This window comes from Salvelinus namaycush, chromosome 15 (assembly GCF_016432855.1).
Source record: "Salvelinus namaycush isolate Seneca chromosome 15, SaNama_1.0, whole genome shotgun sequence".
Taxonomy (NCBI): domain Eukaryota; kingdom Metazoa; phylum Chordata; class Actinopteri; order Salmoniformes; family Salmonidae; genus Salvelinus; species Salvelinus namaycush.
In genome coordinates, this window is record NC_052321.1 from 33,591,750 (window position 1) to 33,724,249 (window position 132,500).

The 132,500-nt window shown below is 43.5% G+C and overlaps 3 protein-coding genes across 7 annotated transcripts in view; 2 read left to right on the forward strand and 1 right to left on the reverse strand.

Moving 5' to 3' along the window:
• ccdc85ca (coiled-coil domain containing 85C, a) overlaps positions 1 to 22,188 on the forward strand; it is a 49,638-nt gene extending 27,450 nt beyond the window's left edge. Inside the window, exons 2-4 of the mRNA XM_039009010.1 lie at positions 5,664 to 5,743; positions 17,454 to 17,645; positions 19,067 to 22,188. Coding sequence (XP_038864938.1) covers positions 5,664 to 5,743; positions 17,454 to 17,645; positions 19,067 to 19,156 — 362 coding nt within the window. The 3' untranslated portion in view covers positions 19,157 to 22,188. The remainder of the gene's footprint in view (positions 1 to 5,663; positions 5,744 to 17,453; positions 17,646 to 19,066) is intronic.
• Positions 22,189 to 28,948: 6,760 nt separating this feature from the next.
• On the reverse strand, positions 28,949 to 36,812 carry LOC120060470 (cyclin-K-like). Of its 2 annotated transcripts, none has more exons than XM_039009809.1 (10): positions 35,129 to 36,812; positions 34,790 to 34,871; positions 34,398 to 34,529; positions 34,037 to 34,142; positions 33,557 to 33,614; positions 33,144 to 33,313; positions 32,155 to 32,372; positions 32,000 to 32,033; positions 31,782 to 31,853; positions 28,949 to 30,762 (listed from the first exon to the last, which is right to left on the reverse strand). In XM_039009809.1, the coding sequence occupies exons 1-10, from the start codon at positions 35,323 to 35,325 to the stop codon at positions 30,161 to 30,163; spliced, it is 1,671 nt and encodes a 556-aa protein (XP_038865737.1). In that variant the 5' UTR covers positions 35,326 to 36,812; the 3' UTR covers positions 28,949 to 30,160. The 2 variants fall into 2 exon arrangements, with proteins under 2 accessions (XP_038865737.1, XP_038865736.1); XM_039009808.1 differs by having other exon boundaries at positions 33,557 to 33,641.
• Positions 35,998 to 107,297, forward strand: setd3 (SET domain containing 3, actin histidine methyltransferase). Of its 4 annotated transcripts, XM_039009805.1 has the most exons (14): positions 38,324 to 38,425; positions 38,613 to 38,686; positions 50,078 to 50,210; positions 50,419 to 50,511; positions 56,024 to 56,172; positions 58,606 to 58,678; positions 64,412 to 64,668; positions 83,726 to 83,784; positions 84,497 to 84,611; positions 86,351 to 86,425; positions 87,517 to 87,683; positions 92,009 to 92,094; positions 92,778 to 92,938; positions 93,080 to 95,252. In XM_039009805.1, exons 3-14 carry the CDS (start codon positions 50,108 to 50,110, stop codon positions 93,713 to 93,715), a joined length of 1,974 nt encoding a protein of 657 aa, XP_038865733.1. In that variant the 5' UTR covers positions 38,324 to 38,425; positions 38,613 to 38,686; positions 50,078 to 50,107; the 3' UTR covers positions 93,716 to 95,252. The 4 variants fall into 4 exon arrangements, with proteins under 4 accessions (XP_038865732.1, XP_038865734.1, XP_038865735.1 ...); XM_039009804.1 differs by lacking the exons at positions 38,324 to 38,425; positions 38,613 to 38,686 and adding an exon at positions 35,998 to 36,114; XM_039009806.1 differs by lacking the exons at positions 38,324 to 38,425; positions 38,613 to 38,686 and adding an exon at positions 35,998 to 36,114 and having other exon boundaries at positions 92,781 to 92,938.
• Positions 107,298 to 132,500: the final 25,203 nt, after the last annotated feature.

Genomic DNA, 132,500 nt, shown 5'->3' on the forward strand with positions numbered 1-132,500 from the left:
GTTGCGGAACAATACTGCACTGTTTGCCTGCCCCACTGGCCCCTGTGTGTGTCCGTGTGTCCGTGTGTATGTTTTCCCTTCTCCCACTAGCCTCTCCACTCTAACTCCACCTACAAGGTAATTGAAATCATTCCTGGGTCTGCCTCGCAGCTACCTTGCAGCTGTGTGTGTGGACATAGGGGTGTGTGTGTGTGTGTTTGTGTGTGTGTGTGTGTGTGTGTGTGTGTGTGTGTGTGTGTGTGTGTGTGTGTGTGTGTGTGTGTGTGTGTGTGTGTGTGTGTGTGTGTGTGTGTGTGAGACTGTGTGTGTGTGTGTGTGTGTGTGTGTGAGAGAGAGAGATAGAGAGTGTGTTTCCAGGGTCAGGCCCCTGTCCTCCCTCCCCCTCACTGTAATTGAAATCATTCCTTAGTGAGTCCCAATCAGGGAGCTCAAAGCCTTCTTTATTGTGCAGCTCTAAGGGGAGCACTATGAAGAGAGAGTAGGGGTGTACAGTAACCCTATGTTACAGTCTCATAAAATGTGTGTGTGTATGTGCGTATGCGTGCATGCGGCTGTGTGTGTGTCCAGAGGTAGAGTAGGACTGTGTTTTTACTAGTGTATAATGGAAGGAGTAGTGGGGGAGGCGAGGCGAGCTAATTTGATAGTAATTGATTCCATAACTGAAGGTCTGCCTGTAAGGTTTTGTCACTGGTTACCCCACCCCCCCCCCGGCCTCCTATTCATTAACTATACACTCATGAAGCATTCCTTCCGTCTCAACTAGTCTGTGGAGACTTCCCCTCACAAAGTTGACTTTCTACAGGTCATAGACGGCTGGACATTACCAGTGTGCATAGATCTGGGAACAGACAGCATTACAGGCTTGTGTGTCTGCACGTGCCATCGTGAAATCAAGAGTAGAGTAAGATCGCAGGGTTATCCCTTGTGACTGAAAACAGGGTCAGCTGGCAACGGTGGGCTTTTTCTGTCAACGTCCTCATGCTTTTTTCTGTACTGTCCATGCTCCTTCCAAACCTCTGTACGAGTGTGTGTGTGTGTGTGGTGTGTGTGGTATACTCACCGAGTAAAGATATTCCCTGGGTAATCCTCTTCATGTCCCATCTCTCCCATGAAAATGAATTCATACTATTCTCTCCTTCTCTCCTGCTGTAATCCCTAGTCTGATAATGGCTGAGGTATTTATGTGTAGCTGAGAGGATACGGCTCTGTCTCACAGGTTATACAATACAACCGTGTGGGAGAATAGGAGTAATGGGATTAAAGATGCCAGCAGGGGGAATATGACAGTCCATTGTGAGGATGCATCATGGCTACTCTGTATGAGTCTCACTGATTGTCTATGCAATACTATGACGTGCGATAGACGCCTGGCGCTTCTATCACAATAGAATCAGAATGATTGGAATGGCCGTGGTTCTAGATTGGAATGGAACTCAGGAATCTATTCTCTGGACAAAAGTAGTGCACTACGTTGGGAATAGGGTGCGGTTTGGGATGCAGATTAGTGACTACCATCTAGTCCTTAGGCCCTTTTGCCGGCCAGCCTGTCTGCCTGCCTGGTGGAGTAATCGGCTTGGGAGCCGGCTGCAGGGTACAGGACAGGACAGGTCAGCTGACCACTGTGGTTAGATTAGAGAGGTCACAAGGAAGGCAAAGAGGCTTACTGTAGCCACAGGAGCCTTGCCTGCCGCTCCCTCTCTTTCTTCTCTCTGTTTCTCGCTGTGATTCTTTCTCTCTCTCTGTTTCTCTCTCTTCCTCTGTCTCTCTCTCTCTTTGTTTCCTTCCCAGTGTTTTTCTCTCATTTTCTCACTGCCTGTGCCTGTCTCCTCAGTTTTCCCTTTCACTCTCTGTGTTTCTCCTTTCTGCCTTTTCATCTAACTGTCTGTCTCTCAGCTATTTATCTGTCTCTCTCTACCTCCCTCCCTCTCTGCCTCTCTCCCTCGCTCTTCCTCCTTCCCTGCCCCTCTCTCCCTTGCTCTCTCTCCATCCTGTGGTTTTTACTATGAAAACACCGTTACGTCATTCACTGGCGGATGAGTCAAGTTAATCACTACTGTATCTGTCTGTCTGTGCCTCTGGTCCTTACAGCTGAGACAGAGACAAACAGCCAGTCTAATGGCCAGTAATGACTGGGCTCTGTCATTGGTTTTATGTATCATATACTGACACCTGGTGGTGGAGTAGATACAAGTTGCCACAAACAGACGTTGTGTCCCAAATGACAACGCTATTCCTTTTATAGTGCACTTTTGACCGGGACCCATAGGGCTCTGGTCAAAAGTTGTGAACTCCAGTGCCTTCAGAAAGTATTCACACTCTGACTTTTTCCAAATGTTGTTGTCTTACAGCCTGAATTTAAAATGGATTTCATTTAGATTTTTTTTTCACTGCCTACACACAATACCATATAATGTCAAAGTGGAACTTCTTAGAAATTATACTGAACATAAATATAAACGCAACATGTAAAGTGCTGGTCCCATGTTTCATGAGCTGAAATAAAAGATTCCATACATTTACCAAATGCACAAAAAGCTTATTTCTCTCAAATTTTGTGCATGAATTTGTTTACATCCCTGTTAGTGAGCATTTCTCCTTTGCCAAGATAATCCATCCACCTGACAGCTGTGGCATATTAAGAAGCATGATCATTACACAGGTGCACCTTGTGCTGGGGACAAAAAATGTGCAGCATGCAAAAAAATGGCATGCTGACTGCAGGAATGTCCAGCAGAGAATGTAATGTTCATTTCTCTACCATAAGCCACCTCCAACATCGTTTTAGAGAATTTGGCAGTACGTCCAACCGTCCTCACAAACGCAGACCACGTGTAACCACACCAGCCCAGGACCTCCATATCTGGCTTCTTCACCTGCAGGATGGTCTGAGACCAGACACCCAGATAGCTGACGAAACTGAGGAGTATTTCTGTCTGTAATAAGGCCCTTTTGTGGGGAAATCCCATTCTGATTGGCTAGGTCTGGCACTCCAGTGGGTGGGCCTGGCTCCCAAGTGGGTGGGCCTGTTCCCTCCCAGGCCCACCCATGGCTGCGCCCCTGACCAGTCATGTGAGATCCATAGATTAGGGCCTAATTAATTGATTTATATTGACTGATTTTCTTATATGATCTGTAACTCAGTAAAATCATTGAAACTGTTGCATTTATATTTTTGTTCAGTATAATAAACAATTTAAGTTGAAATGTATTGAGTCAATAAGTATTCAACCCCTTTGTTATGGCAAGCCTAAGTTCAGAAGTCAAAATGTGCTTAACAAGTCACATAAGTTACATGGACTAACTCTGCGTGCAATAATAGTGTTTAACATGATTTTTGAATGACTACCTCTTCTCTGTACCCCACACATACAATTATCTGTAAGGTCCCTCAGTCGAGCAGTGCATTTTAAACACAGATTCAACCACAAAGTCCAGGGAGGTTTTCCAATGCCTCACAAAGAAGGGCACCTATTGGCAGATAGGTAAACATAGACATTAAAAATCCCTTTGAGCATGGTGAAGTTATTAATTACACTGAATGGTGTACCAATACGCTCAGTCACTACAAAGATACAGTTGTCCTTCTTAACTCAGTTGCTGGAGAGGAAAGAAACCGCTCAGGGATTTCACCATGAGATCAATGGTTTAATGGCTCTAATAGGACAAAACTGAGGATGGATCAACAACATTTTTGTTACTCCACAATACTAACCTAATTGAGTGAAAAGAAGGAAGCCTGTACAGAATAAAAAATATTCCAAAACATGCATGCTGTTTGCAACAAGGCACTAAAATAATACAGAAAAAAATGTGGCAAAGCAATTAACTTTTTGTCCTCAATACAAAGTGTTTTGGACAAATCCAATGCAACGCATTACTGGGAACCACTCATATTTTCAAGCATATTGGTGGCTGCATCATGTTGTGGGTAGGTTTGTAATCGTTAAGGACTGGAGAGTTTTTCAGGATAAAAAAGAAATGGAATGGAGCTAAGCCCAGGCAAAATCCTAGAGGAAAACCTGGTTCTGTCTGATTTCCACCAGACACTGGGAGATGAATTCACCTTTCAGCAGGACAATAACCTAAAACACAAGGCCAAATCTACACTGGAGTTGCTTACCAAGAAGACGGTTAATGTTGGCCTGGTTACAGTTTTGACTAAATCTACTTGAAAATATATGGCAAGACCTGAAAATGGTTGACTAGCAATAATCAACACCCAACTTGACAGAGCTTGAAGAATTTTGAAAATAATAATGGGCAAATGTTGCACAATCCAGGTGTGGAAAGCTTTTAGAGACTCAACAAGAAAGACTCACAGACTCAGGGGTGCGAATACTTATGTAAATGAGATATTTCGGAATATTTTCTGAAGGCACTGGGGTGCCATTTATGGACGCAAACCCTATCCAGCAAAAGCTTAAAATGGGTTGTTGCGATTTACTAGTCATAAACTCAGTGGTTAGAGGGTAGAGGAGATCAACTCTAGCTCGTGTCACAACCCTCACATCTGTACGTCTACCAGCTACACCATTAGACACCTTGGCATTGGTTCCACTGTCTAGCCCTCCATATATCTGTGTCTCTCCCTTCCCCTCTCTCTCTCTCTGTCTGTTATCCATCCTTCTTCCCCCCGCTTTCCCCCTGTCTCATTCCTTCAGAGGGAGTTATCCCTTCTCGCTAAGTTTCAGTCATCAGTCATCACTATGGTCAACACACACCCACCCACCCACCCGCACGCACGCACGCACACACACACACACACACACACACACACACACACACACACACACACACACACACACACACACACACACACACACACACACACACACACACACACACACACACACACACTTCCCCCTCTGCTGCCCCCCCCTCTTATTTGGTAACTACTGAGATGGATGACAGAGCAGTGTGTGTGTGTGTGTGTGTGTGTGTGTGTGTGTGTGTGTGTGTGTGTGTGTGTGTGTGTGTGTGTGTGTGTGTGTGTGTGTGTGTGTGTGTGTGAGCGTACATGTAGGGGGCCTAACAACTGCTGCCATTGCAGATTGTCTCCATTTAAATCATGAAAACCACGGGGGTTTTGTGCCACCAAAATAATCCTAGTGCTTTATCTGATGGATTGGATTGAAATCTCTATAAAGGAGCTGTGCAATCCAGTATTGATTGTTGGGAATCGGCGGTTTACAGGAAATGAAAGAGAGACATTTTAGGATTACTGGAGTTTTAGGCACAACATAATCCCCATGGGAGAGCGAACAATGGAGCACTGGACTAGTGGAGGGTTAAGGCTGAGAGGACTGCTGAGCATCACACAAACATGCCAATCAGAGGGACCCAGAGACCACCAGACAATACATTAAACACAGGCCAATGGATATTTACAGACACTGGAGTGAAACTGTGGGCCCGCGTGTGTTTTGGTCTAATAAACGATGTATGGGTTGGTGAGAGGAGTAGGCATGTGTCAAGGTTTCAGACATGTGGTTCAGATTTGACACTGGGCATGTGCCAAATGGCACCCTATTCCCTATATATATATATGGAGCCTGTTCAAAAGTAGTGCACTAACAGTATATCGGGAAGAGGGTGCTATTTGGGACACTGACACTGACTGACATTCTTCTACATGATGTTTTCTCTTCCTCTTTGTCTTCCAGATCCATCTTCAAACTACATGAGACAACTGGAGACCAAGGTCAGCATCCTGGAGGATGACAACAAGCAGCTGCTATCACAGGTAAAACACTGCAGCTGTTTTATCACCGCGGTGAAAACGATCAGCACTCTGTTGATACTTCTCTCTCTCTTCGCCCTGTCTCTCTCTTACTTTCTCCCCCTCTCACTTTCTCAAACCCAAGCTCCCTCGTGGGAGAGACAGAGGAAGCAGCAGAGACGAGAGTGTATTTTTCAACGTATAAATAGAGAATGTGAGAGATGAAATAGAGCGAATAGCGAAAGCTAAATATTGCAGAGTAAACGAGTACACAGGGGAGATGGGGAGGAGAGAGAGAGAGAGCTTCTACCTGCTGGGATGATAGGGTTAATTGAATAATTCAGTATCACAGGGAAAGTGGTCTTCAATAATGGATTGGGTAAAATAATGGGAGGGCAGGAGAAATCACACATGGACTGAATGTTTCATGGCTTCTCATTGTCATTCTGTCTGCCGTCTGATTTCACACGAAAGGAATCGGTGAAGAGCAACAACACACACACACACAGACAAACCGATTCTCAGTATCTCTACCCTCTACTGGGAGATCCTAGAACACACACACACACACACACACACACACACACACACACACACACACACACACACACACACACACACACACACACACACACACACACACACACACACACACACACACACACATGAATGGACACATACACACTAGAGTAGAAGGGAGTGCAGAGTTAGTGCAGAGTTTTACTAACATTGTAACAACCAGAGAGAGCATCATTATGGCATCAGCTAGAAGTGTAGGCTGTGTCCCAAATGCCACCCAATTGGCTCTGGCCAATAGTGCACATAATAGAGAATAGGGTGTCATTTGGGATTCAGTTATGAGTGTCCTGTTGATGTAGACATATCCCCATATATACAGCTCTGTGATTACAACAGGCTTCACTATGGGGGACGGTACTGTAATCCCACTGAGCCAATCCCGAATGAGCTGTAAGCACACAACACCAATCAGAACAGAGCGAGAGCAAGAGACTGAGAGAGAAGGTCCATGCAGTGACACAAACACACTCCAAAAAAAGGGATTACACAGGGCTTTTGTGCTGCTCCAACGGCCCCAACGACGACACGCCCCAAAGACGACACGCCCCAAAGACGACACGCCCCAAAGACGACACGCCCCAAAGACGACACCCTCTGTGTTGGGCTGACAACATGTTGATCCCTTATTCTGCACTCCACACAGAGAACATAGAACACTGAAAAATAACACAAAATCTATCCCTCAGGGAAGCAGGTAGCACAGACCAGTCAGGGAGTCTAACCATAAGGAGTGTGTGCATGTGTGTGTTTTTTTTCGAGCTGAACTGAAGTGTTGCTGTTATAGCGTCAGATAAATGCAAGATAACACTGAACAGATACCCATGTCTGAATCAAATGAAACATTCTATGCCTGGTTTGCTTTCCTTACGTGGCCCAGAGGGTAAAACAGACAGTGTGGAATCTAGATCAACCAAACGTTATTGTAAGTGCATTTAAAATCCCAACACATTTCAAATTAAAACAATGAAATGAAAGAAGTCAAAGCAAACCAGAAGCAATGAAAGAGATGAGTAAAAGGAAAACCGAACGCAAAGGATGTCTTCAAAGAGTAAAATCACTGGTTAAAAGACACACGGTTTAGAGTGAGCTCATCATAATGACCTCACACACGTACATAGAAAGAGGCCATACCCCTCCAAAGCCTGCTATACAGTTATTTATCTACTAAAATCTGTCTTGTCTCTGTTGTATTACCTTGTCCAATGAGACAGACACAGATATGTGACATATGTAAAGGCAGGAGGGAATGTTCATTGACTTTTTGGTCCCATCTAATGTCCCAGTGACCTAAGGCAGAGGGATGCCATTTACTGTATGCCAGATAGGAGGATTCAAAACATTGGCTGGCCATTTTCACTGATATATAGGGTATAAATGAACTGAGCTGTCTGAACTCACAACTGCTGTCTTACAAGGTGGCCTTAAATGGCCCGTTGACAATCCTGAGCATCAATCCTCTCAACTACTATGCTTGTGCTTCTATCTCTTGTCCAGAGGAGATCGGCAGCATATATTCTGTTCTTTGCCTTCTGTGTGCACTTTTCCTCTAAATGTTCTCTCTCTCTCTCGCTCTCGCTCTCGCTCTCTGTCTCTGTCTCTGTCTCTGTCTCTGTCTCTCTCTCTCTCTCGCTCTCACTCTCTCTCTCTCTGTCTCTGTCTCTCTCTCTCTCTCGCTCTGTCTGTCTCTCAGCAGGCAAACAGTGGTGATCTGAACAGTCTGAGGAAGGGTCTGTCTCTCTACCACTCTGAGTCTCAGCTCTCCTCTCTCACACAGTACCAGCAGGACGCCGTGCAGAATGTACGTATAGTGTGCTAAACCACTCCTGGTGTGTGTGTGTGTGTGTGTGTGTGTGTGTGTGTGTGTGTGTGTGTGTGTGTGTGTGTGTGTGTGTGTGTGTGTGTGTGTGTGTGTGTGTGTGTGTGTGCAGGGATCTGAAGTGTGACCAATTTGGTCGCTTATGCAACAAAATATTCTGCTGGCGACCTGCAGTTTTAATTTGGGATAACCAGTGCGGCTAGAAAAAAAAATCCCCCAGATATTTATTGTCGTAATGATTAGTCTTTGCTTTACCGCAGCCTCCCAGTGTCATGGAGTCCTCTCTCCCTCCACGACTGCTTGCTTCCAGTTCCCGGGCCACACACACCAAGCCCCGCCCGCTGTCACTCAAGCAGGCAGCACACAGTTAGGAACCACGTTGTTTATTCTCTCAGCATGCTGTCAATTCATGCAATTCAATTCGACACCGTTCTGTATACTTCTGGCCCTTCTTTGGACACTGTGTTAACTAACCTCCAGACGAGCTTCAATGCCATTCAACTCTCCTTCCGTGGCCTCCAACTGCTCTTAAATGCAAGTAAAACGAAATGCATGCTCTTCAATCGATCACTGCCCGCACCTGCCCGCCCATCCAGCATCACTACTCTGGGCGGCTCTGACTTAGAATACGTGGATAACTACAAATACCTGGGTGTCTGGTTAGACTGTAAACTCTCCTTCCAGACTCACATTAAGCATCTCCAATCCAAAATTAAATCTAGAATTGGCTTCCTATTTCGCAACAAAGCATCCTTCACTCATGCTGGCAAACATACCCTCGTAAAACTGACCATCCTACCAATCCTCGACTTCGGCGATGTCATTTATAAAATAGCCTCCAACACTCTACTCAACAAATTGGAAGCAGTCTATCACAGTGCCATCCGTTTTGTCACCAAAGCCCCATATACTACCCACCACTGCGACCTGTATGCTCTCGTTGGCTGGCCCTCGCTTCATCGTCGCCAAACCCACTGGCTCCAGGTCATCTATAAGTCTTTGCTAGGTAAAGCCCAGCCTTATCTCAGCTCACTGGTCACCATAGCAGCACCCACCCGTAGCACGCGCTCCAGCAGGTATATCTCACTGGTCATCCCCAAAGCCAATTCCTCCTTTGACCGCCTTTCCTTACAGTTCTCTGCTGCCAATGACTGGAACGAACTGCAAAAATCACTGAAAATGGAGACTCATATCTCCCTCACTAACTTTAAGCACCAGCTGTCAGAGCAGCTCACAGATCACTGCACCTGTACATAGCCTATCTGTAAACAGCCCATCCAACTACCTCATCCCCATTCTGTATTTATTTATTTATCTTGCTCCTTTGCACCCCAGTATCTCTACTTGCACATTCATCTTCTGCACATCTACCATTCCAGTGTTTAATTGCTATATTGTAATTACTACGCCACCATGGCCCATTTATTGCCTTACCTCCCGTTATCTTACCTCATTTGCACTCACTGTATATAGACTTTTTTTCTTTTTTTTCTACTGTATTATTGACTGTATGTTTTGTTTATTCCAAGTGTAACTCTGTGTTGTTGTATGTGTCGAACTGCTGTGCTTTATCTTGGCCAGGTCGCAGTTGTAAATGAGAACTTCTTCTCAACTAGCCTACCTGGTTAAATATAGGTGAAATATACTGTATATATTTTTTAAATGCACTCAACACATACACTACATGAGCAAAAGTATGTGGACACCTGCTCATTGAACATCTCATTCCAAAATCATGGGCATTAATATGGAGTTGGTCCCCCTTTGCTGCTATAACAGCCTCCACTCTTCTGGGAAGTCTTTCCACTAGATGTTGGAACTTTGCTGCGGTGACTTGCTTCCATTCAGCCACAAGAGCATTAGTGAGGTTGGGCACTGATGTTGGGCGATTAGTCCTGGTTCGCAGTCAGCAATCCAATTCATCCCAAAGGTGTTCGATGGGGTTGGTGTCAGGGCTCTGTGCAGGCCAGTCAAGTTCTTCCACACCGATCTCAACAAACCATTTCTGTATGGACCTCGCTTTGTGCATGGGGGCATTGTCATGCTGAAACAGGAAAGGCCCTTCCCCAAACTGTTGCCACAAAGTTGGAAGCACAGAATCGTCTAGAATGTCATTATATGCTGTAGCTTTAAGATTTCCCTTCACTGGAACTAAGGGGACTAGCCCAAACCATGAAAAACAGCCTCAGACCATTATTCATCCTCCACCAAACTTTACAGTTGGCACTATGCATTTGGGCAGGTAGCGTTCTCCTAGCATCCGCCAAACCCTTTCGTCCATCGAACTGTCAGATGGTGAAGCGTGATTCATCACTCCAGAGAACGCGTTTCCACTGCTCCAGAGTCCAATAATGATGAGCTTTACACCACTCCAGCCGACACTTGGCATAGCGCATGGTAATCTTAGGCTTGTGTGCGGCTGCTCCGCCATGGAAACCCATTTTATGAAGCTCCCCATGAACAGCTCTTGAGGCAGTTTAGAACTCGGTAGTGAGTGTTACACGCTACGCACTACAGCAGTCGGTGGTCCCGTTCTGTGAGCTTGTGTGGCCTACCACTCACGGCTGTGCCGTTGTTGCTCCTAGACGTTTCCACTTCACAATAACAGCACTTACAGTTGACCGGGGCAGCTCTAGCACGGAAGACATTTTACGAACTGACTTGTTGGAAAGTTGGCATCCTATGACGGTGCCATGTTGCAAGTCACTGAGCTGTGTGCTCGATTTTATTTATTTATTTTTAAATATATATATTTTTTACCCCAATTTCGTGGTATCCAATTGGTAGTTACAGTCTTGTCCCATCGCTGCAACTCCCGTATGGACTCAGGAGAGACGAAGGTCAAGGCCGTGCGTCCTCCGAAACACAACCCAGCCAAGCTGCACTGCTTCTTGACACAATGCCCGCTTAACCCGGAAGCCAGCCGCTCCAATGTGTCAGAGGAAACACGTACACCTGGTGACTGTGTCAGCGTGCATTGCGCACAGGCCCGCCACAGGAGTCGGCAGGGACAAGAACATCCCTGCCGGCCAGACCTTCCCCTAACCTGGACAACGCAGGGCCAATTGTGCGCCGCCCCATGGGTCTCCCGGTCGCGGCCGGCTGCGACAGAGCCTGGACAAGAACCAGGATCTCTAGTGGCACAGCTAGCGCCTTAGACCACTGCGCCACTCGGGAGATGTGCTCGATTTTATACACCTGTCAGCAATGGGTGTGGCTGAAATAGCCGAATCCATTAATTTCAAGGGGTGTCCACATACTTTTGTTTATATAGTGTATCTTCTTCCAAAACAAGAACGAAGCTGCTTTCCACATTGCTTCTAAATATCAATCCAGTTATTTTTCTTTATGATACTATTCGTTTGTGTATCTTGATCTCTGCAAAATGTGAGTTAGTTAGTCTAAGGAAGCTGGCATGTTTCAAACATTATGCTAATGCTATTCGCTAACTAGCTAAATGTTAGTGGTGTAGATCAGCACGTTGTTTGTGCAACTTACTACAATTTTTACCTAAATGTAACATCTGTTCAAACGTCACCACGGTCCCCTGGGAAACACTTATCAACACTTTTGTTCCTACCCTGTCATAACTCCTACCTACAAACAACACCAACCATAGAATTAGAATAATCATTCCAACAGTTCACCAACGTGTTTTTATCTATATTGTAAGTCAAATCGCAATATTTGGTTGAAAAAAGTCACAATTCAATTTTTTGCCGATACTGTGCAGCCCGACTAACTTTACCTGTATATGTCAAACACTTGCTAGCTCTCGGAGCTGTGGGGGGATCCTGGGTGGTTGAGGGGCAGCTCTCGTAGCTGTGGGGGGATCCTGGGTGGTGGGGGGCAGCTCTCGGAGCTGTGGGGGGATCCTGGGTGGTTGAGGGGCAGCTCTCGGAGCTGTGGGGGGGGATCATGGGTGGTGGGGGGCAGCTCTCGGAGCTGTGGGGGGATCCTGGGTGGTGGGGGGCAGCTCTCGGAGCTGTGGGGGGATCTTGGAGGGTTGTTGGCCTGGCGGTTGGGAGCTTGGGCCGGTGGCTGATGGGTCGCTGGTTCGGGTCCCCGTTTTGACTTGAGCGGAGTGCTTGACCCTGGTTGCTCCTGTGGGTCGCTCTGGATGGGAGTCTGTTAGATGACTGAATGTAATGTAAATGTTCAGTGGCTTCACTACAGGTAGATTGTATGTTTTAATATTCAATTTAAAAAAAATAAGAATAAAAAAAACACTTGGTGGCATGGAAAGGAAAGGAAAAGTGATATATTTTTCATGAGATGTGCTTCAAAAGTAATTAGGATTCATATAGGCCCAATGCAGACTATATCTGAATCAATGAAAAAATATTTCTGGTGCTCTTAGATTTTATGTGGTGCTCCTAACTTTTGTAAGTTTGGAGCATCAGTGCTACCAATGAGCTGGTCTGTGGCTGACCTCAGTATCACTTGACAGACCTGCTTTGAACTGGACTTTCACACACGTCAGTTTCAAACCCTCTCCAGCTCCTCCACATTTAACAGTGTTATCATCACACTTTCCAGTATTGAATGTCAGCCCCCAGTAATATGCACCTTTACTCCAGCCCTGCCTCTTCCATATTCCACCCTGAGTCTAAGAGTTAAGAGACAATAACCTCAGGTCTTTAATGTAAACAGAACTCAGACTTTACCCAATAACCCTGAGTACTAAAGTAGACCTTACAACAACAATACCTCATGTTGACCCTAACTTCCACCCCCCTCACACTGTTTATTGTCTTTGATTCTCTAACCCAGCCTTGAGCTGGAGACTGAATCTGGAGTCTTCTCTCTCTCTCTCTCTCTCTCTCTCTCTCTCTCTCTCTCTCTCTCTCTCTCTCTCTCTCTCTCTCTCTCTCTCTCACTCTCTTATATCCCCCCTAGTTTTCACCAGCCCTCTCTGTCTCAAATCCAGTCTTTCTTCCATTCCACTCAAGCTCTCTCTTGTTCCTTATTGCCACCTACCTCCCTCTTGTCTCCATCTCTCTCTCGCTCTCTCTTCTACAGCCCTGAGACTTCACCTGTCTCTCTATTGGTTCCGTGTTTAACCAGAGGACATCACCCCCCCCCCCCCTCCTCCCCCACCTGGCCCTGCTCTTGACAGTAGAGAGAAACATTTCAGGTTTAAAGCAATTTTTCTGCAGTTGTAGACATTTTGCCACAAGGCGTAGAAAAAATGTCCCAATGTTATTTAAAAAATCATGAAATTCTGCTCATTTCGCCATGGGGAAGATATATATATATATTTTTGCAGTTTTAAACCTAATTTACTGTAATTCTACCCATTTTGCCATGGGGTGAAGATAATTGCTGATGCACAACCAAATTTCAACCTTGCACCTTGTGTATTCTATTATTCTAACTCTCAACAGGAAGTTGGGACCCCACATTTTTTGTAATAAAACCTAGCAGCCTGGATATCTAAGCGACCGCTTATGTCGCTTTATGCCTGGAGCCAGCCCTGGACATCCCTTATGCCTTGAGCCAGCCATGGATATCCCTTATGCCTTGAGCCAGCCCTGGACATCCCTTATGCCTTGAGCCAGCCCTGGACATCCCTTATGCCTTGAGCCAGCCCTGGACATCCCTTATGCCTTGAGCCAGCCATGGATATCCCTTATGCCTGGAGCCAGCCCTGGACATCTCTTATGCCTTGAGCCAGCCCTGGACATCCCTTATGCCTTGAGCCAGCCCTGGACATCCCTTATGCCTTGAGCCAGCCATGGATATCCCTTATGCCTGGAGCCAGCCCTGGACATCTCTTATGCCTTGAGCCAGCCCTGGACATCCCTTATGCCTTGAGCCAGCCCTGGACATCCCTTATGCCTGGAGCCAGCCCTGGACATCTCTTATGCCTTGAGCCAGCCCTGGACATCCCTTATGCCTTGAGCCAGCCCTGGACATCCCGTATGCCTTGAGCCAGCCCTGGACATCCCTTATGCCTTGAGCCAGCCCTGGACTTCCCTTATGCCTGGAGCCAGCCCTGGACATCCCTTATGCCTTGAGCCAGCCCTGGACATCCCTTTGAGACCACTAATTAAATTAGCATCACTTCTTTCAGAAGGGCAACGACTCCCACTGTTCTTTCCCTCTCTTTTATCCTGAAATGTTCATCCCCCTTTCCAGCTCTCACCTTGGCATGGAGAGGAGAACAGGGGGAGGGAGAGGAGAAGAGGGTAGGGAGAGTGCGTATGAGATTGGGAAGGAGTAGAGAGATGTGAGGAAGGAAGGAAGGAAAATAGTCTAAAGGAGAGAGGTGGGGAGAGAGTATAGAGAGAGAAAGAGAGGAGAGAGAGAGAGAATAGAGAGAATAAGGAGAGGGAGGAGAAGAAAAAGAGGAGAGTCTTGTTTAGCTAATCAGTATTCTGATTGGTCGTGATAAAAGACATCTAGAGTCGTCATGGTAACCACTAACCACTCAGGTACTCTTCATCCACAGGAAGGAGAAAACAATTAAGAGCGTGTGGCTTGGGCTACAGCCTGTGTGTGTGTGTGTGTGTTCTGGAGTGAGAGACATACATACTCTAGACTCCTATCCTGATTAGCATGACTTTGAACTCTCACTTCAAACACACAGGAGGTGATGCCTTGAATAATGCAACATCTCTCTCTCTCTCTCTCTCTCTCTCTCTCATTTAACCAGGTAAGTTGACGGAAAACACATTTTAATTTACAGCAACAACCTGGAGAATAGTTACAGGGTGGAGGAGAGGGGATGACTGAGCCAATTGGAAGCTGGGGATGATTAGGTGGCCATGTGTCACGACTTCTGCCGAAGTCTGTTCCTCTCCTTGTTCGGGCGGCGTTCGGCGGTCGACGTCACCGGTCTTCTAGCCATCGCCGATCCACCTTTCATTTTCCATTTGTTTTGTCTTGTTTTCCCACACACCTGGTTTACATTCCCTCATTACTTGTCTGTGTGTGAAATTGTTTGCTGTAAAGTGTTTGTGCACTCTGACTGGTTCGCGACGGGTTATTTCTGTACCCATATTTTGTTGTTCTGGGTGCCGTTGGTTTTGCACATTAAACTGCTCTGGTTATTACCCAGTTCTGCTCTCCTGCGCCTGGCTTCCCTGCAGCCTGTCACGCACCTCTTACACCATGATGGAATGATGGCCTGATTGGAAATGTTGCCAGAACACTGGTGTTAACATCTCTGCAGTGTGGTATGCTGCTGTCTCTCTCTCTCTCATGTCACACACCCAATGACATGGCCTGATATACACTTTATATGGTGGGTGGATTTTTTGTTGTTGTGATCATCAGCTGCTAACAAGGCAGCAGCTACTCTTCCTGGAGTCCAAACACATTAAGGCAGTGTTAAGGCAGTACATCATATAACAGTGTTACACCAATACACATATCTACAATACAAAATGCATAATAGCATCATACGATAATATTACAATGTGCGTGTATGTAGAGTGCGTGTGCTAGCGTGTGTGTGCGTATGCGTGAGTGTGTGCCTGGGTGTGTGTGTCTCTTCACAGTCCGCGTTGTACCATAAGGTGTAGTTTTATCATTTTTTAAAATCAGATTTAACTGCTTGCATGAGATACTTGATGTGGAATAGAGTTCCATGTAGTTATGGCTCTGTGTTGTACTGTCCATTTCCCAGAGTCTGTTCTGGACATGGGGACTGTGAAGAGACCCCCGGTGGCATGTCTTGTGGGTTATGCATGTGTGTCTGAGCTGTGTGCTAGTCGTTTGAACAGACAGCTCAGTGCATTCAGCATGTCAATACCTCTCACAAAGACAAGTAGTGATGCAATCAATCTCTCCTCTACTTTGAGCCAGGAGAGGTTGACATGCATGCCATTGATGTTAGCTCTCAGAGTACATTTAAGGGCCAGTCGTGCTGCTTTATTGCCTATGTCTCTCTTTGTGGCCCTTGACCATACCATACATTCACCAAATGTAAATCAAAACTAGACGTTGAAATTGTAGAGGGGTCACCCCCACCCCCTACATCCCCATACATCCGTCACAAGAAAACATTTGCCCAGCGATCGTGATCCCACCTCTGTAGCACTGACTGAGGCAAAGTCACGACTTTCTCACATAACAAGAGAGCCATCAATCAAATGTCAAAGTCAATCAAAGTTGTTTCTGATGCAGAAGCAGTGATTCTCTATCTTGTAAAAATTGTTGGTTGAAAATGTGTGTCCTTTAGAGCCTCTCTTTATGTTTTCTTTCAGACTTTCTTATCATCTTTGCTCAGGCTACGTCCTGAATGGCACTCTATTCCCTTCATCAGTGTTTCCCAACCCTGGTGGTCCTCCATTACCCCCAACAGTAAACATTTCTATTGTAACCTTGGACAAGCACACCTGAATCAACTTGTCAACTAATCATCAAGCCCTCAATGAGCTGAATGAGGTGTGTTTGTTCAGGGCTACAACAAAAATGTGTTCTGTTGGGGTTACTGGAGGACCAGGGTTGGGAAACACTACCCTACATGGTGCACTACTTTTGACCAGAGTCATATGGGCCCTGGTCAAAGTAGTGCACTATACAGGGAATAGGGTGCCATTTGGGACGCACATAAGTATGGTGTGTCTGTGTTAGTGTTCTCTGAGTATTGATACTGGGTATTGATACCAACTCTGTAATGTTAGACTGGCAGCCCGATCAGGTTCACTTCCCTCCTCTTCCATAATGCCTCTACAGCAGGTGCCTACACCATTGACTATGGGCCTGTTGTTATTGCACTCTCAGCTTTATGTGTGTGTGTCACTCACACTCCGGTCACACTCTTCTCTCTCTCTCTCTCTCTCTCTCTCTCTCTCTCTCTCTCTCTCTCTCTCTCTCTCTCTCTCTCTCTCTCTCTCTCTATCCCTTTATCCCTCTCTCTCTCTGCTCAGGGGCACCGGTGTTGGAATGCTGGTTGGGATAGTTGAGGATTTAACGCTAGAGTGGTGCTCAAAAGGCTGTGACTGAGCAAAGCTGGGATAGAACCAGAGATAGGGATAACTAAGTGCTTGGACAGTGAGAGCTGGGAATGAATAGGATAGAGCTGGGATAGATAGGGCCCCTGCTCCTCTCTCTCAACGACCTCTTTTTGCATTAGATGTGACCCAGAGATGGAGAGACACAGGGGAGTAGAGAGTTTGACCAGGGTCAGGGAAGACCAGGGGAGATGAGAGTTGTAATGAGCTGATTAAACCAGGGATTTACCCTCCTTTAGGGGTCTGGGTCGGTGAACTATAGTACCCCAGAGAGAGAGAGAAGGGAGGTGGGGGGATTAATTTAGATTGCTCACATTTCTGAAAATAAAGTATATGTGTGTGACCACTCTGACCATCTCTCCTTTCCTCTCTCCAGGGCTCCGGTAGGACCCCTAGTGGTGAGCCATCCCCCCCAGCAGACTACCTCCCTGTGGGCCAGAAGCCCGAGGCTGTGGTCCATGCCATGAAGGTGTTCGAGGTCCATGAGAATCTAGAGAAGAAGATCCCTGAAGACTACGACAAGGACCTCAGTGAAAAGGAGAAGGCCATCGTCAGGGAGATGTGTAACGTAAGGAACTCTCTCCTCCCTCGCACACAACCTTTCTCACCCCCCCCTCTCTTTTACTCTTTCTCTCTCTCCCTCACTCGTTTCCTTTCTTCTCTCTTCCTCTCTCCCTCTCCTATCCCAACAGCTAAGTGAGAGCTAGATGAAGATACGAGGGGACTGTCGAGTTGCAGCTTTCTCTCTCTCTCGCTCTCTCTCTCTCTCTGTGTCTGTCTGTCTCTCTCTCTCTCTCTCTCTCTCTCTCTCCTCCCCATTTCTGTTTGTTTGCCTGTCAGAATCACAAACATGCCATCGCTTTGACGGAGGGCAGTGTTTCAATTATTGCACAATTGCCCTCCCTCCCTTCTTCCCTCCTCTCTCCCTCTCACCTCTCCTCCCCCTCTCACCCCCTGGCTTCCCCCTGCTTTAATTGGAGGCTCCCATAAAGGAGGCGTAGTATTAGCGACGCACTTGTCTGCACCATTAAAATAACTTCACTGGGAGAAACAATGGAAGCTCCTGTTGAGGCCTTTTAAGCATCCGAGCTCTATTCTCCGTGCTATATACACCTCCCAGGCCCAGGATAGGACAGGATAGGACAGGAAAGGGCAGGATAGGATCGGAAGGCTAGGAGGATAGGACTATGGGATAGAATCTACAGGCCCCTCCCCATTCTCTCATCTCAACATCACATCCTCCGTCCACCCCCACAGATGTTATCTCAGAATGGCATCCTATTTCCTTTATAGTGCACTAGTTTTGACTAGAGCCGATAGGGTTAGTGTAATATAAAAGGAATAGGGTATCATTTGGGCCACAACCATACAGCCTGAGACAGTGGAGTGGGTTACTCTGGGACCCGTGTGATGACACTTTTCTTACAGGGACGACCCCAGGCCCTTCTAGTCTTTCAGCACTAAGCGATGCCTGTTGGTTTTTCCAGACAGAGCTCTGTACATGGAAGAGACACAGAGAACATGGAGGCACAACGCAACCATTTACAGTCAAGTATCCCATCAACCATAAAGAGATAAATACACCAATCCTGGTGAGGTCTATGTTACATGGTCCATCTCGGTGCTGTTGTTTTGTCCCTATGGTTGCATTGTGTGCTCAGATTATGTGGAACATACATTTTTGTAGCCCATTATTGGTTGGCTGGATTGATAGATTCCAGTCTCTGTGACCTCCCTTAGTAGACCCCAACAAACCACATGTCATAATTAAATGTTCGACAATAAAAAGCTTTTGTAAGAGTGTTTGCAAACCTTATTAGTATAATTAGTACTAAATGTCCCTTCCACCTGGCATTTCTAGAGACCCCCACTCATCTTAAAGGGCTGGATATACTGTAGCTAGTATATCCATTGTATGACAGTGTTGTGTAACAGTGTTTTGTGTCCCCCCCCCCCCCCCCCCCCCCCTGTCCTGTGTTGTGTTCTCAGGTGGTGTGGCGTAAACTGGGTGACGCTGCGGGCTCCAAGCCTTCAATCCGCCAGCATCTCTCTGGGAACCAGTTCAAAGGGCCTTTGTAGTCCCTAGGACGACATTAACCAGCACTCAAACGAGACAAACGGACAGACAGATAAATAAACAACTACAACAACAATGGATCCTCAGCACTGACTGGACAAAGGGGCACATCTCAATTGACCCTCTCCTACTCTCTCAGCACTGTGACCGTGGCTAGATGATCCAGACAAACCCTAACCTAAACCCAGCCCACTGCCTCTGCATCTGTGATATCCATCTTTAGCCTCCCTTAACCTCAAGCCCTGGTGGATATTGGATTGGTGACCTGACCTGGGTAGTGGCTACAGACAATTTCAGATTAGGGCAAAACAGATCGTGGCGACGAACGGTTCGAAACAGCGGGTGGCCGTCCTATCGCCTCCACAGCAAACAGAACATCTGCCTTCATTTTCTGTTCAATGCCTGACTATTCGTCATGTTGAATCGCCACCGTCAGTTGACAGTTATGGTGTGTTTTTAAAGAAGAGGAAGATGAGTGGAGGATAGGGGCATGAGGCATGCATTACCAACTAAACTGCCCCTTACAACCTCACAACCAGTCACTACAGTACTGAGCTACTATACCTGTGACCTGTTCTACAGTACTACACCTGACAGTACCAACCAGTCACTACAGTACTGAGTTACTATACCTGTGACCTGTTCTACAGTACTACACCTGACAGTCCCAACCAGTCACTACAGTACTGAGCTACTATACCTGTGACCTGTTCTACAGTACTACACCTGACAGTCCCAACCAGTCACTACAGTACTGAGTTACTATACCTGTGACCTGTTCTACAGTACTACACCTGACAGTCCCAACCAGTCACTACAGTACTGAGCTACTATACCTGTGACCTGTTCTACAGTACTACACCTGACAGTCCCAACCAGTCACTACAGTACTGAGTTACTATACCTGTGACCTGTTCTACAGTACTACACCTGACAGTCCCAACCAGTCACTACAGTACTGAGTTACTATACCTGTGACCTGTTCTACAGTACTACACCTGACAGTCCCAACCAGTCACTACAGTACTGAGTTACTATACCTGTGACCTGTTCTACAGTACTACACCTGACAGTACCAACCAGTCACTACAGTACTGAGTTACTATACCTGTGACCTGTTCTACAGTACTACACCTGACAGTCCGAAACCAGTCACTACAGTACTGAGCTACTATACCTGTGACCTGTTCTACAGTACTACACCTGAAAGTCCCAACCAGTCACTACAGTACTGAGCTAGAGTACTACACCATCTCCACCCAACGTCTCTTTTTGTGTTTGTAAATGTTCACCTACCAAGTGTTCAAGACGGACAACCACTCTAGGACGGACTATTCTACTACAGGCCCTGTTCTGTTCTTGACTTTGCTTCCATGACATCTCCACAGGCAACTGACTGACAACTGCTGACAACCTACTTTTAATATGAGGAGAAATCCTGGAAATGTTCTGATGTAATATCCTTCGGTGTATAGTCACGAGCCATAGGTTTATATGACTTGAAACCTAGCTGCTTTAGCCTACTGTTTAATAGTGTAGTCCCCTTTTGCCTGAGCAAGAAGTACGTGTTCAAGTGTAGACAGAATTTATTTCAAAGTGTTCAAATAAATTCTAGCACCAAGTAAGTTATGTGTAACAAAACCTAGCCCTGTTTAAAAAAAGTTATAATTTAAGACTGTGTTAGTTTGCGCCTCAAATGGCACTCTATTCCCTATACCAACACTATATAGGCATTAGGGTGCCATTTCAGATGCACACATTGTAACTGAGTACAGAAAGTGGAACACTGAGTTCAGTTTCATACCCTGTGTTTCAAAAGTTTCCTCCCAGGCAGAAAGCTTATAACCTGGGTGGGTCTGTTTATGCTCTCCTGCCAACTCCTTCTAGAATTGTCATGCCAAAAATGTTCCATTTTAGTCATGCAGCAGACACTCTTATCCAGAGCAACTTACATTAGTGAGTTCATACATTTTCTCATACCGGTCCCCTGTGGGAATCAAACTCACAACCCTGTTGTTGCAAGCGCCCTGCTCTACCAACTGAGCCATACAGGACTTGACAATGGCTGCAATGGAGTTGGCAAAAGGACAAACAGTTCTCGGACCAGGCTTGAAAGCTTAGCCTGTCAGACTGAAACCTTAAGTCCAGGAAGAGTTTTGGTTCACGCATAATATAGTGTCGCTTCTGATGATTGATCGTGGATTAGAAAGTCAGGATCTTGTTAGACGGAGGTGGACTTTGAATTCACAGTCTGAATTACTAATGTATGACAATCGTTGAAACGGGTGGAAAACAACCGTTATTTTGATCAGTCCTAAGTATTCCTCTATGAGCTCTTATAGGAAGCATACCTTATGAAGTCTCATTGGAGACTATGTATACTATACGAGGTCTCTTAGCTGGGTCCGATGTATACTGTATAAGGTGTCTTAGCTGGCTCCTGTACATTATGATGTGTTAGGCCCGATGTGTGCTCTATGAAGTCTCAGAGATGATCACTGTGCACAATGAAGTCTCCTAGAGTCCCTTTGTCTGCTCTATAAAGTCTCATAGCTGTCATGTCTATAGTAGGACTTCAGTGTACAATCCACTGATACGCGCCGATTATGTTGACATCAATTAAGGCAGCCCCCCGCACCTCTCTGATTCAGTGGGGTTGGGTTAAACGTGGAAGACACATTTCAGTCAAATGCATTCAGTTGTACAACTGACAAGGTACCCCCTTTCCCTTTCCCCTTCCCCTTTCCCCCACTGCGTAGCTAAATTAAGCTTCATAGCTGTGTTCTGTACTCTGTGGCACCTCCTAGCTGATTGCTGTGTATTTGAGTTATCTCAGTATTGTATGGTGAGGGCTAATAGATAAGCTACATAACATTGCCATGAGGCTGACATAACAGATGACATAACAGATGTCATTAAGGGTTATAGCAACATCACAGACAGATGTCATTAGGAGTAATAACATACACTACATGAGCTCGTCGAACATCTCATTCCACAATCATGGTCTTTAATATGGAGTTGGTCCCCCCTTTGCTTCTATAACAGCCTCCACTCTTCTGGGAAGGCTTTCCTCTAGATATTGGAACATTGCTGCAGGGACTTGCTTCCATTCAGCCACAAGAGCATTAGTGAGGTTGGCTACTGATGTTGGGCGATTGGGCCTGGCTCGTAGTCGGCGTTCCAATTCATCCCAAAGATGTTCGATGGGGTTGATGGCAGGGCTCTGTGCAGGCCAGTCAAGTTCTTCCACACCGATCTCGACAAACCATTTCTGTATGGACTTTTCTTTGTGCACGGGGGCAGTGTCATTGCTGTAACAGGAAAGGGCCTTCCCCAAACTATTGCCACAAAGTTGCAAGCACATATTCAGATTCGTCTGTCGGACTGCCATATGGTGAAGCATGATTTATCACTCCAGAGAACGCGCTTCCACTGCTCCAGAGTCCAATGGTGGCGAGCTTTAAACCACTCCAGCTGATGCTTGGCATTGCACATGCTGATCTTAGGCTTGTGTGCGGCTGCTCGGCCATGGAAACCTATTTCATGAAGGTCCCGACGAACAGTTCTTGTGCTGAAGTTGCTTCCAGAGGGAGTTTGGAGTGTTGCAACCGAGGACAGACAATTGTTTCGCGCTACGCGCTTCAGCACTCGGCGGTCCCGTTCTGTGAGCTTGTGTGGCCTACCACTTCGCGACTGAGCCGTTGTTGCTTCTAGACATTTCCACTTCACAATAACAGCACTTACAGTTGACCGGGGCAGCTCTAGCAGCTCTAGCAATTTGATGAACTGACTTGTTGGAAAGTTGGCATCCTATGATGGTGCCATGTTGCAAGTCACTGAGCTCTTCAGTGAGGCCATTCTACTGCTAATGTTTGTCTATGGAGATCACATGGCTGTGTGCGCAGTTGTATACACCTGTCATCAACCGGTGTGGCTGAAATAGACGAATCCACTAATTTGAAGGGGTGTCCACATACATTTGTATATATAGTGTATGACTATGTATATGATATCTTACCTATAGGGGTTCAGGAGTTGTATGTAAAACGAATGAAGTCTGATAGCTGTGCTGAGTTGTATGCATATGTAAGACCAGTGAATACTGTATATGAGTACTCATAAGAGTCTTATATACTGTATGAGTTCTGTTGGCTAGTCTGAGGTCTGAATAGGCAGTTATAAGCTGTTAAAAGACAGTTGATGCATTCTCTCGGATATGTGTTCTAAAATCCGAACTAAAGGTTTGCTGTCAGATTGGTAAAGTAATCTGAATTGAGTTTGACACATTGTCAATCTATATAGGGGCATAATAAATGTATACCCTTTTTTGGGTTATACAGAAGGGTGTGTAGAAATGTACGTTTACACATCCCCATGAATTCTGGGTAAAAAACATTCTAATTGGAGAGAATATACTGTATTGAAAGCAGAAGATAGGCTGGCTTTGCCCAAAATGTCACCGTATTCCCTATTTAGTGCTCTACATTTGACCAGAGCCCTATTTACCTTGGTCAAAAGTAGTGCACTTAATAGGGAATAGGTTACCATTTGGGATGTATCCGCTGTGTTTCAGTGTTGTTGAGGAGTCTGGATGCAGCAGGTGACTTTGAACAGTGACGTACTGACTGTGTGTTTGACCGGACTCGTAACGTACAGTATAAGTGCTGTGTGAACAAAATGAGCAGGAATCAACAAGGAAAAGCTTCATATATAATATATGAGGTATATTCCTGATATATGAAGATAATTCTGTTTGAATCGAGGACCGCGACAAAAGCATATACTGTTCTGTACAGTGTTGTCTTTAATAGTCAGGCATTGATGACTAAGGAGTTTCCTAACGGAAAACTGTATGAATAAGTGTCCATACACACTCAAAGTCTTCACAAATTCAACTTTTGCAAAAGTGACCTTGTTCTTAAACAGATAAGTCTACACGCAACGGACTGACTTTTATATTTGTTCATTTGAAAGCACAAAGTTCTGATTAGAAGTTTGACTATTTTCCTATTGTTACATTCAGACACACCGCTTCTTTATCTCTCTATGCTGAACCGGTGATAATTCTATGTTCTTTTTTCAGACTCTTTTCCTGTGCTACATAGTTTAAGGTATCCTAGGATATACAGTGTTATGTACATACATACGTACTCCTGTAGCATACAATGAACTAGCATGCCTTTTTATTTTTTCCCACAAGCTGTATGTAGCTGAAATTGGACTGTTATTTTAGCAAATTTAAAACGTGAGAACTGAAGTAAGCCTCTTTTTAATTTTTAAATAAAATTGAAGTATACTTTCTTTTTAACCCCTGCTGTGTTTGTCAGTTGTGAATGTTGATGGAAGTGTAACTTAGTGATACCTGTATATACAGTCCCAGTCAAAAGTTTGGACACCTATTCATTCAAGGGTTTTTCTTTCTTTTTTTACTATTTTCTACATTGTAGAATAATAGTGAAGAAATAAAACTATGAAATAACACATATGGAATCGTGTAGTAACCAAACAAGTGTTAAACAAATCAAAATACATTTTATATTTGAGATTCTTCAAAGTAGCCACACTTTGCCTTGATGAAAGCCTTGCACACTCTTGGCATTCTCTCAACCAGCTTCATGAATGGAATGCATTTCAATTAACAGGTGTGCTTTGTTAAAAGTTAATTTGTGGAATTTCTTTCCTTCTTAATGCGTTTGAGCCAATCAGTTGTGTTGTGACAAGGTAGGGGTGGTATACAGAAGATAGCCCTATTTGGTAAAAGACCATGTCCATATTATGGCAAGAACAGCTCAAATAAGCAAAGAGAAACGACAGTCTATCATTACTTTAAGACATGAAGGTCAGTCAATCTGGAAACTGTAAAGAACTTTGAAAGTTTCTTCAAGTGCAGTCGCAAAAACCATCAAGCACTACGATGAAACTGGCTCTCATGAGGACCGTCACAGGAATGGAAGACCCAGAGTTACCTCTGCTGCAGAGGATAAGTTCATTAGAGTTACCAGCCTCAGAAATTACAGCCCAAATAAATGTTTCAAAGTTCAAGTAACAGACACATCTCAACATCAACTGTTCAGAGGAGACTGTGTGAATCAGGCCTTCATGGTCGAATTGCTGTAAAGAAACCACTACTAAAGGACACCAATAATAAGAAGAGACTTGCTTGGGCCAAGAAACACGAGCAATGGACATTAGACCGGTGGAAATCTGTCATGTGGTCTGATGAAATGTAAGATTTCTGGTTCCAACCGCTGTGTCTTTGTGAGACGGATGATCTCCGCATGATGGTTCCCACCGTGAAGCATGGAGGAAGAGGTGTGATGGTGTGGGGGTACTTTGCTGGTGACACTGTTGGTGATTTAATTAGAATTCAAGGCACACTTAACCAGCATGGCTACTACAGCATTCTGCAGCGATATGCCATCCCATCTGGTTTGCGCTTAGTGGGACTATCATTTGCAATCCTCCCCCTTTTTCCTCCAAACATAATGGTCATTATGGCCAAACAGTTATATTTTTATTTCATCAGACCAGAGGACATTTCTCCAAAAAGTACGATCTTTGTCCCCATGTGCAGTTGCAAACCGTAGTCTGGCTTTTTTATGGCGGTTTTGGAGCAGTGGCTTCTTCCTTGCTGAGCATCCTTTCAGGTTATGTTGATACAGGATTCGTTTTACTGTGGATATAGATACTTTTGTACCTGTTTCCTCCAGCATCTTCACAAGGTCCTTTGCTGTTGTTCTGGGATTGATTTGCACTTTTCGCACCAAAGTACGCTCATCTCTAGGAGACAGAACGGGTCTCCTTCCTGAACGGTATGATGGCTGCGTTGTCCCATGATGTTTATACTTGGGTACTATTTTTTATACAGATGAACGTGTTACCTTCAGGCGTTTGGAAATTGCCTCCCAAGGATGAACCAGACTTGTAGAGGTCAACAATTTTTTTTTTTTTTCGACTTCAACTGTATACACATACACGCATAAAAAGGAAAGATGGCTAACAAGCAACCTTCAAATTTAAGGAAGAGAGGAAGGATGCCTTTACTAAAGTGTTCATTCAGTACTGGTACTGTATGTATATATATACACATATATACACAAAACAGAGGCTGGGCGATTATTTTGTTATTGTTTCATCTGTGGATTTGCCCTTTAAACAGCTGCATATTATCAAGGTATCAAAGTGGCACCAACAATAAGGTAAACAATAGGCCTATAGCAAATGCAGCATATGGCATTAATTGCTGTGAGATGTTACCCCACTCTTCCACCATGGAACCTGCAAGTTCCCTGACATTTCTGGGGAGAATGGCCCTAGCTGTAACGGCTTTCTTCCTGGGATGAAGGAGAGGACCAAAACGCAGCGCGGCTAGTGTTCAACATGTTTAATAAAGAATAATAACGTGAACACTACAAGCTACAAAACAATAAATGTGAAAACCGAAAACAGTACTATCTGGTGCAGAACACAAAGAAAGAAACAATCACCCACAAACCAACAGTGCAAACAGGCTACCTTAATATGGTTCCCAATCAGAGACAACGTAAAACACCTGCCTCTGATTGAGAACCATATCAGGCCAATTAGACAAACCTAAACAAGGAAACACATAACATAGACTACACCCACCCAGCTCACGTCCTGACCAACTAAACAAAGACTAAACAAAGGAAATAAGGTCAGGAACGTGACACTAGCCCTCACCCTCCGATCCAACATGTCCCAGATGTGCTCAATGGTATTGAGATCCGGGCTCTTCAATGGCCATGGCAGAACACTGACATTCCTGTCTTGCAGGAAATCACACACAGAACGATCAGTATGGCTGGTGGCATTGTCATGCTGGAGGGTCATGTCAGGATGAGCCTGCAGGAAGGGTATCACATGAGCGAGGAGGATGTCTTCCCTGTAACGCACAGCGTTAAGATTGCCTGCAATGACAACAAGCTCAGTCCGATGATGGTGTGACACACCGCCCCAGACCATGATGGACCCTCCACCTCCAAATCGATCCCCTCCAGAGTACAGGCCTCGGTGCAACGCTCATTCCTTCGACGATAAACGTGAATCTGACCATCACCCCATGTGAGACAAAAACGCGACTCGTCAGTGAAGAGCACTTTTGCCAGTCCTGTCTGGTCCAGCGACGGTGGGTTTCTGCCCATAGGTGACGTTGTTGCCGATGATGTCTGGTGAGGACCTGCCTTACAACAGGCCTACAAGCCCTCAGTCCAGCCTCTCTCAGCCTATTGCGGACAGTCTGAGCACTGATGGAGGGATTGTGCGTTCCTGGTGTAACTCGGGCAGTTGTTGTTGCCATCCTGTACCTGTCCCGCAGGTGTGATGTTCGGATATACCGATCCTGTGCAGGTGTTGTTACACGTGGTCTGCCACTGTGAGGACGATCAGCTGTCCGTCCTGTCTCCCTGTAGCGCTGTCCTAGGCATCTCACAGTGCGGACATTGCAATTTACTGCCCTGGCCACATCTGCAGTCCTCATGCCTCCTTGCAGCATGCCTAAGGCACATTCACACAGATGAGCAGGGACCCTGGGCATCTTTCTTTTGGTGTTTTTCAGAGTCAGTAGAAAGGTCTCTTTAGTGTCCTAAGTTTTCATAACTGTGACCTTAATTGCCTACCGTCTGTAAGCTGTTAGTGTCTTAACGACCGTTCCACAGGTGCATGTTCATTAATTGTTTATGGTTTATTGAACAAGCATGGGAAACAGTGTTTAAACCCTTTATAATGAAGATCTGTGAAGTTATTTGGATTTTTACGAATTATCTTTGAAAGACAGGGTCCTGAAAAAGGGACATTTCTGTTTTTGCTGAGTTTATTTTGATTTGTTTAACACTTTTTTGGTTACTACGCGATCCCATATGTGTTATTTCATAGAGTTGATGTCTTAACTATTATTCTACAATGTATAAAATAGTATAAATAAATAAAAGTAGGAGTAGGTGTGTCCAACCTTTTGATTGGTACTGTATATATACACATACTTACACATAAATAGCAGTGAGTACCCAATTGTCATGCTTGAGTAAAAGTAAAGATACCCTAACAGAAAATGACTCAAGTAAACGTGAAAGTCACCCAGTAAAGTACAACTTGAGTAAAAGTCTAAAAGTATTTGGTATTAAATATTCTTAAGTACCAAAAGTAAATGTAATTGCTAAAATATACTTAAGTATCAAAAGTAAAAGTATGAATAATTTCAAATTCCTTATATTAAGCAAACCAGACAGCAGTTAGTTTTACGTTTTTTTTTTTTTTTACAGATAGCCAGGGGCACTCTCCAACACTCAGACATAATTTACAAACAAAGCACGTGTTTAGTGAGTCCGCCAGATCAGAGGCAGTAGGGATGACCAGGGATGTTGATAAGTGTGCGAATTGGACCATTTTTTGTTTGCTAAGCATTCAAAATGTAATGAGTACTTTTGGGTGTCAGAGAAAATGTATGGAGTAAAAAGTACATTATTTTCTTTAGTAATGTAGTTTAGTAAAAATAGTAAAGTACAGATACCCCCCAAAACAACTTAAGTAGTACTTTCAAGTATTTTTACATCAGTACTTTACACCACTGATAAATAGAAGAGATGGCTAACAACCAACCTTGATCAAATGTAAGGAAGAGGAAGGATGCCTTTACTAAAGTGTTCATTCTGGGCCTCAATTTAAATGGCTTGACAAGGCTGCCTCCTACTGGCTAATCCATCTAACGACAAGAAGCATGGGTGAAAGACTATAGGAATCATGTACACAACAGGGTACAAATAGGATTATTTTTGTATATTTTTATTGTCACATACATTGAAAAAATAAATGAACAACTTTAGAAAAAAACAAATGTTTAATGCCAAGTAACTTTGCTTAGAGTAACGTTTCACATATTACAAACAAACTAAGTAACAATGGAAGTACACAAGGTATAATGAAAAGACAACTTCAACATTTAAAAAAAGTTTTTTTAAACCATTAATTCATGGCAGTGCTGCACTCTTAGAAAAAAGGTTCCCAAAAGGATTCCTTGGCTGTCCCCATTGCAGAACCCTTTTGGTTCCAGGTAGAACTCTCTGTGAAAAGGGTTCTACCTGGAGCCAAAAATGGTTCTTCAATGGGGACAGCCAAATAATCCTTTTAGGTTTTAGATCGCACCTTTTTTTCCTAAGAGTGTGCAAGCATTAAACATACTTTTTTCAACAACAAAACGCAAAACGTCCAAACACCCATAAAAAGGTGTGTTTATTTAAAGTGTGTGAGTGTGTTTGTCCTGTGTGTGCATCATGCAAGTGTGTCTTTATGTTCCAGTCCATGCACAATGCTACAATGGTAGACTATTCATTGACATTAGAATATAATACTGGTTTAGTAGTGTGTTTCAAACAGAAAGGAATGCATGTGGAAGATACTGTACATCCAAGCCATGGAATGGTTCGAGTGGAGCTGCCATTTTCCTTTTTGGTCCCACCATTCTTTCCTACATTTGTACAGCAAGCTAACCTAAAAGTTTTCATATAAAAAAACGACAAACATGTTACTAAAAGGCTAATATAAAAACAGCCATAGTACAACAAACACACCACATTATGTATTTCACACTAACTAACTTGTGCAATGGAAGTTAATGGTTGGTTCTTGATGAGGTGTGGCTGTGCTGTTTGGCTTGTTGGAGATGTAGGGTTGCAAAATTCTGGTAACGTTCCCCAAATTCCTAAGTTTTTCCAGAAATCCAGGTTGGAGGAGTCCAGATTTCCTGGTTATTCCTTACGATTCCGGGAATGTTCCAACCAGGATTTCTGGAAAACCTGAGAACAGTATTTAATTTTGCAACCGTAAGATGACAGCTTCAGAAAACTACAGGGAGTACATGAGGCCGGTCTCCTCAACTGGCCTTGCTTTAACTTCTCCATCACTAAAGCTGCCTGTCAGTAACACTGGAGACTCCTGTCTGCTGTAATAGGACTAGTGTTGGTTTGGCACATCCAGTCTCACCCCCATCACCTCATCCACGCCCCCTGACTCATGCCACCGATGGGGGGCATGCCAGGGGGCAGCGGAGGGGGTACCTGGCTCTGTCCTCCAGGGGGTGGGGGATAGTTGCTTGGAGGGATGCCCATCACAGGCGGGTATTCCCCGTGTCCGGGGGGCATGCAATGAGGGGGCGGGGGAGGGTAGCTGTGGTTGTACCCCGGCGGGGGGTAGGCGGGTGAGGGTGGAGGGAGGTTGGGTGGAGGGTAGGAGGCGGAAAGTGGAGGACCAGGCGGTGGGGCGTTAGGGGGGTAGACGTGGCTGTGGTAGGCCAGTGGAGGGCCATAGGATGGGGGGATGGTGCTGTAGGACGGCCCCTCTGTCTTCATCATAGACTGGAGGCTCTGGAAACCCTCTCCTGACATGTAGGAGCTGGAGGTGGGGATGCCCATGATGTAGCTGGATGGGGGTGGTGGAGGGGGGCGATGGGGAAGCGGGGGAGGCTGGTGGAGGGAGGCTGAGTGGGGGGGAGGTGGAGGTCCTTTAGGGGGCTCCGCTGGGCCTCCTGCCCCAGTTGGGTCTGTCTCTCCTGGGAGAGGGGCGGCGGGGAGGGAGGCTGGAGGCTTGCGGTCTACAGGGAGAAGAGAATTAGAGAACCCTTAGAGAAACAACTGAATCAAACCACTTAACCGCTAACAAACACACCCCCCTTCCTAGACGGGTCACGTAAACAAAGCTGTCTAGTGAACGGTGCTGTTTCGAAAGCAGAGTGGTTTAACAGCTGATAAGGTCATTATCAGATTAGGTAGAGAGGTCAGACAAGGCATACAGTAGAGTAGCAGAAGGATGGGGTTATATCCTGTCCACCATGGCCATATACCACACCCCCTAGAGCCTTATTGCTTAAGTATCCCCTAACTATCTAAACGCTTGTGATTTTAACCTGCAGGCTTACAGGGAATCTCCTACACTAAGTCTGATATCGAATCTAATAAGTGCTCATCATACAGTACTTCTGCATCATCTAACCTGTCACTGAGGGTCTAAGCCTGGCCTAGACGCCTCTCTTCTCTCAGCCAATCAGAGGAGAAGTCAGAGCAGACCAGTTAATACCAGCAGCTAACCACTTCTTCCTCCCTAGCTCAGTTAGCTCTTTCGGGGGCTAAGGGGACAGACTGGAGGGGACCAGGGGCTTCTCAGAGGTTGTGTCCCAATTGGCCCTATTCCCTATCTACTGTAGTGCACTATGTAGGAAATGGGGTGCCATTTGGGACACATCCGAAGGGCTTTCGCAGGGGCTTCTCAACCACTTAGCAAGAATGCCATGTGTCAATAATATATTCAGCAACATGAGACGTTACAGTACGGAGTGGAGTGGACAGATCTGTGGAGCATTTACACCAAATCAATTATTACACTGTGCAATAAGTATTTCCCATACGAGAATAGCAGAAGGAAAAACAATAAGGCTAATGGACATGGGACTGTCTTCATAAAACTTCAGGATAGGATTTATTTCCTTACATTTCGATCTATGGATATTCCCTCTGGAAACCAACAGGTGCGGAAGTTGTTGCACTGGTGTAGAGGCTTAGTGAATCTGGGTATTAGCGTGGTGGTCTTTTGAGTGGACCAGGGTAGGGGACTCACCTGAGGGGGGTTGTGATGTGGGTAGAGGGGGCATGGGAGGCTCCAGCCTGGGGATCTTAGAGCCCACTGGCTCTGGAGAAGAGAGAGATGGAGAGAGACCGCAATAAGTCATACTCTAACATACCTACTGTTATGAATCCTTTTAAAATGAATATTGGCAGCCATACGCTTCCAATAGATTCATCTACTGTCTCAGCCAGAGAAAAGGTTGTGCTCACCAGGTGCCTGGCTTTCTTCTTTAGGAGACGATACCTAAACAACGACATCAACAAGGGAAATGGGTGTCAAAAACAGCTCAATTTAGTGCCTGCGGTAATGAAAATAACATGGTGCCTGCCCTCACAAGAACCTTTAAACTGGGTGTCAGACTCACGTGGGCTCGTTTGAGCTGGCGAGGAGGGCTGGTCTGGGGCGAGACCTTCTTGCTGAGTGGTGGCGGGACGGGGGGACTGGGGAGCGGGGGCTGGGAGAGGGCCTGCAGCTGCTGAGGCGTAGGGGTGGGGACGGGGGTAGGCGGGGTCTTATCGCTGGGGGTCTGGGGCATTTGCTGCTTGCCCTGGGAGTACAGGTCTAGGATCTGGTGGCAGATGTCTATGGAGCAGAGGAGGAAGTCATTAATGAGAAGAGCATTTCATAAGTATGGGTCTAAATGATAGAGTACCACAGTATGGTTATCAAAACATCACGCCAGCCAACACAAAACACAGCCCTTATTTGAAGTATTCATCGGCTACGAAAAGCCAACTGACATTTACTCCTGAGGTGCTGACCTGTTGCACCCTCGACAACCACTGTGATTATTATTATTTGACCCTGCTGGTCATCTATGAACATTTGAACATCTTGGCCATGTTCTGTTATAATCTCCACTCGGCACAGCCAGAAGAGGACTGGCCACCCCTCATAGCCTGGTTCCTCTCTAGGTTTCTTCCTAGGTTCTGGCAATTTCTAAGGAGTTTTTCCGAGCCCACATGCTTCTACACCTGCATTGCTTGCTGTTTGGGGTTTTAGACTGGGTTTCTGTACAGCACTTTGAGATATCAGCTGATGTAAGGGCTTTATAAATAAATTTGATTTGGAAAAATGATTGGAACCATTTCCCTGTTTGACCGCCAAGTTATGGGTATTATAACTCCTCCACTGTGGGGCTCTATAACACGGCAATAAGCAAACAGTCTACAAAATTAAGTGTTAATCAAAAATGGTGTGAAAGAGAACCTTGAAAGAGGCATACTTTTGTCTTTAAAGTCTAAAAATAGCCTAACACAAATGACATACGAAACCAGAAAAGTGCTCGGGAGAGAGAGAGAGAGAGAGAGAGAGAGAGAGAGAAATAGAGAAGGAGAGAACAGCCAGTACCACCTTCCAGCAGCTCCACTGGGACATCCTGGACAAACTGTTCCCACCATCGCCGTGAAGACTGCTTGGACGTCCACTCCTGGATGTCAAACTTACACAGCCGTCCAGCCAGGTACATGACTGCTACAGCTATGATCTCTGGTTCCCACTGTAGGGACAGCATGGTGCACAAGCTGGGGGGAGGAGAGGAGAGAGAGACGCATGTGTGCATCAATTACAGGGCACATATTAATAAAGCCTCTCAGAGTAGGAGTTCTGATTAAGGATCAGTTTAGCCTTTTAAATCATAATCAATAAGAAGGGGGACCTGATCCTTGATCAGCACTGATTACATTATAATACACACATGGATATCGCTGTTCTTCCATGGTTCTGCCAATTTAAGCATTCCATGTTCGGGTTGTTTAACTGCTCACCTGTCATTCACAAAGGTCCAGGCCATCTGAACTAGCTTCTGGACTTTGTTCTTATCACCTGAAACAGATCGGAAATACTTCAGATCTGTGAACAGAAAGAGGTGGATGAGTTTAGGGGTCGTTTTCATTCAGACAGGGTAATAATAGACTAGATCAGATTAGGATTATATCATTGTGATGAACTGTAGTGGCTGATTCACATCATCGGGCCGACCCCCTTCACATTGTCTTTTGCAGCACACTTCCAGCTACTATAGGGAACAGGTAACCAGGCCAGCCCATCATAGATCATAGCATAAATCAGGGTTGCCAAATGTTGGAAACTTTCCAAAAACTCCCAGAATTCCAGGTTGGAGGATTCCCGGATTTCCTCCTTATTCCCATCTTGGAATATTCCAACCAGGATTTCTTGAAAAGATGAGAATCTTAGGAAAGCTAGTGGAATTTTGCAACGCTAATCAAGCATATGTATCCGTGTACCTTTGAGCTGCTTGGCATAGCGGAGCAGGAACTGGTATGGGTGCTCCACCTGCAGGTCGAATTTAATGGTCTGCAGCAGGATCCTCTCCAGCACCATCACCTCCTCCTGTACAGGAACAGAGTCATGGAAAATATTGTGACCATGAAGTGTTTTGGATACAGACCCTGTCCTTCCCAGGGAGGGAAATATAATTTACTACCTGGTCAGGGGTCACAGAACTTTACACTAGCAACTTAAAATGAATAGATTTAATGCAATGTACGGGGTTCCCTCAATATTATAGTACCAACATAGATGCATGTATTACCGTCTTGTAATCCAGACAATTGTCAACGTTTACACACTTAGTGAGGCGCTCACCTTTGGGTCGTCTCCAAACTGGGCGAACTGTATGTCATTCAGCAGGCTGCGAGCCGTCTTGATGATGTCTTTACATTTCTTTGGGGTCTCTTCCACTTTACCGGCCAGGAATAGACAGCAACCCCCAGTCACCTGTAGAGACATAGCATTCGTTAGCCCGGGTATATACAGCCGAAGCATGGACATATAACACAGCCACAGATGAATAGGGGAAGCCCTTTTCAACCTGTGACAACGACTTCCATTGTAAAAGGCTCATCTAAACCATCTTTAACATAGCTAAGTCTGGTCAAAAGCTAAATCAGTAAAATCAACTCGACTTATGCATATTACAGGGATCTAAACTTGAGTTAGTCAAAAGCAAGAGTTGTAGATACAGTGTGAACACTTACATATCTGGGGAACTGCTTGAAGGAATGAAACATGTAGAAGCGATGAAAGTATATGATCCCTGTAGCCAACGTGTCATAGTGTCTGATCACAGGGTTAAGGAACTGAAGAGTTACTGTAACAGTGACGTGGATAATAAAATGCTGCATTGATCAGTCTGACTATAATCTGGCACATGTGAAATAACAAACAAACAATGCATTATTCTAACAGAACCATGACGCTGCACCAGTTTACTTTCCTGGCTGCCAACACAACCAAACCATCAAAAGAGACACCAGATCATGGATATTTGCACACAGTCAGTGTGTGTTTGTTGCTAATCAATGAAGGAAGGATACAGTCCCAGGCGCGTGCCCACGTCGAAGATGAATCGAGCCCCCTCTCTTCGGTACCGGGCCTCGGTGGCCGGGTCCAGGCCCTCGGACTGGGAGGGTGTGTGAGCCAGGTCCTTCTTGTCCCAGTACCAACATGGCTTGATGTGATCCAGACTTGCAGCTGGATTTCCAGGGATCGAATTCTCCCTGTATTCTTTCATTAACTATACTAGCTAAATTGTAGAAGCCTCGCTAGCTAACTAGCCCCTGCACACTGTACCGTTGTCAGCTTCCTAAGACAATAATTAGCGATGGAAGGGATGTAGCACAGCGATGCTATCTCTTTTTCACTTGAATAACCTCGCTAGTTACAGCTAGCTGCAGAAATCGTACAATTATTTAATCCATTCAATTAAAATAGCTACACTCGTATTGACGTGTACCGCGCCATATCTAATTCATCAAAATATGAAACAATCAAGTTGGGCGGACACGTTGTTCGCTTTAAGATCGTCGATTGCCATCTTTGTCAACAAATCATGTCGCCTGAATCGTAACCATTTATGGTAATTTTAAGTCCCTAAAGTAAACTTCCAATCACAAACCACGAAGGGGTGTGTTTTGTGTTTATTATGTTGCGAAGCCAAACGTTCCATTCGCGAGTGGCCAACTGACTGTTCGTATGACCAATGGAATTGCGGTAAATCTGATAACTTTAACCAATCCGTATAAAGAACCCGTTAAAAACGTTGCATTTTCGAAGCCAGTTGGATTTTTAACCAATAGGCAGACAAATCAAGCAGCGCACACCTATCAACAGCCAATACAAATCAAGAAATATAACATTGTTTACGTTGGTATAGAACGTTTTCGCTCCAATCAAATAGTTAGAAAACGGTGTTCCAGGCATAGCTCGCCCAAATCAACATCAGGTTTGGTTTCGCTCCCTTTACCGTGTGGAAGAGGATTGTGCAGTTTGACAGGAGAGGAACTACTGCACTCAATTTACGGTAACTTAGTTTCGCAAAACATATTATTAGCAATTATTTGCATGCAATTAACTGCTTGATATTACTAGTCATTCTGCTTTCCATTTACATTTTTACCTTACATTATTGCATTGCGGTGCGAACGTCGCTTGCGAATTTACGAGCCAAGCTAGCTAGCGTGTTTCAAATGTGTGTTATAATTTACCATTTCAACCAGATTACATTTTACTGTTTGCTTCCCTTTTCAAAGTTCACAGTATAACGAGCGTGGGAGCCTGCTTGTTTGCTAATCACATTCCACGATGTGTTTATTGGACGAGGCAAATGAATGGACTCGTCCGCTACACTGCAACCACGACTGTGAGCTAACCTAGCCAGATAGCTAGTCCAATTAGATTGCTTGTTGGATGGGCGTGATTCAGCTGGACAAACCTAGTAGGGAAGCTAACGTCAGTTAGCTAGCTCAGTGGGACTGTGATAATCTATTTCACTGTCAGCTGCTGCCTGTCATCCACTTTAGAGCTAACGTTATCGCAACAAGCTTCCTTGGGAGCATTAAGAAACCAAGCCCATTTTATATTCTCCGCAATCTTTCTAACAAGATGAAACATCTAACCAGTTGACTTGGTGGACAGTTAACGTTAGTAATGCATCGTATTTTTTAATTTATTTAAGTTAAAACATGTAGGTAACTAGCTGTCTTCAAGAATGCCTGCATGTGTGTGTCTCCTATGCATTTTAAATTGAGGCGTGCAGCTGGATCTACGAAACCAATTGTGGGACCTGGACTGGCCTTCGCAATAGACCACTTTCGAGGTCTGATAGATTTTGAAGTGAACTGTAACTAACCCATCTAGAGTAGTCAGAGAAAAAGTATTCAGAATAGTACAACTCCCATTTAGCTAGCTACATCTCCAATAATTTGTTTGACTACTCTAGATGGGTTAGATTTTTAAGTTAACTGTAACTATCAGACCTCAAAAGTGGTCTGTTGTGAAGGCCAGTCCGGGTCCCACAATTGGTTTTGTAGATCCAGCTACACGCCTCAATTTAAAATGAGTAGGAGACTCGCTGTCTAAATTCTTGTTTTTATTTGGTGGCCGTGCCTATCTTTTGCATTCATCTCGTAGGGGAGGGTCTGAAAACATTCAATAAACATTGATTTTGGAGTGAACTGTCACTTTAAGACTCCTCCATTTCTGTGGTAGGGTAAGGGTTTGAAACTTTGGCTCATTGATGCTTCATTTGGTCTGGGGAGTAATCAGTTGTCCAAACAGATGCAAAACGGAATGTTTTGCAACTAAACGAGAGTTTCGATTGGACAAGTCAGGTATGTTCTGTTTGCTTCCGTTTTAAGAAACGTTTTGCAACTGAATCTGCGTAATGAATATGTCTCTGGTTTGTCTATGGGTGCATACTCGATTGTGTTGGTGGAGGATTCTTGGCAGCCTTTCAAACAGTGTCAGGGGCCAGGGCAGGTGAACTATGCCAATGGCATGCTAGTGGCCAAAACCACTGAAAGGGGGTCAATTTGTCCATCGGAGTGGAAGAAGAGGGTTGGTGTTTAGCCTAATACTGTTTGACTGTGATCTGAGCTGTCTGAATTCCAAAACAGTAACAGTCATGTTTTAGCTGTATCACAGAAGTGATTCCTTCAGACATTTTCATATTTTTCACTTTTTTTATTTCTAATCCTAGTTTCTCAGTTCGTCACCCCCTGAATGCTTTTGGAAGGATTCTCTGTTTTTACTCTTCCAACCACTGTTGTCACTTTGACTTAAACTCAGATTTGAAAGATTCAACGTGTTAAATCTAGGTCAAGGTCTCAGATTCTGTCAAATTATGTGTGTGAACATGTTTCGGTGTTCTAAAATCTAACCACAATCAGAACCAGTCTAGTAGAGATGAGTCTGCACTAGAATCTGGGTTTACAGGAGAATTTAATATGGTGACTCCTTTCAGCCCAGGAAGCAGCTATTCAACTTGCCATTGACCAGCTTTTCAAGCTTAATGTCAAAATACGTTCGTTACATACCAAAGAATGGAGTTTTGCTGAGCAACTATCGTCATTAGTGCTGTTATAGCCTGTATGTACTTCCAAAAAAGTTACATGCAACTGAAAAAAGGCCTTGTCTGGAATGAATCTAAGTATTGTTTTTGACCAAGTACGCATGTGTCAAATACAACTCTCCTGCACCTCCAATAAATCACCCATTTACAGGTTGGCTGATCCAGCAGCAGGAAAGGTCATTGATTTTACAACCTACAACAGTGTATGGATGTCATATCAATCTGTTTCACCGGCGCTACACTGAATGCAGTAATATTTAATGTAAGTAGACAATGTAGGGTACGTTTTTAGTGACTGTATTTCTGTATTTACTGTATTTTAATTCCATTACTAGTACTACAGGAGGTGCAGAATCGGTGGATTTGACACATGCGCACTTGGTCAAAAACAATACTTAGATTCATTCCAGACAAGGCCTTTTTTCAGTTGCATGTAACTTTCTATTTAGACCTTTCTTGGAAGTACACATCCGGCCATAACAGCACTAATGGCGATGGTTGCTCAGCGAAACGCCTTTCTTTGGTAAGTACCTAACGTATTTTGACATTATTAAGCTGGGAAATGGCATGTTGAGTGGCTGCTTCCTGTGCTTTAAAGGAGAATGTTCATATTCAACATCTCCTTTTAAGCACAGATTCTGGTTCAGGATGAGTATGTTTTCTCACCTGGTGTGTGTGTGTGTGTGAACTCAGCTTTAGGAACAGGAAGATGGCAGGTCCGCTCGATGTCTCACACACCTTGTGAGAAGTTGTCCTCCCTGTCCGGCTGGCCCTGCACCCTGCTGCTTGGCTAGGCCATAGTGTCTGTCTCAAATGGCACCCTGCCCACTATAGGGTGCCAGAAGGGACGCAGCCATAAAGTGACAGTCAGCACTGCTCTCTTCCTGTAGCTGAAAGCCTCAACAAGTAGCCTTCCCACAGTCTCGCTCTTATTTTTCCTCCCTCCCCAATATTAGCTGGAATTAGCCTAAAGGGTGTGGCAGCATCAACCATACTTCAACTGGCACATGTAGGCTATACAGTGGTGCTGCTGCCTGTGAAAGGCAGGCACACTCAGTGCCCACTTATTTCCCTTCAGAGGGGATGTGTTGTTGGAAAATGGTCAGAGTTTCGACTTGACTGCCAAACATGGCTTTGGACTCATGAACTGCTGGTTGAGTCACTGATTTCTTTGGCTTTTACCAGTAGCTGCAAGAATAGCAGGTGACAAAGAAAGAGTGAGGGGGAGAGAGTGAGGGGAAGAGAGAGAAGAAAAAAAAGAAAAGCTGGACATGAGGGAGCGAGGCAGCTGCAGTGGATAAACAGGGACTCCTAAAATGGCTGGTGCAAATAGTCTAAGGTCCAGATATATAATACTAACTGCATGTTGACACTACACCGCCCTGGCGAGCTGTTTAAAGACATCATTATGCCGGTGTGAAACACATAGCAGCCTAACACTGTATTGTTACAGACAAAACCTACCTTGGTGATGTTTAATTTGACAGCAGATTAAGTTTCATTCTCCTGGTTGTTTCTTGCTGGAGAGGTAATATCTGCATCCCAAATGCCACCCTTTGTCCTTTACAGTGCACTACCAGAACCCAGGCGTTGTACTGTAGTTCCTCTCCCTGTATGACGCCATGTTTGTTTCTGCCGACTGCTTGAGGTTGTTGTGTTCATCTGGCAGAGCCACAGGTTACCATGGCAATGCCTCTGCCTGTATTCTTTTACATAAGATACTGTACCAGTCTCTCTCACTACTAGACTGAACAGTGAGTAGAGCATTCTGGGATGCTCCCACTCAGATATTGGTTAGGCCTATAGAATCTAGATTATTCTTATAACAGGCAGGTGGAAGTATTGCATAGGCTAGTCCACACTTCCATGAGGACAAGGTTATCAGCCAAGAACTACCGGTACCCAATTTTTAGCACAATGACCTCATCAGTGTATGACAATTCTTACTCAGAATGACATAACAGACTAGTGTGATTATTCATCGTTTTCTCAGGAAAGGCTTGTGTTGACCTGCAGAAAGACAACCAGTAGGCCTATAGGATATTAGGCTAATATTGTAATAGTCTGTTGTGGTGAAACACTGTCCTCTCAGTTGGTGTTAAAGCACAGTTGAAAAAACATTGGTTTGTAGTGTAATTAGGCTTAAGCTAACTTTGTATAAATTTGAGCTTTTTCACTTGGAGAAAGCTACTGTATATGATATGCCTACCTGTTGCACCCCCGAACTGCCAAGAGTAGAGGGAGGAAATGTGGGATTGATATTGAGGAAATATTAACACAAATATCCTGTCGCTTTTACACACATTTGATTTCCATGTGAAATGTGCCCACTATGCCTTGGAGCTGAAACATCAACTCCCTCTGTTAAAGGCATTGATTGGCCCAGTTTAGATTCTGCAGTTTCTCACGGCCTTCAGTGGCCACTACATGTAAACTTAACTTTTGTTTGTGCTCATCAAGGCTCGGATGTTTGCTGTTGCCTGAGTTTTATTCACAAGTGTACACTGTAGCAAAACGTTTTGCAATGGGGAAAGTAGGGCTGTGACGGTCTTGGAATTTGAGGTTACGGCAATTGGCCAGGCCAATGTACACGGTCAACCACATAACCGTTGGGTTGGGGGACTGGCACATATCAGACTCCAAAGAAACACGTGGCTTTTCTCTGCAACTTCACTACCAATACACTTCGTTATTATAGTAGCATTTTATTATTATCTCAAATGTTAGTGTAGTATACAAGTTAAGTAATGTCAGATTGGAGAGGAATTCTGGGAAAAAGTACAGATTCAGATTTTGACGCACTAAACCATTCACACCAAGTACGATGCCTTTTTTCCTCCACTTTCCGAACAGTTCGCATAACGTCACCAACACTGCTGCGGTCATTCTCTGTGGCAATATGTTGTTCAAAGTGGCTAGAGAGGACGCAGTAATGAGAGAAATCCTATACTACTGCGAAAATATAATGCTACTGAAAATATTAGGATATAGGCTATGCATCTTATAGGTGGAATCATGAAAGGAACTTGGCTACGTTTCATTCAGTTGTGCCCCATTTTAATAAGAGAGGAAACGCGAAACTGGCACCTGTCGTCATTCCTCGCACATATGCTGACTCTGCTAGTTTTATTTCTATCTGACTAAAGAGATGCAGTCCAGACAGGCTTATTTTAGGAAACTTTCTGAATGGACATAGAGAATTAGTGAACTCATTCACACACACACCCACCCACCTAAAAGGACCCATCGATCAAAGCCGCCTGCAGCACATCTCACTCAGACAGATAAGCAAATCACATTTGTCTTTCCCCCAAAACATATGAAAAACCTTGCCTTAGCCTTACCTTAAGTCCCTTCTGTAGGATATCAACAAGTCTACATTATAGGATAATGCTAAATCAATGTAGCCTGTCCTAAAGATTGATAAGGAACGTTTTAAGGGGATGTATAGAGACAGCTGTGATGGGCAGGAAGATGAAATTGACAACCATTAGAAAATAGTGAGTGAGCAGTCTTAGTCCATGGCCTAGTGAGCAGTCTTAGTCCATGGCCTAGTGAGCAGTCTTAGTCCATGGCCTAGTGAGCAGCCTTAGTCCATGGCCTAGTGAGCAGCCTTAGTCCATGGCCTAGTGAGCAGCCTTAGTCCATGGCCTAGTGAGCAGCCTTAGTCCATGGCCTAGTGAGCAGCCTTAGTCCATGGCCTAGTGAGCAGCCTTAGGCCATGGCCTAGTGAGCAGCCATCGATCAATTTTAGTGAAGCAATGGGTGAGTATTTTGACACCATTTATTTGAGTTAGTGCTTGATCTAAATATGTGCGACCACTCACTTATTGATAAGGGTAAACTCTGGCGGATCATTTTTGTCTTTTAGGGTTTCCTATAGCACATGTGGTCACCTAGATTCACATTAGCAGGCCTATAATATATAAGTTATATTAATGAATATATTAATTTCTAACTTACACATCTCTCTGTCTTCACTGTTCCCTCGCAAATCACGCATCTCCACCAACTTGTCTCTTCCCCTTCTTTCTAGCTCTTGAACGAGTCCCCCCCCATGTTGATGTTGACTGGTCCATGTTGACTCCAATGCTTCATACAGTTGTGTCAAGTTTGCTGGATATCCTTTGGGTGATGGAACATTCTTGATACGCACAGAAAAATGTTGAGCGTGACAAAACCAGCAGCTTTGCAGTTCTTCAGACACTCAAACCTGGCACCTATTACCATACCCTGTTCAAAGGCACTTAAATATTTTGTCTTGCCCATTCACCGTCTGAATGGCACACACACAATACATGCCTCAATTGTCTCAAGGCTTAGAAATCCTTCTTTAACTGTCTCCTTCCCTTCATCTACACTGATTTTAAAGTGGATTTAGCAGGTGACATCATTAAGGGATCATAGCTTTCCCCTGGTCAGTCTCAGTGTATAGACAATGAACAGCAATATAGTTTGAAACTTATTTCGGGCAATTATTTAAAACTATTAGACCTCGGCCTATTCAAGGAGAGAATAATTGAACCATCGTCTGGCTTGCTGAATGGCTATAAAATAACTACATTGGCGAGAGCAATGTGTAGCCTAGCTCTGGTGTGATCACTTTGGCTAAATTGATACCTTGCTGCACTGATTCATTGCAAACGCAAAGAACAGGCAGAGCGAGATGTGTTCATTAATTCACACAACGAACCCACAGTCCTGTCAGTGGCAGTGTGCCAGATAACAATTTCTATTGGTCAACAGCTTATTTTCGCATGCGAAAATATGCTAAAATCGAACCTGTTCTGAATAAATAATTGACGGATATTTCGCAATTGGTGTGAACTGCGTCATAAACGAGACACACTTGTATAAAATGTGTTTTCTTAATTATTCGGACTAAAATAACGGACTTGGGAGAACAAGGCACTCACAGCCACGATTAAAATCCATGATTCCAACATGGATTGTCTACTCAGGGAAACCAGGATGATTGAGTCGCTACTAGACATACAAAGTTGTAGCATGTGTGAAAATCAATTTTTTCTGGGTTTTCTGAGGACACATTCAATAATCCAGAGGGCGCGATCAGAGAATTCATGCAATCCGCCTTGAAACTTCCTATAGAGACTGTAAACAAGGTGGCTTTCCAACGAGTACACAGACTTGGAGCTCGGAGCGACAAGACCAAGGGTCCCCAATCGATCATCGCAAAATTTGAACACTACCAACAAAAGAAGCTGATCAAAAGCAGGGGAAGGGAGCATAAAGGGACCAAATTCGGTCTCAATGACCAATTTCCAAGATAGATAAGCGAACGTCGTAAGAGACTGTATCCGGTACAGAGGCAACAGCGGGAGAAGGGTAAGCGTGCCTTTCTCATTGTGGACAAACTCTTTATAGATGGACAGCTATTCCGAGACAGTTCCATAACACCATGGCTGTACTAAATTCTACCGGGACTTCAGGTTACGAAAAAAATCAGCTATGGGAACTGTAAAAATATCTGAACACTATGAAGTTGATATGAACACACACGTACTCAATTACATGCTCGTTTACACATACATACACACACACACACCTGATCTCGCTCTCTTCTCTCACCCTTTCTCTTTTCCTCTCTCACCTCTCTCTGTCGAACTGTTTTATAATTTCTTGATAATGTTTCTTGTTTGTCTATCTTTATGTCTACAAGTTTGTTTACAACAAGCATTGTACCGAATACATTTGTACTGTAGTGAAGCCGTCTCTAATGCAAGGTCTCTTTCATGATCATGTGAAACGTCCATTGCTATGGAAATTCTGGGATGTGTTTGTCAATTATGTTAAAGGTAATTATGATGCAACTATGACTGACACGATATGGATTACAATTATCATCATGAATATCAAGGCTATACGCACTACATGTTACACACAGACACTCAACCATGTAAATTGAGTTATTATTTATTTGGACAGCACATCTTATAGTCTTACTCTTATACAGACATCGTACATACTTACTAAATCACATCCAATATCATACATATCAACCTACTCAGATTTACTACACACATATCTTGCCTCAATTTTCTAACATCTGTGGCATTGGCTCACAGGAAAACAGGCAAGGGAATAAAACAAATATTTAGAATTCAAGAAATAGGTTCTAGCAATATCAGACATTTGAAAGCTCTAATTTTGACCGTCATAATACGTCTGATGGCAGTAACTTTACAAGCAATAATTATGGTCAATTTAGACTGAGAATAGTATCTAGTTATGGTAAGGGGTGAAATAAGTATAGCCAGTTATAATTGTAATGGTTTAGCAGATTATTAAAAAAAAGATCAGTCTTTACGTGGTTAAAAGGAAGGAATATAACATATACTGTTTACAGGAAACTCACTCTACACCCTTAGATGAAGTTACATGGAAAAAGGAATGGGGTGGTGAAGTAATTTTCTGTCATGGACAAAGGAACTCAAAAAGTGTGACATTAATTAACAAAAATGTCGATCTGAACGTGCAAATAAGGAGGAATGATTCGCAAGGAAGGTGGAACTTTTTGAATATGAAAGTGGATGAAAAAGAGATTTGGCTCAATCTGTATGGTCCAAATCGGGGTGATCCGTACTTCGAAAATATTTATACCAATTTATTGAACTTACAGGCAAAAAATGATAAATTCATTATGGTAGGAGACTATAACACAGTGTTAAGTACCTCAATGGACTGTAAAGGTAATCCCTCTACAAACTATAATCACCGTGACCTTAAGGAAATCACAAATATTATGGACACATTAGAAATAGTGCATTTTTGGAGACTTAAAAACCCAGACCTAGTGAGATGTACATGGAGGAGACTTAATCAAGCTAGTTGACTACTTTTTTGTCTCTTTCTCTCTTGCATCAGGTTTAAAAAGTTTTAATAGGGGACATAATGCGATCGGATCATCATCAAATTGCCCTTCACATTAGTCTTATAGAATTTCCACGTGGCCGGGGATATTGGAAATTGAATCCAAGTTTACTGGAGGACAACTTATTTTTAAATAAGAAAAAATCATTTATAACTGAATATTTCCAGTATAATATAGGTTCAGCAAATCCCCTTATTGTTTGGGATACCTTTAAATGTACCTTCATAGGTCATTCAATATTCATCAATAATAAAAAGCAGTTTCTGGCTAGAGACAAGACTAATAAGGGAAATACATGAACTAATAGTACAGGTAGATGGCAATAAAAACGATACTACAGAGATAAATAAGTTAGAGGAAAAACAAAAATAACTTGAACTTATTCAAGAATGATCTAATGTAATCTATTACAAAAATAAAGCAAAATGGATAGAATATGGAGAAAAATTCACAAATTCTTAATCTCCAATACAGGAACGCTAACAAAAAGATTTTGTAGAAACTCGTTACTGAAGAGTCATCTATGATTCTCTGAATGATATTTTAAAAGAGGAAGCTAAATGTTTTAGGCAGATGTTCTCTTTTCCGTCTCATCCTCTCCCACTGAATGACGATTACGTTAAGGAATGTTTTCCAAGTAATATATAAAATGGAAAATTAACAAATGTACAGAGATCAGTGCGAAGGCAAAATTACAGAGAAAGTACTTTTTGAGGCTATTAAATCCTTTCAGTCTGGAAAAACCCCAGGGCTTGATGGCATACCGGTAGAGGTATATCAAGCCTTTTTTGAAATACTAAAAGCTCAATTTTTAGATTGTTTTAACTACTATAGAAATAGTAGTCTGTCAGGTACTCGGCAGGAACGTCTGATTTCTCCATTATTAAAACAAGACCCAGATGGCAAATATAAAGATCCAGTCTATCTAAAAAACTGGAGGCCCCTTACACTTCAATGTTGTGATGCAAAAATACTAGCGAAATGCATAGCACTCGGAATTAAAAGGGTTTTTACCAGGTATCGTTCATCCTGATCAGACATTTTTTTTTTTACATGGACGATACATTGGAGATAATATACGACAACTACTAGAAATAATAGAACATCATGAAACATCTAAGAAGCTAGGCCTGGTATTTCTAGCGGATTTTATAAAGTAAGACAGGATTTTATTTAGAAATGCCTGGATTGTTTTTCAATTTTGGTGTTTTTCTTATAAAATGGGTAAAAATAATGTATAGCAACCCCAGGTGTAAAATAGTAAATAACGGCTACTTCTCAGAGTTTTGAATTGTCAAGAGGAGTTAAACAAGGGTGTCCGTTGTCACCATATCTATTCGTTATGGTCATCGAAATGCTACCTATTAAAATCAGATCCAATAACAACATTAGAGGATTAGAAATCCAAGGCTTAAAAACGAAGGTGTCCATGTATGCCGATGACTCAAGTTTTATATTAAGTCCGCAAGCTAGATCCCTGCAATGTCTCATTGAAGATCTAGATAGGTTTTAGTCCAGAGAGTACAGAAAAGTTAATTATGATAAGTGTACAATATTACGTATTGGATGTTTAAAAAATACAACTTTTACATTACCCTGCAGTTTACCTATAAAATGGGCTGCTTGTGAAGTAGACATACTTGGTATTCATGTCACAAAATAAATAAATATGCTCTCCACAATGAATTTCAGAAGAGAACTTGTAAAAATAGAAAAGATCCTGCAACCACGGAGAGGTAAATACCTGTATTTATGGAAAAATTGCCCTGATTAACTCCTTAGTCATATCTCAGTTTACTCACTTATGGCGCTGCCTACTCCTGATGATTCGTTTTTCAAATCATATGAGCAATTTTTTTTTTGCTTTATCTGGGACACTAAACCAGACAAAATAAATCGTGCCTATCTATATAATGAAGATGAATTGGGTGGGTTGAGATGATTAAATATAAAATCACTAAACCTCTAAAAGCTTCACTTATTCAAAAGTGTTATTTTAACCCTAAATGGTTCTCAAGTAGACTACTAAGAAAAGCTCATCCATTGTTTAAAAATGGCCTTTTTGCCTTTGTGCAGATTGCCATGTCTCAATTTTGATTAATTGAAAATTAAACAAGCAATGCGGTGCTGGCTACAATTTTTAAATTTCATCCCCCTGATAAGATAGAACAAATATTATGGCTGAACTCAAATGTGCTCGTTGATATAATACCTGTATTTATGGGAAAGATGTTTGAAAAGGGTATTGTAAATTGGAATGGTGTAGTTATGTCCTTCACGGAGTTATCAGAAATGTACGGGAAGATCTGCTCAATCCTTGAGTACAACCAATTGATTACAGCGTTACCCCAAAAATGGATGAGGCAGGTGGCAGCGGGAGGAGGTAGGGAACTGGTTTGTCTGCCCAATATAAAGGATCAAAAATTGCATAAATAGGAAAGTATACCAGTTTCATTTAAGGACCAGGATGTTGACAACTGTGCCATACAGATTGCAAAATAGTTGAGATTTTTGATGTACCGATTCCATTGTACAGGGTGTATGAGTTGATTATATAAAACAACGCAAGATTCAAGACTTTCAAGACGTGCTTTTCAGTTAAAATTATTATATCGAATTCTTGCCACCAACAAAATGTTGATTATTTGGTTCATAAAATCATCGAAGCTCTGCAGATTTTGTTGTGAGGATACAGAATCAATAGACTATTTATTTTGGTATTGCTCTCAGGTAGCCTGTTTCGGTTCTCAGGTTCAGGAATGGCTGAAAATGCATAGCATTGATCTAAAATTGACCCTAGAAATAGTACTGTTAGGAGATCTGGAGAGACTGGGGTGGCAGGTAGAGTAGTGGTTAGAGCATTGGACTAGTAACTGGAAGGTTGCTAGATCGAATCCCAGAGCAGACAAGGTAATAATCTGTCGTTCTGCCCTTGTTCAAGGCAGTTAACCCACTGTTCCCCGGTAGGCCGTCATTGTAAATAATAATTTGTTGTTAACTGAATTGCCTAGTTAAATATTATTATTATATATTTTTTTAAAGACTGGGTCAGTCAATTACTAATATACTAATACTCTTTGTAAAATTATTCATCTTCAACTTGCAATCTGTGGATTCTATTCGATTAGGTAGATTGAAATTGTACGTTACACATCACAGCATAGTTGAAAGATATATATGTTACGTAGAAATCCGAAGAGGGTGGCCAGCAGAGATAGGTGGGATGAGCTGAGGGAAGCTGAGGGTTGGGATGTGGAATTGTAGTGGAGTTGCTGTGTGAGAGAAAGAATGATGGTCAAAGATAAAAGTAAAAAATAAAACATAATTAAAAGTACGTTTGAATGACACGAAGGGGCAGTATTTTTACAGCTAATTCCGGTTTGCCTGAGGCTGAATAAACGCATACAAGAACACACACATACATGTAATAGTGCCAGACATGCACACAAACATATACAGTTGGTATTGCTGTTATGATTTTAGTTGTCCTTGATGATGTTTTTTGTTGTTTTTTTGCATTGTTGTTTTCTTTTTTCTCTTCTCTTTAGTTCATTTTGTTGGTGCATTGGTGGGTTCTTGGGGGTGGGGATTGGAACTAATTGTATTTTTTGTTCTTGGGGGAGACTTTGGGAGGGGTCTCGAATGGTTGAGGGACAGCTAATGGGGAACTGTGGGGGGGGATCTTGGGAGGGTTCGGGTTCATGTGTTTTGGCCAGGTGGGAGATCTGTCAACGTGCCATTGAGCAGGGCATTGACCCTGGATGCTTCTGTGTGTCGCTCTGAATGGGAGTCTGTTGGATGACTGGTGTGATGTAGTTGTTGAGCGGCTTCACTGCAAGTATATTGTATGTTTCGGATATTCAATTAAACTTTTTTTTTTAAAGATTAGGAGATGTAGACCGTTTAATAGACAAACCAAGTTAGTGGAACAATTGCTTATAATTAAGCAATAAGGCACGAGGGGGTGTGGTATGTGGCCAATATACCACGGCTAAGGGCTGTTCTTAGGCATGACGTATCGCGGATTGCCTGGACACAGCCCTTAGCAGTGGTATATTGGCCATATACCACAAACCCCCCGAGGTGCCTTATTGCTATTATAAACTGGTTACCAACATAATTAGAGCAGTAAAAATACATGTTTTGTCATATCCGTTACCACGGCTGTCAGCATTCAGGGCAGGAACCACACAGTTTATAATCATTAGGAAACACTCCTGCTATTAGGTGAAGCTTATCGACATGAAAATGAAGTTCATAAAAATGAATGTAGGTCTATTTAAACACCATTAAAATCACTTCAACCATATCAGCCCTATGGGAAAGCACATTTCTTATTGGACATGTTTAGGTAGTCTTTCCCTCCTGGTTTCAATTATTTTTTTCTTCTGTTTAGTGGCGACTAGTGAATACGACCATGGACTAAAAAATGTATTTGATTAAGCAATGTGATTTTGTAATCTCCCGTGGGCAGACACTGCTTGTAGACCGAGAGATAAATGGGATTTTGTAATCTCCCGTGGGCAGACACTGCTTGTAGACCGAGAGATAAATGGGATTTTGTAATCTCCCGTGGGCAGACACTGCTTGTAGACCGAGAGATAAATGGGATTTTGTAATCTCCCATGGGCAGACACTGCTTGTAGACCGAGAGATAAATGGGATTTGCGAGATCCGAAAATCCAGTTTATTTTTTGCATACATTTTTGTCACTGGTTATCTGGACGTGTCAGGATTGGGTGAAGGCGGTGCCTAAACTTTGCCTATAATGCGCCCACACGGTCCGGAAGGGGTGGCAGGTGGGGAAGGGTGGGCTTTGGCTAAGCGTTTCCTTTTGTGAGGGTGACGACTTTCAGTTTCTAACATGTATGAACACCGAAGTGAATCGCGCAGCTGACCAAATTACACAAGATTTTACTTCAGGGTTAACAGAGATGAGTGATTTTTGTAATGTTTCTTCTCTCCCAAGATTATGCTTTAGTTGAGTGAATGACTTTGTGCTGTCTGTCTCTCTCAACCCAGTCCCTATCCTGCTCTCTGTCCAGCTGCATCATGGGAAAGAAGAGTCGAGTGAAGACTCAGAAGTCGGGGACAGGCGCCATGGCTGTGGTCTCCCCCAGAGAGATGATAAACCTCATATCGGAGCTCCTACAGAGTACGTAGCCGGGCTGGCACCCTGCAACCTATACCCTATATAGTGTACTACTTTTGACAAGGGGCCCATAAGACTAAGAAGCATTTTCAATTGAGATTCTGTGTCCATGGAATGTTCTTAGGCTTGATCAGTGTCAGGGCCTGTTTCCCCAATGTGATTGCCTTATGTTACTTATGATGTGATGTTTCCCCCATGTATGTCCCGTTAGAATGCAGCAGTGCTGCACCTTCTCCAGGGAAAGAGTGGGAGGAGTACGTCCAGATACGAGGCTTGGTAGAGAAGATCAGGAAGAAACAGAAAGGTATGCTTGAACACACACGGGTTTCCTTTAGCCGGCAATCACCGGCTTTTGGCCCCAAAAAAATGAAAAGCGTGATTTCCCCTGAAGCTCCTCAGCTGCTGCTGGAGGTAAACATGGGCTTTTAGAAGCCCAATCCTTTGCACAACAATTCCAAACACAATCGAGTGTTAAAAACAGTTTTGGTGTATGATTTTAAAAATATATTTTTTTTTTCTTAACTAGTAATTGAAGCGCACCTCCCATTCATGTGTAGGCAACAGGCTGTCAGCGCTTCATTGTTTCAAACTTGATTTTTATTTAAATTTCATATTATGAGGCAAGTATTTTAAGACTTCATAGGCGGCGTGTGAGTTTAAAGTTTGGGGAGCCTACAATTTATCTTACCATTTCTACCGTTCTGCGGGCAAGTTATGATTTTCATATGTGCATTTTAGTTGAATAGTTTCAATTCAATAACATTTTTGTTTATCAAAATCATTGTCATGTGGTTAACCTGTCTAGCCCAGGCGTTCCGCTAGCGGAACTCCTCCCACATTCCACTGAAAAGGCAGAGAGCGAAATTCAAAAAATATTTTTTAGAAATATTTAACTTTCACACATTAACAAGTCCAATACAGCAAATGAAAGATACACATCTTGTGAATCCAGTCAACATGTCTGATTTTTAAAATGTTTTACAGCGAAAACAGCACGTATATTTATGTTAGCTCACCACCAAATACAAAGAAGGACAGACATTTTTCACAGCACAGGTAGCATGCACAAAGCCAACCTAACTAACCAAGAACCAACCAAACTAACCAAGAAACAACTTCATCAGATGACAGTCTTATAACATGTTACACAATAAATCTATGTTTTGTTCGAAAAATGTGCATATTTGAGGTATAAATCAGTTTTACATTGCAGCTACCATCACAGCTACCGTCAAAAATAGCACCGAAGCAGCCAGAGCAATTATAGAGACCAACGTGTATTACCTAATTACTCATCATAAAACATTTCTTAAAAATACACAGCGTACAGCAATTGAAAGACACAGATCTTGTGAATCCAGACAATATTTCAGATGTTCTAAGTGTTTTACAGCGAAAACACAATATAGCGTTATATTAGCTTAGCACAATAGCAAACATCACAATAGCTCACAATAGCTCACAATAGCATTGATTCAAGCCAAACTTATAAACCACCAAAAGATATAAATTTTTTCACTAACCTTCTCAGAATTCTTCAGATGACAGTCCTATAACATCATATTACACAATGAATATAGAGTTTGTTCGAAAATGTGCATATTTAGCGGCACAAATCGTGGTTATACAATGAGAAAAGTAGCAAAGCTGCCCAGAAAATGGCAGGAGAAATCTTTGAAGAGGCACCTAATCTAATCAGTAACTATTCCAAAACTTGACTAAAAAATACAGGTTGGACAGCAATTGAAAGACAAATTAGTTCTTAATGCAATCGCTGAATTACATTTTTAAAGTTAACGTTACTTCAAGCATACAGCGTGCGCTAAAGCGAGACCGCACCATAATTCATGGCGGAATTATTATCTGACATTTGTCAACATAAATACGAATTAACAGCATAAAGACTGCTTACTATTAGCTGAGCTTCCATCAGAATCTTGGGCAAGGTGTCCTTTCTCCAGAACAATCGTCTTTGGGTTGAAAGATGTCCTCTTGTCCGGTCGAAATAGCCGCTAATGTTAGCCGCCAACTGGAGTGGTGTCCAACTCGTGAAAGCGCATGGCAAAGAAATCCCAGAAAATCGCAATACACTGCTATAAACTGCTATAAGTCGGTTTAAATTAACTACCTTATGATTTCTTTAACACCTATAACGAATAAAAACATGACCGGAGATATAGAACTACTAAAACGAAAGCTTTTGCAGGACGCCATTGTGATGTCTTCATGCGTCGAGCGCACTGTTGAAAAGGAAGGTCCTTTCGTTCCACGGTCCTATATAAGGTCCCAGATTGCGCAATCGACTCCATTCAAATTATCACCGCTTACTGACATCTAGAGGAAGGCGTATGCAGTGCATGTAGCCCCACAGCGTACATAGGGACTTCGATTTCAGAAATCTCACTCCCTCACAGGAAATGTGCTGCAGAATGAGTTCTGTTTCACTCAGAGACATAATTCAAACGGTTTTAGAAACTAGAGAGTGTTTTCTATCCAATAGTAATAATAATATGCATATTGTACGAGCAAGAATTGAGTATGAGGCCGTTTAAATTGTGAACGATTTTCCCCCAAAGTGTAAATAGCGCCCCCTGTCCTCATCAGGTTTTAAGCATAAAAATCGAAATAAAAATTATACATCTAAAAGGTAAAAGTCAACTAATGCGAGATCACCAGCCTCTGCCATATTGATACATCGTGATCCATTGGCGGCTAAAGAAATGAGCGCATGGAACTTATAGGCTAATGCAGCAGTAGGCCTATAACTTCCATTGCCCTTTCACGCTGGGTGAAGGATGGGTGATTATCTTATCGAAATTGTTGGAAAGATTTTTAAAATAGCTTGCTGGGAGGAACTGCAGTTTTAATATATTATTATTCTCAATGGATAACAAAGGCTATCCTAGATTTCCGCACAGCAGACCAGGTACCTCTATGCATCCTGAGGCGCGCGCTCCCTCAACGTTATCAGGACAGAGAAACAAGATACTTGCTCATTGCTCACATGGAGCACTCCAAACAAAAGACAATGGAAAAAATTGACAAATATCGTAAATGATGGTTATGAAATAAACCAAAGCTTGTTTCTTACAAGTGTAGCAGGCTGTGAACTCTGCAAACGTTTCCACTCCGAGAATGAGAACGGTAAATGACTGTAATGCATGATTTAACAGATATTAAAATAACCAAAGGACGGGGATTAATGGTACATTTACTACTGGTGACACGTGATGGAGAGTTGATGATAAAGAAATAATAATGGGCAAACAATTCACATGAAACAATGGATGCGCAAGAATTTGTGGGAGACAGCTGAGCCGTTCTAGACTCCCCTATATCTTCGCCACACCCCTCCCCTTCTTCTTGTCTCAACATTTTAAATTATACTCAAACATTATCTTCACACATGTTAAATGCTTTTCACTGACATCCGTAACACAATAGTCAGCTAGGCCTATTGCCACACGCGCTGCCCAAATTGCGGGCTTCCCAAATAGGCATGGGCCTACGAGCTTGTGATTTGAAACAATCCGCAGCAACTTTTTTTAAAGACTAATGATCCTCGATTTCTCTTTGGCTAAGTCATGCTTTCTGGTGAAGTATTTTGAAGTGTATTTCTTTATAGACAGGAGTGATTATTCCATTTTTACATTTCTTTCCATTTACTTCCCTATTGGACCCACCGCTATGCCATTTCTCTCCTGTTCTATTGGTTTTCATATCAACTTTTATTGAATTGTCCAAAAGCCAAAGGCAGAATCCTAGTCATAGCAACCCATCCTAGTTTTTGCCTCTTTAGATTCCCCCTCTTTCTAAGATTTTCATCACTTTCACATATGGAACCGCTATCAGGTGCGCTGTTTAGAATGGCGCGTTTTCCCAGGTGCGCTGTTTAGAATGGCGCGTTTTCCCAGGTGCGCTGTTTAGAATGGCGCGTTTTTCCAGGTGCGCTGTTTAGAATGGCGCGTTTTCCCAGGTGCGCTGTTTAGAATGGCGTGTTTTCCCAGGTGCGCTGTTTAGAATGGCGCGTTTTCCCAGGTGCGCTGTTTAGAATGGCGCGTTTTCCCAGGTGCGCTGTTTAGAATGGCGCGTTTTCCCAGGTGCGCTGTTTAGAATGGCGCGTTTTCCCAGGTGCGCTGTTTAGAATGGCGCGTTTTCCCAGGTGCGCTGTTTAGAATGGCGCGTTTTCCCAGGTGCGCTGTTTAGAATGGCGCGTTTTCCCAGGTGCGCTGTTTAGAATGGCGCGTTTTCCCAGGTGCGCTGTTTAGAATGGCGCGTTTTCCCAGGTGCGCTGTTTAGAATGGCGCGTTTTCCCAGGTGCGCTGTTTAGAATGGCGCGTTTTCCCAGGTGCGCTGTTTAGAATGGCGCGTTTTCCCAGGTGCGCTGTTTAGAATGGCGCGTTTTCCTGCGAATTGCATTTTAACAAATGTTAGAAAATGACGTTTCATTGGCTGCTTTCATTAGATGAGTTGCATGTCCTGTTAACTTCTTGCGGATCAGTGGGACGCTAGCGTCCCATTTCGACAACATCCGGTGAAATTGCAGAGCGCCAAATTTAAATTAAATTACTATAAATATTAAACTTTCATGAAATCACAAGTGCAATACATCAAAATAAAGCTTAACTTGTTGTTAATCCAGCCGCCGTGTCAGATTTCAAAAAGACTTTACGGCGAAAGCAAACCATGCGATTATCTGAGGACAGCGCCCAGCACACAAATGCATAACAACTCATTTTCGACCAGGGAGTTAAACGAATAGCGATATAGTATATACCTTACCTTTGAAGATATTCTTCTGTTGGCACTCCAAAAGGTCCAAGTTACATTACAAATGGTCCTTTTGTTCGATAAAGTCCTTCTTTATATCCATAAAAACTCAGTTTAGCTGGCGTGCTTCAGTCATAATCCACTCGGTTTCCCTCCTTCAAAATGCATACAAAATGAATCCCAAACGTTACCAATAAACTTATCCAAACAAGTCAATCAACGTTTATAATCAAACCGTAGGTACCCTAATACGCAAATAAACGCAAAAATTTAAGACGGAGAATCGTTATTGTCTTTACCGGAGAAAAATACCAAAGAACGCGCTCTCATTCACGCGCTTGGAAACACTACAGCCAAAATGGGAGCCACCTAGAAAAACTACAATTTCTGGCAAATTTTTCCAAAAACCAGCCTGAAACTCTTTCTAAAGACTGTTGACATCTAGTGGAAGCCCTAGGAACTGCAATCGGGCACGATTTCGCCCTATTATAAAAGTGCCAGCCATTGAAATCAGTGGTAGGATGACATTTTTGGGTGGTGGTTTGTCCCTGACATTTCAGTTCTGTTATACTCACAGACATTATTTAAACAGTTTTAGAAACGTAAGAGTTTTCTATTCAAATCTACCAATTATATGCATATCCTAGCTTCTGGGCCTGAGTAGCGGGCAGTTTACTTTGGGCGCACTTTTCATCCGGACGTCAAAATACCGCCCCCTTTCCCAAAGAAGTTAAGGTGCATTACCATAATGTAAATTGGATTTCTGTCATTCTAAGCTCTGTGGATGGATGCCGTAATGTGTTATGCACCCAATGTATATGAGTCTGGTAAATTTCTCAAATGACCGGTAAATTAAAATCTTCCCTGTCACGTTGTCCGGCGCCACATTTTCCTAATGGAAACCCTGACGCACACACAATGTAATAAATCTACGATTACTACACACACACACACAGCTGGATTTGAGCCATGGCCTATATAGATTAAATAGGAAGAACTCTGAGTTTGATCATAACTGTGTGTGTGTTTCTCCGTCTCTTTCCCAGGTATCTCAGTGATATTCGAGGGCAGCAGAGAGGAGTTCTTCCCGAAGCTGATGGCGTGGGCTCAGGAGAGTGGAGCGTCCTGCGAGGGTTTTGAGATCGCCAACTTTGCTGGCGAGGGCTTCGGCCTCAGGGCAACCAAGGACATCAAGGTGGGTCGCTACAACCGGACCGGCCGGTGTCCATGGCAACAGTTGTCAGGGTGACATCACTTGAGTCGTATTCAGTAGTGCACATCGTAGCAAAACGTTTTGCAATGGAAACAAGAGTTTCTTATTGTACAAGTTCAACTGATTGCTCCAAGGTATTTTTAAGGACGAGAAAGGCCTTAGTCTATGGAGGAAGCCTCAGGTCATCTAGATTGATCAGCTCCTTGATTATATTTCAACAGAGGAAACAAGGCTTAACTCTCTCTTATTGGTGTTCTTCTCATAATGACCCACCAATCAGCCCTCATTATTGATGTTCTAAAATGGCTGCCGTTTAGGTCTGATCGATCGAACAGGCCGAGCTGTTTGTATGAAGCCCAGGGCTCTGTTGCTGTCACGATAACGGAATTATGACTTTGATACCGATACCATGTTTAGTATCAAGATACTCCATACCAAAATGATACCATAACAACAAAGAAAGACTTATTAGCCAAAGTCACAGAAAGGCTCTTGATCCAGACAGATAAACTCAACTACTGCTCTGTTAAATCTTTGAGCATCCTTTGAGTTCAATATCATTACATTTGAACATTTTGATGTAAAAAATTTGAGACAGCCATCTATGCATTAAATAATCAGTTATGCAATCACTTTGACTTTATTTTAACCGGTAGCCTAGTGGTTAGAGCATTGGTCCAGTAACCGAAAGGTTGCTGGATCTAATCCCAGAGCTGACAAGGTAAAAATCTGTCGTTCTGCCCCTGAGCAAGGCAGTTAACCCACTGTTCGCCGAAGACGTAGATTAAGGCAGCTCCCCGCACCTCTCGGATTCAGAGGGGTTGGGTTAAATGCGGAAGACACATTTCAGTTGAATCCATTCAGTTGTACAATTGACTAGGTATCCCCCTTTCCCTTAACCAACCTAGCTACAAAACAACAAAGGTTTATCATTTATTTTAAAGGTATATCTCTATTGATAAACTGCGTAAATCACAGTACAGGCGAATGCATATTATTCAATAGGAGTGTGTGCAATGCATGCATTTGAGTTATTGGCCATCAGCATACAACTACTGTCTTTCCTCTGAAGCTAAGCAGGGTTGGTCCTGTTCGGTCCCTGGATGGGAGAACAGATGCTGCTGGAAGTGGTGTTATAGCGCCAGTAGGAGGCACTATTTCCTCTGGTCCCCCAAAAATGATATCCCAATGCCTCAGGGTAGTGATTGGGGACACTGCCCTGTGTAAGGTGCTGTCTTTCGGATGGGACGTTAAACGCCTGGCTCTCAGTGCTAAAGATCCCATGGCACTTATTGTAAGAGTAGGGATGTTAACCCCGGTGTCCTGGCTAAATTCCTAATTTGGCCCTCATACCGTCGTGGCCACCTAATCATCCCCAGCTTCCAATTGGCTCATTCATTTCCCCCATCCTCTCCCCTGTAACTATTCCCCGGGTCGTTGCTGTAAATGAGAATGTGTTCTCAGTCAACGTACCTGGTAAAATAAGGGTTAAAACAAAATATAATATGCTAATTTCACGGGGCTACAGATGACAATCCTTTCCATTTAGGACTTTTATTATTTTATTAGCAACTGCTAAGAGAACATTATTTTATTGTACTCATCCACAACATTTGCATAGAAGAAGTATTGACTTCATGAGGCAGAATGTGGGAACCAGACAGGAGGCGAGGGAGATGAAGTTAATGAGTTTTTTTGTGGCGAGGGTGACGAAGTGAATTTATAACGTTTTTGGTGACAATCAGCTTTTGAAATCCACATATTTTGCCTTATGGTACTAGGATAGTGAATTGACCTTGCTTCAGCTGTAAGGGAGTTAGCCTACAATTAAAGCTGGAAGATACCAGTATCATCTTGCATTGTAAAAGTGTTCTAGCTTGTATCGACATTGTTTTGCGAACAGTAATGAACATTTTCAACATTCTATATGCCGTGTTGCATTATTTAAGTGTGTTAATTTCTGTGCAGCATGAGTGGGGAGGTTACGGCCCAGACGACTTTAGCAAGGAATGAGTGGAGCAGGCACTTTGCTCTTCGTGCTATAAAACAGCTGCGCTGATAGACAGACTTGGTCCTCTCAATCAAGTGAGATACATTTGAAAGAAGTACTGAACGTAGCAAAAATTCTAGCACCTAACTTTCTTTTGGGGGTATCGAAAAAGTACTGAAGTTTCAGTATGCCGTGCAACACTACAGGGCTCTGCCCTTTCTCTTCCCTTTTCTCTCTGTGAGTTGGTGGGAGTTTACTCAATGACGTAGCTAACACTCTTGAATGATTTTTTACTAAGTGTACAATGAATAATATTATTCAAATAAGCCTGGGGTGGACTAAAATCACGGGCCAAACTTTAGATTCATCCATGTAATTCAAGCATGGAAATCCACTGTCCATTCTGATAACATTTGTTTCCTCAGGCAGAGGAGCTGTTTCTGTGGATCCCCAGGAAGATGCTGATGACTGTGGAATCGGCCAAGAACTCTGTCCTGGGTGAGTGACAACGTAAGCCCCGTAGAGGGCTGAGTGGTATACCGGATTTTATTATATAGCGGTATTGATACACAGACCGGTATTGGGGTTTTACTTTCACTTCTATAACAGTATTTCAATGTTTGGTATGTTTAAAGTGATACGTGTGTGTTATATACATTTTCTAGTTTACTCAGTTTGCTACTTGAGTCGTCTTTCTCCCTCCTCCTGCTACATGCTGTTTCCCACACCAAGCCATGCCCCCTGTCACTCAAGGAGAGCGCAGTTGCTCGACCACAGAGTCACAAGCAATGTTCCCTCTAAGCTGAGCGCGGGCATGCAGTAGCCTTGAGACTGCAGTGCAGCTCCCCCAGGACTGCACAGTATAAATATCAGCTGACAGAGAGAAGCACGAGATTGAACTTCAGTCAACTTTCTAGAGCAGTGGAAGATCTCCAAGGCATTCCTAGTCGATCGCCAAACATTTCTGAAAAATCCCAACGATAAAGCCTATTTTTTTTTTATTAATCTCGGGCTGTTGGCGGTAGGTGCACCCGATTTCAGCGGCGCTGGGTAGGCGGACTGTTGCCATTTTGAACCATTTCACGTGTCTGAAGGTACAAACTATGCCTTCCCGGCAGGCCCGGAGAGCAAATCCAGTGCACTATAGGCCTACCGCTGGCCAATCGGATGGCTCAGATGACAGTAACGTAGCAGCCATTAAAAAAAAAAAGCTACAGCCAAGTTGATACTGTGAGGTTTCAAAACATTTAAAACCCCGACTAGAGAGAGACTGTCAATGAATACAGCAAAGAGCTGCTGTTTTTATGAGTGAGTTCATGTTTAAGTTCTTACTCATCACTGTCAACACTTCGTATTCAACACTTTTATAAACCATAAAATGTGCGTTCTTCCTAGTTCCACTCAGTGCTACTACAAGCAGTGCAGCAGTAATGAATGAGTAGGACAGTCTATCTATAGACTTGCGTTGTTATTATTAGGCTTGACTTTTATTAAAATCAAGGAATATTTCACTTTCTCTGTTCATAGGAGTAACAACATTCATTTGTGCATGAAGCAGAAATAATGCAGTGCGACTTGAGTTTTGCAATCAGCTGGAAGACTGTGTCCCTATTTGGTGAGTGTCAGTGGAGGAAAGGGAGAGTGGAGGGAATTTGAGAGGCTCAGTCTGCTGCTCTCTCCGCTGTCTCACTTTGTCTCAAAGTGATCTTGAATCAGAAAAGGTTGGTGACCAATGTTCTAGAGTTTTCCCTGTTAACACTATCAACGTTTCCCTTTACTGTGGCAATTGTGATAAAATCAACACAATATTAGCCACTTTCAATGCAACATACCAAAACAAAACAAACTATGCAAGAGATTTTGTTGTAGGCAGAACGGATCGGAGTAGGATTCTATTGCATTGACATGTACGACTCAGCCCGTACTCTACACAGACCAGTGTGTAACCAATCAGAGCTGCAGTTGGCCAATATGCAAATGGCCTATTGCCATATATGGACCTGTGCCATTTACTTTGAACTGGACTGTGTTTACAGCATGAACGGTCGTGAGTAGATACGCTTGTTTTGAGATCTATGCGAGAGCTGCATGTAGCCACGTGTACATTTTGTTCATATCCTTTGCTAGTTAGTGAGTTGTTAGCCCAGTTATAGATGATTTGTAGTCAGCAATAGGGGAGAGATTGCTTCTTACAAGAGCGCAAAGCTTGTACATTTCCAGACATCTTTGAAAAGCGAGTCAGAAAAATAGCTTTTTTTGTCTTAAATGGGCAGTGTTGTGTTTTGAGACAGCCTTGTAGCCAATATGCAGATGGTAACATCATTTGTCTGATTCTCTGTAGTAATGTAATGGTATTGGAATAATAATGAATTTTTATTTTATGAAGTGGTTTCTTGCATCAAACACAACATTTTCAGTCACCTCCTTGTCTGAATGACAAGTGGATAAACAGGTTAATGTCAAGCCCTACATGTTTTTCCCCCCAAAGGTTTTATGGAATGTAGGCCTAGATTGAACACCACACAATGGCTGTTACAGTAGGCTGAAAGATAGAACAACTATTTCCATGTTAATATTTGATGGGATGCGTTTAATTTAAATTTTATTTTTAAATGGTAGGCCTACATTATGATCAAATAGCCACAGTATCCTACTTGGCCACTGTTAAAACTAACTTTTAAAACGGGTACAGCCTTAGTGTTCACAGTAAAATGAGTGCTGGAAGTTGCGCAGATTTTTCACAAAGTTAAAGTTTGTGCAGACCTGAAATTGCTCAATGCTGGAAAACGTTACATGGAACGTTGGTCACAAGCACTTTCTTGCCATTCACTCTGCAGTCTGCATGGTCCGATGGATGCAACAAGATGTTGTAGAGATGCTGCTTTCCACAAGCATTCTAGAATTAAACTATTCGTTTGTGTATCTTACTTACTGTCTGCGGCTAAAATAAATCTCGTTAGCTGCTAATCACTGGTTAGCTGGCTAGCTAGCTTGCTAGTAGCTTGCTAAATGTACTAAGTCAGAGCAAACGTTTGCCTGAGGACTCAAACTGAATTATTCCGCTGCTCTATCGTTCACCACATACCTCAGTCAGACTGCCACCATTGAAGTTGTTTGTGGTGACATTAAAATGAGGGGTGTTGTACAGAACAGTCTTCAGTGATTGGCTCATCTCTGTTTCTGCAACGGTATCTTCTAAATCAGAGAGGAATAGACGAAGCATCAATATGTTAGCTAGCTACATTAGGTAAGAAAACGTGGAATGTAAAATCGAATTAGGGTCACCTGGAAACACTGACACTTGGTTCCTACCCTGTCAAAAGTTCCTCCCTGACTTACTAATTCACTGTCATGTTAAACAATATTCCAACTATAGAATTAGAATAATAATTTTATTTCCATGATTCCAATAGTTCACCAATTAATTAGGCCTAGTTATTTGGCCCATATCATGCAGCCCTGCATGGCACAGTGTGGACATAACACAAGTGCAGGAAATGCAGAGAATTATTTTTGGATCCACCCTAAGGTCATGAACTGCTCATAAAGCGTATTTAGAAAAAATAAATAAAAATAAATATATATATAAAAATATTGAGATATTATAATTTGACCATATCACCCAGCCCTAGGCCCATATACTGTGTTATTGCCCATAATCTGTAAATTCAGTTAAATACAGACAAGCTGGACATCTGTCTATTTGTTGGTGGAAGAACTATTGCACGTGGAGAAAATAAAGATCCTACCTTTAAAAAAACATGATGATGGCGCCGGAGAAGATGGCTGCCGTTTTAGTCTCCTAACCAATTGTGTGTTTTTTTCCCCCCCGCGTTATTTGAAACTTATTTTGTACATAATGTTTCTGCCGCTGTCTCTTATGACCGAAATGAGCTTCTAGATATCAGGACAGCGATTACTCACTTCGTACTGGACAAAATATTTTTTCTTTAATCGAGTCGGACGTGAAGGATTTACTTCAGACACCCGACATGGCCCACATCCCCATCATTGGCAGGAGACAGATATATCGGGGACGTAGGTCTGGGTGCCTTGTAAGGATCCGGCGGCGAGTGGGTTATCTGCCTCTACCATCAGTCCTATTAGCCAATGCACAATCATTGGAAAACAAAATACACGAGCTACGATCACGAATATCCTATTAACGGGACATTAACTGTAATACCTTATGTTTCACCGAGTCGTGGCTGAACGACGACATGATTAGCATACAGCTGGCGGGGTTTACGCCCACAAGCCTTCCATGTGAGCTAAATTACTTCTATGCTCGCTTCGAGGCAAGCAACACTGAAACATGCATGAGAGCATCAGCTGTTCCGGATGACTGTGTGATCACGCTCTCCGTAGCCGATGTGAGTAAGACCTTTTAAACAGGTCAACATTCACAAGGCTGCAGGGCCAGACGGATTACCAGGACGTGTATTCCGAGCTTGCGCTGACCAACTGGCAAGTGTCTTCACTGACATTTTCAACCTGTCCCTGACCGAGTCTGTAATACCAATGTTTCAAGCAGACCACCATAGTCCCTGTGCCCAAGAACTGACTACCGACCCGTAGTACACACGTCTGTAGCCATGAAGTGCTTTGAAAGGCTGGTCATGGCGCACATCAACACCATTATCCCAGAAGCCCTAGACCCACTCCAATTTGCATACCGCCCCAACAGATCCACAGATGATGCAATCTCTATTGCACTCCATACTGCCCTTTCCCTCCTGGACAAAAGGAACACCTACGTGAGAATACTATTCATTGACTACAGCTCAGTGTTCAAATCCATAGGGCCCTCAAAGCTCATCACTAAGCTAAGGACCCTGGGACTAAACGCCTCCCTCTGCAACAAGATCCTGGACTTCCTGACAGGCCGCCCCCAGGTGGTAAGGGTAGGTAACAACACATCTGCCACGCTGATCCTCAACACGGGAGCTCCTCAGGGGTGCGTGCTCAGTCCCCTCCAGTACTCCCTGTTCACTCATGACTGCATGGCCAGACACGACTCCCAACACCATCAATACGTTTACCTGACGACACAACAGTGGTATGTCTGATCACCGACAACGATGAGAGCCTATAGGGAGGAGGTCAGAGACCTGGCAGTGTGGTGCCAGGATAACAATCTTTCCCTCAACGTGATTAAGACAAAGGAGATGATTGTGGAATACAGGAAAAGGAGGACCGAGCACACCCCCATTCACATCGACGGGGCTGTAGTGGAGCAGGTTGAGAGCTTCAAGTTCCTTGGTGTCCACATCACCAACAAACTATATCATGGTCCAAACACACCAAGACAGTCGTGAAGAGGGCACGACAACACCTATTCTCCCTCAGGAGACTGAAAAGATTTGGCATGGGTCCTCAGATCCTCAAAGTTCTACAGCTGCACCATCGAGAGCATCCTGACTGGTTGCATTACTGCCTGGTATGGCAACTACTCAGCATCCGATCGCAAGGCATTAGAGAGGGTGGTGCGTATGACCCAGTAGCTCACTGGGGCCAAGCTTCCTGCCATCCAGGTCCTCGATAGATGGTGTCAGAGGAAGGCCCTAAAAATTGTCTAAGACACCAAATTGTCCAGCCACCCTAGTCATAGACTGTTCTCTCTGCTACTGCACGGAAAGCGGTACCGGAGCGCCAAGTCTAGGTCCAAAACGCTTGTTAACAGCTTATATCTTCCAAGCCATAAGACTCCTGAACAGCTAATCAAATGGCTACCCGGACTATTTGCATTGTCCCCCCCTCTGTTACGCTGCTGCTACTCTAAGTTTATTTTCTATGCTTGGTCACTTTAACTCTACCTACATGTACATATTACCTCGACTAACCTGTGCCCCAGCACATTGTACCGGTACCCCCTGTATATAGCCTTGCTACTGTTATTTTACTGCTGCTTCTTTAATTATTTGTTATTTACATTTTTACTCATCTATTTTTTTTACATTTTTACTTTACTTATTTTTCTTAACTGCATTGTTGGTTAAGGGCTTGTAAGAAAGCATTTCACTGTAAGGTCTACACCTGTTGTATTCAGCATTTCACTAAGGTCTACACCTGTTGTATTCGGCGCATGTGACAAATAACGTTTGATTTGACAACAAGGCTTTGAGCTCTGACATTTGAAACCCCTTGTGCTTTGTCCTCCCCTAGGGTTCACGCATACACCTCTACACACACACACTGTTCTGTATGTAAATTCTCCTCTCTCCCTCCCAGGTCCCCTGTACAGCCAGGACCGTATTCTCCAGGCCATGGGTAATGTGACCCTGGCCCTCCACCTGCTGTGTGAGCGGGCTGACCCCTCCTCCCCCTGGCTGCCCTACATCAAGACCCTCCCCGGAGACTACGACACCCCTCTCTATTACGAGGAGGAAGAAGTACGCCACCTGCTGTCCACTCAGGCCATCCAGGACGTCCTCAGCCAGTACAAGAACACCGCTCGGCAGTACGCATACTTCTACAAAGTCATCCAGGTGAATGGCAGATGGGTATTCACGCTCGCTCGCTCACTTGTTCTCTCTCACACTCACTCACTCGTGCTCTCTCATACTCAGTGGCTTGCTTTTCACACACCAGGGCTTCCGTTAGCCGGTAAGGTTTTGGTCCGATCCCCAAAAATTAGCCTGGGAGATGCAGAAAAATCCTGTTGCAAAATAATGCTTTTAGCCTATTAATTGATGGAAATACATTTACATTTGACTGGCCATGCTTATTGGTCTAGGTGTATCGGTTAATTTGCCTAATTTAGTGGAATTAAATTGGCTCGTGTGTATTTTTGTAAGTCGTTATGCTTATCACACGCGCACAGCATACAGAGCCTATGAGAGGAAAACCTGTCAGACAGCGCGAGAGGTGCTGCTACAACTTTTCAAACGGCTCATTCGTTGCTGCCGGAGTGAAACGTGCTTTTAATAAGCTCAACCATTGCTTAACAGTTGTAAATGCAGTTGTGTGTTAACAGTTTTGATGGCCACGATTTTAAAAAGAGCAAAAAAAAAAAATCTTTCTCAGGTGGTAATTGAAGTGCGCCTCCCTTTTACCATTCAAATGCATTAGTCAAAGGTAGGCAGGCTGCAGCGCGGTACACATATTGATGGGCGTGAGTAATCAAGTACTCAAACTGATGTTAAAACTCTATTTAACCAGAGAGCTCTCTTTTTCAAATACTGGAAAACTATTTGGTGAAAATGCTGTCTTGAAGACGGAGTTAATTTGCTTTGACTCTAGTGTTCCATTTGTACATGTGCATTTGCGGGACACAACAAAAAATAAACCAAGCCAAGCATCACACAGTTTACGCATCACACAGTTCTGCCTCCTAAATCCCTTTCCCCTTCATCCCTCCCTCACTCAATTGCTTTCCGACTGCTTGCTCTACACATGCGTGCTGTGTGTGCCTATAGAAATAATTGCCTGTAAAAACGTATCGAACTGATGGGATACACAAGCTCCATTCCTTGTCAAATGATGATAGTTTTATCACAAATTCAAAATGGACTGGTTGACTGAAGTAGGGAAATATGTGTTCCAACAATGAGCTGCAGTTTTGGAATAAATGCGTAATTTTCTGCTTAGGCTACCTTGCGGTTGTCACTAGTTACGATACCCACAAAGTCAAAATTGGCTCTATAAAAATTCATAAGCAAAAATGTGCTTTTTGGTTGTAATTTAAGGTTAGGCATAAGTTTACCAGTGTGGTTAAGGGTTAGGTTTAAAATCAGATTTTTAGATGCAAAATTGTAGAAACAAGCAGGGTTTATTACTTTGTGGCTGTGGTAACTTACCTCAGTGACGACCCTACTTTTGTTAACTGCAAGTGGCATTTAGAATTGGTTAGCCTAGGCTATTACCACACTGAAAATATGCACAAATATTAGTTTGATAAAGACAGAGCGTATTTTCGTTGGTCATTAAGACCCGTCTCCTGCTCTGACAAACACTACTGTAGCTCAGCCACCTTCCTCTGCAGATGCGGAAGGCTGACATAGGCGGATGTGGTGGATTGAGACACAGCCCATGCATGAAAACAGATATCTCTAGCTTAAATTGACACATTTTGGTGTGTCAGGACTTCAGGATCAAACAGATGCTGTGGCCATAATTTATCCCCATGCAGTGTTCAATGTAGAATTGTTAATCCGTATGGAACATTCCAAGAAACTGGCCTGATAAAGTAAATCGAACACCTGTCTATTGAAAAGAGTTTGGTTGTAACCCTGAAAATGTCTTTCAACTTGCCGAATTGAGCCCCATTTCAAGTGATCTTTGAGAATAATTGTTCCAGACGTAAATTGCGAATCACTTCAGTGTTATATTACATGTTTTTTACTCTAAAATACAGTGCATTCAGAAGGTATTCAGACCCCTTCACTTTTTCCACATTTTGTTACATTACAGCCTTATTCTAAAATTTAATGTTTCCATTGATCATCCTTGATGTTTCTACAACTTGATTGGAGTAGACCTGTGGTAAATTCAAAAGACTGGACATGATTTGAAAAGGTACATGCCTGTCTATATAAGGTCCCACAGTTGACACTGCATGTCAGAGCAAAAACCAAGCCATGAGGTTGAATCAATTGTCTGTAGAGATCCGAGAGAGGATTGTGTCGAGGCACAGATCTGGGCAAGGGTACCAAAACATTTCTGCAGCATTGAAGGTCCCCAAGAACACACTCTTCCGAGAGCTGGCCGCCCAGCCAAACTGAGTAGTCATGGGAGAAGGGCCTTGGTCAGGGAGGTTCTTCTGTGGAGATGGGAGAAACTTCCAGAAGGACAACCATCTCTGCAGCGCTCCACCAATCAGGCCTTTGGTATGGTAGAGTGGCCAGACGGAAGCCACTCCTCAGTAAAAGGCACATGATAGCCTGCTTGGAGTTTACCAAAAGGCACCTAAAGACTCTCAGACAATGAGAAACAAGATTCTCTGGTCTGATGAAACCAAGATTGAAATCTTTGGCCTAAATGCCAAGCGTCACGTCTGGAGGTAACCTGGCACCATCCCTACGGTGAAGCGTGGTGGCAGCATCATGCTGTGGGGATGGTTTTCAGTGGCAGGGACTGGAGCAAAGTACAAAGAGATCCTTGATGAAAGTCTGCTCCAGAGCACTCAGGACCTCAGACTGGAGCGAAGGTTCACCTCCCAACAGGTTAACGACTCTAAGCACACAGCCAAGACAACGCAGAGGAGTGGCTTCGGGACAGGTCTCTGAATGTTCTTGAGTGGCCCAGCCAGAGCCCGGACTTGAACCTGATCGAACATCTCTGGAGGACCTGAAAATAGCTGTGCAGCAACGCTCCCCATCCAACCTGACAGAGCTTGAGAGGATCTGCAGAGAAGAATGGGAGAAACCACCCGAAATACAGCTGTGATAAGCTTGTAGCGTCATACCCAAGAAGACTCGAGGCTGTAATCGCTGCCAAAGGTGCTTCAACAAAGTCCTGAGTAAAGGGTCTGAATACTTATGTCAATGTGAGATTTCATTTTTTTATTTGTAATAATGGGGTATTGTTTGTAGATTGAGGGGGGGGGAAATGATTTAGAATAAGGCTGTAACGTAGCAAAATGTGGAAAAAGTCAAGGGGTCTAAATACTTTCCCGAAGGCACTGTATATGAAGCCATTAGGATTGGTTATCTGCAATGGTTATGATAAAGTATGCATTGTTGCGCACTGTTGGCATATACAGCGCACTGTTGGCATATACAGAACAAAAATATAAACGCAACATGTGAAGTGTTGGTCTCATGTTTCATGAGCTGAAAAAAAAGATCCCAGAAATGTTCCATACACACATAAAGCTTCTTTCTCAGCCCAGGACCTCCACATCTGGCTTCTTTACCTGCGGGATCGTATGAGACCAGCCACCCGGACAGCTGATGAAACTGGGTTTGCACAACAGAAAAATGTCTGCAGAAACTGTCTTCGGTGAAGCTCATCTGCGTGCTTGTCCATCTCACCAGGGTCTTGACTTGACTGCAGTTCAGCCTGGTAACTGGCTTCAGTGAAGCTCATCTGCGTGCTTGTCCATCTCACCAGGGTCTTGACTTGACTGCAGTTCAGCCTGGTAACTGGCTTCAGTGAAGCTCATCTGCGTGCTTGTCCATCTCACCAGGGTCTTGACTTGACTGCAGTTCAGCCTGGTAACTGGCTTCAGTCGGCAAATGCTCACCTTCTATGGCCCCTGGCACGCTGGAGAAGTGTGCTCTTCACGGATGAATCCTGGTTTCAACTGTACCGGGCAGACTGCATGTATGGTGTTGTGTGGGCGAGTGGTTTGTTGTTCACAACATTGAAATCAAGGTGCCCCATGGTGGTGGGGTTAGGGTATGGGCAGGCATAAGCTACGGACAACGAACACAATTGCATTTTATCGATGGCAATTTGAATGCACAGAGATACTGTGACGAGATCCTGAGGCTCATTGTGTGTCCATTCATCCGCCGCCATCACCTCATGTTTCAGCATGATAATGCACGGCCCCATGTCGCAAGGATCTGTACACAATTCCTGGAAGCTGAAAATGCCCCACTTCTTCCACGGCCTGCATACGCACCAGACATGTCACCCATGTTTGGGATGCTCTAAATCGACTGCTATGACAGCGTGTTCCAGTTCCCGCCAATATCCAGCAACTTCGCACAACCATTGAAGAGCCATTGTATTCCACAGGCCACAATCAACAGCCTGATCAACTCTATGCGAAGGAGATGCGTCGCACTGCGTGATGCAAATGGTGGTCACACCAGATACTGACTGGTTTTCTGATCCACGCACCTATTATGTTTTTGAAGTTATCTGTGACCAACAGATGCATATCTTTATTCCTAGTCATGTGAAATCCATAGATTAGGGTCAAATTTATTTATTTCAATTGACAGATTTTCTTATGAACTGTAACTCTGTAAAATCTCTGAAGTTGTTGCATTTTGCATTTATTTTGTAGAGAGATGCGCACGTTTTTTTCCAGTCCCACCCTTGTTTTAGAAATCTTTTTTTTTTCTTAAACTTTCTTTCCTTGTCCAGTAGCCAAAAGGCACAATCCTAGTGATATTAGCAACCCATGAAAGTTGTTGCATCTTTAGATCTCCCTTCTTTAAAAAAATAAAATAAAAAATCTGTCAGGTGAAACCGCTGGCATGTGCGGTGTGCTTTTGACAACGGTATTTTCCCACTAATTTCATTATGGAATGAACATTTAACTTCTAGTTCCTCCCAAACCCGGATCCGGGAGCACCCCCACCAGTAAAAAAGCTGACTAGCATAGCCTAGCATAGCGTCACAAGTAAATACTAGCATCTAAATATCATTAAATCACAAGTCCAAGACACCAGATGAAAGATACACATCTTGTGAATCCAGACATCATTTCTGATTTTTAAAATGTTTTACAGGGAAGACACAATATGTAAATCTATTAGCTAACCACGTTAGCAAAAGACACCACTTTTGTTACTCCACCATTTTTTTACTCCATCAGTAGCTATCACAAATTCGACCAAATAAAGATATAAATAGCCACTAACCAAGAAACAACTTCATCAGATGACAGTCTGATAACATATTTATTGTATAGCATATGTTTTGTTAGAAAAATGTGCATATTTCAGGTATAAATCATAGTTTACCATTGCAGCCACCATCACAACTCGACTAGAATAACTACAGAGAGCAACGTGTATTACCTAATTACTCATCATAAAACATTTCTTAAAAATACACAGCGTACAGCAATTGAAAGACACAGATCTTGTGAATCCAGACAATATTTCAGATTTTTTAAGTGTTTTACAGCGAAAACACAATATAGCGTTATATTAGCTTAGCACAGTAGCAAACCACACAACAGCATTGATTCCAGCCAAACATAGCGATAACGTATTCACCACCAAAATATATGAATTTTCACTAACCTTCTCAGAATTCTTCAGATGACAGTCCTGTAACATCATATTACACAATGCATATAGAGTTTGTTCGAAAATGTGCATATTTAGCGGCACAAATCGTGCTTATACAATGAAAATAGTGTCCAAATACTCAAGCAATCTGTCCGGCGCCATCTTGGAAAGACACCTATTCTTATCAAACTATTCATAAACTTGACTAAAAAAATACAGGTTGGACAGCAATTGAAAGACAAATTAGTTCTTAATGCAATCGCTGAATTACATTTTTAAAATTAACGTTACTTCGCAATACAGGGTGCGATAACGCAAGGCTACACTGCAAGAAATGGCGTCTTATGCATTTGACATTTTTCAACAGAACAATGAATTATCAGCATAAATAGTTCTTACTTTTCGATGAACTCTCATCAGAATCTTGGGAAAGGTGTCCTTTGTCCAGAACAATCGTCTTTTGGTCGAAAGATGTACTCTTGTCCTGTCGAAATAGCCGCTAACGTTCGGCATGTGCCGGAAAGGTGTCCAACTCTTGAAAGCGCGTCACAAAGAAATGCCAGAAAATCGCAATAAACTGATATAAATTGCTATAAGTCGGTTTAAATTAACTACCTTATGATGTCTTTAACAACTATAACGAATAAAAACATGACCGGAGATATAGAACTAGCAAAACGAAAGCTTGGCAGGAGGCCACTCTGGTGTCCCTACTGCGTCAGGCGCAACGTTGAAAAGGACGGTACTTCCGCTTCACGGTCTTATATAAGGTCCCAGATTGCGCAATCCACTCCATTCAAATTCTCACCACTTACTGACATCTAGAGGAAGGCGTATGCAGTGTTTGTAGCCCCACAGCGTACACAGGGACTTATAAACTGACCTCAGAACAGGGACCTCGATTTCTGAAATCTCACTCCCTGGCAGGAAATGTGCTGCAGAAGGAGTTCTGTTTCACTCAGAGACATAATTCAAACGGTTTTAGAAACTAGAGAGTGTTTTCTATCCAATAGTAATAATAATATGCATATTGTACGAGCAAGAATTGAGTACGAGGCAGTTTAATTTGGGGACCAATTTTCACAAAGTCGAAACAGCACCCCCTATACTCTCAAGAGGTTTTTAAGTGTGGGTTACTGCCTTGTGCACATTGCTGGTCTTATGATGTGAATAAATAATAATTTATAAATGTTTAGCTAAACGTTCTGTTCTGTTGCATCAGCCTCATTGCTTTAAAAAAAAATGTACTGTAGCCTTCTGGTTGTATGAATTTGAGGTCTATCGTGCCATCGGAATTGGCTATTTCTCACACAGAATGACAAGCTGACCATTAGAATAGGTGAACTTTACTATGGGGGATATTAGATTGACATAGGCTAGAGAATTTTTCGCTGTTCAATACTCGTCTTGTTGCCTGAGGAAAAGTAAATGTGGCATCTTCAAAGTGCAAATCAGAATTCGGTAAGGACGCACGCCGGTGCATCCTCGAGTTACATGTTCTGTTAAGATGAGTATCCATCATTTCATTTGTCATTCTGAGCACCGTGGGTGGACACCCTAGTTAGGTTATGCACCCAATGCATATGGGTCTGCTTCATTTCTCATAACTCGTTAAATTAAAATGCTGCTGGTCAAATGTCCAACGCAACATTTACCTAACGGAATCCGTGACACACACACACACACACACACACACACACACAGACTCAGGATTGCTAAAGAAAGTCCTAACTAGTTTTTCTATAGACTCCTTCTAGAAGGTCATCCCAGGTGAGTGGGAGTGCTCTGTCCATGCGTTGTCATTTGGGATAATCTAGTAAAAGTTTCATTGCACCTACAACAAAGCTTTGTTCATGATCACAACATTGCGCAACACTCCCATGACCCTGAGATTGCAACAACTTTTGAGCAGGAAGGAGGATGCAATACTGTCTGCCTGTACGGGCTTTGTACAACTTCTGCTGCTGACGTTGCAAAACATCTTGAAACGTGTGTTGTGTGTAGACAGTTTCTTCTGTGTGTGTGTTTTGCCGTGGGTAGACTGAGGAGTACATTTGAAAAAGACACTTGGACTTTTCACATATTGTTTATAAACACTCTTCTCGTCTTTCTATCTAGGAAACAGTTAGGGCTGTGGCGGTCACAAAATGTCGTCAGCCGGTGATTGTCAAGCAAATAACTGTCGGTCTCACGGTAATCGACAGTTAATTAACATAAACACATTTAGCATGTCCTGGCTTCCACACACAGCCTACAAGCCACTGATGCAGAACTTTGGAACATCTACATTTTAAAACGTTTTAAAAAGCCATGTACCTGAACCTATACCAGCCTGAATAAAATTGAAAGGATTTTTTTCTCCAATTGATTTGAGGGAGTGCGCACTTACGGCTATTCTGTGTTGAGCGGTTAACAAATAAATCGGTAATATATATGCTTAATTTAGAGTTAATGTAACTTTAGGTGATCTACAAACGTTGAGCTATATGTTCAGATTTTAATACATTGTAAGGCTGCATGATGAGACTAATGATGATTTGAAAAAAGTCGCTTGAAAGGCATGAGCTCTGCTTTGTTTTTTCCGCCGGCTGTACACACTTCAATAGTCTCTCATTCCCAATTTGACAAGCACTTGATAATGCCTAGAATTTTATATAATTTTATGTAGCCGTAATGCACCCTAAAAAAAATCCATGCCTTTTGCGGCCAGTGGCTGTTGTGCCCTTCTCCCTGAATGCTCAGCACTCCGAATCATATCTCACTCACATGGCCCTCCATCACGTGATTGGGTCTTTCTCACAGGCTACAAGTGAAGACCGACACATCGGACGCAACCTTATCCAATTCGGAGGTGCATATTGAAGATATTGGAAGAAATGTCCACATTTAGTTTTCGTCAGCCAACAAGATGAGTAGGCCTAACGAACAGCAAAAGCACTAGCCTATGTCAATCTACTGTCCCCCATAGTACAAAAGTCACCCTATTCTGTGCGAGAAATAAATATTCCAAACATAGTCTGGGATAGTTGTGGGATGCGATAGATCCCAAATTAACACAACCACTAGCATCCCAATTTTTTTTTTCCCGCAATGTGTCTGACACAACAGATCAGAACTTTTAGCTTAAAATGTTGATAAACTATTAGGCTATTTCTTCACATAAGCGCAGCAATGCGCAGATGGCAGTAGGCTATAAGCTGAAATGTTCCATTAGCAGAAAACACCATTATCAAAAGTGACCGCAAATGCAGTTATGCATGTAATGCTTTTACTATAAGGGTGCATTTTTATGGTGAAAATTATCTTCGTCAAACTCACGCGCTGCTTATGCATACCAGTTAAGCTCTACACACCTTGTAAAGCGGATTCATGTGCTTCATTTTAAGAAGTTATTTGGCCACTTTAGTTAATATTGTCACCCATCAGACTATTCTTTATTTAATCTTGTCTTTATGTATAAATAATATGTGGACCATTATCATGCACTTGTATCGAAACAGGGGCAGTGGGAAAAAACATGTCATCTATGCACTTAAATATTAAATGGAGGACAATTTTCACGTGGTTCATTTTCATGCCAGACAGGTAGGCTATACTCCTGTTGTAAATATAAGCGATGTGTTTAATATTAGGACAGTTGAGAAATTAATATAATAGGCCTAGCCTATTTTGTATTTAACCTTTATTTAACTAGGCAAGTCAGTTGAGAACAAATGACGGCCAAACCCGGACGACGCTGGGCCAATTGTACGCCGCCCTGTGGGACTCACAATCACAGCCGGATGTGATGCAGCCTGGATTTGAACCAGTGGCTGTAGTGACACCTCTTGCACTGAGATGCACTCACCTCTTGCACCCCCCCCCCCCCCCCCCCCCAAAAGAAATGCATAATATGGATGTTAAAATTGCCTGTCCCAGTCACCTCCTATTTCTACAGGAAAGTAGAACATGTAAATACAACTCAAGACACTTTAATTTGGTCTGTATTGCTTCAATAACATATCTTCATAACGGACACTGGGGGACAGCTGTGAGTGGCGAAACAAATTCTGTGAACTCTTTTCAAAAAGCCATGAAATGTGATTGACTGAAGCTATTTTGTAGCTGAAATTCTTTTAATTTCCTACTTAAACTTTTCAAGTAAAGCCTTAACTCATATCGACCTTAAGGATAATTATGAACATGGTTTAATTTGCAAATGACTAACTTTATTTGGGCATGCTCAGGTTAACTTTCCCACAGAATTATTTGTAATAATTCGGACTCTTTCTGTGATATATTTTTGTGCCAGGCAGTGTTCATGTGAACTTTAGAACCTTCAATTCAGATCCCAGTTCTTAGTGTCGGCAAACTCACAGATCCAAAGCCTGGTATTGTAAGTTGACTTATCTCCTACAGAAAGAGTTATCGCTACAGCTGTATAACATTCACCTTGAAGCCAGGTACAGAGTAAATCTCTGTGCTGGGTTGGTTTGGCTCTTGTTAAAAGTCAGGTCTCTCTCTGTCTGCCTCTCTCTTCTTTCCCGTCCTTCCATCTCTCTGTCCTTCCATCTCTGTCTTTGCACGTCCACCTGTCTGTCAGTGCGTGCCCGGCGAGAGGGATCGGGTTAGAAGAGGCTCCCAGCTGTAGGGAAATGAGGAGAGCAGCTTCAGAATCGACTCTTGCACCCAATTTCAGAGGACCTGATAAGCTGCTAATGACAGAGAGAGAGGGGCAGGCATGGGCGGTTCCTGTCCTGTATGACCATCGCATTACCAACAGGAGGAGCTGTTTCTTCTCCTAAAGCTCTTAGTCTGAACTGAAAACAGCTCCTGTGTGATTGGTGGATGCACTACTATTGCTGTTCACTATATGGTGTACGTCTTTTGGTCAAAGTAGTGACTATAGAGAATACGGTGCCATTTGGGATACAGACGGTGTTTGTGGGTGAGTACTGTAACATGTCATATATACAACACATTTATGATCTTTATTCACATTTTGGGGGGAGAGTCGGTGTCATTCACAACGTTCTCAAGCAACCTATGACTGAAATCTCCATATGAGCGGCATGATAACATATAGGCTTTATACTGTAGATATAAAATTGATAATGGTTGAATGGTCGCCTACTTTTCTTAGGGGTTAATACCAGTACCTCTACTCTCTATAGCGGTTAAGTTTGAACGGCCCGGTTTATCTGTAGACAGCTGTAGGTAGCTTCAGTGAGGAAGACGGAGAGACAATGTGATTACAGTTTTATTATGAAATAGAAGAAACGCAAGACAGATATTGTGATGCAAATATCTCTCCCAGTATGCTAATTTAGTTATTAACTGACATGTTAAAATGAGGTATTCATTCCAGCTCTCCCTTTTGATCAAACCACTGAAGACTAGGGTCGCGTCTCAAATGGCACCCTATTCCCTATATAGTGCGTTAGAGCCATAGGGCGCTGGTCAATAGTAGTGCACTATGTAGGGTGACATTTGGCTCGTAGACTAGACAACTCTCTTTAGGGTCTGTAGTCCCTTAGCAAAGGGACTGGAGGAGCAATAAAAAATAAAAATTCTCTAAATTATTTTCACTTTCTTTAGTTCGAGCGCTTTGTTTCTGTCATTAAATAAGTCAATTAGAGAAGAGGAAAAAACATTCACATTACTGTCAAGATAAGACATCAATATGAAACATTTGTCGTGGCAATAGTTAATGTTTGTCATTGTCTCTTGGCTGATCTGGACTGGTGTTGACATGTTTTTGATTAAATGTTTCTTGGTTCTCAGTTGAAGGTGGGTGGCTCAAATCAAAAGTACAATTGTATTTGTCACATGCGCTGAATACAACAGGTGTAGACCTTTTCGTGAAATGCTCACTTACAAGCCCTTAACCAACAGTGCAGTTTTAAGAAAAATAAGAGTTGAGATAATATTTACTGAATAAACTAAAGTAAAAAAACAAATATCACACAATAAAATAACAATAACGAGGCTATATATACAGAGGGTACCTGTAGTGAGTCAATGTGCGGGGGTACATGTTAGTTCAGGTAATATGTACATGTAGGTAGGGGTAAAGTCACTATGCATAGATGATGAACAGCGAGTAGCAGCAGCATAAAGCAAAGGGGGGGTCAATGCAAATAGTCTGGGTAGCCATTTGATTAACTGTTCAGCAGTCTTATGGCTTGGGGGTAGAAGGTGTTAAGGAGCCTTTTGTACCTAGACATGGCTCTCTGGTACCGCTTGCCATGCGGTAGCAGAGAGAACAGTCTGACTAGGGCCATATGCACTACCCTCTGTAGCACCTTGCGGGTCGGATGCTGAGTAGTTGCCATACCAGGCGGTGATGCAACCAGTCAGGATGCTCTCGATGGAGCAGCTGTAGAACTTTTTGAAGATCTGACGACCCAAGCCTAATCTTTTCAGTCTGCTGAGGGGGAATAGGCGTTGTCGTGCCCTCTTCACGACTGTCTTGGTGTTTTTGGACCATGTTAGTTTGTTGGTGATGTGGACACCAAGGAACTTGAAGCTCTCAAACTGCTCCACTACAGCCCCGGCGATGTGAATGGGGGTGTGCTCGGTCCTCCTTTTCCTGTAGTCCACGATCAGCTCCTTTGTCTTGATACATTGAGGGAGAGGATGTTGTCCTGGCACCACACTGCCCCGTCTCTGACCTCCTCCCTATAGGCTGTGTCATCGTTGTCGGTTATCAGGCCTACCACTGTTGTTTTGACGGAAAACTTTATGATGGTGTTCGAGTCATGCTTGGCCACGGAGTCGTGGGTGAACAGGGAGTACAGGAGGGGAATAAGCACACACCCTTGAGGGGTTCCCCGTGTTGAGGATCAGCGTGGGAGACATGTTGTTGTCTACCCTCACACCCTGGGGGCGGCCCGTCAGGAAGTCCTGGATCCAGTTGCAGAGGGAGGTGTTTAGTCCCAGGTTTCTTAGCTTAGTGATGAGCTTTGAGGGCACTATGGTGTTGAACTCTGAGCTGTAGTCAATGAACAGCATTCTCACGTAGGTGTTCCTTTTGTCCAGGAGGGAAAGGGCAGTGTGGAGTGCAATAGAGATTGCATCATCTTTTGATCTGTTGGTGCGGTCTGCAAATTGGAGTGGGTCTAGGGTTTCTGGCCTCTCAAAGCACTTCATGGCTAGAGACGTGAGTACTACGTGTTGGTAGTCATTTAGGTATGTTACCTTGGCTTTCTTGGGCACAGGGACTATGGTGGTCTGCTTGAAACATGTTGGTATTACAGACTCAGTCAGGGACAGGTTGAAAATGTCAGTGAAGACACTTGCCATTTGGTCAGTGCATGCACTGAGAAAACATCTTAGTTTTAGAATGTTAACCTGTTTAAAGGTGTTACTCACATCGGCTATTGAGACCATGATCACACAGTCGTCTGGAACAGCTGGTGCACGTATGCATGCTTCAGTGTTGCTTGCCTTGAAAAGTGCTTAGAAGTAATTTAGCTTGTCTGGTAGGCTCGTGTCACTGGGCAGCTCGTGGCTGGGTTTTCTTTTGTAGTCTGTAATGGTTTGCAAGCCCTGCCACATCTGACGAGTATTAGAGCCGGTGTAGTAGGATTCAATCTTAGTCCTGTATTGACGCATTGCCTGTTGGATGGTTCGTCGGAGTGCATAGTGGGATTTATTTTAAGCGTGTGGGTTAGTGTCCCACTCCTTGAAAGAGGCAGCTCTCTTTAGCTCAGTGGGGATGTTGCCTGTAATCTATTGCTTCTGGTTTGGGTATGTACGTATGGTCACTATGGGGACGACGTCATCGACACACTACTCAATGCCATCGGATGAATTCCGGAACATATTCCAGTCTGTACTAGCAAAACAGTACTGTAGCTTAGCAACTGCGTCATCAGACCACTTCCATATTGAGTGAGTCACTGGTGCTTCCTGCTTTAATTTTTGCTTGTAAGCAGGAATCAGGAGGATAGAATTATGGTCAGATTTGCCAAATGGAGGGCTAGATTATGGTTTATTACTAGTCCTAATAACATTCATCATTCATTAAAGGCATGTCATTTTAAATATTTTCATTGTACTTCACATACTCCACGAAAGTAAACATTTCTTGGTCAGGGCTTATACATTTCACTCGTTAAGAATCTGGTGCAAACATTGAATTGACTACCCGCCCTCATCCCTAGTTACCTTTTCCTCTCAATTGTTGCTTTCATGCATTTGACTGAATTAAGGAGAATAGTGATTTATAAAGTGGCTGCTATTTGACAGAAATGTTCTGTTTTGTGGTCTTGACAGCGGGAGTGTAGTCACTAGGAACCAAACAGAGGTAAACGGGACAAAAAGGGAGGGTCTTAACTGAATCTGACCAATAGAAACTCTAGTTTTCATTGCGAAATGATTTACGTTAGCAACAGTTTGGACTAAAGATTACACCCCTAGTCACCTCTCTATAAAGACAGTACCAACAATGACCGCAAGGTGGTAGTGGTGGGTTGTATACGGTGATATGAAGGTAAAATAGTAGAATGTAATACTGATGACATGAGCATAGTTATTTTCCCACCCATGTTGTTATAATAATACTACATAGGTGTTATATACTGTTGCTAAAACCCAAAGACTGCAATACACAAACATCAGGAAACAAAACAACTGAAAACAAACAAGAAATGTAAATCACTCTATGGTAAAATAACATGTGTGGGAACAGCAGCATCACTAGTATGTTATTCCTTTTGTGGGATGACGGAGTTGTGCTGGAAGCCCACACACCTCATGGCCGTGGTGTTGAACAGTAAAAGTAAGGTGACGTGTAGAGATGTCTCCTCCTAACTTTGTGAACTCTCCTTCTCGGTTGGCTTGAGCACTGTGTGGAAGGTGTGTCTGTGTCCTGGCCACATTTCCTCTCTTCTCCACTACGTCTCCTTTCACCTCATCCCCCTCTCCACACTCCCTCTTTCATTATTTTGTCATCTTCGCCGCACCTCTTCCTCCTTTCCCTCTCCTCTACTCCTCCTTCCCTCGCTCATCCCTCTTCTGCCCCCCTTCTCTCATTCCTCTCTCCTGTCCTCTGCTCAGGTTGGGGGCTGGTGTCAATGTAATGACTACTGTCAACGTCAGCCCCTCTCTCATCCCTCTCTCTGTTTTTCTAAAGCGGGCCGGCCGCAGATGACCGGGCTGGAAAATTAGCTTGTCGCATTGGCTTTGAATTGAATTGACCTGATTGTACCTTCCGTACATGTTGAGTGGCTTGGAGACGGACAACAACAAAAAAATACCCTCTTCTCTCCCTCCCTGTCCAGTCCGTCCCAGCCCCCCTTCCTTGTGATCCACACACACTGTCAGTCAGTCAGTTCTACATGTCTTTCTAAGTGAAACATAGCAGAGTGCCTCTCCCTTCCTGTGTGTGTGTGTGTGTGTGTGTGTGTGTGTGTGTGTGTGTGTGTGTGTGTGTGTGTGTTTGTAGTTTTGTGTGTGCGGACCTCATAAGGTGACCTCTGTATGCAGCGAATGCAAAGTAACCTTGGAGCGTGTGTGTGGCGCGTGGTGTGATGAGGAATGGTTTAGTGTCCCGGTGGTGTCGTTTCCCTTCCTCTCTGAGGCGCTCCAGGTATCCATCTGTCTAACCTTCTCTCACTCTCTGACTAGTCAAATGAGAAAGATGGACACCCTCGCCGTGTGCGGTGCATCCCGCCGTCATACATTGCAACATGGCGGAAAAAAGGTTCATGAAGGTTATTTATTTACATTCACAATGGTCAGGATTTACCATTCTGGTAACTTTCATTTTGGACTGAGGCAAAAATCTACAAGGAAAATATCTGCTACATTTACTTCTGGTTTGATCCCAACCCCTTTGAAAGGCTATACATGTAAATACACCGGTTGGCTCAGCGCCCGATCAATGTGTGCTTTTCCTCTCCTGCCCTTCCATGTCACGTCCACAGTCAGGCAGCAGACAGGGCCCAGCCTGGGATCAGGTATGGCTGCTGGGCTCGACGACGCCCCTCTTCGCTAGGATCCATCCGCCAGCCTAGACTCTTATCTTTTAATGGATGTCGGAGCAGGACGAGGCTCAACACTGCTCCTCCACACCCCTACCTCTGTCACAACCAGGGTGGGGGAGGAAGAGGGAGCTGCTGGGGTATTATCCCATCACCGTGCCTCAATATTTGGGAACACCCTGTCAACCATCATCTGAGTGTCTAAGAGTTAAAGTAGCACCTTCTATTGAACTTTAGGCTTATTTGAGGTACAGTGGGGGGGGGGGGGGGGGGTTTGGGTTGGACAGTGCGTGTCATGTGGCCCAGTGAGCGTGATTCTCCTCACTTTACTGTAGCGATGAATCAGTGTCACTGCAGGACTGTCTCTATTATACGCAGCCATTCTGCCACGCCAGCCATCCGCCCAGTGGGAGAAAGATGATGTGACCGCTCTTACCTTAACACGCCTAGCCTGTGTATGTCAACTCCCTCAACACTCCCTATTATAATCAACGGAATACTACTTTGAAGAGACAGCTGGGTAAACAGGCCGATCAGCCAGACATGTTGTGTTAATGACCTACCACCACACATACGCCACGAGGTGGTTGTGTGTGTAACCGAGCGAGAGCCTTCGCTACAATGTCTTACTCTGGGTTTCCTACTGAACTCCAGTCTATTTTTACTGCAGCTCACTTTGCATGTTGGGGAGAAAGAGCTTCAGGAAGCACAGTTATTAGACCCTGGTGCTATGCTCTCTGCCCCCTCGCTCGCTCTCTGCCCCCTCGCTCTCTCAATTCAATTCAAGGGCTTTATTGGCATGAGAAACATATGTTTACATTGCCAAAGCAAGTAGATAATAAACAATAAAAATGAACAGTAAACATTACACTCACAGAAGTTACAAAATAATAAAGACATTTAAAATGTCATGTCTATATACAGTGTTGTAACGATGTGCAAATAGTCAAAGTACAAAAGGGAAAATAAATATAGGTTGTAATTACAATGGTGTTTTGTTCACTGTTTGCCCTTTTCTTGTGGCAACAGGTCACAAATATTGCTGCTGTGATGGCACACTGTGGTATTTCACCCAGTACATGGGAGTTTATCAAAATTGGGTTTGTTTTCTAATTCTTTGTGGATCTGTGTAATCTGAGGGATATAATATGGTCATACATTTGGCAGGAGGTTTGGAAGTGCAGCTCAGTTTCCACCTCATTTTGTGGGCAGTGTGCACATACAGTGAGGGGGGGAAAAGTATTGATCCCCTGCTGATTTTGTACGTTTGCCCACTGACAAAGAAATGATCAGTCTATAATTTTAATGGTAGGTTTATTTGAACAGTGAGCGACAGAATAACAAAACAAAAAATCCTGAAAAACGCATGTCAAAAATGTTATAAATTGATTTGCATTTTGAGGGAAATAAGTATTTGACCCCTCTGCAAAACATGACTTAGTACTTGGTGGCAAAACCCTTGTTGGCAATCAGAGGTCAGACGTTTCTTGTAGTTAGCCACCAGGTTTGCACACATCTCAGGAGGGATTTTGTCCCACTCCTCTTTGCAGATCTTCTCCAAGTCATTAAGGTTTCGAGGCTGACGTTTGGCAACTCGAACCTTCAGCTCCCTCCACAGATTTTCTATGGGATTAAGGTAGCCAGTCTCCAGACGCCACTCCAGGACCTTAATGTGCTTCTTCTTGAGCCACTCCTTTGTTGCCTTGGCTGTGTGTTTTGGGTCATTGTCATGCTGGAATACCCATCCGCGACCCATTTTCAATGCCCTGGCTGAGGTTCTCACCCAAGATTTGACGGTACATGGCCCCGTCCATCGTCCCTTTGATGCAGTGAAGTTGTCCTGTCCCCTTAGCAGAAAAACACCCCCAAAGCATAATGTTTCCACCTCCATGTTTGACGGTGGGGATGGTGTTCTTGGGGTCATAGGCAGCATTCGTCGTCCTCCAAACACGGTTTGAGTTGAGTTGATGCCAAAGAGCTCCATTTTGGTCTCATCTGACCACAACACTTTCACCCAGTTGTCCTCTGAATCATTCAGATGTTCATTGGCAAACTTCAGACGGGCATGTATATGTGCTTTCTTGAGTAAGGGGACCTTGCGGGTGCTGCAGGATTTCAGTCCTTCACGGCGTAGTGTGTTAACAACTGTTTTCTTGGTGACTATGGTCCCATCTGCCTTGAGATCATTGACAAGATCCTCCCGTGTAGTTCTGGGCTGATTCCTCACCGTTATCATGCTCATTGCAACTCCACGAGGTGAGATCTTGCATGGAGCCCCAGGCTGAGGGAGATTGACAGTTCTTTTGTTTCTTCCATTTGCGAATAATCGCACCAACTGTTGTCACCTTCTCACCAAGCTGCTTGGCGATGGTCTTGTAGCCCATTCCAGCCTTGTGTAGGTCTACAATCTTGTCCCTGACATCCTTGGAGAGCTCTTTGGTCTTGGCCATGGTGGAGAGTTTGGAATCTGATTGATTGCTTCTAGGCGTCTTTTATACAGGTAACACGCTGAGATTTGGATCACTCCCTTTAAGAGTGTGCTCCTAATCTCAGCTCGTTACCTGTATAAAAGACACCTGGGAGCCAGAAATCTTTCTGATTGAGAGGGGTTCAAATACTTATTTCCCTAATTTAAAATGCAAATCAATTTATAACATTTTTGACGTGTTTTTCTGGATTTTTGTTGTTATTCTGTCTCTCACTGTTCAAATAAACCTACCATTAAAGTTATAGTCTGATCATTTCTTTGTCAGTGGGCAAACGTACAAAATCAGCAGGGGATCAAATACTTTTTCCCTCAGTGTAGCCTGTCTTCTCTTGAGCCAGGTCTGCCCACGGCGGCCTTTCTCAATAGCAAGGCTATGCTCACTGAGTCTGTACATAGTCAAAGCTTGCTCGCTCCCTCTGCTCTCGCTCTCTGCTCTCGCTCTCTGCTCTCGCTCTCTGCTCTCGCTCTCTGCTCTCGCTCTCTGCTCTCGCTCTCTGCTCTCGCTCTCTGCTCTCGCTCTCTGCTCTCGCTCTCGCTCGCTCCCTCTGCTCTCGCTCCCTCTGCTCTCGCTCGCTCCCTCTGCTCTCGCTCGCTCCCTCTGCTCTCGCTCGCTCCCTCTGCTCTCGCTCGCTCCCTCTGCTCTCGCTCGCTCCCTCTGCTCTCGCTCGCTCCCTCTGCTCTCTTTCTCCCCCTCTGTCTTTCTAGGTGTGAAATGTGCTAGTCCCCCCTCCCTCTAGCTCCTGCTAGGTTGTAAATGAGCCCTTGGAGGCGTCCAGTGTGTGGCTTTAAATGTAGATTTCTGTGTCACTGGTGGCTCTCTGTCACCCAAATTGATGAAGCAGATTTATGACGTCTGCTGGGCACAACAAATTAAGTTGACAGTGATGTATGGGGGGCTAACGCCATCCTGATCCTAGCTTGCACCGTGGACGCTAACACATGCGCGCGTGCGCACAGACACACACCTCTAACAGACACACGCTAACACACATGGCGCTCAATAACACACCCCTTCACACACATTTACACACACCACTAACACACTCTTGTTAGTATCAGCCGCATAACGAAATTCCACACTGATTATTTTTATCCTCCTTATTCTCCTTATTCTTATCCTATTCTATCCTCCATCTGTCCTTCTTTTTCTCTCCTCCTAACCTTTCATTTCCAGACTCATCCGACCACCAGTAAACTGCCCTTGAAGGACGCCTTTACGTACGACGACTACAGGTTGGTGTGTGTGTGTGTGCCAGCGTCGGCCTGCTTTTGAAGTGCTTTCCCTCCACCCCCACGTTTTGTCTGTGCGCGGCGCATGTCCGTGCGCGTGTCAGACAGTCTGAGAATGTAGAACAACTGCCGGCATCCAGAATGGCCCGTTTTTAAACGGAGTGTTTATCCTCCTCGCTCTTTCGTTTGAGGGAATCATTTATCGGCGGCCTCTTTTCATCTTCTCATTGTGTTGAGCGTGATACAGACCTGCGCTCCCGCCGGGCGACGTGTTGTGGGAATGACGGAGCTAGGACGGCGTGTGTTATCTTGTCACCGTGGCCCCAAAGGATTTTTGGAGGAACCGCTGCCCAGTTTAGAATGTAGTTTTTAGAATGATAATTTTCCGCGCATGCCTCGACATCATTATAACAAGATCACAGATTGATATTTATTGGATTCCCTAGTCTTCAAATAATAATCAAGATGATGTTATTGTTCAATCGCCTACTGTACCATCCACAACTGTGGTAACTAGGACAAACACTTAGTTTCGCGTACTTCAAATGTTACTAAAGTTAAGGTTATGATTTAGGACTAATGTCCCGACCACCTGAGGCTATAACTAACAGCTATTCGGGAAAACACAGGGCCCTTGTTGTGATTGGTTAGTCCAGGAAAGTGGGTCTTGTTGCTGATGTGATAATTGGCTGACCGTGACCTTTGACCCCTATAGATGGGCGGTTTCCTCGGTGATGACCCGTCAGAACCAGATCCCTACAGAGGACGGTAGCCGCGTCACCCTCGCCCTAATCCCTCTCTGGGACATGTGTAACCATACCAACGGTCTGGTGAGTACTACAAACACGCTATTATACACTATAACATGGCTGAAATGCAATGGTGTAAAGTATTTAAGTAGTGCTTGAAAGTATTTTTACTTAAGTATTTTTTGGGGGGGTATCTGTACTTTACTATTTTTTATTTTTGACAACTTTTTATTTTTACTTCTACATGCCTAAAGAAAATGATACTCGTTACATTTTGAATGCTTAGCAGGACAGGAAAATGGTCAAATTCACGCACATCCCTGGCCATCCCTACTACCTGATCTGGCGGACTCACTAAACACAAATGTTTTGTTTGTAAATTATGTTGGAGTGTGCCCCTGGCTATCTGTAAATTTAAACAAAAAATTTAAAAAAGAAAATTATGCTGTCTGCTTTGCTTTATATAAGGAATTTGAAATGCTTTATACTTTTCCTTTTGATACTTAAGTATATTTTAGCAATTACTTTTCCCTTTGAAACTTATGTATATTTAAACCCAAATACTTTTTAGACTTTTACTCAAGTTGTATTTTACTGGGTGACTTTTACTTGAGTAATTTTCTAAGGTATCTTTGACAATTTGGGTACTTTTTCCACCACTGCTGAAACGGGCCTGTTGCACAACTGCACACGAACATCCTCTACCCACTGTGCGAGGGGTTTGAATTAAATTTATGTTTTAAAATCCTAGGTTTTTTGTTTAAAAAATTACACACACACACACACACACACACACACACACACACAATCAAGACATCTGCTGTAGATAATTGTAGATTTGAGAGAAACCACACCAGTGTAATGTGTTTTCCTAAGATGGTTACGCTTATCTCATGGGTTCTTTTTATTTATCGCAATCATTTGGCTTTGATTGTATTCAGTGACTGATTGTAAAGGAGCGATAATATCTCCTCCTTGCGGGCGCATGTAAACTGCATCTACGCCCCTTAAATTAGATCTGATTTGTGAAAGCCTGCTATGTAGACAAAGCGAGTCATTAAATACATGTAATACAATGTATTCCCTTGGTTTTAGTTTAATAAAAATGGGTTACAACTTCCTCCGACATATTCCCACATTTTATTGCTCGTCTTCAGCCCTGGTTCCTGCAGTGTTACTCAAGGGTGAGAAATGGTGTGGGTTCGTTCAATTTCCTTCATTTCTGCCCATTTGTAAACTCACTAAATACGGATAAAGGAATTATATGTATTGATATACTCATTGATTACATATGCTAAACCAATACATTCATGTTTTGAAATAAATTTGTTTGCTGATTTTTGTTCATTAGTCCCTTGAGTTTGTTACCAAACAAATGGAGGATTTGATATACAGCTCTTCTAATACTAGGAGGGAAAATATTGTACATTTGTTAGATTAGCTGGTCACGTACAGTATATGAAATAAACATGGTGTAAATTGTTTCGCTTCACTTTGCAGCTCTGAACTTTAACCACATTAAATGTTTTACTGTACAGTGTGTTATGTTTTGAAATGCACTTTGAATAAACTTTGATTTGAACCAGTCCATATAAAACCAAGAGCGTTGGGCCAGTAACCGAAAGGTATCTGGTTCGAATCCCCGAGCTGACTAGGTGAAAAAATCTGCCTGTGCCCTTGAGCAAGGCACTTAACCCTAATTGCTCCTGTAAGTCGCTCTGGATAAGAACTAAAATGTGAATGTAAAATGCTTCCATGAGCTTTTCCAACTGTCACTAATCAATCAGTGAATTACAATTTGCCTGTTGTGTGTTTCTCAGATCACCACTGGTTACAACCTGGAGGATGACCGGTGTGAGTGTGTGGCTCTGCAGGACTACAAAGAGAATGACCAGGTGAGTCTGGGCAGCATGAACCACTGCGCCGTTTACTCTTACAATAAAAAAACTAGCATCCTGTCCAGGGGGATGTACATGTACATCAAGCTGCCTCACGCTACAGAAACAGGCGATAGGATGTTTATATATGTCAGGGAGCGGGAGAAGGTCAGGCTGGGTTTGAGTTAGCTGGGCCATGCCTGACTTATTGGCTGGAGGGAGTTTCCACAGTTGTTAAATCCGTGCTTTGGGAGAGGGGTGGAGAATCGGGACTCCACCAACTTCTACAGCTCCCTCTCCTCCCCATCTCCACCTCTCTTTTTAGAATGGGAATTATTTGATAAGATTTAGAGACAACAAAGTGTGTGTGTGTGGGGGTGGGGGTGTGATGGGGAGTCGAGCCTCTTGATCCTATGATTCCTCCGGCAGATGTCACCGTCCGGCCGAAGTGCCCTGAGCTCACAGAGTGGTGTGTCTGAAATAGTACCCTATTCCCTATCTAGTGTACTACTTTTGACCAGAGCGCTATGGTTCCTGGTAAAAAAAAAAAAGAAAGGTTGTGCACTATATAGGGAATAGGGTGCCATTTCTGGACGTGGAACCTGCCTGAGCTCACAGACACACAAACCACTAAGCTACATTCCCTCCTAAGCTTTATCACTCCTCCTCTCTATCCCCTGCCCCGTCTCTCGCTCTCCTTTACCTAGCACACTCCTTCTGCTATCTGTAAATGTGGATGTAATATGTTGGAGCCGTACGCGAGCAGAGTGGTGTGGGGATTCTCTGTGCCCATGTGTAGCTTCCACTAGATCAGAAATGATAACATGATTATGATGGAAAATGGTACAGAGGAATAGTGGGTGGAATGTTCACCACATTGCTTACATCCAAATGATCCAATCTACAGGAACCTTCTGGAGGTTGAATTCGAATCGGATGATAAAGGGGATGTTCAGCTGACTTTAGCTGCCAGCCAGTAAAATACTAACGTTTGTAGTGGCTGTTTTTTGTATACAGTATTTCCTGTTTTCAGGGAGAAAAAACGTCGAACATTAAGTTGTAAAATACTGAACTTCCCCTTTTTAATGGGTTCTCTCGTCTGTCCTCAGATTTACATATTCTATGGGACGCGGTCCAACGCTGAGTTTGTGATCCACAACGGCTTCTTCTTCCAGGAGAACGCCCACGACAGGGTCAAGATCAAACTGGGCGTGTCCAAGAGTGAACGGCTGTACGCCATGAAGGCGGAGGTGCTGGCCCGCGCTGGCATCCCCTCGTAAGTAGAGAGGCGCGCGCACACACACAGGCATCCCCTCGGAGGGAGGGAGGGAGAAAGAGGGGGTAGCGCGAGAAACAAATTATCTCTCTCCATTATGTCAGAGACGGGTAATTTCAGGAGGGCAATATTTTCCAGAATTTCAGTGAATTGATCAATGTGACAATTGGCAGGACATGGCTGACGTTATTACACTGCAAACACATTACTGAGGCCTGCTCTGGTCTAGCAGCATTACTATTACATTACGTCTCTCTCTGCCCATCGCTATCACAACAGTACATACAGGAGAGGAGAATTTACTCTGAAAACAAAAGTTGCACTATGACATGAAGGGTGCATCACAAATGGCGCACTATTCCAGGGCTGGCCAACCGTGTTCCTGGAGTGCTACCTGCCTTTAGGCTATCCAGGAAGGGGCTTAACATTCCTTTAATGCGGGCATTACTTTTGGACAGAGCCCGCTGTGGTTCGAAAACGCCTTTTCCGTATATATCCCAGTGTATGTATGGGCGACAGACAGGCAGCGTTGCCCCGGTGCTTTCCGTATATATCCCAGTGTGTGTATGGGCGACAGACAGGCAGTGTTGCCCCGGTGCTTTCCGTATATATCCCAGTGTATGTATGGGCGACAGACAGGCAGCGTTGCCCCGGTGCTTTCCGTATATATCCCAGTGTGTGTATGGGCGACAGACAGGCAGTGTTGCCCCGGTGCTTTTCGTATATATCCCAGTGTGTGTATGGGCGACAGACAGGCAGTGTTGCCCCGGTGCTTTCCGTATATATCCCAGTGTATGTATGGGCGACAGACAGGCAGTGTTGCCCCGGTGCTTTTCGTATATATCCCAGTGTATGTATGGGCGACAGACAGGCAGTGTTGCCCCGGTGCTTTCCGTATATATCCCAGTGTGTGTATGGGCGACAGACAGGCAGTGTTGCCCCGGTGCTTTTCGTATATATCCCAGTGTATGTATGGGCGACAGACAGGCAGTGTTGCCCCGGTGCTTTTCGTATATATCCCAGTGTATGTATGGGCGACAGACAGGCAGCGTTGCCCCAGTGCTTTCCGTATATATCCCAGTGTATGTATGGGCGACAGACAGGCAGCGTTGCCCCGGTGCTTTCCGTATATATCCCAGTGTGTGTATGGGCGACAGACAGGCAGTGTTGCCCCGGTGCTTTTCGTATATATCCCAGTGTATGTATGGGCGACAGACAGGCAGTGTTGCCCCGGTGCTTTCCGTATATATCCCAGTGTATGTATGGGCGACAGACAGGCAGTGTTGCCCCGGTGCTTTTCGTATATATCCCAGTGTATGTATGGGCGACAGACAGGCAGTGTTTCCCCGGTGCTTTTCGTATATATCCCAGTGTATGTATGGGCGACAGACAGGCAGCGTTGCCCCGGTGCTTTCCGTATATATCCCAGTGTATGTATGGGCGACAGACAGGCAGCGTTGCCCCGGTGCTTTCCGTATATATCCCAGTGTGTGTATGGGCGACAGACAGGCAGTGTTGCCCCGGTGCTTTTCGTATATATCCCAGTGTATGTATGGGCGACGGACAGTGTTTTTTGAACAGCATACATCACTATATCCGTCAGTGGAACAACAGAGCCCCAAACAGCAACAACACTACAGACTGTCATCTCATTTCCACCGTGAGACTCAGAATGCCCTTCAATAAGAAATTAAAAGTGCTCTTGTTAATAAGACGGGGAGGGAAGGCTGCGTGATATTAGGGTAATGATAAAATAATGGCAGCGTCCGGGGGGGGGGGTGCATTTCAAATTTTCAACGTTTTCTGCTTGGCTGGAACAGAAGCCTGCGCCCACACTGGCCCACCAGCCTGCCCACCCCTGGTGTAGTGGCATCTCCCTCCCTTCTCTCTCTTTCTGCCTTTTATATTCTCTCTCTCCTCTCTCTCTGTTATAAGCGGCAGGGTTAAAACACCAGGAATATCCCTTGGTAATGAAAGATTTGCTTGTAATTGATTAAGTGTATATTAACGATGCATCAGGGGATCAGGGTTTGCCCTCCACTCAGCTTAAATGAGTCAGCTGATGCTACATGTGAGTGGTTCTTGGTTAACCACGGACCAGTGGCTGCTAAACGAAACATGAGTGTAGTGGAGATCGGAGTTAGCCATGGGTCACTAACCTCCATCAACACAAACTGTACCTGCCAAGCCCCTTCACGGAGTTTAACCTACAGATCGGGGTTTTATATGCGTCACGCCATACAGAGATCACTGTAGACGTTTTCTTTCTTTGTGAGGTGTACAATTTTTATTACACATTTTTAGTTAACCTTTATTTTGACAGGGAGTCAATGCTGGGACCCAGGTCTCTTTTCCAGAGGAGCCCCCGTATAGCGCCACAATACGCATCAAAATACAACCAACTCATTCAACTACACATTTATATACACTTTAAAATACAGTATTATAAACAACAATACACAAAAAGCCAAACACAATAATAAACAGACACATGATTCAGTAAAAGGTACCCTAATAACTGTCCGAAAGGCCCTAGAGGCACCAACTCCTTCAATTTTAAAGTACATTGACGATCATTCCACACGTAAGGTGCAAAAAAAACAAGCAGATCTACCCAACCCAGTAGAGATGGAAGGGATGTTCCGAGTTAGCCATCCCTGAGCACGGGTCCGGTAGCCCGCACATCTATAGGTTCACAATGAGGTAAGGTTGGGGGACGTTTTATGCAAGAGGGCTTCATAGACAACAAAAAAACTAGTGCAACGCATCGATCTACGAGACCACGAGGGCCAGCCCACATTCTCATACAAAATGCAAGGATGTGTACTGTACACATCGCCTGTAATAAAGCGCAATGCTCTATATGATACACAGCGTCCAATGGCTTCAATACAGTGACCGCTGCATTCACATAGAGCGGTGGTCACCAACCTTTTCTGAGTCAAGGTCACTTTCGCAGTCAAAAAGAATGTTGAGATCTACTGCTCATATATTTTTTATTTACATGAACCTTAAACAGGTTTGTGGGAATGAGGTTTTGGCGGTAGGCCTAATACATTATCACAGCATATTGGCTATATGATTGGCCTGCCAATATTGTTAATCAGACCAGATTATATTTCAAAACTCGAGCTTTTGATAACAAAATAGATCAGTTGGTTTATCACTTGTGAGGCACTGTGGAACATGAATTGAAATAATTAGCCGTTTTATTTTACTGGACTGACGGTACCTGCATCTGATGGTCAACGAGGTCAAATCACCACGTCAGTGATCTTCAGGTCGAGAAGTCGGAGCTCCAGAAGGATGCCAGAGTTTCCGACTTGGAATTCCGAGTTGGTTGACCGTTTAAAAAAGATTTATCTCAACCGCTCTCTCCTTCCTTTCCTCCGGTGAGACTGATCAGAGAGAGGGGACACCGTCTTCTACCTGATGGCGAAACTCGAGTCACACTGCATCTGCCTCATGTACAAATTCATGTTGTTCCTATGACCAGAGAAAGTGAAATATTCCTTAATATTAAAATCGTCACGACGAGCTGCTAATAATAATAAAACGCAGGGCTATCGATACTTGGCTACTCATTCATTGCAGCTGCAGCCCGAGCATATAACAAAATATAGTGTTTTGTAATAGTGTTAAAAACGGTGACAGTGCTGAATTTAAACTTAAACATGAACTCACTCCTAAAAACAGCAGCTTTTTGCTGTATTCATTGACAGTCTCTCTGGGGTCATGATTTTAAAAGTTATTAAATCTTACGTAGGCTAGTAGCCTATTAAACTTGGCTGTGGCCAGGGTCATGGAAGATCTGTAGCCACGGTGATTTGAGCTATCTGATTGGGCAGCACAGTAGGCGCACTCGATTTAGTCACCAATTTGCTGGTAGGCGGAGTTTATAGATATTTATAGGTGGGGACACCATCAATGAGGGCACCTTTCAAAGGACGCATGCATAAATCATCAGATAGCTTTTTATGTGATTTGGAAAATAACATGTACTTGGCTTTATCTGCATTAAGTACCAATTTCGGGTTCAACTCAGGCTTTCTGCTGGGCAATGAAGGCAGATTGAAGCTCTGACAGAGCCTGATCAACAACAGGGGAGGTTATAAGGTCCTGGTAAGGTTTACTGGTCTAGGTTTAACTAAGAGATGATGTGTGTGTGTGTGTGTGTGTGTGTGTGTGTGTGTGTGTGTGTGTGTGTGTGTGTGTGTGTGTGTGTGTGTGTGTGTGTGTGTGTAATGGGAAATAGAGAAGTTGCTGTGACTGTACGGTCTCTCTTTCACTTTTTCTTTCCCCTCTTCTCTCTCTCCACTCATCAGGTCTAGTATCTTTGCCTTGCACTGCAGCGATCCTCCAATCTCTGCCCAGCTATTGGCCTTCCTCCGAGTCTTCTGTATGACCGAGGGTAAGCGTAAAGCGTAAATGCTAGCATCGATTCGGGACCTTGCCTATGGATCCCCGCACGGTCACAAGGCCTGTCACACGCTAAGGCACGATACCAGGAACGGCTGAGGAGAAGTTAAGAGTGATACCTAGGCGTGAAATCCAGTTTGAAATAATAAAAATACTTTACTTGATCGAGGTTACCCGTGTAACCCTGCCCAACTGGCTCTCCAGGCAGTTTTGAAATTGTATTTGAACTCAGGCCTGGCTAGCATACTACAGTTTCTGTAGGAGACAGGCCTCCTCTACCTCAGGCCACACAGATATATACTATTGACTCAGGTGTGTGTGTGGCGTGTGAACACATTAGGCACTCAACCTCCGATCCTTTCATGTCTCCCTCTCAGGGGTAATCAAGCCTTATGTAATTGCTCCAATCAAAAGGCAGATTGCGAAGACAGCAGTTGGCTACCGGTTTAAATACCTGGGTACTCGGCCTGTAGAATAACAGCCCTTTATCTTAACTCTAACGTTCAAGGTTTTAATTAATGTCACCAAGCTTAATTGACGTCTTTAAAAAAAAATAAAAAAAAACATTTTTACATGTTTAGACCAGATGAGTTGAGTTGGATGTTGTTTCCTCTGTGTAATCGTATTGGTCCTGACATTCTGGTTCGCTGCCATTTTAACCCCTATTCGCCACAGAAGAGCTGAAGGACTACCTGGTAGGAGAACATGCCATCAATAAGATCTTTACCCTGGGTAACACCGAGTTCCCTGTGAGCTGGGACAATGAGATCAAACTGTGGACTTTCCTAGAGACCAGGGCTGCCCTGCTGCTCCAGACCTACAAGACCAGCTCCCAGGTCAGTAAGGACGACATGGCTCACCCACCATATTGTTTTATTTTCTCTCTTTGCTGACTCACTTTCTGTCTCCCCCTCCCTTCCCCTCTACCTCACTTGCTTACCCTCTGCCCAATGTCTCCCCACCTCCCTGTCCTCCAGGAAGACCAGTGTGCGTTGGAGAAGCCCGGCCTCTCCCTCCACTCCCGCGTGGCCATCCAGCTGCGCCTGGCTGAGAAGCAGATCCTGGAGAGGGTGGTGGCCAGCGGCAAGGCCAAGCGCCTGCACTTCCAGCAGCAGCAGGAGGAAGGCGCTCCGCTGCCACGCTATGAGGAGAGCGACATCGCCCTGCTGGAGAATGCCGAAGCCGACGACAAACTGCCCATCATCCTGAGGAAACTAGAGGAGGAGGACGAGGAGGGAGACGACCAGGCAGCGGTGGAGCAGGTGTTGGCTCAGGTACAGCAGCTGGGACACGGGGGCGCAGCCAGGGATCTAGCCCCCCTCATAGTCAACGGGGATGGTGGGAAGGTGGTGGTCAACGGGAATGGTACGGACGCTAGCCTGACGGAGGACGCTAGCCCAGTCCTGGAGGTTGGAGACGCTAGCCCGATTCAGGAAGGGGATCATGTGGATGCTAACTCCACCATGCCTGACACTGCTGTCCCTGCAACCACCCAGGAACAGGAAGGCCAAACCAAGAACGGAGACAAGGCTACTGCTTCTCTCTCACTGGGAGTGGACTTGGACCTGAGTGCGGAACGAACTGGAGATGAGCCCAAAGTCAACAGTGAATAGATGGAATCATCATCTAGCTAACCGTTATTGCAGAAGAAGAGCAGCAGCCAGCCAGTCAGTCAGCCCTTTTCTATTTATTTATTTTTGTCTCTCTAAAGTGACTCAGAAATAAAGAAGGAGCTAAGAATAAATTTAAAAAAACAGAATTTGAATTTTTAAATGGTAGAACTTTTCACTATCTGTCCATTTCGTTAGTTCGTCCCTCCTTCCATTGGCTTTGTTATTGGTGCCTTCCTATCTACCAAGCGCTGCAGACTGCTTGCACACTGCCAGTCAGTGTGTCTCTCCCATCGGCCTTCTATCTGAGCATTAGAAGTTTGTCATTTACATGAAAAACTGCCTTTTTGTTTTTGAGGTTTGAACAGTGATTTACTGGTTTACATTGAGTTTATTGACATGAGAGAACGGTAGGGAGTAACAATCGCAGGGGACGGCGCCGGTTTCAGTTCCACTACTGTAGGTGGGACAGAAAGAAAGAAATTAGATTTAAATTGTATTTAATTTTGTCTCTAGCAAGCCAAAATCTCATCCTAACCCTTTACCTCTCAGTCAGTTTATTACTGTAGTTTATCTTAAAGCTGCAATATGTTACTTTTTGGGAGACCTGACCAAATTCACATTGAAAATGACAGATCTAAAATCCCATTTCTTTGAAAGTACGTTTAAGAAGTGTTAGATCAGTTCTATGTACTCTATTTCTATGCTTCCTTTTCTTAAGTTTTGTTTTTGAGTCTTTTACTTTCGCTTTAGTACACCAGCTTCAAACAGCTGAAATACAATTTTTGGGGTTATTGAAAATATATTTCAGTGGTTTGTTGTCACAAACTGAAATTAGGCAAACTGTTAGAATTTTTGAAACTAGGAAATGGCAGAGCGATTTCTGCATATTGCACCTTTTTAATATATACCAAGTATAATTTCACTCAATCTTTTTCTCTGGCGTATTTGGCTCTTTGTTCTCTGTTTGAGATCATCACTTCCCCTCTCTCTCTCTTCTCGCGCTGCACTTCCTGGTTTTACTCAATAGCATTTTAAATACAACTGAAGGAAACTGCTGGCACAAAATGTCCTGTGCACTTCTTCTGGGAACAATCAGTATTTTATTTCTTTACTCGAGTATGAAGTACCATTTGAAATGTAATGGAAAGGATAATATGTGTGTTTATTAAGTGAAATTTGATGACTAAAAGCAGGTGATTTGGGTTATTATTATTTTTTTTACATTTAAAACTTTATTAGGAATGTACCTCAGCTCTTCAAGTTGCAATTGAATCACCCAAGGATGAGTTTCTGTTGTGATGAAGAATATGACTAACGCTAATATGACTAACGCTCATATTATGAGAGCCAGAAGTCAGAATGGTGACAAAGTCAAACCTTCAGCAAGACGTGATTCACACAAAGGACTTCTGCTCATTTCACTTAGATGATGGTTTTGTAGTTAGACATCCTGAAACGGTGTGAACCTTTTTGTTACTCTTCCCTCCACACCAGAAACGAGACAAACAAAACGTTAATAAAGCGGTCTCTGATCCAATCGCTAATTTTCAACGTATGTTTTTTTGTTGTTGTCTGTATGACATCTGCTCTGTATTTTCAGCTTAGTTTGGTTTTGTGTTAACATTTAATGGCTATCGAAACATGATGTGGAGTTAGCTCTCTCTGTTAGATGCCTAAGATCTTAAATAACCCCGTAATTCCAGTACAGTAGCTGTTATTGTCATTTCATCTGCGGTTCATGTCGGCACAGGGAGCTAATTCATTGGTGTCTGCCTAATCTTCTCCCCCCCCCCCCCCCCGATGGATGGATGGATGGTGGATATGAGCGGCCATTTTAATAGGCCATGCACCAGCAGTTTATTTTCACCTTACTCCAAAGTGTTAGCTAGCGCTGCTTATTCTAATTCATCTATCTGTTCATGCTGCTACCAACCGCAAAATGACAGTTGCTCCGAGTCTATTCTACTGTATAACGCAACTATAAAGGGGCTCGTTTTCTACCTTTCTACTTTGTTGAAGTATCACCATGTTATCTGCTGCATACTTTGCTTGGTCACACTCCAATCTCTCATTATGGACCGGTTTGTTCCTGTATTCTGATTGACTCCCAATGGACTGCTACTGCTACTTGCCATTTTGTACGATTCTCTACCAGTCTTTACCTGCTGCTTCTCTAAAGATTGTTTCCAGTTAGTGTAGTGTACAGTTACTGAGAATCTACCTACTGTTTTAACCAATCACACTCTCCAAGCAATTCACAGCACCCTGTTATATCTAGCCACAAAGTCCTCACCAGCTCACCTTTTAGCCTGGTCCCAGATCTGTTTGTGCTCTTGCCAACCCCGTTGCTGTCATTGTCAAGCCAATGAGTGACAAGGAGTTGGCATGATGGCACAAACAGACTGGCACTCAGGCTACCTTACAGCCTGGTCCAAGATCTGTACTCTGTGCTTTAGCTAACTCCTCTGACAATGATAGTTGGTGGTAACGTTTTGACTTTTACAGGGTTCTCGTGACTGTATGATGATTATTGTAAGTACAGTGCAACTGTTGAAATGATTCATTGTTACTGTACATGACAGCAACCCTAGTCTCGGAACCAAGGCTTCTCACATTCTGTCAACAAGACCAGGTTTGAAAGGATGGCCCCACAAGACTACCCTAACCTTTACCTTAAATGCAGAGTAAGTACAGTGAAAAGTTGGTACAATACTTCTTACACTGTACAACATACAGATCTGGGATCAGTCTAACTCACCATATGCAGTAGTTTGAGGTTGGTCCTGTGCGATAGTGACAGAAGGTTGTGATGGACAACACAGAATAGTCATGAAACTGTCCACATGGAAAGGCCACAGATTAAAGTGAATCTAATTTCTCACCTCCTATTCGTTCACAGCCTTGTTCTTTCTCCCTTCCTCCTGCTCTCTTGTCTTCTCCAAACAGCCTTGTTCTTTCTCCCTTCCTCCTGCTCTCTTGTCTTCTCCAAACAGCCTTGTTCTTTCTCCCTCCCTCCTGCTCTCTTGTCTTCTCCAAACAGCCTTGTTCTTTCTCCCTCCCTCCTGCTCTCTTGTCTTCTCCAAACAGCCTTGTTCTTTCTCCCTTCCTCCTGCTCTCTTGTCTTCTCCAAACAGCCCATACACTCCAGGAGCACAAGGTCAGCATCCCTTTTTTTCACTCTATTTCTCTTTTCCTTTGTTGGGGAGGGAAGTTTTATTTAATGTATTTTCCCCCCTCTCTGCCCCCTGGACCTATTACGAATTTATAAAAGAAACATTATCTTGAATCATTTAATTCGGGGCAATTAAATTTTGAAATTCCCCATTCATAATGCATGGGGAGCTCCAAGATAAAACCCCCTTTTAATCCTTGAATATATTATTATAATGGGGGTGGGCAGCGGAGAGAGCGGCAGTCCTGCACATGTCCAGTATTGTTAGTGCTCTCTGTGTCAGTAGCTTACTGTAGTGGGAAAGCAGGGGGAAGCAAGGATGAGGAGGAGAGCGTGAGAGGATAGAAGGCCTGGGACCATCCACTCCAAAGTAGTCCTTCGCCATGAATTATAAACTCAACTCCCTATAAATATACAATGGCAGCCACCACAGCCCAGCCCAACGCTAGGGCCCATTGTCATGCAAGTGTTTATTTACCAATAGCATCCCCATCCTGTGTGCTGAGGTGGGGGTGGAGAAGAAGAGATGGAGGGCAGGTCATCAGTGCATTTTAAGAGAACGTTTGAAGCACGAAGTTGAAACATGCTAAGTGTCCTACAGTGTAACATGGCTGGTGTACAGTAGAGGGCTGTGTGCTGCAGTCTCGGGTTCTGCCTGTGTTCACGTATCTGGGTTATCAGAGGGCCAGTGGGAAGCCTCTTTTCCAGGGTCATGATCAGCTGACTCATGGGCAGAGGTCATAGTTCAAATGTCGCAGGTGGCGGGCTCTAATTCCATCACTGTTTCAGAGCCCAGTGTGACAAACGCACTCACTCACCCATACACAAACGCATGCATGCATTCATACAGACGGACACAAGAACACAGACACTCAACACTCAGGCATGCATATTCACAGACACACACACACATTCACACTTGAGACATTGCTTGTATGTTACAGTATCACGCACACACAGACAATTGACTCCACGACGGAAACAGGTTTACCGTTTGCACTCAGGGTTGTGAGTCTATTGCGACCACATGAGTAAGTGATGATAGGATTGTACAGTGCTAAAAGCACAAGCGGCTGCTCACTGCTCAGCCCATAGCGCTTCTATAACCAGCTCCACTACTGCTCGTCAACCGCTGTCTGTCCACGCTTACAGGTACAGTTTGACTAGAGGTTAACCTGTAGGTAATTGTCTCACACACACACACAGTGTTTCACAGTAGCTACGTGTTCAAATTGTATTTATCACGCGCCGAATACACCTAAAAGTGAAATGCTAACTTACGAGCCCTTAACCAACAATGTAGAGTTTTTAATAAAAAGACATTTGCTAAATAAATTCAAGGAAAAATAGTAACACAATAAAAAATAACTACTATATGCAAGGGTTACCGATGGATCTCTGTGAGAGAACAGCATAAAGTTACTGTCTTGTGGTTTAGACTCCCTTAACCCACCCCAACCTCGTCCAAAATGATTGGCACCCTTGAAAAAGATGAGCAAAAAAGACTATAATATAAATTATAAAAAAATACTGAGCTATATTGTATGCTCCAGAACTGGGAAAATTTATAATATTTTATACTAATACAATTGCTCAGAGAAAGAGATTGTATTTAAAAAATCTCAAATATAGGGCTAAAGATGATTGGCTCTCCTGTTTTCAGTACTGCATCACCCTCCCCTTGCGAGGATAATGACACTGAGCCTTTTTCTCAAAGGTTTTATGAGTTGGAGAACACGTTGGGAGGAATCTTAGACCATTCCTCCATACACAATCTTTCCAGATCCTTGATATCGTTTGTCTGCGCTTATGGACTACCCTCTTCAATTCAAACCACAGGTTTTCAATGGGGTTCAAGTCCGTACACTGAGATGTCCATTACAAAATGTAGATTTTTGTGGTCAATTAACTATTTCTTTGTGGATCATAGTTTTTTTAATGTATGCTTGGGGTTATTGTTTTGCAGGAAGATCAACTTGCAGCCAGGTTTCAGCCTCCTGGCTGAGGCAACTAGGTTTTAGGCTAAAATGTCCTGATACTCGGTCAAATTCATGATGCTGTTGACCTTATGACCCCCAGGACCAGTGGGAGCAAAATGGCTCCATAACATCAAACACCCACCACCACATTTTGCAGTAGGTATGTACTTTTCCGCAAATGATTCTGTTTTTTGACGCCAAACCCACCACTGGTGTGTGTGGCCAAAGAGCTCTATTTTCATATCAAATAAAATGTGGTGGGGGATAGAGTTTGGTGCTATCCCCTGCCGCTCTTCCCTCCCTCACCTCATCCCAAACTCTGGAACGACGCATCCCAACCCCTGTCCTCCTCCACCCCTCTCACCCCCTGTCCCGTAGCATGAGTGAGCCTGCCTGAGCCTGAAGGCAGCATCAGAGCTCATAATGGAAGTGTCCATTTATTATTAAAGAGGGGGGGTTGGAGGGACTCTCTCTGGCCTAGCGTGACCGGCCCGGCTCGGGTCTCCATCTGCCTGCCTTATGGAAGTGACATGTGGAGAAAGTGATTGGCAAGCAGAGGATTGTGAGGTGAAAAGGGTGTGAATAACGTGTGGGAAAGAGGGAGCGGAGTGCCTGAAATGCAAGAAGAGTGGGTGTGTACGTTTTCCCGCTCTCTTTCTCTGCCCCCCTCCCACTTCTCTTTCCTGTTTTAAGATTTAAACAGGTGAAGTGATACATACTACAGTAGCAGGATTCACCGCTACTGTGTTCATTGTATGAACATTGTATGAACACAGATAAATAGGGATAGAAAGAAGGAACGAGCAACTTGGCGATTCCAGGAATGAATTGAACAAGTGATATCAAGATACACTGCATCCCATTTTTAGGTCCGATTATTTAGTCTCTTGAAATAGAGATGCGTGACGATTCGGTTTCTGTACACGAGTGTCAACAAAATATCACTTTGATCGGTTGCATTGCACTGTATGTCCTTCTGTTACATGGACACAGAAGAGCTCACACACATGCAAGCAACTCTATGCTCCCTCCCTGGTGGAATAAATGGCCACCCTCCCAAGTTGCAGGAGTTCAAACTGATTTGGTATTTCTCCACAGCAAGGAGCATTTAATCCTTCAGAGTCTGCTGACGCACCCCTGCATCAACCTAATTAACGTAAACATCTGTCAGGTTCAGCAGTGGTGGAAAAAGTACCCAATAAACAGCCAGCACTAACATCGAGTGGCTGCTGCCAACATACTGACTCAACTCCAGCTCACTTTAATAATGGAAATTGATCAAAAATGTATCACTAGCCACTTTAAACAATGCCACTTAATATAATGTATATGTATATACTGTACTCTATCATCTACTGCATCTTGCCATCTTTATGTAATACATGTATCACTAGCCACTTTAAATGATGCACTTTTATGTTTACATACCCTACATTACTCATCTCATATGTGTATATACTGTACCTGATACCATCTGCTGCATCTTGCCTATGCCGTTCTGTACCATCACTCATTCATATATCTTTATGTACATATTCTTTATCCCTTTACACTTGTGTGTGTATAAGGTAGTAGTTGTGGAATTGTTAGGTTAGATTACTCGTTGGTTATTACTGCATTGTCGGAACTAGAAGCACAAGCATTTCGCTACACTCGCATTAACATCTGCTAACCATGTGTATGTGACAAATAAAATTTGATTTGAGTTAAAGTAAAGATACCTTAATAGAAAATGACTCAAGTAAAAGTGAAAGTCACCCAGTAAAATAATACTTGAGTAAAAGTCTGAACTTTATTCCTTATGATTTATTATTTTTTATAAATGTTTGGCGCATTTATGAATGTGTTATTCTATGCGTTTCTGTGGGCTGTTGTAGTAAAGGCCAAATTCAATATTTTATCAAATGTTAAAATAAAAATCTTTACATACAGGGGTCCTACATTTCCAAATCAAATAGCTTAATGATCCATGGGATGACCCCCCCCCCCCCCCTCCCCCAGACTAAGATACTTCGAGGTTCATTTGTAATCCTATATAAGCCAACTGGAATTAGTATTTTACAACAGTGAAACCACTGCATGTATAATATATGCCTTGTCTTTGCTAATGCAGTGGGAATGTTTAGAGGGGGGGGGGGGGGTCACACAGATGTAAGGATGAGTGAAAGTGTGGTGTTGGTGGTATGACAATAGAGAAAGAAAATTTGACAAATTTTAAAAAAGGACACGAAAAGAGTGACAAAATAGGCACGGGGAGAGAGGTAGAGAGAATAAGATGGAAGGGTGAGTAAGGAAGAGTGGGTGGAAGACGGATGCGAATGAGAGCCCCCAAAGCAAGCTGGTTCTGGGGCTCTGTTCACAAACAGACCCCACAGAGCCCCAGAACAGCAACCCATTTAGACGCAACTAAATCATGAGAAAACAAAAAGATAATTACTTCACACATTGGAAAGAATTTACTAAAAACATTGGAAAGAATTTACTAAAAAACAGAGAGCAGATGAAAAGAGATGGAGGGCTAGAGAAAATGGGCCTGTGCAACTCAGCTGAATGCAGATGCATATGGCAGAATACCTGACTACTGTGAATGACCCAAAATTAAGGAAGTCTTTGACTATGTACAGACTCAGTGAGCATAACCTTGCTATTGAGAAAGGCTATGTGCACGCTGCCCACAAAATGAGGTGGAAACTGAGCTGCACTTCCTGAACTCCTACCAAATGTATGACCATATTAGAGACACATATTTCCCTCAGATTACAGAGCCCCACAAAGAATTTGAAAACAAATCCAATTTTGCTAAACTCCCATATCTACTGGGTGAAATACCACAGTGTGCCATCACAGCAGCAATATGTGTGACCTGTTGCCACAAGAAAAGGTCAACCAGTGAGGAACAAACACCATTGTAAATACAACCTATATGTTGATTTATTTTCCATTTTGTACTTTAACTATTTGCACATCATTACAACACTGTATATAGACATATGACATTTGTCTATTATTATTTTGGAACTTTTGTGAGTGTAATGTTTACTGTAAATTGTTTGTTTATCTATTTCACTTACTTTGGTAATGTGAACATGTTTCCCATGCCAATAAAGCCCTTAAATTGAAATTGAATTGAATGAGCAGAGAGAGGGAGACAGGGTGAGATTGAGAGAGAGATAGAGGTGGAGTGAGATGGATACTGAGAGAGAGCAGATGAAAAGAGATGGAGGGCTAGAGAAAATGGGACTGTGCAACTCAGCTGAACGCAGATGCAAATGGCATGCTGATAAGGGCCCATAAATCCAGAGTGTGTGACGTCTCTCCCTCTGCCGTGCTCCCCCCCCCCCCCCCCCCCCCCACCGCCAACAGTGAGACACCCTCTCACAGGAAAACGAGGGGGCTGTAGGAGAGGGTATGGAGGGGGGCCAACAAAATAATCAACAGGATAGGTGGACTGACTCTCACAGTTGTCCTCTCATCCTTTCCTTTTTTTGTTTTTCAAGATTGCTCCTTTCTTCTCCATTATCGGGTTGAGCTGTGCCCCAGAAACACACGATGGAGAGGGGAGGAGTGCAAAAGGAGAGTGTGACCGTGAGAGAGAGAGACCCCTATTCTCCAGGTCAGAGAGGGAACAAATAAATGTGTTGGGCACAAGGAGCGCGGCTGGAGAGGAGGAGGAGGGGGGAAGGGAGGGGGAGCGGGTGGGGAGAGCGCACGGCAAGCCGACAGCTGATGAATGGCCGGGCAGGCTGTAAGTGACAATATGCAGACAAGCGAGATCATTTGCAAATGGATGCAGGGAGTGAGGGGGATAGAAAGAGAGAGAGAGGGAAAGGCAGGGGCAGGCGAGGGGAGGAGGAGAAGAGGGGTGAATGGGTTAACCCTATCCAGGCCCTGCCATCCTTCCTTTCAAGGAGAAAGGGGAGAAGAGGAGGAGGAGGAGAGCTCCCACCTGCCAAGAAGAGAAGGCTCATTTGTTTGTGTTGATGGAGAATTCTCTCTGCATTGGGCTGCATGCATGCAGAGGAGAGACTAACATAACTGTAGACTAACGTAACTGTAGACTAACGTAACTGTAGACTAATGTAACTGTAGACTAATGTAACTGTAGACTAACATTACTGTAAACAAACGTAACTGTAGACTAACATTACTGTAAACAAACGTTACTGTAGACTAACGTAACTGTAGACTAACGTAACTGTAGACTAATGTAACTGTAGACTAATGTAACTGTAGACTAACATTACTGTAAACAAACGTAACTGTAGACTAACATTACTGTAAACAAACGTTACTGTAGACTAACGTAACTGTAGACTAACGTAACTGTAAACAAACATTACTGTAGACTAACACGCGTTACTGTAGACTAACATTACTGTAGACTAATGTTACTGTAGGCTAACTTCTGTCTTCAGGCTTTTCTTTGGATCAGGCTTTTGCAGATGTTTCTAGTTTAGTAGCCGGTAGAATATAGCTCCAGAGAGCAACCAGAAGAAAAGTCTTGTCTTGTTTCATGTTTCCCTCTGAAATGGGGCCATTACATCCACTGTTGGTTGACGGTGCATTTCTCCGTTCTGTTACATTTTATTTTGCATCATATTCTATTTCAACTCGTTTCCCTGTTGTGTGTAGAGTGGAGGTGCTGATGATGGAATAGAATAGAAGGGGTGATCAGTATCAAATGAAGGTCTATTAGTCTAATCGTGATGGAATAAGTAGGGGCCAATATCCTGTCCAATCTAACATTCATCAGGCTTTCTCATAACGCCACAGCTACGCTACGTTACGCTCTCATCCAATAGCATTTATATTTAACATCCACCAGACACACTCTACTACTCAATACATCACAGGCTCGCGGTGGGTGTGTGAATAGAGATGTGTGGGAGTGACAGTGAGTCTGTGAAGCGGACTCCGCTGCACAGCCATGGAAAGAAAACCACGGAAGGAAATCACCGAGAGAAATGACTGTGCGAACCACTCTCACTGAGTGACTGTCATGGTTAAGATAGTTCATTAGCCCATCTAAAGCCACCTTCAGTTGCGTTAGTGTTGTCATAGTGAGCGCTGTCCTTCTCTCTCACTCTCCCTGTCTCTTTTCCTCTCCTTGTGTGGTTACTGGCACCTGAAAACAACAAAGTACTCCTCAGTGTTTCAAGTGTGTTTGTCATCCTTGCATCACCTCTCTGGCCCCCTCTTTCCCCTATCCCTCCCTCCCTCTCCAACTCTCCCTTCCCAGGTCTTAATTGACCCTGTAGAGTAAAATGAGGTGTGTAGGGATGGCTCCAGCGCTCCACTTAGGCACCTGACACGTAGATCAATCACTGTGTTGATCCTAATACCCTTAACAAGGTGTGTCTGCACTCAAAGGACATCTGTGTCTGCCCTTACCGTCGCCACTGTCCCTGTCACACGCACACAATGTACGCATCCCAGGAGGCTGCTGAGGGGAGAACGGCTCGTAATAGTGGCCGGAACGGAGCCAATGGAATGGCATCAAAGACCACCATGTGTTTGATGTATTTGATACCATTCCACTCACTCCGCTCCAGCCATTACGCGAGCCCGTTCTCCCCAATTAAGTTGCCAGCGACATCCTGTGGTATGCATGCAACCACGTGCACACACATACACACACATCAGGGTGTCCTTTCTTTGCACGTGTCTGCGGTGGTTGGCGGTGTTTGATGGATCTGGCGAGCTGGTGTTTGTAATGTTGGTTCCTGTACTACACACAGGGCTAGCCATGAGGAGCTGTCCGCTCTGTGAGATATGGGTTGTGTGTGTGGTCGGATGGACCTCTACGAGGGTATCTGGTTCTATGATTGGCAGAGATTGTCACAATAGCATAATACCCACTGGGTACAGACGTCAGTTCTAATTTTGATTTTGTTCAGTTGTCAACGAACATAAATTCAGTGCGAAATCAACATAAAATTCACCATATATTTGGATTTAGGTAAAAAGTTGGGAATTTCCCTTACTTACTTCTTGCAAATCTAATCAGTGGTCAACATTGATTCAACGTCATCATAACACATTTTTTGGGTTGAAATGACGTGGAAACAGCGTTGATTCTACCAGTTTTTGCCTAGAGTACATTACTGTTTTAAGCAAAAACATGGTTTTAATGTATATCTTCCACATTACATAACATTTGTGTGTAATCTACATATCCCTGCTCTCGTCCAACTGAAACTGCCACCAACTGCCACCAAGATGAAAAACAAACCCACTATGAAAGCCCAAATCTAATTAGAAAGAGACAAACTAATATGACATTTCATTTTGATAAATAATTCTAGCTCCTGAAGTCCCTGGAGGCTTCGCCCGAAGCAGATCACACTTTTCTAATGCTCTTAAAACGCTCCTCCATTTTTTATTGATGGCATTTTATAGTTTATAGACGTTGTTGCTTCGAGATCCCCTGGAAATACTTCATTGTATCTGATGCAGGCTTGCTGTAATATAATTTCTGTGTGTGTGTGTGTGTGTGTGTGTGTGTGTGTGTGTGTGTGTGTGTGTGTGTGTGTGTGTGTGTGTGTGTGTGTGTCCGTGCATCTGTGGAGGTTTTCCCCCTCTGTGTTTCTGCAATAACAGAAGTGTAATCTCTCTCCTCTTGTAAATAAAACTGAATTTAGTCTTGGTCTGTCGAGCAGAGCGATGTTTGGACCAAGAAAACCATGTATCTAAATGTAAACACTATTTGGGCTCCCTATTCTCTACTCTGTGTTTCTGTGTGTGTGTGCGCGTGGGCTTGTGTGACTGTGAGTGTGTGTATCTACGCGTGTGCATCAGTTTGCATGTGTGTGTGTACGCTTGTGTGTTTCGGTTTGCGCGTGTATTTGTGTGTGTGTGTATGCGTAAGTATTTTACATGCCTCTCTGTCCCCTCTCTCTCTCAGGATGCGTGTCAGACAGGTCCACATGGAGCTCCTGGAGGCTTAGTGTCCACTCTTAACAAGGCCACAGCCTTCTCCTGAGAGGGCTTCTCCAGAGGCCATGCTGCCTTAATGCCCTGTAAAATAGAGAGATAGGTATTAAAAGAGAGGGAGAGAGAGGGGACAGAGGACTGATCATAGGCTTGTGGTCGGAATTTGCCCAGAGGGGTTGATGTCAGGTTGGTAGACCTGGTATCCTCTGTTACTCCCCCCCAATCCATCGCTCTATCCTTTCCACCTTCCTCCAATCTTCCCAACCTTCCATCACCTTCGCTCTTCATCCCTTCTTTGACCTCCATCCCTCCCGTGTTACCTATCCTCTACTGCTTCCCCCTCTCCCTTCTCTCTCCATTTCCTCCATCCCTCCATCCCTCTCCTCTGGTGCAGACATTGGGCCTGACAGTCAGGCTGCTGGGCAGGCAGGAGAGCCACCGTGCCACAAGCCATCTCGTCTCCTCCTCGGCCCCCAACACACACACACATCCCCTTCCCCCTCGCTACTCTCCGTCCACCTGAGCAGCCATGACCATCGCCTGTCACCACGGTAACTCGTACAGCGTTTCGATTCGCCCCCGAACAGGTCAGAGGGGCAGCGGTGACAGAAAGTCGGGGGGTGGGGGTTTGGGCAGGAGGGAAGAGAGGAGAGCACGTGCACACACGCACGAACACACACGCGCACGAACACACACAAACACACATACACGGTGCTGTACGGTGGTGGCAGCCAGGTCTGTGGTTTCTAGGTCAGGGACCAGGGTTGGGGACTGATGGAGATGAGAAGGGACACCAGGACAGCGCTGGCCTTTTACCGTGGGCCTGGCCCCGTAACGTCCCAGCACACCGTCCAGGCCCAGCAGTGTGTGTGTGTGTGTGTGCAGTGTGGAGTGAGGAGTGGAGATGTGAGGGGATCAGACCTGATATGAGGTGATTTTGTCTTCTCTTTACTTCTAGCAGAGTGACGAGCAGGGACAGGGAGAGGACAAGGAGTGGAGAGGGCCGACGCTCTGCAGCCAGGGGAGTACGCTCGGCTGGACGGACAGACTAGAGGTGATCGCCCAGGGAGGGACTGGAGAGGACCGCAAGTTCACACCCTGATTGAGGTTATGACAATCGAAGCCAAACCACTCTCGCTACAGTGTCTTCATTGAATATTTGAATTGGATCTAAGTGATCCTAATTCTCTCCCATTATCTACTTGCTGATATGGCAGCATTACAAGGCCCTGTTGACATATAGCCTAGCACTCATTATTGCTTGATTAAGGACTACTTTACCAGGCAGGCTGCTGAACTGTACACACACACACACACACACGCATACACAATCCATCTATTATTCACCATGTCATTAATATTTAACTGTGCTTTCATATGGGCTGAATCTTAACCTTTTCTATGGGAACATACAGTAAGTACAGTGTTACCTCTGCTGCTCAGTAGGAGAGGCATGGGACCAACAGTAAACTAACAGAGCTGGAGGAGGACTCTAATAAACTTGCTGTGTGTGTGTTGGCATGCCTATGAGCCCATGTCTGTGTCTATTCATTTGGTATGTTCATTCATTTGGTATATTCATACATTTGTTCCTATTCGATTCTCTTGAAGGAGAGAGGACTGTGAACTCACCAGAAGGATTTATTTGACCAGGAGAGGGCAGCGGTGGAGTCAAAGAGCTTTAATTAGTAGTGTTACAGTCACTGAGGCATAGCAGAGACAGCAAGAGAGGGGGAGTTTTTTTTCACTTTAGTTTATTGTTTTTTTCATTTGCTTTGGCAATGTTTCCCATGCCAATAAAGTTTCCCAGAGAGGGAGGGAAAGAGTGTGGCTGTTACAGTGAACGTATTAGCGCCACACCGGCGGTCACGAGTCATAACGGCAGTCAAATTCCATGTGACCGTTTATTCACAGTAATTAGGCTTCTCCAAGCTCTGATGCTGCTGATGGTCATTAGTAGGCTACCAAACTTGCTAACTGACTCGTACTCAGCACTCTATTGTCCCTCTAATCACTCTGACTACAAATGTTTTAGAAAATCAAATCAAACACTTCATGAGAGCCCACGAGGTAATGTTGCGCAACATTTCTGTAGGCTATGCAATTGCGTGAGAAAACAGTGATGGCCTCTATTAAAAAGAGGAGGATACCATCATCTTTCTATAGGCTAGGCCTACTATATTTATTTATCAACGTTCCTAATATTCAGCACATTGCTTCGCTTTACAACAGGAGTATAGCCTACCTGGCTGGCATGAAAAGGAACCACGGGGGAAAAGTGTCCTTCATTCACTATTTAAGTGCATCGATGACATGTATTTTTTCCCCCATGCACCTGTTATGAGACAGGCACTTGATAATGGTCTATTCTAAATCGAAACGAATTACACACATATATTAGTTAGCATATGTAAAGACAACATTAAATTAAGAATAGTCTGATGGGTGACAATATTAGCTTATCACTTGTGAATGGTGTATTATCACTTGTGAATGATGCCCAGTGTGTACAGTAACGCAAGAAACAGGGCACATCTTCTGTAGCCTAGCCCATAGGCCTATATGTTTTATTAAGGTTTGTATCACAACTAAAGTGACCAAATAACTTCTTAAAATGATGCATATTAATCCGCTTTACAACCGGTGTAGAGCCTAATTGGGATACATAGAGGGCGCAGAGTTTCAAGTTTGGGGAAGATAATTTTCACCATAAAAATGCATCTATGTAATAAAGCATACGTGCATAATTGTATTTGCGATCACTTTTGAGAACAGTGTTTTCCCGCTAATTGATTGCATTTTGGAACATTCGCGCGTATAGCCTACTGCTGTGTGCTCATTGCTGCTCTTATAATGTGAAGAAATCTTGTTAGCTGACAAAAAGTATGCTGAATGTGGAGACTTCTTCTAACAATATACACCTCGGTATTTGATCAGTGGCAAATTTTGCGTCCCCAATGTGTCTGTCTTCACTTGTAGCCTACTTCTTAGCTGAAATGGCTGTGAGAAGAACCCGATCACTTGACGGGCATTGGATAATAAGAATTGATGTACACTACCGTTCAAAAGTTTTAGGGTCACTTAGAAATGTCCTCGTTTTTGAAAGAAAAGCACATTTTTTTGTCCATTATAACATCAAATTGATCAGAAATACAGTGTAGATATTGTTAATGTTGTAAATAACTATTGCAGCTGGAAACTAAAGATTTTTTTATGGAATATCGACATAGGCATACAGAAGCCCATTATCAGCAACCATCACACCTGTGTTCCAATGGCACGTTGTGTTAGCTAATCCAAGTTTATAATTTTAAATGGAGAAAATATCCTTTCTATTTTAGTCAGCTATGTTCTATTGTATTCTTCATACTATCAAATAATAAAAAATAAAGCCACAGAATTATAAACAAATCTTGTTTGCTAGATGAACTAGGGGAGCCTACAGCCATATGGTATAGCCATATCAGGGCCTTACATAAGGACATACAGAGTATGCTATTCTGTTCTCCTGAAATCCACTACATTTTCTTCATATCATGTTTCTTTAGACCTGTCTAAAATAAACAATGGTTTTATTGTGATAGTGTAGGCTATATTTAATGGATCTATTTGACTTTTTCAAATTGATCAGTGGCTTGTAGGCTATGCATGGAGGCCAGGAGATGCTAAACATGTTTTTGTTAATTAACGGTCAACTACCATGAGACCGGCAGTTATTTGCTTGACAATCACTGGCTAACCAAATGTCTTGACCGCCACAGCGCTAGGAGAGAGGGAGGGAGAGAGGTATAGTTTCACTGTATTCATATAGTATCACAGAGGGAGAAGTAGAGAGAGAGAGGTATAGTTTCACTGTATTCATATAGTATCACAGAGGGAGAAGTAGAGAGAGAGATGTATAGTTTCACTGTATTCATATAGTATCACAGAGGGAGAAGTAGAGAGAGAGATGTATAGTTTCACTGTATTCATATAGTATCACAGAGGGAGAAGTAGAGAGAGAGAGGTATAGTTTCACTGTATTCATATAGCATCACAGAGGGAGAAGTAGAGAGAGAGAGGTATAGTTTCACTGTATTCATATAGTATCACAGAGGGAGAAGTAGAGAGAGAGAGGTATAGTTTCACTGTATTCATATAGTATCACAGAGGGAGAAGTAGAGTGTCACGTTCCTGACCTGTTTTCTGTTATTTTTGTATGTGTTTAGTTGGTCAGGGCGTGAGTTGGGGTGGGCATTCTATGTTTTGTGTTTCTATGTTTAGGTTAGTGGTAATTAGCCTTATATGGTTCTCAATCAGGGACAGGTGTTTGACGTTTCCTCTGATTGAGAACCATATAAAGGTAGGCTGTTCACACTGTTTGTTTGTGGGTGATTGTCTTCCGTGTCTGTGTATGTTGCACCATACGGGACTGTTTCGGTTTGTTCGTTCGTTTGTTGTAGTCTGTACCTGTTCTTCGTGTTATATGTAAGTTCTCATGTTTTAGGTCAGTCTACGTTCGTTTGTTATTTTGTAGTTTGTTGAAGTGTTTTCGGTTTTCGTCTTTTCTTTAATAAACTTCATTATGTCAAATTATCACGCTGCGCTTTGGTCCAATCCCTACTCCTCCTCTTCATCCGAAGAGGAGGAGGACAGCCGTTACATAGAGAGAGAGAGATGTATAGTTTCACTGTATTCATATAGTATCACAGAGGGAGAAGTAGAGGGAGAGATGTATAGTTTCACTGTATTCATATAGTATCACAGAGGGAGAAGTAGAGAGAGAGAGGTATAGTTTCACTGTATTCATATAGCATCACAGAGGGAGAAGTAGAGAGAGAGAGGTATAGTTTCACTGTATTCATATAGTATCACAGAGGGAGAAGTAGAGAGAGAGATGTATAGTTTCACTGTATTCATGTAGCATCACAGAGGGAGAAGTAGAGAGAGAGAGGTATAGTTTCACTGTATTCATATAGCATCACAGAGGGAGAAGTAGAGAGAGAGAGATGTATAGTTTCACTGTATTCATATAGTATCACAGAGGGAGAAGTAGAGAGAGAGATGTATAGTTTCACTGTATTCATATAGTATCACAGAGGGAGAAGTAGAGAGAGAGATGTATAGTTTCACTGTATTCATATAGTATCACAGAGGGAGAAGTAGAGAGAGAGAGGTATAGTTTCACTGTATTCATATAGTATCACAGAGGGAGAAGTAGAGAGAGAGATGTATAGTTTCACTGTATTCATATAGTATCACAGAGGGAGAAGTAGAGGGAGAGATGTATAGTTTCACTGTATTCATATAGTATCACAGAGGGAGAAGTAGAGAGAGAGAGGTATAGTTTCACTGTATTCATATAGCATCACAGAGGGAGAAGTAGAGAGAGAGATGTATAGTTTCACTGTATTCATATAGTATCACAGAGGGAGAAGTAGAGGGAGAGATGTATAGTTTCACTGTATTCATATAGTATCACAGAGGGAGAAGTAGAGAGAGAGAGGTATAGTTTCACTGTATTCATATAGTATCACAGAGGGAGAAGTAGAGGGAGAGATGTATAGTTTCACTGTATTCATATAGCATCACAGAGGGAGAAGACTGTAGACTCGTATCTACCTATGACTGATGCAGCTGCACTACTAGCTTGGATTATTGAGTTCTAGGGCAAAAACCAAAACATGCACCCAAGGGGGCCCCCAGGAACGAGTTTGGGAAACCCTGGGTTGAGCACAGGATAACTGATATAATCTCCTCCTGGATATCGCACACACACACCGCCCAGAGAGAGGCAGAGTCTGGTCGCTCCAGGCTGGTTGGCTGTGTGTGTGTCTAGGTAGGTTGTCTTGCTTGGTGCATCTAGACTGTGTGCTGTGGGCTGTAGCTGTGTAGGAGTGACATTGACATGGTAGAGAAAGCTCAATGACATAGCGGCCGTTTGCTGTTCTCCCCTCCGCTCTAGCGCCGCTGCTGTCCGTGCCGCCAGCCAATGGGCCGGTGATGAATCGTGGGGTCAGCGAGAGACAGGGTAGAGAAGGGGGAAATGTGAAACAAGCAGATAGGGACTGGAGGGGGACGTGGGCCGGGCTGGGGGGGGTGGAGGGTAACCTGGAAAAGACGGAGGGAGGGAGAGGAGTATGGAGGGAAGAAGGGGGAGAAAGAAAGGGAGGGAGAGGGGGATGCGATAAGGAAAAGTATGAAGGCAATCTTTCAAAGTGCTGATGGTGCTGGATGGGGCTTGGAGAGCGCTGGAACTGCTGTCTCCTATGGCAACGCCATTATTCACCATCAGATCTGTGTGTGTGTTATTATGTGTATGTGTGTGTAAACTGTCCCTCACTAACACTGACCCCCAGGTAGTAATCCTTCTGTCCAAACAGAAGCAGCAGAGAGGCCAGGTCCAGTTGGGTGTGACACTGTCACGGCCCACCAGTGACACACTGAACCAATCACATCCCCCCTTTAGCCCCTCAATTCTGTTCCTGATTCATATTTGTATGCTTCATTGGGAAGTACAGAGAGAAATCAAGTTAGGGCGTAAAGTGGGGATCGAACCCCCGCCCCTGGATCAGCGTCCGATACACAGCCAATCAAATCTTCCTGTTAGAGAAAGGGATTCTTTCAACAACATTCAGTAGTTTAGCTCTGAAATTACACCTTGATTTTTAAGTGTAGCTACAAAGCCCTCCTGACAGACTGTGTGTGTGTGTGTGTGTGTGTGTGTGTGTGTGTGTGTGTGTGTGTGTGTGTGTGTGTGTGTGTGTGTGTGTGTGTGTGTGTGTGTGTGTGTGTGTGTGTGTGTGTGTGTGTGTGTGTGTGTGTGTGTGTGAGTCACTATGAATGGATTTAAATGGATTGCTTGTAATTGCATCATGATGACTCCCCTCAATAGTATAAACTGTCTGATGACACACACACACAGAGCTGTTCCATGTAAATGGGCGCATATTTACCTCTGAGGGGACTGTTCGCTGCTGTTATCAGGTTGAACTATAGGGGAGTCTTGTGTTAGGCCAGCCACAGATGCAGCCAACCCTATCCATCACGGTAGCTCTGTCTCTCCCTACACACACACACACACACACACACACACACACACACACACACACACACACACACACACACACACACACACACACACACACACACACACACACACAAGCATGCACATACGCACACATGTGGCGCACAGACAACCCGAGTTCCAGCCCAGTTGGATATTCATCAGGGGAGTGACAACAAGAGGTCCTTGCTCTGCTACTCATTTCAATATTTGTTGAAATAATATGGTAACAACTTTGATTTGGTCATCTTATAAGCTTAAGGTCGGCTCAAGAGGCAAAAACACTGTCAAGTGTCTGTTGGGAATTCTCCTCCACTGTCCTGACCTAAGAGTGAAAACAAGAGGTCCATCTCCTTGTTCTCATATCAATATGAATACGGACACAACATTGACTTTGTAACTCCAGGCTCTAAACTGCAAACGTCACGACGACAAACCGCTGAGGGACAAATTGAAGAAGTCAAAGGTAGGACACACCTACACATACATGGCACACGTTAATCCAACATCGAGTTAGTTTGTGTAAATGTTAGAGACATACATCGCGTAGACACACAGACAGAAACACTGCCTTTGTTCACAACAAAACTCGAAAAGCTACGGTATAGGTTGGGTCATGAGGGATGAGGGAGCCACAAGAGGAACAACAAGAGAGCCTTGTTTGTTCTCATTTCAACATTTCTTAAAGCCCCCATGCAGTCTTTTTAATTCATCATCACTGTATGTCTAATAAATCACTTTTTTTTTATTTCCTGAAAATGATTCCAAATATATATTTTACAATTTATTTTCCTGAGGCTCCTTTTACCATTGAAATGCTCAATCTCTTCATGTGGGCGTGTTGATACACATTTAAATATATTTACATTAACAACCCTGATTGGTGGACAGGATCATCTAGACTCAGGGGTCCCCAATTACATTCAGCCGTGGGCAGATTTTTCTTTGAGCGGATGATCGCGGAGCCGGATCTTGTCCAAAAGCCACTCCTGTGTTGTCTTGGCTGTGTGCTTAGGGTCATTGTCCTGTTGGAAGTTGAACCTTCACCCCAGTCTGAGGTCCTGAGCGCTCTGGAGCAGGTTTTCATCAAGGATCTCTCTGTACTTTGCTTCGTTCATCTTTCCCTCGATCCTGACTAGTCTCCCAGTCCCTGCCGCTGAAAAACATCCCCACAACATGATGCTGCCACCACCATGCTTCACAGTAGGGATGGTGACAGGTTTCCTCCAGACGTGGCACTTGGGTATTCAGGCCAAAGAGTTCAATCTTGGTTTCATCAGACCAGAGAATCTTGTTTTTCACGGTCTGAGAGTTTTAGGTGCCTTTTGGCAAACTCCAAGTGGGCTGTCATGTGCCTTTTACTGAGGAGTGGCTTCCATCTGCCACTCTACCATAAAGGGCTGATTGGTGGAGTGCTGCAGATTTGGTTGTCCTTCTGGAAGGTTCTCCCATCTCCACAGAGGAACTCTGTAGATCTGTCAGAATGACCATCGAGTTCTTAGTCACCTCCCTGACCAAGGCCCTTCCCCCCGATTGCTCAGTTTGGCTGGGAGGCCAGCTCTAGGAAGAGTCTTGGTGGTTCCAAACTTCTTCTATTTAAGAATGATGGCCACTGTGTTCTTGGGGACCTTCAATGATGTAGAAATGTTTTGGTGCCCTTCCCCAGATCTGTGCCTCTACACAAGCCTGTATCTGAGCTGTAAAGACAATTCCTTCAGCTTCATGGATTGGTTTTTGCTCTAACATGCACTGTCAACTGTGGGACCTTATATAGACAGCTGTGTGCCTTTCCAAATCATGTCCAATCAATTGAATTCACCACAGATGGACTCCAATCAAGTTGTAGAAACATCTCAAGGATGATCAATGGAAACAGGATGCACCTGATCTCAATTCTGAGTCCCATAGCAAAGAGTCTGAATACTTATGTAAATAAGGTATTTATTCTTTCTTTCTTTTTAGAAATGTGCCAAAATTGATGAAGAAAATGTTTTATTTAATCCATTTTAGAATAAGGCTGTTACGTAACAAAATGTGGAAAAAATGAAGTGGTCTGAATACTTTCCGAATGCACTGTACATCCTACATGCACATACACAGACATGATGCATGCAGTCAGGCTCATAGGCCTATATAATTTAAACACATTCAGCTATTTGCCAAATATGGTAACACACTACAAATGCTCAGGCCTATTTAAATGAAAAGAGTGACTTTCTGGGGGAATTCAGAGGTGATTTCAACTTGTCCCAACTTCCGTTAAGTTTGTCACATGGGGACAACGACAAGGTTCGCAGGCACTTTATCGCCGATCCACAACAGGAGCACATGTAATAGGCGCGCCAAGATGGAGAAGGGAAAAGCTGCAATAACAAGGCAGGAATAGAGGCTGAATAGGAGGAGGAGGAAGAAGAAGAAGGTAATTGTTGGGAATGTGGGGCCTTTGGCAGCTTCTCTATCTGATGCCAGGGTTTTGTGTATTTTTGTTATTTTGAGGACTGAGCACAAATCTGTTTTCTCTCCCTTTCTCTCTCTCTCCCCTCTCTCCTGGAAGCAGTGGAAGTATGCCTGCCCTACCGACCATCTGACTGCCAAACTCTTTCTCTCTCTCTCCCTCTCTCCCCCCTCTCTCCTGGGAGCAGTGGAAGTATGCCTGCCCTACCGACCATCCGACTGCCAAACTAACTGATTTAGTCACACTCTTTTGCCATTTTTCTTCTCCAACAATCACATTTAGTCCCGCTGTTTCCACTGGCCAGGCCGACCACGTCCCGCTGGGGTTCCCCTGAAGGAGAGGGGCTTCCTAAAGAGATCTCCTGGCCCCTTGGCGTCCCCAACAATGTTTATTTCTCATTTAGCGGGGTCGGAGAGCGCCTGGCCCCGGCCTCCTGGTCTGGGCGTGGATAGTCTGGATACTGACACAAAGCTGGAAGCATGGAGCATCCTGGAATATCCAGACAGCTTTATATCATACATCTTTATTATCACAGCATGGCGTATGTCCCAAATAACACCCTAGTCCCTATGTAGTGCACTACTTTGACCAGAGCCCCAGAGGCCTACGATCAAATCTAGTGCAACATATAGGGAATAGGGTGCCATTTAAGACTCAGTCTTTAACTTTTATTTTCCTTTTCTAGTTGAAAAGGGAATGAAAGGGCACATTCCTTTACTGGAGAGATGGGCCATCTCTCTCTTTTAACTTTGTCATACAGGCCAGTAATGTGGAGTGAATGCAATGTCGTTGATCCTCTGTATTTTCTAGTATTGTCATGGCATAGATATAGTTAAATAAACAAGTACAAATGGCAGCAGCATGGTACGGGTATGCATGTCACCAGCAGACTCTATAAAGTTAGAGGAAACCCTGCCTCGTCTTCTGAACACCTAACCCTGGGATAGTTTTATTTTTCAGCGGGACAATAACACAAATGTTTATGCCAAAGATACACCTGCATGGCTTTCCAATGGGCATTTAGTGTTCCTCCACGGTGCAGTCCCAGTCCTGACTTAAATCTGCTTGAAAATCAGTGACATGTTTTGAATATTGCTGTACGTCAATTTACTGAGCGTGAGCAATTTTGACAAAAACTATGGATATACGCCAAGTGTACAAAACTATGAACACTGCTCTTGACAGACTGACCAGGTGAATCCAGGTGAAAGCTATGCGCAACTCAATATTAGGAAGATGTTCTTCATGTTTTCTACACTAAGTGTATGTAGCCCTAAGAGTTGTGCAAAGTTGGTAGAATCGTGCTCAAAATGTTTGCAGATGTAATGGCTGCCGAAGGTGCTTCCACCAAGCATTAACTCTGGGGTGGTAAGACATATGCAATCAAGAGGCCTATGGTCAAAAATAGTGCACCATCTAGGGAATGGAATGCAGTCCTGAACTTATTTCCCTTCTCTAGCTGAAAAGGGAATTAAAGGGCACATGTATTTACTCTCACTGTGTGCATGTGTGTGCTGGTAATAAAGAGTGGGACGGAGAAGGAGCGCTGTCAAAATGTGTAAACAATTCCATCAAACAGCCTACATCAAATGAGATCAGTCTGTACGGATATAATAGGTTACAACAATAAAAACTTTGTTACTATTTCTGTTCCATTCCACACAAAAAAAAGAGGGGGGAAAAAAATAAAAAATAAGCACATGAACGCATTATGACATCACAAGGCAGTTATGACATCACAAGGCAGTCTCATAAATAAAGCTGGTAATTGAATGGATATCCAATTACGCTGTAAAGACACTTCTGGCTCTGTGAGCTCTAAATGCATCGTTTTTTTAGGTTGTTTTTACCCTCATTATATAATTAATCAGTGATAATGACCAACACATATATTAACTAAGAACCAGCCCCATCCGATCCAGATTAGTTCATTTTAATACCATTATTTAATCCTAAAATACACACCCCAAACCTTTTTGATAAAGACTAGAGAGAGTCAATTGGAGAGCTCATAATGAGAGCTTGGGATTCAGTAGAGCTGAGCAGAGCTGGGGAATGTGTTAACTTGTTCTAAATAAACCTATCATTAGCATTTTCACGTTTAAAAGGAATCATTTCAACTTTGATATTCTTAATTGTGCTTAAGGGCTTGTTCTCTGCTCGCTCGCTCCCCCTCAAACACTTGAAACTCTCTTAGACTCATGTGGAGAACGTCTTGGGAGCACTCGTTAACTCTTTAAAGGTTACTTTTAATTCTCAACGTCTATTATAGGAACGGTGTAAAAAAAAAAAAAAATACATTTTAATTAAACATTTAACATACACATGCAGTAAGGAGGACACCCAAAGTGAATATTATTTCAGGGTAGGTAATGTTTAAAATCAACCTGCTATCTATTAATTTGGCTACAGTGTAGTCACTGTCTGGGAGCTTAGGCAAAGACATGTAGCTGTAACAGAGACCAGACAGGCAAACACAGAGAAATGAAAGTGATCAATCATACTTAACATTGACTTTCAAATGGACTCAGACAGTCAAGACAGTTCTAGAACAAGAGAAACTGTAGGATTCCACTGAAGACAAGAAACAAGACCATTCTTCTTGTCCCTTCTTCCCTTTAATCCAGAGAGAAGGGGTGGGGTGTGGGGTACCAGGAACGATGGTAGAGGGGAGCGGAGGAAGGGGGCCCAAATTGTGGCTAGCAAGCTAAGACTGCTCTGCTCTGAGCAGTGGGTGCGTAAATAGAGGCCTGTAATTTGCATGTGGCAGCTGCTAGCCAACAGAGGGTACTGTTGCATAAAAAGTCTGTCTGGGAGAAATTACATGGCTATAGAGGAATTAGCGCTAACACATTCATATCTCCCAGCACTGTTACCAGTTCAATAAAAAATCTAATAGGGGCTAATATTTAAGTACTCCCTCTAGCTATATCTATGGAACTATGGATTCTAAAGTATTTATACTTCTCTCTCTCTCTCTCTACCTCTCTTTCCCTTTGTCTGCTAACATTGAATTGTTTCATATGATATTCTGGAGGGAAGTGTCAAGTCCTCTGAGTGAGAGTAAAAAATACTGAAAGTTGACGATGATCCATTCTCATTACATAAACAACAATGGGTGAAAACAAGTGTTTCTAAAACCCTATGACTCTAAAACTCTGTTGAATTTCTTCTCACTGTTCTGTAAAATGAGTCTCTCCCATTCCACATCTCGCCATACTGTCAACTTGCATCTGGACAAATAAACATGGATATTAGCGGGCCCGTTCCTGAACAGTTGTTCTTTAGGAACGAAGAGTTCTAAAGAATCCTAAGGACACCTCTATGTCCCGTAAATGATCCTCTAATCGCCAGCTAGAATCATTAGCCCAGAGAAACGGCTTATTTAGCATTAGCATAAAACCCAAACACTGCATATACTATATATGCAAATGAAATTAGGGGGGGAAAACAGGACATTTACATCCAGGAAGTGTCGACGTGGCGACATCCCCATAACTTACAACACTGATTGTCCTCAGCTCAGAAAGGAATTGGCCCTGGAACTTTCAATAGGGAGGAAATGATGCAATAGAGAGGTGACTGACTGCACCTGCCCAACGTGGGTCTGAGTAATGAACCAATCAGAGAGCAGAAGGACGAAGAGCACATTCTGAGAGTCCCGCTAAGCCATGCATGGTAGCCAAGTCACAAATGGACAGTTCACTTCTTCTTCTTCTTCTTAATCTGGATGATGTTGTTGAAATGGTCTGCCCTACTGTGATTACAGTTTGACGCCCAAATATGGAAGTTTTGTCAGTTGGTGACCTTTCACATTTTAATGAGACAACAGGAGTGTTTCTGTCATTCCATTCCATTCCACAAATGTAGGCCCTTTCACTGACCACTGCCTCCACTACAGTGATTCACCAAGAAATCAGTACTAATCCGACACTCATATGTTACTTCCCATAACACCTAAAACCATTGGCATATACTTAAAGTCTTAAACATGACAATGATTTACATTTCAACGTAATGCCTTCAGCTAAGTAATACAAGGACAAAGCGGTTGGATACATCCTTACAAATAGGTGGTGGGTGTTCTGTTATACATATGATAAAGACATCATTTGGAAGAACCTGCAATCCCCGCTTTTTATTGTAAATGAGCATGAAAACGTCTATTTATATCCTCCCACTGGTGCTGGTGTATGGAGGGAAGGAGGAAAGCGCTTGGCTCCGAGTTTGTCAAGCTGCTACTGAAGACAGCTGAAGCTCGAAGCCCCAGCCAAGAATAGCCGCGAAGAAAGGAAAGGAAAGGGACTGGTATCGACAAAGAAAGAGAAAGAAAGCGAGAGAGAGAGAGAGAGAGAGAAGATGAAGAAGAAGGGAAGAGCACTCAAGGCGATGTGGAGGACTAAACAAAGTAACAAAGTCCATTCATTGAGGCGCGGAGGTGGTGTTACACATCGCTCTGCAATAGCGGCAGTCTGTCTCAATGAGCAATGGGCCACTAAGGCTTATAGAGGCGTATTTCATGGTTCCTCACCAGATGAGAAGATCCGTGGGGCTTGACAACACCTGGCACGGGAACAAACCCTTCTCTCCCTCCTAATCTAGATGTGAGAGGGAGGCTCAGCTAGTGGGCCGCGTCGTGAACGCACCGGGGATAAAACCCTGGGATAGCAGGCCTTTTGGATTCCCCTGCGATCATCAGAGAGATGGAGAGATGGAGAAGAGATGAATACCTGACCCGGCCCCACTTGGAGATAAATATGCAGAAAACATCTTGAGACGGAGCGGCGTGAAGCTGTGATGCATGGATTAAAACACAGCCAGAGGAAGAGAAAATGGAAGTTGAGGAAAGGGGTTTGCAGGGGGTTTGCCCACAAATCCAGCTAGTGAGATGTGGAGATGGGTGTTAAGTAGCTAGAAGAGTAGGCATAATCTTGAGGCGTGAGCCAATCAACGTGATAGAAATGTGGAGAGCAAAGGATGACCGGCAAGTTTTCTTTTGACTGTTAACCTTTCATGCATGTCTAGAGAAACAAAAAAATCCCACTTCTCTTTCTGATGCCTAGTGATTCCCTCCAGTAGGAAACATCTTTGAAACATTATATATATTTTTTTTGTACAAAGAGAATCCCTTACATCACATATAACCCATTAGTATAGATCACATTTTAAAAAGCCTAGATAGATAGCACTTCTGGGTTGAAAGTTGAGTGAGAGTGTTGGGAGAAATATTACCACTCAGCATCATAGTCTAGATCAAAACCAGATGCACCACAGCACAGACATTGTGTCTCAAATGGCACCCTATTCCCCACATAGTGCCCTTCTTTTGACCAGAACAGACCCACTCTACATTGTGTTGAAATTAATAAGTTGATTATTTTGTAAACCCCCTCCCCCCTCCCCACCTCTTTAATTCAATTCATTCCTAATGTCTTCTTTAGAACCCCCCCACCCCACCCCCACCCCACACACACGAACACACACCATTATCCATATCCTCGCTCTGTCACTGTGACCACTGCCTGGCTTTCTTCCTGCCAGCCTCACTGCCAGCCAGTCTGTCTGTCTGCTTGTCTGTCTTTCTCTCTCCCCTCCCTGCCTGCCTCTATCATCAATCAGCTCCCACTAAGACATGCAGGAGATTACCAGCACAGACCCAAGTAGGAAGAATCTCAGCTCAAACTCACTATTTTACTAAGTGCCACGCTCTCCTGTGTCTCCAAGTCTCACATTCACTGGAGCAGTCACACACAGTCAGGTAGGCAGCATGGGCGCAGAGCAGAGAATGGGGACTGGATCATCTGCATTGTACATTATAGATGCTGCTGACACTGTATGATCAGGATCTGTTTCCCATTCTGGGCCTCATTGTGTGTTTCTCATTTTCAGCTTGACATTCATTTCACTTGGAAGTGTATTTCTCTAATTTATGGCTGTCATGATGTTGATAAGGCCCTGATGATGAATTTGAACTCCAGTGTGCAGAATTAGGACAAAGGAGGTTATTTCATTTGAAATGCTTGCCTGGTAGAGTACCATACTCATAATAACTATCTTGAAATAGATTTTTTGACTAGGACTGCAGGAATGAGTAAGTTGTGTCAATAGTTTGCACTCCGGTTCATTTTTCAAAAACGTATACTTAATTATTTTAATCATTGGACACTAACATTAGGCTAAACGTGTGAGTCCGAATCATGTGTAAATCATGTAAATAGCGAATAAGACACATAGAGGATAGGTTATAGCCAGGTAGTCTATAACCCTGCAATAAGGTTCACAGATGGCCTAAGCACATCATATATTTGATCGACCTCTGATGAATTGCGTTTGAAGCTTGGAATTTGCTTTGTGTCTTTTACTAGGTCATGATACATTTATCACAGAATATCTAACGCTTAACAAATCTAAATGTATATCAAGGAATGTCTGCGGAGAACTAATATTCAGAGAGACATAAGACGCACTATGGTAGGCTACACTTTTTTTTGTTTGAAACATCAAACAAAAACATTGCAGACAATTATGACTAATCAACATCAAATGACATCCAGTGTTTATGTTGATCATTTGCAGTGAGTTAAGATGTTCTAGTATTTTATGATAAAATCTCTGAACAAAATGAATCGCTGTTAAAATGTTTCTCATTACAACGACACATTTCCACGCATAGGGAAGGCTTTCAGAAAACGGGTCTAATGTTGTCTAAAGCCTATGGAAAATGTAAGAGGACATACTTTATACGAACGTCTATTCGCCTGACAAGTGTCTTCGCCTCCTTATCAGCTCCAACTGTCATAGACTAGGACGTCAAAAGCGCAGACAGAAATACGCGCATATAAAATAAACATCTTGTTGACCTCATCCTAACGTCATCCACGTATAAAATAAGTGACCTCGTATGTAAACAAATCACCACTTTCATTATATTTCTAATAAATTATATTTGACGGCTGACAATGAATGCATTTGATATAAATTGTCTCGCAAACTGTCCAGCAGGTCTGAGAAAAAAAACCCAACAACAATCTATTTAGGTCATAAGGTCAATGAGAGTAAACAAATATTTGAACACTTTTCTGAATAACATGAATAAAGAATAAAGTGACTTTTTTTCTGAAACTGAGCGAGTTTCCCTTCAGCGTGTGTCTGTGAGGCAGTGAGAACGAGCGGCTTCGTCCACTGCTGCTCTCTCTCTCTGAGAGACGGCGGCAGTGTGCTGTCCACCGCTTGCTGCTGGTGATCCGATAGTTGTGAAAAGCCACCACTAGTCGCCCCCAGTGCTCTTGCAGTCTCCAATTTTTCTTTCTCACTGTAGACTTAACGTCACGTCCGCACTTGAACTTGAATTTTATCCCATTGTACGGAGCCAGCTCTAGCCACAGAGAGACAGAGAGCTCGGGGGAAGCAGGACTCCGCCATCTTCACACTCACACAGAGAAAGGGGAGAGAAAAGCGTGCAGGTCTTGATTTATTGAGAAAGGAGGTGGCAGCCTGTATGCCCGGTCTCCACAGAGCCGTACAAGGGGACAGAGCACTTGGAGTTGAGGAGACTGAAAAGTACCTGGCATTGCATGCTCAAGGCTGCACCAAGAGAAGTGCCCATCACTTGGCCATACCCAAGTGCCCAAGAAGAAAAATTGGATTCATAGTTTTCTAAAATTTTATCATCAATTATTGTAATTGTGTGTGTTTAGGATTTTTTATTTGAGTTTTTCGTATTTTTCTAAAAGAAGAAACGAAGTAAGGCTGAGCCATTGACTGGACACAGTCTGGGTACCCGAGCTGTCAGCGCGCGCTGACCATCGCGTTCTGATTCTTCCTTTTCTCTCACGAGGTGGAGGGACACTTGCCGGTGTTTGATCTCAACTGTCATTCACAACAACCGTCAATCATCCAAGGATATTTCCACCACGTCTGATCTCTTTCTTTTTTCTACTTGGACAGATCTCACTTCTCTCACACACCTTTTGCCAATGGTGTGAGTAGCCTAAAGAGAGAAGGTGAAATTGAATTGAAGGTAGGCTATAGCCAGGCTACCCACGGTCTCGTCACACACAAACACAGGGGCAGAGTGGACCGACGAGACAAAACGCAAAAGACATTTTCGCATCTCCAAACGAGGGGACCACTAGCCTACAGCACGACGCCCGAACAACCACCCTCCCTGTCCGGCGGCCCGAGCGCAGGAGCCTCGGTCTTGTTGAGGTCCCGTGAAAAGTTGAGTGCCGAGCAGGAGGAGGCAATAGGAGGGAAGCGAGCCCATCCTTCAGAGTGCTGGTCTCCGGGCAATGCCAGTGTAAATGCCAGGGCAATGTCCCGTCGCAAGCAGGGGAACCCACAGCACGTGTCACAGAGAGAATTAATAGCACGTAAGTACCTGCTTTTCTATTTCCCTCAGAATCACACAGCTCATTAGGGGACCGCTTTCTTTACTGTTTTACATTCAGTGGAAATCCATGTGTCATTTTGTGACTCCTATCTTTACTCACACATTTGGCTAATTTGATCAATTTAAGTGAGGGTTGTGAACTCTTCAGTGCGTTACACCAGGGTTGGGAAAAAATCGTTTTGAACTATAGAATGTAACAAGTTTTCACTAGTTGATAAATAATGGCATTTGACACTATAATGGTACTACAATGGCATTGCCTTTAAATCCATTTTTTGCTTAACAAGTAAATATGCTTTATTGCAGGTACTCTATTTGTTTTACGATTTACATTTAAATTAAACAGACTTTATGCATGTGCTAATAGTCGAGACTACTTTTGTGAAAGCTGCACAAATATAGAAAAAAACAGCTTTCCCTTATTAGGTCTAAATATCTGTTAAAAATACAGTAAGTTATTATACTGTTATATCACCATCAACTTCTTCTCTCCCAAAAAGATAATTGAACTTTGCATGACGTGTGTAGGCTATTGTTGGTGCAGGTTATAGGCGGTCAGGTATCTTGGCTGCACAAAGTCCTTCAGGCCAAGTAGAGAATCAAGTACAATACCTGGTGTCAGGGAATGGGCCTCTGACATGTCGGAGGCAATTGATTTCTTACTCTATATAGACGATGAATATCATATAGATGATGAATATCGCTTTATAGTCCATAGACTGAACAATTGACCTAGTATCATGTGTATTAGACTACATTATTCTGTTTCGTCACGCTTTCACGATCCTGTAGTCCACTTATATACACGTGTGCTCTTACTTGAATACAAGCATTCCCAACCAATGTAATAATAATAATGACAAGCTAATAGTGATGTATTGACACATCGTTTTTGAGAGAAATTACACATTTGATTGAAAATCGAGGAAACGTGTGTGTCCCAAACAGAACATCTCAAAGCCTTTTCAAATGTAGTCTAATAGAAAAACGGATTTTTACCAAACCACCAAACTTTTATCAAACATCCAAAGCCGGTATCCCTGTTGTTTTTTGGGAGCATTGAACCGAATATATGTTCAATTTCTTAAGACAATTTAAACATATAAATACTGTATCATTTTCTCCCCCATTTTATCGAGCACTAGTCAGATATCCTCGCGCCATCTGTAAACCAAAGCATGCTATTTGCCCTTAGTCTCTGCTTTGACGCCCCCCCCCCCTCGCACCCCCCGATTTCATTATTACAAAGGAATTTGACAGCTGAATTAATTGAATGACACCTTGGCATGGTGTATATAGGCTATATTCATATTTCAATTATACAGATTTCTCACGATATCGTGAGGTAATTGAAAGTGAGTAGGCCTACTTTGTGTCTTGGCAAGCTGTATGGATTTAGCAGATTTATGTTCATCATAAGGTTTTGTTTTGTGGAGTCGGTCCACTTTTCATCCTCTCTTTTTTTGTCGTGTGATTTGTTGACCTCTCCTCCGTTGCCTTGTTGTCCAGCTACTCTATATTCAGTCTTCAAGATATTCAAAATTCATTCAGCATGTGTTTCCCAAGACATCTCTAATTTCAAATAGTGTGTGTGTGTGCGTTTTTGCAGGCGATTAAATGTCTATTACCAATTCATTTATTGTAAAGGTTCTAGGTTTTGACTTGTACAGCAGGTAGATATAGACTACTATATGCGGCATGTACAAGTGGATATTGACAGGCACAAACAGCGCAGTTAGGGGCAGGAGCGCCAGCGTCTTTGAAGCGCTGCATGCACAGAGTTGTGGCAAGTTAGATTATAGCCGAGAAAAGATTGATCAGGAAACGCTGACATTTTATGAAAAAAGTATTACCCTATTTCTATGTAATATCGTGCATCAACGTGTATGAAACACCTATTCATTCATTAATTTTATTTTATTTTAAGTATAATATGATAGTACGGTAGTAGCATTGTGTTACACATAAACATTTATAAACGTCTAGCTACCCTGCAAAATACCAACCAGACATATGAAGAAACAAAGATAGCCTGATCAAATTTTAAAGAGCACTTTTAGGCATATGAGAGTCCAAGTTCAAAGCAATTAAATCCCTCTGTCATTTCTTCTTCTATGGGGTTCTGAAGTAGTCTCAGAGTCTAATCCATCCCGCTAACTGAGAACAGAGGCCCTCCATGGTGATGTCATCTGAGTCCAATGTGTTTTGTGTTGTTCGGGGTTAGGACTGTGTACTCTGCACATTCTCTCCCACACACCACTTACTTTTATGGCAAAATCGTTTTTTTTGTGTGTGGGTGTGCGTGTGCCCTGTAAGTCTGTGTGTGTGTGTATCTACTGTTTACTAGTCTGGCTCCTGAGTCAGTCCTCTGGACTCCGGTTTGTCTATGATGGCTACTGCTCCAGTCAGCCTTCCATCATTTAACATAGCTTTCTCCTCTAGCTAGTTATCCCACCCTGTCTTCATCCACTCCTGTTGTCATTGGCTTGCAAATTGATTCAAATAACAGCAATGATTTGTTTCGCTTGCAGAGGGGCAAGCACGGCCATCCTGCTCCTACTAAACTCTGTAGGACACTAGACAGTAAAATGTTTAAAATTGGCCTGTGAGATACACACCTTATATCGGCATGTGTCTTATATATGAATGTACCTTGTTGATCTGGAACCGATAGATTTGAGAAGTTAGCAGACTTAGAGCTGATTGCAAAGACGTGTGTGTCTTTGTGTGTGTGAGTGAGTGAGAGGTAGCTATGGTTACAGCAGAGGTAGGACAGGCCTGTTTTAGTGTTGTATGAGTATCCAAAACAAATCTCCAATGTAGACTATAACTGTGGTAATTGAATAAATATGGCGACCACACTAATGTTGGAAGGAAACTGGTGACTGACTGACAATCAGAGTGTCAGTCTACTTCTGAGACAACCCTTAGATTAGTATGAGGGTGCACACACACATCGCCTTATAGTGTATCCTGCCTCCCCCTGTCTTAGTACACACACACACACACACACACACACACACACACACACACAGACACACACACACACACACACACACACACACACACACACACACACACACACACACACACACACACACACACACACACACACACACACACACACACACACACACACTAAGGACACTGCACAATCTCAACAGTGGATTCTCTGCATGCCCTTGTTTGTCTCTGTGTGGCTGTGTATGCAGAACACATTTTCATATAAACACTTTGGTAGAAACGTCGGGCTTTCAGTGAGTTTTGAATGGTGCAGTAGAATAGCACAGTACACCCCGTGACTAGGATGATTAGGGGAAGTCAGAATCTCTAGCAAGTCAAACCTGTCTGATAAGTGTTCAGTTCTAAGTCATGGTTGTTCAGACAGGGGAGGAGCTGGCTGCAACCTGTGGCATGGTACTTGTGCATTTCATAACGTCTGTGTCAGAGACGCAATGGTTTTTGAATGTATGGTTGAATGCACACACAGACACACACACAGTGCATGCATGCATATGCAAATTCACACACGTGAATTCCGAATCTCACATGCACGTAACGGCATCAGCAAACTGGGCATAATTCCTTCACGCACTATTAGATAATATATCCGTTTGAATCAACCAATATTTCACATTCTTTTCATTTGGCTGTTGAGAACTTGTGTCGATAAAAAAATAAAAATGAGATTTATCTATTCAACTAAATGCACTCTTCATTCTGTTGCAGTCACTAAAATGTCTTCGCCGCAGATGCTTTACTTGAATTACTTAATTTCTTATATTATTGTGATATACGATGATGAAACTATGTGCTATGTCTTCTTCTATCTCCTCTCCTTTTTTACTTAAAGGGGAGCTCTTAAGAAGGCACTAAAAAAGTGTGTGTGTGTGTGTGTGTGTGTGTGTGTGTGTGTGTGTGTGTGTGTGTGTGCTTGCGTCTGCCTACTAATTAACACGTCGTCTATGGCATTCAGTCGTAGTTAAGTGAAGGTCTTCCTCTTGGATTAGCCCCGTGAGTGCCTTTGAGACAGCCGGCTTCTACAAAGGTTCAACTGCACTAGTTCATTCAGATTTGTTCTTCTTAGCGAAGGAAGGTGTGGAAGGCAAGGAGAACTGCAAACTTTGCAGTGTTGCACTTCGACGCTTTTACTGGCTCGGCAGCAGCCCGGAGGTTGTGTATGCTGTATTATAACACAACACATCACGTTCTCTGTGAGTTTAACGACCGACCAATATGTGTGAAACGTTGAAACATTTCCAGGTGCTGCATGGATATCTGTTTGAATATGTTCGTTTTGGAAAAATGTGGATTTAAGCATGTTTTCAAACATGGAAATTAGAACACTATCTTTGGTAAACTGCGCCTCAGCCGCAGTATTTTATATTAAGCTGATATAGGCGACTGCAAATTATGTGTTTAGTCTGTATAGCTACACAGTCCAATATATATTATTTGTGCCTTGTAATTATCCGATTTTTTCAAGATATTTACACGTAAATATTTTTGTCGTTTTTTAGATTAGTAAAAACAATTTAATCCTTTAACATTTAAGCTATATATTTCCATTAGATATACGGCAACCGAAAAAACAACACGCACACGCACGCACGCACACAGTGTGTCGGCCCAGTGTGCGAGAAATTGTGTAAATTACAGCCGAGACCACTTGAGATGCATGTTTCCCATTGGGTTGGGAGCGACTGAGAACCAGAGGGGAACCCCACTGTGCTGGTCTTTGTTCCGTAGAGAACCCATAGACAGACAGACAGACAGACAGAGGACCGACCAGTGTTCATTCTAAGGTGTGTTAGAGGTTTTGCCGCCCAGTCTCTGTGTATCGGTGAACATTTGAACCTGCATTGAGCTCAATAGGTCTGTTTGGAACTAAAAAATACATTCTCCCCTAAAACAATTACTGGACACATTTTTTTATTAATGCCATGGGCCATTTTGTTCAACCGTTTCAAAACCGGATGATGATATTCCGTGTGATTGGCCACAGTGTTTTTGGAAATAATTATAATGTGGCCCTAATTTCCGAATTCCGACAAAGGCTTGAATACTATTATTTTAGGTGTATCAATTCATAATATTCACAGAACTTAGAAGCAGAAAGAGCAAGGCATGAATCCCTAGTAGTTGTTTGGGGAAGGTGTTGCTATTTACCTCTAAAGCCTGAAGTCACCGGCGTTGTTGTTCTGCGTGTGTGTGTGCATGTAAGAGAGAAACACAAAAAGCATCTTTATGTGCATCAATTCATAATATTCACAGAACTTAGAAGCAGAAAGAGCAAGGCAGGAATCCCTAGTTGTTGTTCTGTGAATAATTGAGTATTCAGTAAAAGACAATAGCTTCAGAAAGCAGCATACCTAAACTTATTCTCCCGATTAGATGGCCATTGATTCACTTGTCCAAAAGCCTTCCATGTCCTCAATAGGCTACTAATACTGTACCATCCATGTCCTCAGTAGACTACTAATACTGTACCATCCATGTCCTCAATAGACTACTAATACTGTACCATCCATGTCCTCAGTAGACTACTAATACTGTACCATCCATGTCCTCAGTAGACTACTAATACTGTACCATCCATGTCCTCAGTAGACTACTAATACTGTACCATCTATGTCCTCAATAGACTACTAATACTGTACCATCCATGTCCTCAGTAGACTACTAATACTGTACCATCCATGTCCTCAGTAGACTACTAATACTGTACCATCCATGTCCTCAGTAGACTACTAATACTGTACCATCCATGTCCTCAATAGGCTACTAATACTGTACCATCCATGTCCTCAGTTGACTACTAATACTGTACCATCCATGTCCTCAGTAGGTTACTAATACTGTACCATCCATGTCCTCAGTAGGTTACTAATACTGTACCATCCATGTCCTCAGTAGGCTACTAATACTGTACCATCTATCTCCTCAGTAGGCTACTAATACTGTACCATCCATGTCCTCAGTAGGTTACTAATACTGTAGCATCCATGTCCTCAGTAGGTTACTAATACTGTACCATCTATGTCCTCAATAGACTACTAATACTGTACCATCCATGTCCTCAGTAGGCTACTAATACTGTACCATCCATGTCCTCAGTAGGTTACTAATACTGTACCATCCATGTCCTCAGTAGGCTACTAATACTGTACCATCCATGTCCTCAGTAGGCTACTAATACTGTACCATCCATGTCCTCAGTAGGCTACTAATACTGTACCATCCATGTCCTCAGTAGGCTACTAATACTGTACCATCTATGTCCTCAATAGGCTACTAATACTGTACCATCCATGTCCTCAGTAGGCTACTAATACTGTATCATCCATGTCCTCAGTAGGCTACTAATACTGTACCATCTATGTCCTCAATAGGCTACTAATACTGTACCATCCATGTCCTCAGTAGGTTACTAATACTGTACCATCTATGTCCTCAATAGGCTACTAATACTGTACCATCCATGTCCTCAGTAGGTTACTAATACTGTATCATCCATGTCCTCAATAGGCTACTAATACTGTATCATCCATGTCCTCAGTAGGTTACTAATACTGTACCATAGTAGGTTACTAATACTGTACCATCCATGTCCTCAGTAGGCTACTAATACTGTACCATCCATGTCCTCAGTAGGCTACTAATACTGTACCATCTATGTCCTCAATAGGCTACTAATACTGTACCATCCATGTCCTCAGTAGGTTACTAATACTGTACCATAGTAGGTTACTAATACTGTACCATCCATGTCCTCAGTAGGCTACTAATACTGTATCATCCATGTCCTCAGTAGGCTACTAATACTGTACCATAGTAGGTTACTAATACTGTACCATCCATGTCCTCAGTAGGCTACTAATACTGTCCCATCCATGTCCTCAGTAGGCTACTAATACTGTACCATCCATGTCCTCAGTAGGCTACTAATACTGCCCCATCCATGTCCTCAGTAGGCTACTAATACTGTACCATCCATGTCCTCAGTAGGCTACTAATACTGCCCCATCCATGTCCTCAGTAGGCTACTAATACTGTACCATCCATGTCCTCAGTAGGCTACTAATACTGTCCCATCCATGTCCTCAGTAGGCTACTAATACTGCCCCATCCATGTCCCCACTTTTAATACCATCTGAAGAGCACCAACTCTCGCTCTCTCTCGGTCTTTCTCGCTCTCTCTTTCTCCATCCTCACTATCTATCTCTTTCCATAACCTGCATGCCAGAGGCCTGGTTTGCTTACTTTAGGGATGGTGAACTGTCTGTCTGACCTCACTGGATCTCTTAACACTGTCTATCTTCATGTTGTTAGCTATTTCAATACCTCCTTTCTCTATGGGGGATAAAGTCTTGCTCTTTGCCTCCCTCTCTCCGACTCTGTCTCTCTCCCTCTCCCGCTCTTTCTCTAGACGTGCTTCCTTCCACCTGCTAGGGGGAGCTCTTAGGCTGTGTGTGTGGGTGGTATGCAGCTCTTGTAGTATGAGCTGAGAGAGTAGAAAGCCATATTTCCTAAATGTGTGTGTTGTCGTGGGGGGATGGGGCTAGGTAGTAGGAGTTAGAGTGAGCTTTTTGACGACTCTCAGTGTGGATGTTTTAGGTGATGTTGGTGTTCACACACCCCATTTCGAGTCCGACTGTCAACACCTCTCTCTCTGGCAGCCGGCTCTACAGCATCCGCAAACCTCATCTCCTTCCTTCTCTCTCTTTCAAACATGACTAATAATCAACATTTTATAAGATCATTCAAAAATAATGAGATACATCTTTAACCCCATGTCCGTTCCATTTAAGCTGCAGATTAAAGAGATACTTTACATAAATACACAATTTGATTATAAAAGTAGAACTTTGATTATTTTACTGAGCTATATTGTTTTTCTAAAGAACATGAAATGTAAGTTTTGTTTTCAGTTGATGCCACCATGTTTCCAATTCCAGAACGATTTGGTATAAACCTAGATGCATATAGTATGTACTCTAATGTAGATGGATGGTAAGATAATTCTGGTAGCTAGCTAGGTATATGCTGTATGTATCTAGCAGAAAGCGTGTAATTATTCAGTAAATAAACCTCTCCTCTCTCAGACAAGGCGTTCTCGCCAGAGCAATTTAACAAAATGTCTGCCTGGTCCCTTTGATTAATACGCTCGCATATTCTCTCCTTGTTTCTCCTGTCTTCCTTCCTTCCTCCTCCTGCATGTCCTGTGCCTTTGTCTCTCTCTCTCTCTCTCTCTCTCTCTCTCTCTCTCTCTCTCTCTCTCGCTCTCTCTCTCTCTCTCTCTCTCTCTCTCTCTCTCTCTCTCTCTCTCTCTCTCTGTGTTTTTGATGTTGGGTGAGGAGATTATGCTTGTCTGTGTGAAGGTATGTGCGGGTAGAGGACAGAGGTTGCAACCCAAATGTAACCATATTCCCTATATAGTGCACTACTTTTGACCAGAGCACTGCACATTGCACTAAAATAGGGAGCAGGGTGCCATTTGGGACACAACCCTAGAGGGCTGTAGCGCTGGGTTCAGGCTGTAGTGTAGTGTTCCGGTTAGGTCTCAGCCGTGTCCGTGACTCCATGCAGAGTTTTCATAGGCTGATTTACGACAGTCCCTGGGTCTCTATAGTGCTCTGACAGTGTGTGACGCTCTGCTCCGTCCACAGCTGGGCTGGATCCACTGGACAACATACCTAGAAGTGTGTAAAGTTCCTGTCTCTTAGCTCTCTCACTCTCTGTGTGTGTGTGCGTGTCTATGTGCCTTTCTGTGAGTTATCTGTCTTCTGCAGTCTGTACATGGCAGTGA

What these genes read in the sequence shown, in the direction of transcription:
- LOC120060470 (XM_039009808.1), bottom strand. Translation starts at nt 35,325, where the DNA reads ATGAAAGAATACAGGGAGAATTCGATCCCTGGAAATCCAGCTGCAAGT. An exon ending in CTATGCCAAGCAGCTCAAAG is followed by an intron (nt 33,642 to 34,036) that starts GTACACGGATAC and finishes TTCTGTTCACAG; the next exon opens with ATCTGAAGTATTTCCGATCT. An exon ending in GCCAGCTCAAACGAGCCCAC is followed by an intron (nt 32,034 to 32,154) that starts GTGAGTCTGACA and finishes GTCGTTGTTTAG; the next exon opens with GTATCGTCTCCTAAAGAAGA.
- setd3 (XM_039009804.1), top strand. Translation starts at nt 50,108, where the DNA reads ATGGGAAAGAAGAGTCGAGTGAAGACTCAGAAGTCGGGGACAGGCGCC. An exon ending in CATATCGGAGCTCCTACAGA is followed by an intron (nt 50,211 to 50,418) that starts GTACGTAGCCGG and finishes ATGTCCCGTTAG; the next exon opens with AATGCAGCAGTGCTGCACCT. An exon ending in GATCAGGAAGAAACAGAAAG is followed by an intron (nt 50,512 to 56,023) that starts GTATGCTTGAAC and finishes TCTCTTTCCCAG; the next exon opens with GTATCTCAGTGATATTCGAG.